The sequence below is a fragment of the Ylistrum balloti genome, unplaced genomic scaffold (assembly GCF_031769215.1).
Source record: "Ylistrum balloti isolate Yb309-2 unplaced genomic scaffold, AGI_CSIRO_Ybal_v1 Utg369836, whole genome shotgun sequence".
Classification (NCBI taxonomy): Eukaryota; Metazoa; Mollusca; class Bivalvia; order Pectinida; family Pectinidae; genus Ylistrum; species Ylistrum balloti.
The window spans coordinates 163,941-283,516 of record NW_026781996.1 but is presented as its reverse complement, the minus strand read 5'-3'; the positions used below and the strand labels follow the sequence as shown (position 1 = coordinate 283,516).

The 119,576-nt window shown below is 34.3% G+C and overlaps 2 protein-coding genes across 4 annotated transcripts in view; both read left to right on the top strand.

The window, feature by feature from the left end:
- Positions 1-3,146: 3,146 nt before the first annotated feature.
- On the top strand, positions 3,147-104,205 carry LOC132545270 (integrin alpha-V-like). 3 transcript variants are annotated; one of them, XR_009554030.1, is made up of 33 exons: positions 3,147-3,503; positions 10,475-10,599; positions 13,562-13,668; positions 45,465-45,579; positions 56,736-56,797; positions 61,280-61,328; positions 62,338-62,424; positions 63,423-63,467; positions 64,306-64,349; positions 64,939-64,992; positions 74,744-74,796; positions 75,268-75,367; positions 76,128-76,166; positions 81,337-81,454; positions 81,733-81,830; positions 83,769-83,859; positions 84,752-84,797; positions 85,350-85,463; positions 85,960-86,015; positions 86,484-86,638; positions 87,837-87,971; positions 88,550-88,617; positions 89,056-89,203; positions 89,494-89,583; positions 90,962-91,041; positions 91,881-92,073; positions 92,441-92,608; positions 93,520-93,666; positions 94,004-94,117; positions 94,287-94,400; positions 94,904-95,029; positions 95,936-97,008; positions 98,130-98,213. XR_009554030.1 is itself a non-coding variant. In XM_060208944.1 (32 exons), exons 1-32 carry the CDS (start codon positions 3,295-3,297, stop codon positions 98,244-98,246), a joined length of 3,267 nt encoding a protein of 1,088 aa, XP_060064927.1. In that variant the 5' UTR covers positions 3,147-3,294; the 3' UTR covers positions 98,247-104,205. The 3 variants fall into 3 exon arrangements, 2 of the variants coding, with proteins under 2 accessions (XP_060064927.1, XP_060064928.1); XM_060208944.1 differs by lacking the exon at positions 95,936-97,008 and having other exon boundaries at positions 98,130-104,205; XM_060208945.1 differs by lacking the exons at positions 76,128-76,166; positions 95,936-97,008 and having other exon boundaries at positions 98,130-104,205.
- Positions 104,206-110,626: 6,421 nt separating this feature from the next.
- Positions 110,627-119,576, top strand: part of LOC132545271 (adenylosuccinate lyase-like) — a 9,388-nt gene continuing 438 nt past the window's right edge. The window contains exons 1-12 of the mRNA XM_060208946.1: positions 110,627-110,854; positions 111,275-111,478; positions 112,919-112,963; positions 114,255-114,334; positions 114,854-115,025; positions 115,376-115,422; positions 115,751-115,841; positions 116,216-116,285; positions 116,797-116,944; positions 117,587-117,677; positions 118,642-118,731; positions 119,367-119,543. Coding sequence (XP_060064929.1) covers positions 110,627-110,854; positions 111,275-111,478; positions 112,919-112,963; positions 114,255-114,334; positions 114,854-115,025; positions 115,376-115,422; positions 115,751-115,841; positions 116,216-116,285; positions 116,797-116,944; positions 117,587-117,677; positions 118,642-118,731; positions 119,367-119,543 — 1,443 coding nt within the window. The remainder of the gene's footprint in view (positions 110,855-111,274; positions 111,479-112,918; positions 112,964-114,254; positions 114,335-114,853; positions 115,026-115,375; positions 115,423-115,750; positions 115,842-116,215; positions 116,286-116,796; positions 116,945-117,586; positions 117,678-118,641; positions 118,732-119,366; positions 119,544-119,576) is intronic.

Genomic DNA, 119,576 nt, shown 5'->3' with positions numbered 1-119,576 from the left:
CGATGACGTATGCATTACAGCGCCGCAATGATTTGTTCGGGATCTCAAGCATAACTAGTTTTGTGTGTGTTTTTAATTTTGATTTTATTTTTGTCCATATGGCCTCAAATTACGTCATCAAAGAACAATTCATATTTTTGATATCCAGCCAGGAATTATTTTTTTATCAAATACGCCTGATACACTAGTCCACATTTCAAATTTGAATAAATTTATATTAAAACAGTCATTGCGGGGAATTAGTGTGCGGTGGATATTAAACCCCCGTATTTAATCACCAAATAACACTGTTTAACAAACATGAGAGGAAGCTTTACAAACATTTTTTTTAAAACGAGATAAAGACTAGCATGATCAAGAATGCTACTTTGTAACGTAATCGTGTAACAAGCAATGACTCATCCGTCACAAAAAAAGAAAAATATTATGATATACTCGTCGATAATATGTAATAGATATAATTTTCTGTGTTTGATAAAAACTAAATGTGCTGTCTTTATTCATGCGACTTCCGTTTTCGAATACGTAAACCAAATACTTCAAATTTTCTATTGAAATCCAATATTCTTCCACGTATGTACTCAAAGGGATTACATTGCTGATGTAATTGAAACATATACATATATTTAAAATTCAACCCTAGAAAATATTATGTATCGTCAAAAACATGAAAACAGGAAACAGGCCCCAAAACGTAAGTGAAACAAATATGGGTCTGCTGGTATTCTCTATCACACATATTTACACACTGATTAATCATTTAAGAACGTAATTGTTTTCTTAATCTGACACCAGTAACGACTATAGCAGTCGTACGTTCCGAGTGTATTTTTAGAACAATTAGAGGACTTCAGAATGTCATATCAAATCAAAATCGTGGGCGAAAACAAGTTTCATCTTCACTTAGATATAACTATTTTTAACAGAAATGTGTCACCGTCAAGGTATGTGTAGAACGTACAAGCCTGTAACCAGAGACATTGCACGGCCATTTAAATATTTAGTTGTTTGATGTGAAATGGTATAATCCATTTACATTTGAGGAAATCCAATGAGAGGGGAACTATACAAAGTAACGAAATTACATACAATGGTAGTTGTTATTCAAACACATATGCCTAATATTTAGTGGTGAAGGAGAGCAAAGGGCCAAAACTCTGTAAAAGATGGGAAAATGTTTTCATTAATCTATGTTTCCCCAAAACAAGTAGTTATACAGTGATATATGATATATTGTAGCATTACTATGGTGTAACCTTAACAAAGTCAGATGTGCATTAGTAGCTCATGAATTGCCAATAGCGTAGGGTATTGCAGGTAATGTAAACCAATTCTGTTGTAAACGTTGGAATGATTGCTTTCAGTTGGGATTCTAAAGAAATTCAAGATAAAGGTAGTGCACTTCATTGATTGTTTTTCTTATCCTATTGGCGTTCATATTCTCCTGAGTGCCAAATGAAATCAGAACAATGTTTAACAGGAACTCTGTCTCTGATGGTGTGACACTGGGTGTGGATAGGGTCGATACTGGTTAATATACAAATAAGAGCCCTTATAACACGAGAGAGTGCGAACAATGTCCTAGTCGATCAGTCCTATAATCAAGACAACACAGACTTTGACAAAAACATCGAATACTGGTCATATAACATGACGCAATAATGCCAAATCTTAAACGGGAGTCTCGGTTAGAAATTCAAAACATGGCCGGTTACAATGACAACAAATCACAGGCTTATGTCAGAATATCATGCTACTTCAGGCCGGTAAAACCAATCGAAATGAGTAATAACACATTATTACGTCTCCAACTACACAATAAATATGAATTTCAGTTGTTGAAAAATACATGAAATAAATAAATCGTTGAAATGTTCATGGTAACCGCGTCACTTCGTCAAGTCTCATATGGAGTTGTTTGATTACCGATGGTTCGTGACAGTTACAAGTGTTTACGTAGGTGGCTGCACATTATTATGTTAACTACACAAGTAGTTATGTAACTTGTATCACGTGAGGGCATCCGCCCCATGTCTTATTATATTGACATCTCTACTTTTACCTTGTGTCTCCCTCTCCCTCCACCCACCCCCCTTCCCCCTCTCCTCCCATCCGCCTTCTCCCACTACTGCATACTGCGAGGAGACATCGCCTCAAATGATGCTGGCTGTTCACAGTGTGATAAAAACAAACAAATCTTTTTTATTTAAGCTTTGATACAAATATTTTTTATTTTCATACTGACATGAAAAAATACCTCTTTGCAAAATGAATGATTCGAGTAGCTAAATTAAAATCTCGTCAGATTATTAGGACCGACTATTTTCTTTCCAAGTGTTAGGTATCAAATTCTGAACACTTCGGATCATCAATACATCAAATGGTGTTGAAAAGAAACCAATGTCGATTTTATAAAACTACCAGACCTCGAGTCCATGTGAAATACCCACTCAGATGTAAGTTTCGTATATATTTCATAGTATTTTAATTTACGGCAAGATGTTATATAAAAATGCCTTTGTGTGCGGATAAAATTCGATGTCAATGATCCAATGCCGATCTGCCTGTGATATCACAGTGGTCCATTCAGGCATGAACGATCGAATACAATAAGTCTGGGCAAGGCTCTCTCTAATCCCGATACATACACCAATACACTTCAGTCGTGTCCTCTATCAATCAATTTTTAATGTAAACAAGGAGATGTCTTTGTGTACATCCCAACTGGCCCTATCCCTCATCTTACTCCCTACCGAGGATACCGGAGGCACGTGAGCGCGTTTTAACCTTTAGCGTGTTTTATTAATATCATTGGTCCAGTCGTGTATACGTCGCTTCCGGAAATGGTACAAAGCGGCATATACACAATTTAATCCACAATATCGCACACTAGTATCACAAAACAGCGGGAAAAGTTACGTGCGCCACTCTAGCATGCTGTGTTCTTTATGAATGAGTCAGAGATCTATCCGAACGGCTACACAAACGGATCCCCTTACCTATATTTGGCTTATCACACCTATCAGCTAGTAGACGCTGCAACCCCTTGGCTGGTGAAAGAATGGACCGATCCAAAGTTTTGGCGATGGAGTGCTAGTGAGATACATTCATGGTACAGAAGCTGTTTGGAAGCTACCAAGATGTGGATCTTACCGTCTTAAAACGTCAAAAAAGTATTTTTAGAACCAACAAAGGAAGTTTGGGAGATTTAATATATATTCATACCTGGTGTTAATTGTGATAATTTCGATTGTGAAAAGTTTTGGAAGTTCATCTTTCTTGAGTTTGGATATTATGTGTGTTTTGTGTGGAACCGATATGTTTATAAGGTTGAGATATACGTTTAAAATGGTAATTTGTGTGTTTTTATGTGCTTTACTCCTCTTCATTGACTCAACGCGAGGATTTAACTTGGAAGTGGAGTTTCCTGATGTACGGACTGGAACCCCTGGGAGTATGTTTGGATTTTCTGTAGCTCAACACGTCGATCAAGGAGAGGGATGGTAAGACATAAGACACCCCCCTTCACCCTCCCCCTATACCCACCAATTTCCCCTTCCAAATTTCCCCCATACTCCACTTCTCTCAAAATTTTTCTCACAAGCACAGACAGACTTCTGTGTATCTTTTATTTGGAGTAAAAGAAAGTTTACTTGTTATTTTCCCATATAAGTTACTCGCAGAAAATATTCCAATTCAATGCTTGGTGCTCGGGGAATGATCAACTTGTCCAGCGTTTTGTTACATCCGCTAATTTGTAAACCAAATCGTTTTAAAGTTGCCACGCACTCCGTAAATCTTGATCGGTGGTAATTTGACTTTATCGTGTAGTTTTGTAGGAGGGTTTTACCATCCGCGCAGATATTCTATTAAGGCTGAGAAATAGCCGACGCTATAACACACACTAGGCTACTGTAGACGTTTGTATGTGTGCCCGTTCGGGGCGCTCTCGATCGACATGTATAATTTTCCAATTACTTTAAATATTCTCTCTTAGCTTCAATACACTCTTTATTGTAGAAAAGTAATAAACCCTATCAGCAGTAAGATTAAAATCTCTCTGACATTTGAAGGCAGGGGAAAGTTACCAATTGCAATTCAATATACTGTATGAAATAAATATAAAGAAATAACTTACTCCTATATACATGTACATGTGTACTTTTAAATCTGTCCGATATGGCCATGCGATAGAGGTTTGAACGGATGCAAGACAGACGGATAGGTACGTTGACCACAGACTTCGATAATAATAATAATAATGTGTTAGTGGAAATATTTCGTATCTTTAATGCTGGTCATGGTTTGAACAAGGAATAAATGATATGATACACAACAACTCAGTTTATCCACCATTTTGATAAACTAGAGAAACAACACCGCCTAGTGCTTGTAATTCTCCGCAATACGATTCTCTGGTACTTGTAAATTAGCACGAAGGAACTTTACAAATAAGTCTAGACATGGTGAAGCTGTTGGACCTCTCCATCACAGTTATAAGCCGTCATCATGAAGGAGTGTCGACAAGTATTTTTATAAATACCAAAACAGTCCTAGGCGTCTCAAGTAAATCGGTAGTTCATTATTACGTCAGCTTCAGCAACCCTTTAACAACGGAAGTGTATTAAGTAACGGAGTGTCCTACAATCCACACGTTAGACAAGTTGAGCAAGATAAATAGAAGTACCCATAACATAAGCTGAAAATTGCAGAATAGTTATTAATCGTCAATTAATTTAGTTGAGTACTTAGTAAACGGATAATTACTTAAGTATATGTTGCAGTTTTTATAGAGCTGAAGGTGTTGTGTACTTTTTCTCAATGAAAAATAGAGTACCCCGGACACAAGAGGTTAACGAATGCTGTCACATCTGGACCTGCTTTATAAAGAATTGCCTGTATTTGTACAAAGAAAGTATATTGGTCCACGTCAGCTCAGAATCATTCATGAAACATGATCACAGGATGAATTACATAACGTGGAAGACGTTCTTCGTGTCAGAAGTCTATATTTAATGGGGGTGATTGACTGTCCTCCGCTGTGGTGACACTGCTTTCCTCACACCTCATACATCACAGAACTTCACGCCCAACCCCCGGGATAATACTCTTGTCACCGGTGCTTTAGCTTTCGTTTACTGTATAATACATCAATGTCGAATTTTATGTGTACATTTCTCTTGGGCTTGCCTTGCTAGCACCCGGTTTTCTGTATTTGGGGATCCGTACAAAACACATTAAAAAGAAATAGTCAGAACATGGAGGAATGCCGTGCCCAGAAATTCATGTCAGTCGAGCCAAGACACGTACATGGTGTATTGACTTGATTGAACTCATTTCATTTATATCTAGTAAAACAATTCTTTTGCACGATTTTCCTATTCCAATAAATGTTACGTTGATAAATTTTAACATTAATTCTTTCGTCAACAATTAAAATACGCGACGATTTATTGACGATTTTTTTTTTACTGACAAAATCATGACGTCTTTCATTACGTCAGAGATAGTGTAGTGGTATCGTTTCACCGATGGTCTCTTTTTAATTAAGAAATTATGACATATTTTTACCTTGTCCCCTCCCCCCTGATCGGTTTCTGCCCCGGCCTACCGTATACGCTGGAATATTTTTTGGGGAGAACTGTGACTGATGACATTGACCTGACAAATGAACCATTAAAAACAATATGCATTGTCCGAATCAGCGACGCATATAACGTGTGTTATCATTGTTCAAATAAAAAACGATGCAATACAAGGTTTTGGGAGATCAATGCGACTTACAAATAATTTAGAATTTTTGGCAAACATGTTAGACAACCTCCTCGTTAATGATAAAATTATGTGGCTCAGTTCTGTATATACCAAGTAATAAATCGTTGCTGAATAAAAGTGCATCTCCAAACGCATTGTTTCTTTGTAGAGATATGTGTACTTTATTTGTAGCTTCCGCGTCCGGAAATGCCCAAAGGTCTCCCGCGGTGATGCTACGTTGATACTGCCATATGCCTAGAACCATTCACGTACCCACGGGCTAGCTTTGTTGACAAAGCTATGTAAATTAGAAAATGATTAATGTAATGTATGTAAATAGAGCTGTGAGTTCCGTAATGTAAAACCACGGGAGGTATGTGACCTCGGGCTGTGAAACTGACCGTGTGGTGATAAGTGGGCCGACTGGGTCTTGGTGACCAGTGACTGTTAGGAGGGCGTGTGTCACTAGTTCCCGCAAAGGATCACATCAGTTTGGTGTGTGTTACGCCTCTTTTGAAGGGGATATTGAGACCTACTGGGGGGTTTCAAGCCCTCTTCGACCACATAAGACGCCCTCACTCGAGGTCTACTCTGGTCGAACTTTTTCATACACAATACATTTAGTAGACGCACGCGGGGGTGTATAGCTGATAAATATAATAGGCAAACTGAAATGGCTGTTTATGAATAATACCTTTTAGTAATACAACTTCTTACATCTATACGATGACTATGCACTTGTACGATAAACATTGCTACACACCTGTGACGTGAATAGTTTGGCTGTTTATATACAAAGGTGCGGGTGCGATCCCGTGTACATTATGATTCACTACGGAGATGGGGGAGGGGTTGTTGTTTAAAAAAAAAACTGTCTGGCCTCCTTCCAGCCCATGTCATGGACGATTTTGGCATGTGACACTCATCAAGACACAACAACAAATATGTATTCATGTAGATCTGTGTAAAAGTCATGACTCTTTCGAAATGAATTAGTACGCAATGCATTACACATATTTCCGGTTATATGTGTAGCATAGAGTTAAGGGTGTATGCTGCCTATTACAATATTTTATTGTAAGAATTGTATCCCTTGGTGTTTAAACATGCTTGACCACTGTATCTTATACAATAGGATAATGGCCATATTATCTGTCATAACATTAATAAAGCGGTTTTACGATAAAATGAAATCATCATCAGATATCTATCATCATAGATATGTACGTATGTAATGCCGATAATGTTACTCGCCATCTGGTGGAGGGTCATTGAACTAAAGACACAAGCCGGGATATATATGAGTCCGTAACGATTCACCCTCAATGAGAAAGACGTATTGTTAAGAGAAAAAAAAATACGAAAAAATTGGAAGGTTCAACCACGCTACAACGCGTTAAATCACCACCCGATATTTTGTGTGAACCGGACCGATATGTAATTTCTCTATGTAATGGCGCCGATTGCGCTCCTTGCTTTGGCAGATATCAAGAATGTGATGGGTTCGATAAAAGACCACCTTGTATGCTCAGCATCCGTACCATAAATCAATCCGGTTGCGTTCCCTCCTCATCCCAAAACATAGCCTGATTACTCTTGCCAAAAAATAAGTACATGTTCTCAATTTTTTATTTGATTTTCTGACGTGTTTGTTTGTTTAATTCTGGCTTTTCTTACGAATTTCAATCGAGTCATATTCACCCATGACAAGGTTACTGCCAAGTATGGCGTAAGGTCCAATGCCGACAGACAGACAGTGTTTGGATCAAGTGTATGGTATGATACAGGGGCAATGTATGACGGATTAGAGAAAATGGAAAAATATGGACGAGCGGAAACAAGATTTATGCGTTTTGAATATCAAGTGACAACTGTTTTAACCATCACGGACTCAACGGAGCGAAAATGTTTGTTTTGTCGAATAAGCAGAATTTCATTTGATTACAATACTGCTGATGATAAGGAAAAACAGCATAAGCCAACTTCTATCTATTGGCACTGAATGTACGTACAGGCATGAAAACACAAATGACCTTCAACGCATCATTTACATAGGTCACTGTTACATTACTAGTCACGAGTAGATAAAATTACAGCAATACATGTACGGCTGATTTAATGTCACCAAGATTTATTCAAATACCACCAAGATTTACATTTCAGAGAATATTTACGGAGTCATAGTCTAAAATGACAATATATTGTACAATTTTTGACAAATAATGCTCATTTTTTATATCTTTTTCGGATGCACATCCTCCTTGTCAATTAGAGATTTCGAATAATCGATATTTGTAGTGTAAATCAGTTATGGACATGGTTGTAAAATGACATTAATGGAGTTAAATCTACTCCTGGTGTCTCCGTTGCTGAAACCAACAGGTAAGGTTTTACATGTAAATTAACCTGTTGGCACTGACATTACTTTAAGGAAAAATACTATATTCTCTTTTAAAACAATTGGGCCTTTAGGGAGATTCAAGCTGTTAGCGTTCAGAGATACACCCGTCTTGCTGATCATGCCAGAATCCATAGTAACTAGAACAGCGTGTAACGTGTGCTCTGGAGCCCGAGGGGACAAAGATATAAGACCCCTATTGTTGACATTCAACACGTGCCGGATCTCGTAAGGATGACGTACCCCTGCCCAAGGCTGTTGCCCCTTCTGCTTATTATACATGCCGTCGTTGTCAGATCTGTGATGACGAGGTTCGGAGGTCCAGATCGAGGCGATGATGTGGAACTTTTCTATTGTTACCAATAACGAACAAATGACGCGATATTACTAATATCTCATTAATGTAATAGAAGCTGGTGTGTCAAAGAGTAATTCTGTCACGCTCGACAGCCCTGGTTTAAAGTCGCATAATGAATCAAACTGAAGTTGATTATACAACAGAATGGATTATATCTGTTGTCCGGTTAACGATAGCCACATGCTCGCTCGGACTCCGACACGTGAAATTATTCCAATCTGATATTCCGTATCCAAGTCCGTGCCAATATCAATCAATTTCCTTATTCATGAAAAACATGCCTTGACGCAGCTTGATATTAATTTTACAAAAGTTGATTATTAAGGTTAGTTAAAACCATTTCGTAGTGTCCAATCGAAATTTTTATTATCGGCTTTGTATTGGCTTGGCAATTTGTCATTGCAAAACCATGACCAATTTCCCCCACATTTTTATTTATAATAACTTTAACACGATCCTCCGTGTTTGTAGTATAACAGCCATCTTTGTTCACAATAGTAACCGTATGCCGTGTAATACTAATACAGCAGCTGCGTTATGTTATTATATAACGAAAGCTGGTCACGGAAGGTAAACATTTAAAATATCAAATTAAAAAGCCTCCACCTATTAGTCGCTACCGGTACGTTTGAAGAAATAAAGACCCCGACGCAGTAGTTACTGCATGATTCAATCACGAGCTCGAAAACATCACAAGCAACGTTTATGTCAACCGACACCTTCCAGGCAAGTATTTACTTTACAGGTAAAGTCGAACTGTACGTGCGTTTTGACCGTATTAAATATGTCTGTACCACTTGTTGCATACTCGTATATTATACATATATATTATACGAGATATTGATATCTGATATGCCTGTTCAAAAAGACACCTGCCACACACGTGTTGGATACCAGATGCGTGCTGGAGGTAAACAAAGTTGGACATGCACGTGCGCATGTTTGGTGGCGCGTGCAGACTACAATCTCGCACACGAAACACGCACACACATATATATTGTACTTTTAGCGAACAGAACATTATACCTGGTCAAGAGAACTGCCGACGTTGATTATCAATGTAATCAAGTTTCACGTTATTTGTAAACTTAAATCAACAACTCCGTAGCAATTTACACCATGACAGAAGATTTCTTGTTCACAATCAGCATTAAGTATCAAGAAAAGTATATTTATTTTTTCAAAATCATAACCAAGTGAAAGATATGTTATTTGTTTACAGTACTTGAAACTTAACTGTTATGAAGTTCGTGATTCTAGATAGCAGTGCTGCATTCCGTTAAATCGCTTATGGTCCGTTATTGTTGCTGAGCATGTATACGTCATAAAAGGATTACAATTTAAAGGAGGATAAACCCAACGGGTGACCGATTACATGTATTCAGTTGTTGTGCCTCAATACACGTAAAACCGTCTACAAAAGTATGCCTTTGAAGACAGATGTTCCTATTTTTGTGACGTAAAATTTGAGCGGTTGTTAAGCATTTTCTTCTTTAAAAAGAAACGATCTATACCTTTTGAAAGGTTTGTGGGAATACACAAGGAGAACGGCAAACACTAGCCAAGGCGGTTCTCTTGGTAATGACGTTAACAAAGTTTATGAAATGGCTAACGCGATGTTTGCGTGTATATATAGAAACAGGTCTAAAATAGAACTTGTTAAAACAATACTTTGTCTCCACCGGAAATGACCGCAGCGACTTCAACTTCCGATTTTGGTGTTGACTCTTGACTGATATTTTGGGTCTCGTTCGATTTATCACAGTTAGCATAGGCTAATAGCTTTGAAAATTGTTGAATGCAACCTAAAATATTTATTTGTCTGAAAAAAACATGTTTTCATCTTATCGAACGATAATTTTTCTGGCTTGATGTAAAAAACAAAATAAATAAATAAAGACAAATAAGTCCTTGCTTATCGTATTTGCTACGACAGGTGTAATTTTGTTATATTTCCGTTACAGGCTTCTGGTTGGTTCACCTACAGCAGCCACACAACAAGCTGGTATTATCAGAGGTGGCGCCGTCTATAGGTGTCGAGCTAACAACACGGCCGATAACTGTTCTATGATTCCATTTGATCAGCGAGGTGAGATGCTATGGTTGCGCAGACCGCTAGGTCTACCCAAATATGTCATGATTATTTAGGAAATGCATGAAAGTACAAGACATGATTGTGATAAAATAGCAGTTTTACGTTTTTATCTTTGTAAGTTCCTGTACTTCATGACCCTTATTTCACTGCACAAGCATGGGTTACAAGTTATCATATTATATATTAACTTGGAGGTCTGTTTACACTCTCTCCGAGATCTTCAGATATAACACATATTGACTGGAGGCAATATAAACTAGCAGAGAAAAGTTGAATGAATTCAGGATAAAATCAGACATTTATGTGTTCAAGATGTGTGAACTACATTGTAATTAATATGTATAATAGTTGTGATTAAAAGTTAGATAATACATATTTCATGAAAAGTTTTGAATGAGTCATGTGACTTAGCAAAACATATTACACAAGATATTTAATGAACTCTACTAAGGCTTATTTGCATGGGGGTGTACATGGGGATTTCCCTCACCATTTATGATCCAGACCAACAAAATTATAACTTCTGTGATATAAATGTGTATGTATTTGAAAATGCAATGATACATTGTAACTACACCTAGTCATGAATCAGTGATGAATACCACATATATATATATATATACAATTTATTACAATTTAGCTAGCTTGTGTCAAAAAATTTGTATTTAGAAACTTTTTGGGTATACCCCTAAAAGCCTGCTCTCGTTTTTATTGCCCTTTATATGTACATTCCTGTAATAAAAGTGTATATTCATGTCATGTATGTTATGTAATCGTGTATATATGTATCATGTACTTCATATATATGTTTCACATTCTTTTGCAATCCTTAACACTGGAGGCATTAAAGAGAATAATGATTGCACAGACCAGTAGGTTTACCCAAATATGTCATAATTATTTAGGATATGTATGAAAAAATACAAGACAGGACTGTGATAAAATGGCAATATTACGTATTAACCATTGCAAGTCCCTGTATTTTGTGACCCTTTTTGTGTTATGAAATATTTTATGATGTAATACCTGGGACTTCCATAAATTGTCATTGGTGTTTATGCTACATTGTGTGTCAAACATTTGTAGTACAGCCTGGCAACAAGTTAGGACTGGCTAGACAAATATAAGGGTCGTCACATGGCCCAATAGTCCCTATGCATTAAAGCCTTTAAGCACAGGTCAGGAAATACTGACTTGTTTTATGAGTGCTCAATATCTATACTGCAATACGTGGGCATGTTGTTTTTCCAATTCTGTTGAAATGTGCTTTTTAGTTTGCTGGTAGAGCCAGTGTGCAAATCGATGAAGTAAAGATGACTTCGCAAACAAAATTAGATTCCTATTTAAAATGAATCCTGCTTATCTTTCTAAGACGTGGATAAATGGGATCTTTAAATGAATTTTGAAATTCAGACCTGGCACAGTTTTCTTTTATAGATCTAATTTTGAATGCATGTTCCATAGTATTGAAATTCTGAACTCTTTACAATTTGACCCCTTGTTAATCTTTATATTATCAGTGTTTCCAGATCTGATAGGTGACACTGACTGGTCTCATGACATCATATAATTATAATGTTATCACAGATTTTACGATGAATCCTGCCTCTGTTCAGTTAGTTATAAATTGATGGTCAAAAACGATTGATAGTATTTTTGTCCGGTGGACGGCTATAAAATAATCACAATGTAAGGTCATAAAAGACGCCTCATTTCCACTGGCATATGGTGGTTCAGAACTCTGCCATGGTTCAGTGACTACTGTAACAAAAAGCAAGCTTTTTTGATGAGGCTGGACATGGGCCAGTGACCACAACAACTGCCTCCCTGCCTGCTGTGAAGTGCTCCACAGCTGTCCCGCTATCATGAAGTATTGTTAGCCAAAGTAAGAAAAGACAGCTGCAAATTATGAAAATATAATACATTTTTTTGCAGTTTCAACAATCCTAACAAAAATCTAGTATTCTATAGAAAACAAAAAATGAAATTTGAAAATTTTCTAATGTTCAAAAAGCAAAATTCACAACATTTTTTTCAGTTAAATGGAGGTAATTGTAACCAGACATTTGGAGGTCATTTTCAGGAAGGAAATTTGAGTTTGCGGTTAATGAAAATTGAGTGTTTTCATTGACCTTATATCATAGAGGGCAAAGAACCATTACTTTAACCTGGCTATCAATTTCAAGTGGATGTAGTGAGATTTTTAAGTGTTTCTTAAATGCATTGTACCAGTAATTTCTGTAGGGTATCGTTAGTAGCTGTGTTCTGGTATCATTTGTTCCGAATCATATAAAATAATCAACTTTATCGTACATGATAAATAGTGTGCATGCTGTTTATTTTGATAGATTGAAATTAGTTAGCTTTACATGTCTTTTTAAAAATTCTTTCAAGGAATTATTGAAATTAAATTGCTTTGACAACAACTAAACTGTCCTTGTATAAATAGTTAAATATAGAACAAGAAGTTCATTAAAATACACATTTGTCTCTACATTTCCTTATTAGGTCATATCCTTAAATGTTTCTTAACATTGTAGAGGTTAGTATAATTCAGAAAAGTTTACTGAGGAGTGCAATACTTTTTTTTTAACTATTGAAGGTTTGTTATACATATATATTATCATTAAAGCCTAAGATAAAAACTGAATCCAATTTCCAGTGAAATTGACATTAACTTAGTTGCATGCTAATTTGGTAAGTCTCAAACACAAGACAGTAGATGCTGACTTTGACAGAGAAAGATGTCTAGTTTAAATGTGTACTTACGTCTGTAACAATAATGGACATCTACCAGTATTAAACCAGAGGAAACACAAGTTATCCCAGTTCCCAATAATTAAGGAGCATTTTTCCCCACAGGAATAACAACATTTGATGCTTACTTACAAGATTTTTCTCCCCACAGGTAAATTGCAACATTATCGGGTAACTAACAAACTTTTTCTCCCCACAGGTAACTCTAACCAATTTAATGGTTCAGTATATTTAGCAATAGAAGATAAATCACACCAGTGGTTTGGTGCAACAGTGGCAAGTTCTGGAAATGATGGACACATCTTGGTAAGTACTGATAAATATACCTGTGTTAAGAACTGTTTGTCTAATCAACATGTAGTTCTTTTTAGATTGTACATAAATACGTAATGGAGTTTCTTGAGGGGGCTGTTGATGGCTCCATCAAAAGACAATTGGCCAACATAACCTCAGGTAGATATAAAATATCTGTGGTCCCATGATAGTCAAAGAAGTTATTTCTAAAGGAAACTGAAAAACAGACTTGTCTGTGCTGTCATGTTTATTTTCATTGGGGAAGACACTTTGCTCAGCTTGGATGGAATGCGACTGGCCGGGTATGTTCAGTGAGGTAGCCACTAGCTACTTTTAGGAGACCCTACCTGAAAATGACCCTGGCTGTTCACAGGGCAATAAACCCATCGAACATACATCATATCAGGAAGAGGAAACTGGTTGTCTTAAAGATGTGAGACTTGCAGTTTAATTGTGATTGTTGTCAGAGTCATATCTGATCTAATGAAGTAGAAACATTCTAGATTCCTGTAATAGTAAACTCTTAGAAAATCATTGTATGCTTTTGTCAAGACTGTCTGATTGAAACAAAGAGAAAGAAAATCATTGTATGCTTTTGTCAAGACTGTCTGATTGAAACAAAGGGAAAGAAATTTGGACAAATTTGGTTGACTGGAAAATGTAGTGCATATTCAAGTGGTGACATGGTTGCTATTGACTCGGACAGGATAACTCTGGGTAATTCTAGAGTTTTAAATGGGTTTTGAGAAATTTGAAGACACTATTATCAAATAGATCAGTTTTAACATTACGATAATGTCAGTATTTGACCTGTTCTTTGGACCTTTTTGTTGATGCTTGTTGTGCTTGCTAGTTTGATAAATCAAAATGGTTCTGCATATTGATTTGTCATTGACTTTGTGTTAAATTTTGGCATGAGTTGGTAAAATTGTAAGAAAAATTAAACCTGTGTATAAAGACCACCCCAAAAGTGCATATGAAACGTCTTTATGGACAATTCTATTTATTAGAGTGGTGATGTTTTAATCTCAAAAAAGGAGAAAGAAAGAAGTTGTTGCAGTTAGGAATAAAATTGGGAAGATTTACAGACTTAAATAGATATGTAAGTCTGTGGTATACAGTAGATGTGGTGAGATGTATATATATATGGAAGTCTGTGGTATACAGTAGATGTGGTGAGATGTATATATATGTAAGTCTGTGGTATACAGTAGATGTGGTGAGATGTATATATATATGGAAGTCTGTGGTATACAGTAGATAGGTGAGACTTATATAGATATGTAAGTCTGTGGTATACAGTAGATGTGGTGAGATGTATGTAGATATGTAAGTCTGTGGTATAAAGTAGATGTGGTGAGACTTATATAGATATGTAAGTCTGTGGTATACAGTAGATGTGGTGAGATGTATATATATATATGTAAGTCTGTGGTATACAGTAGATGTGGTGAGATGTATGTAGATATGTAAGTCTGTGGTATACAGTAGATGTGGTGAGATGTATATATATATATGTAAGTCTGTGGTATAAAGTAGATGTGGTGAGATGTATGTAGATATGTAAGTCTGTGGTATACAGTAGATGTGGTGAGATGTATATATATATATGTAAGTCTGTGGTATACAGTAGATGTGGTGAGATGTATATATATATGTAAGTCTGTGGTATACAGTAGATGTGGTGAGATGTATATAGATATGTAAGTCTGTGGTATACAGTAGATGTGGTGAGATGTATATAGATATCTAAGTCTGTGGTATATAGTAGATGTGATGAGACTTATATAGATATGTAAGTCTGTGGTATACAGTAGATAGGTGAGACTTATATAGATATGTAAGTCTGTGGTATACAGTAGATGTGGTGAGATGTATATAGATATGTAAGTCTGTGGTATACAGTAGATGTGGTGAGATATATATAGATATGTAAGTCTGTGGTATACAGTAGATGTGGTGAGATGTATGTATGTTGCTTAGATAGAAATTTTTGTGACTGGTCTGTGGCTAAAATAAGATATATCCTTGTATTTAAATCCTAGTGTTGGTCCAGTTGGCAGGCTGTCTAATGGTGCACATTCTTCCACATATAGGGGGTTCTATAAATAAGTGTAAACAGATCACTGTCAGACTAAGCATCATCTTCATGGTTATACTTTAATAACTTTTCCATCCTATATATAACTTCCTGTCTTGAAGTTTGAGTGATATAAATTGTTACATTACTTTCGCTGTAACAGTGTTTCCCCTGACAAATGTGATGTAGTATTTTATGGAACATTCACACACACACACACACAAACACATTATCGGTACCTTTTTGGTAGACATATGTATACGATATTTGTTTCAATTTTTACACACACTACCTCTTTATTTTATGAAGTCTTTCTCACTAAGAGCAGTTAAATGGGAATTGAACCATAAAACATGTTAACATTTCCCATCAGATGCTGTGGAACGGCGCCATAACATTTTCTAAAACAATAAAGCAGTTTTTCCTATGTGGAGATGGGAGTAGATTGAACGGTCTGTACCAGTTTAACATTAACATGGACAGGGGGAAACATAGGGGAGCACTTCGAATAGATGTTAAAGATGATAATTAAGGCTTCAGGAAATATTGTATAGAGCTGTGTTTGTTTACCAGCATTAACAGATATAGATGTACGATTCTGATAGTCTTTTTTGATGTCCCCCAAATACTGCATTTGGACACAAGCAGACATTTATAGGAAGAAGTCACTGTGCATGAGGTATGATATACAAAAAATATACCATGTAACTAGAAGTCAGCACACTAAACATCAAGTGAAACTACTTGTGTATTTCCTTTAGATTGTAAATTTCCACACCACTGTTATGTTCAGCTTGCCTTGACACAATTTGTGAACAAACCTTTTTATACAGCAAACATGGAGGACCAGACAACATCCGTATGAAGAATTAGTATACAAGTCCAGTATTTTGAAAAGTTACTCTGTTCTGGGGACGGTATACCTAATATGCCGAAACCTGTCAACTATTAAACAGTTTTAATTCTTCCTACCAATGTTGTCTGGACCTCTTTATTTGCTGTTTACACATCTTTGAACCGAACTCCTGTATTCCAATAGGAATCCATCCTATGAAGACTGCTGATATCTTCCAGACCGGACGTTGAATCTCGTTCTCTTTGTATTGTAAATCTATATATAGTCAAACAATTCAGGTTTTCCTTTGTTAAGCTGTGATTTTTAAACGATTCTTAACTGCAAAGTGAAAAACTTAAAATTATTCTAATTGTGATTTGTAAACAAATCTAAGGGATATCCTTATTTATAAACTTTTTAATTCGTAAACAAAACAGACAGAATATTGGGCTTTTACACTTACTGGAAGAACATGGCATTTGTTATCTTTTATCAAACTCTATTTTTGTGAATGATTTAGCATATGATGACAACATCCATCCTTCACTGAAATATCTCCGTAACAGGTTAGAGTAGGGATTTGAGGTAGGGATCTAAGGGCAATCTACGTGTTATAGAAAGTGATATTTTAAACACTTATATCCTTGTTATAGAAAATGATATTTTAAACACTTATAGCCTTGTTATAGAAAAGGATGTTTTAAACACTGATATCTTTGTTATAAAAAATGATGTTTTAACACTTATATCCTTGTTATGGAAAACGATGTTTTAAACACTTATATCCTTGTTATAGAAAATGATGTTTTAAACACTTATATCCTTGTTATAGAAAATGATTTTTAAAACACATTATTATGGTACTAATGTATGCCTTCAAGTTGATATTTTGAGCCAAGTTTAACAACTCAGAAGTTAGCTAAATACATGACTACGTTATGTGTGTCCAATTGTTCTATTGCAGTGACAGGTTCAATTTCTTTTTGAGAAATAATACCTGTAAGGCTAAACAAATTATTGTAATTGTGTAGACATGTTTTTTCCTAGAAAGTATTGATCTGCAATATTTGATATAGGGCCGAGGAATGTATAAGTCTGGTTATAAAACGTCTTCCTCAAGTCTTGCTTTATTGCATGCTAGTGCTCCGATTGTGGCTTCCTTGAGAACTGCCGGAATCAATCACATGACCTGTTAACCTTCGAAGTCTTTCATAGATCAGAAATTTCCACATCTGTTTTCATTGATTTTGTATCATAAGAACTTTACCTCTTGTTTGTGATATGATTTATTGTATAAAAAATTTCAGTAGCATTTTAAATGAATTTAAATATTTTGGAAGGAAATTGCAGATTACACATGACAATTTTTGTTGGCAAACCCTGTACAATACGATGATGTATGACTGTCGGATGTCAAGACACAGTTTGCTCCAAACAAGAGTTTCAGTCCTCAGGGGACAATAATCAAAACACTTCCGCAGAAATAAAATCTGGTTTGCTTTAAATTTAGTTGCTTCAAGTGATAAATTCTAGACAAAATCGAAATCTTGGAAATAAACTGCAAAGTGTAGACACATGAAATTCGATTTTCACAATCGTATGGAGTTCTTCATGTCACTCAGATCAACCAAAGTGACTGTGTTCACGGAGCTGAAGTGTATAAGTTACAAATACACTGAAGGAAAGGTGGAAAAATAAACATGAGGATTTGAAAAAAAAAGAAATAAAAAGATAAAAATCTCATTCAATTCAGTCTTAAAACACATTAATTGACTTTCTTAGTTTTTTCTCCTTTAGATGGTATTGGTTTAAATTGTGAATTTGCCATGTATATTGCAAGTAGATTTCTGATGGAAGTTAAATGTTCTGAAGTGGCCAATAGAATCACGGGTAATATTTTCCTGAGAGTTTGTCATAGCATTATTTGAGTTTTAATCTTGGTATTTTCAAATTTGTGATTCAGCTTATATTTGTTTTTGATTTGTGTGTACTGTCCTGTGATAAGACCACCCTCTTACTTTTGAGTCTAAGGTTACAATAGTTGCTTGAAGTGGGTGTAGTTGAAGATAAACACAATAGGTAATATGATATTTATAAAAGATGATATACTATAAGGCACACAAATCTATGACATAGAATAATACACTATTTACCCTTCAATACAACAAGGGGCCAACATATTGAAGTGAAGGGATACCCACACTACAAGACAATGAAATATCATTGGAATATAATTTCCCTGTAAACATTGTCTATAATGAAGGGTTTATTACCAGATTTGGGCTGATATTTATCAGAGAAATCTTTCTTTTGTACATCTTCAAATATATTTACATGTATCATTATGATTATTATTGCTGAATTTCTAGCGTTTACACGGAATGATATTTTGATATAGCACCAGTCTGGACTAATGGTCTGGCCCTATGATATTTAGGAGTGGCGACCATTCTTGGGGAAAATTATTTGTTTCCTAGAATAAAGACTAGTTGGTAGCCATTAGTGGTATATCTGTGTGTAAAGTAAAAGCTGCTACTGTACTTGCCATGTATTCCAACGGTAAAGTGATAGCACTATGTCTGACGCCACAGGAAGTAAGAAATTTAGAGAGCTTGGGTCCTAGTTATTTTACAGATGTGTGGCTGATTTGAAGGACCTGTATTCATTCATATCTTGAAATAACTTCAAATTCTTGTTTTTTCTCAGCTTTCAATGTTCAACAGTTTATTAAGTTTGTTCAGAATATGTAATTTTGATTTAAGTATCCTATGTCTCTCAAATCTGAACGGTCAGCACATACTTAAAAACGTCATAAGAAGTACACATGTTTTCTAGCAAAATTTGATATTTAGGTAATTGAATGATAAGGTACATTTTTAAAAAAAATTCACACAGAAATGAAAAATTATATCTAAGTGGTATAATATCCATGTCATCAGATAACTTTCTGTCTGGAAGTCACAAAGTTCTAAAAACTTACCCACCCAATTAAAATTTGAATCTGCCTTTGTGGGCTTATGAATCTGTTGATTTAGAGTATTTACAAAATCAAGAAAAATCAATCTTCTATGAAAATGATTGATCTTACAGTAAGGCATGTTTCATGATGAATTAAATGTGAACCTTAACAAATACAGGATGGTACATGTATCAGTAGGGGAACAGACAGGAGTGTCAGTTTTGTATCACTCATCTAGCTTTTTCTGGGCGGTCAAGAGATTTTGGTAGTGAAGATTAAGTACTAGTTGTCCTATGGGAGTGATGCATTTAAGACTGAAACAACATCTGACTGGCTGATTAACTTATCTGATGAAAAGGGAGATAACAATTAATTAATTTGATGAGTAACGTGATGATAGTATGATAAGAGGTGGTTGCTCTTGGACCCAGTGTGTGTTTTGTAGCTTATACATGGCTCCGTTATGTCAGGAGCTTCAAGTGGGCTGAGGGAAGATTCATTTTCTAGTATGTAGACTGGCCAAAGTCAAGTTTCTGAAATAATTATAATTGTCGGGGATTTTTTACCTAAGAAAGTCTGATTCCTGTAGCTGAAGCAAAATCCAAAATTTTGTTCTGATTTTTTCTCAGTTTCTGAAGGTACAGGCTGCTGTAAAATCAAAGTCAAATAACACTGAATTTTGGACTTAACTGATGAAAGTTTTGGGAAGATTTAAATTTCTGTAGCATTTCCAGATGATGCAGTTTTACTAACTGGTTGATGGCCCTAATGACCTTTTATGTGTTGACAGGCTGTTAAGACTGTAATGATAATAAATACCTGTCACACATATTTCATAACTTATCAAATATTTACCTCCCTTTTATTGAGGTGACACAATTTTGCTTTCAATTAAGTCCTTATGGGATGAGCTTGAATCAAATGTTGAAAGAAGTTGAATTGCCTCACAAATTGAGGTGTGGTCTAACTCTTGTCAGTTCAAATAGTTTGAACACATTACATTTTTTTTTTTTATCAAAAACCTTAAGTTTCTGTCTAAGGAAAGATCTTACCCTCTCTAGCCTTGTTTCATTTACAATTTTAAATGCCTGACTACATTGTGAGTACAAGAATTTGCCGGTTGATGTTGGACTTGCTGGAAAAAATATTTTTTTATGATTTTTTTTTGTATCATGACAGAAAAAGCACCAGCTTCTTTAAAAGAAATGTTGCCTATATTATAGGCATATTTTGAAGTTGAAGGAGGAAAGAAAATCTTTCAGTCTGACAATGTGTGCAGTAACTTTGATGTATGTCTGTGAGACTAATTGAACTAGCAGTCATGCATATGATGAAGAGTAGTTGTGCCAGCTCAGGTCTCTCAGTGTCTGGTGCATTTTAGTCTGTTAATTCAATACTCTAAAGAATCCACTGATGACATTTGTCACCCTAAATATTGTTTACGAGTGTTTGTTTCTTATAAAAAACCAACTTTGAAACCTAACACTAACAGGAGTCATATTTCACCTTGCTTGACAATGGTACTTTCTGTTTGTTAAGGGCACACAAAAATAATTTACACAAATATGTCTAAAATTTTTGACAGGAAATTTCATGCAGAGGGCAATCATTTAGATGGGAGAAATACAGAAATATCTCTTGATAAAAAGGAATTTGGCTTTTTTAGATAATTAAATACATTTATATGCTAAACAAAAGGAAGCAAGAGAATTAAGATTGACATCAGAGTCAAGTGTACTTTTAAAAGAAATCATATATAAAACCATTTAAAATTCTATCACAAAGAGTAAAGTGATTTAGGAATAAAATGTAAGGTTGGCACACCGACATTGTATACAGTTGTAATTTCAAATCTTGTAACAAGCTACCAAATAAAACTTTAGGAGATAATAGGTTTCAAGATGATATTTCTGTACCCACCCTGTATTGTTGAAGTATTTTGAACAACTCACCCTGTCTCTGCAAATTTTTCCCTGGTTCTCACTCCACATCATTGTACACACAGACTCTGTCCATGTGGTTAATCATATAACCTAGCTTGACTCTATCCATGTGGTTAATTTTTCCCTAACCTAGCTTCTCACTCCACATCATTGTACACACAGACTCTGTCCATGTGGTTAATCATATAACCTAGCTTGACTCTGTCCATGTTGTTAATCATATAACCTAGCTTGACTCTGTCCATGTGGTTAATAATATAACCTAGCTTGACTCTGTCCATGTGGTTAATCATATAACCTAGCTTGACTCTGTCCATGTGGTTAATCATATAACCTAGCTTGAACAATACAGAGAATAAAAGGCACTGCATAGAGTAGTTCAAGTTAGCATTTTGATCATATTTTGTTTAAAAGAATTTTAAACACAACCAGCCTTCATTTCCATATTGACCTTTACTTCTCACTAAATTTGTGGGGTAGATGAACAAGACTGGTTTGTATATGTATTATCTCGACCTGTCATTTTTGTTAATGCCAGAATCTGTAAAGGATGAGCCAAGAATTTCAGAAATAAAAATATAAAGTATGTTCTACGCATAAATTGACGAAGTTGCTGCCTCATGAAATCGTAATTACTGCTTTTCACTGCCGACGGTTATTGCCATCCTCTACAGAGTTGACGAGAGACAATGTCACTTGGGTTACCAGGGAGTGATGATATTAACCTTCACGTGCAAATGTTCGGCAACATTTACCTTTGCAGTTAACATTTAGCTACATTCAAACGGAGATTTAAATCAAGATTTGATGACCTCTGAGAGTTCATGAATGCTAATTTGCTGGGCTAATAAGAGAACATTTCCACTTTTACCTTTTGTTAATAGTTGATTTTTTATAAAATTGATTTTAACTGATGATGTAACATTTCGAGTTGAACATGTTGGAGATGGTCTACCTGCTTACAGTGGACCCTTGCTTGCAATGGAAACTTTTCCTGCCTTCCAGTGCATTTTGCTGCACAAACATACTGTTTTATATGGTGGACACAAACATCTCTAAAGTGGCGACTGGGCAGGGATTAGGAATCCCAAATATGTTTTGAATGAACAACTGATCCATGTAAGCGAAGGTGCTTTTTAGTATATGTTCATGATGCTATTCTGACAAGCTCTTGACTATTAAATCTGTGGACTGTGCAAGAATGTTGGTTACTACATGTATCATGTAATGGAAAATTCACAGCAGGGAAATTAAAATCAAGATTTTTGAACTGGTAGAGATTTGATATATAGAATTAGAGTGTGTGATTGTCTTCATGTTAATTTTTTAAGCTGTATACTGAACGAATCATCAAATCACATATTTTTGGGGGGTGGCTCTTGATTATGTCATCCTGTGAGTTCAATAGTTTTTATATCTTTTATGAAGTAGAAGTAGAACATAAAACACAGGGAGACATATTCCTCTGAGTGTGTCAGAATTCAGAGCATACAGTTGTTTCACAGTGATGGCTACCTCCAGCTGATGATCAGCCTGGATCCTTTGCCAAATCATTGTTCAGGATTGTTTGTGACTTGGATGGAAACTATTTGAGGTTGAGTAGGTAAGGCAGGTTCCTGACTTTGATGAAGTTGTGTAAACTACCAGTGTAGTGAGATGTAAGTATATCTAGAGTGGGCCTCCCAGTGTTCCTATAATTGTTCAGGTACTCACTACATTTAGTAACAATGGAAGCTATTCATGGGATATGTATCTTGCATGTATTTCCCAGTGTATAGAAATAGACACTTTTAACATAAATCAGAGAAAAAAATACAGTATGTCCGTAGCAAAGTTGTTTGATAATAAACTGAGGTTGCCAAAGTTATATGGATATTAACTTATTAAAAATGGATATGTAGTTTAATATCTTGTGCATGTTACATGAAAAATATAAGTTTTGTAGAATGGAAGTCCTAATAACACAACCAGTAAGTTCTTCTGATTGTGTTGTAAGAAATTCTATTTTATTGGCATTACCAACCTGGAGAAAATATTCTGAAAACATTGCTTTTGTTGATCAGATCAAGACTTGCATCATGCAAAATTTCATGCATGTTTCTGAAAGTTCGAAGGAATTAGACACTGAGAGTGTGTGTCTGTTAATTTATTTTATCTTGTTTTAGTTAGGCTAGCAGGTCTGACCTGTCAGTGGCCTGTCTGACAAAGTCTTTACCATAGCGGTCTCTGCAGGACAATATTATGACTGCTGGTTCCTGGTGTTCATCTTGGTCCAAAATGTGCACAATTTGCCATCTGGGTTTCCCATTTTACAATTAAAATGTTAAAACCCTGTGTCAGGATCACACATGGACACGTGGAAACAACCCCCCACCATATCCAACCTTCCATGTCTGTAAAGCCATGTGGCTTTTCAAAAGTTCATGTTACAAGGTCATCATTTTCTTTTTTGTAGGTTTTTTCTCTTTCTTTTATTCAATATAATGTTGATAAATTTTCATTAAAATTTCTTGAATAACACTGTAGGAAAGGACAGTAGGATGGAAAATAAAAGATGTAGGACGGTCAGTTCAGAGTGTAAATTCAAATTGAGGGAGTTGGCTGATCAATTGTCTATGAATGTTTACTTTTTTCAGAAACTGTAGGGGAGTATTTCTTAATTTCAATTTATCAAAATGTTCAAAAATTGAAAAAAAATTATGATTTTGTCACTACAAACAAAAGCTTGTAAAACATCTGAGAATGTGGGGGAGGTATACCTTAACAGACATTGAAAACATATTCATCCTTCCAATGGTTTTGTACAATTTAATAAAACTATGTTGGCAGCTGCACAGAATATTGCTGATTCAGTGGTATCCAAAATTACTCTTCAGAAAGATGTTCAACATTTCTTTAGGATTGTACACAAATATCAATTTCTCAGCTACTTAATCAAAACCAGTGGTATTATGACCTGTTATCTTTCTGTCAGGCTTAGAAATTGGAACAGATAGTGTACCATTTCTGTGTTGTATGTTGCTAGCGAATTAAAAAATTTAGGAACAGCCAAAATAAGCAAATCAAGAAAAGTACAGATACTGTTGATCTGTGAGGGGCTGGGACTTTGTTGACAAAAGCTATTCTTTACTTAATTTGATAGATGAGCTACAAGATTTCAGTTCACTTTGATCTCCAGTGTAGCACAGATGAGTCACCAAAGCAAGAATTTGGTTATATTATCAAATGGAATTATCTTAGTGTGGAAGTGAGGGGCTGAGAGTTGGAGTGGGGAGGTGGGTATAATCAGATGGAATTATCTGAGTGTGGAAGTGAGGGGTTTAGGGTTGGGGTGGGGAGGTTGGGTATAATCAGATGGAATTATCTGAGTGTGGAAGTGAGATGGAATTATCTGAGTGTGGAAGTGAGGGGTTTAGGGTTGGGGTGGGGAGGTTGGGTATAATCAGATGGAATTATCTGAGTGTGGAAGTGAGGGGTTTAGGGTTGGGGTGGGGAGGTTGGGTATAATCAGATGGAATTATCTAAGTGTGGAAGTGAGGGGCTGAGAGTTGGAGTGGGGAGGTGGGTATAATCAGATGGAATTATCTGAGTGTGGAAGTGAGGGGTTTAGGGTTGGGGTGGGGAGGTTGGGTATAATCAGATGGAATTATCTGAGTGTGGAAGTGAGATGGAATTATCTGAGTGTGGAAGTGAGGGGTTTAGGGTTGGGGTGGGGAGGTTGGGTATAATCAGATGGAATTATCTGAGTGTGGAAGTGAGGGGTTTAGGGTTGGGGTGGGGAGGTTGGGTATAATCAGATGGAATTATCTAAGTGTGGAAGTGTGGGGCTGAGAGTTGGAGTGGGGAGGTGGGTATAATCAGATGGAATTATCTAAGTGTGGAAGTGAGGGGTTTAGGGTTGGGGTGGGGAGGTTGGGTGTAATCAAATGAATTATCTGAGTGTGGAAGTGAGGGGTTTAGGGTTGGGGTGGGGAGGTTGGGTATAATCAGATGGAATTATCTGAGTGTGGAAGTGAGATGGAATTATCTGAGTGTGGAAGTGAGGGGTTTAGGGTTGGGGTGGGGAGGTTGGGTATAATCAGATGGAATTATCTGAGTGTGGAAGTGAGATGGAATTATCTAAGTGTGGAAGTGAGGGGTTTAGGGTTGGGGTGGGGAGGTTGGGTGTAATCAAATGAATTATCTGAGTGTGGAAGTGAGGGGTTTAGGGTTGGGGTGGGGAGGTTGGGTATAATCAGATGGAATTATCTGAGTGTGGAAGTGAGATGGATTTATCTGAGTGTGGAAGTGAGGGGTTTAGGGTTGGGGTGGGGAGGTTGGGTATAATCAGATGGAATTATCTTAGTGTGGAAGTGAGGGGCTGAGAGTTGGAGTGGGGAGGTGGGTATAATCAGATGGAATTATCTAAGTGTGGAAGTGAGATGGAATTATCTGAGTGTGGAAGTGAGGGGTTTAGGGTTGGGGTGGGGAGGTTGGGTGTAATCAAATGAATTATCTAAGTGTGGCAGTGAGGGGTTTAGGGTTGGGATGGGGAGGTTGGGTATAATCAGATGGAATTATCTGAGTGTGGAAGTGAGATGGAATTATCTGAGTGTGGAAGTGAGGGGTTTAGGGTTGGGGTGGGGAGGTTGGGTATAATCAGATGGAATTATCTGAGTGTGGAAGTGAGATGGAATTATCTGAGTGTGGAAGTGAGGGGTTTAGGGTTGGGGTGGGGAGGTTGGGTATAATCAGATGGAATTATCTGAGTGTGGAAGTGAGATGGAATTATCTGAGTGTGGAAGTGAGGGGTTTAGGGTTGGGTTGGGAAGGTTGGGTGTAATCAAATGAATTATCTGAGTGTGGAAGTGAGGGGTTTAGGGTTGGGGTGGGGAGGTTGGGTGTAATCAAATTAATTATCTGAGTGTGGAAGTGAGGGGTTTAGGGTTGGGGTGGGGAGGTTGGGTGTAATCAGATGGAATTATCTGAGTGTGGAAGTGAGGGGTTGAGAGTTGGGGTGGGGAGGTTGGGTGTAATCAAATGAATTATCTGAGTGTGGAAGTGAGGGGTTGAGAGTTATCTGAGTGTGGAAGTGAGGGGTTTAGGGTTGGGTTGGGAAGGTCGGGTATGATTAAATGGAATTATCTGAATGTGGAAGTGGGGTTTTGGGGGTTAGTGTTGGGTTAGGGGTGCGTGGTGATGGAAGTAAAGAGGTGGGGTATAATCAAATGTAATTATCTGAGTGTGGCAGTGAGGGGTTTAGGGTTGGGGTGGGGAGGTTGGGTATAATCAGATGGAATTATCTGAGTGTGGCAGTGAGGGGTTTAGGGTTGGGGTGGGGAGGTTGGGTATAATCAGATGGAATTATCTGAGTGTGGCAGTGAGGGGTTTAGGGTTGGGGTGGGGAGGTTGGGTATAATCAGATGGAATTATCTGAGTGTGGAAGTGAGGGATTGGAGGTTAGTATTGGGTTTGGGGTGTGTGGTGGTGGAAATGAAGAGGTGGGGTATGATCGGATGGAATTATTTGGGCGTGGCAATGAGAGATTGCGGGTTGAGGTGGGTTATAAAGAAATGGAATTATCTGGGTATGGCAGTAAAGGTATAGGGTTGACAGCATTTTAGGAGAGAGATATAGGAGGACAAGGCAGGTGTTAGGGATTCGAGTGGTACTAGTGGAGGATGTGGGTAGTAGGGAGGTTGGGGTAGGGAATGGATTGGTGTTGGTTTGATGAGGGGTAGGGTTGGGGGAGGCATGTGGTATAGATATATATGAATATCCAATTTCTAATTACCCTTAGAGGTAATCAGAGAATGGAACTCTGGGAACAACAAAACAGGAAACTATAATTTACAGTAAAATGTTTTAAGTTTGGCCTGTCCAACAAAGTCACATGATCCTGGTATGTACACTACTCACCCCTTAAAGACAGATTTCATTCCTGTGTTCAAATCATACCCAAGAGAACAACAAAATGTATTTAAGAATTTAAGGTCTGGAATGGTAAAGATATTATGTACATGTTAACAAGCAGAGTGTGTACAGGAGAGATAGACAACTCTAACGATGTAGTACACAGTCCACCGTTCTCATAGCAACAGCATTATAGCATTCATCCTCATTACCCAGCATAATTGTGTTTACATTCATATATACATGTAGATTAATTTTTTTTTTTGAAACATATAACTAATGTTTTTTTTTTTTGCAGACATAATGTTGAATATTTTGGCTGGCAAGTTTCTTTGTGTATTTAAGTGGTAAATATTCTGCAAACATTATATGTGTCGGTTAATTGAGCAATTTTCCTCGTGTTTTGCAAATGTAGTCATCTTTTCTAAGCTTTAATGTGTGAGAGCTGTCAAATAATGAAGCATGCATCATCACATGTACTTGGTTCATTTTGGATCTGCTGAAATATATAATTTATATGAATGTCTGTTTCTGACAAGAAATTTATTGCTCTAGGCCAGCTCTGTAGGTAAATTGAGTTAAATAAGTACATTTTGCTGACAGATAGACAGTTTCTTAGGAAATGTACTGGTCTAAACACCTGGAAATGTATAAGGGAAATTAATAAAATTACCACAGGAAAACACATCACTGAAATCAATAACCATGCATTTTGTACGTAATCTGTATCACTTTCGCACATGTCACCGATGTGTTTAATCGTCATTATGATTTCTTTCCTAAAAATAATGAAATAATGTTAATTAGGTAAGCCCTTTCCGAGAAAAGAAAAAATGCTGCTGCCAAAGTTTCAGAAATCAATAGATACCACCAGCAATCAGTCATGCTGTTGCTTTTGAATTTTATTATCTCCCCTTTCCATCACTCTCCACAGTGTAAGGTATCAAAGTGCACATTTAAACTTAAAAGTAAGATCAATACTAATTTTCAATAGAATGTTAGTAGTTGGCACTGTTAAATTAATTTTTCTTCAGACTTTGACAGTTAATATTTAGATGTTAAGTACTTTAAAACAGAAAAGTGAAAAGTTAATCTTATCAGGGCAGGGATATCATACATACAGCACCAGTTGTTTGGTCAGAATTATTCTGACATTCTAGAAACTTTTTAAGTGTTACTGGAGTTGAATTCTGACAGATATAAATTAAAAATATTGAGTAAACATCAGAATAATTTGGACTACAATAGTTGAAGATGAAAACTAGATCTACAAAATTGTCAGAATGAGCTGATTTTAAGTAGAAGCATGTTATTTTCTGTTGTAGATAATATTGAAGATGATGATGTAGATTTGTAGAATTTACATAGATATGTTAATCTTCCTGGTATCTAACAAAACAACCATATGGGCAGTAGGATTAGGAAGATTAATGAGGAACACACTCCCAGTGATATACCCATTCAAGGTCAGAGGTTAAACAAGTTGCCATATGATCCTGATTACTAAATGAGTGACCAGTACAAATCACTTGCTGATGGAGTCCACCATCTGACTGACCATTTGACCACTAATGACCTTGGCTGATAGAGTTCCTGCACCATATCTGACTATCTGACCACCAATGACCTTGCAAGGCGACTAGTGACTAGGACACTAATGCACTTTCAGGCAACTCATGTAGTGATAGTCAATCAGTAAATGTGTGAGATATGGCTATAAAGCTGGACACTAGTGGTCAGTCAGCCGAAGGGATATTGTTTTGTTACTCTGCATCTTACACTGATCTAGATGGTGTTTAAGCTCTGAGCCATATTTAGGGCACAGTAAGTGATATTTTGAACATTTACACTGATATTTGTTGATGTCAATGTCGTTTTGTAATATAATGCAATATTTCAAGGTCAGGGGTTACTTTGAATTTAGCTGTTGTGAAACTTCTCTCATGAAGAAGCCATGATTTGGGAGAATAGAAATGTTCTGTATTTACTGTATATGTCTCTACTTTAATCCGAATTAACAAGTTTTCTATACATGGAATTCTATTTAGTGTTACAAGTTTTTGCCCAAATTTTGAAGTTATGGCCTTTATTTTGTACATAATGGAGCTTTTAGTATGTTTGATCCATCCCTCAAACCGAGGGTGAGATCGTCAATGTTTAGGCTGTTAATCAGAAAACAATGTTCTTGTCTGGTACAGCTCTGACATTTGACCTTTGACCTTTGATCCCTGACCTTTGCTTTGCAACTGTCTGATCAAGATTGTGAATCAGTGGGATACCCTCCATTAAACGTGGGACTCCTCCTAATGTATCTACCCTATAAAACTGATCTGTGGAAAATTCTGTCGGATAAAATGCCAGGAATTTATCTTCTGTTGGTTTGTAGGTGTAATGTAATAATAGCCATCAAGTAACCGACAACCTTCACATAAAATAATGATTTATATTATTGCTTTTTCACTGATATTTGTGTCTGTGTTTGCTGATTTTGTCTCCGACAGCCAGACATTGTGGTTACATACCTGGTATACTGTATCACTATCAATTTTTGTAAGGTTTTTATTTTTGCGCTTCTTTAACGCTGAATCGTCTGAAACCTCAATTGATCCACCTTGAATGTCTTGCAATAAGTCGTGGGTCTAACAGGCTCTTTGATGTTAGAGGGGACATATTAATTAGGAGTGTGTGTAGGTAGAGATGGAAATTATATCATGACTTTACTCACAAGGAACTGCAATATTTCTTGGTAAATAGATAGCACCCAGACACTTCAAGTGATTTTAAATGCTATCTTTATCTGACAATAAGCCCATACTAGTAATAGGCCCATAAGTATGTACACTGTACAATCATATATTTTCATGAGGACTTTTATTTCCTGGTTTCATTGACACTTAATTTTGTATCATGAAAATCCTTGTCAGTTTTTATCCATTAATTATGTTAATGATCTAGAGTACTCACAAATTCAACAAAATTTAAATCTGCCAGAAAACGTAATGGTTTCCAGTAGAAGTTTTAGTAGAAATACCAACAAATGCTATGCTATTGCCCTGTAATCAGCTCACCTACTCACTCTGTGTCAAAAGCGATGTGTTGGCTGACATGTACGTATTACAAGATTACACAGTAGAACATTTTTATAACCATTATTTGTCTAATGGCAAGAAAATCTTCAATCGTGAGTGGTTATTGACCTGTGATGATCATTGATAGTGACTATGTGTGGTGAAAACCAGAGCAATCCTTGAACAACCAATGAAATTGAAGGACATTCTGTAGAGTAATTCAAACTTATAGGAGATTTATGCTCATTCAACACCAGAACAGAAATCCAATTAAAACTACCTAGCAGCCGGTTTTATCAAATCTGTATGTAACTCAGGCAATGGAAGTTTAAAGGTTTAAAGCTGTGTGCATTTGTCACTTGTCTTGACCCAGCTCCCCGAAGGAGATGAGACATTTTATGATGATGGGTTTGAAGCTAAAATCCAAGAAGACTGTAAATTTATTTACAGCTCGTATTTCTGGTTTAGTGTTAAATAGCACTTTTGGCTTGACTATGGCTTAATTAAAACAACCCCGACTGATTTGTACCACGAACATAATTGCAAATAATGACACCATCAAAATTTAAATGATGTTGTATCCTTGTACAGTGTGGAAATCTACTATCGGATATCTTTTAGATTCAATGACCTTTGGTTGTACATGTACAACTTAAGACATGATGACTCCAGAGAGGTTTAGAAAGTGTGATTTATGTCAAATGTATATGGGCAATATTTACTCCAGAGAAGTTCTGAATTTGCAATCTTATTGTAGAAAAGAAATAATGGTACCAAAGAGGTTGATGATTTCAGGATAAACACCAGGACCATTGACTCTAGCAATGTTCTTTGATATCAGTCAGGTAGAGTTCCAGGAAAAGATTGCAAACCATATCTGAAAGTTCAATTTTCAACTTGGTTTTGGGATTGCACTGACAATGAAGAGGAAGATAGAAAAGATTCAATTTCAGTAGTCAAATTAGACCATATTGAATGTAAGTACCATATATTCTGGGTTATAAGCCAGGAGTTTTACATGGAATATTTATATAGAGAATACCAATTGCTTATGCATCATTTTTGAGATAAGTATACCCATACTGATAAGATTTATTGCAAAAACAATTTTACAGTAACTTTGGTGATCACAATCAATATCTATAAATCTATCTATAATCCTTATATTTATCAAATAATTATAAATATACCATGTTTATCCTGAGCCTTAGGGGTGTCAACACACAAATTCTGACTTACATTCAGGAGGTGGGCTTATTACAGGACAAAAAAATGGAATGTTTGTCATTATAGTATAGTAACCTTTGCTCATGACTAATAGATAAGTTACTACATGTACATGTGTTGGTTCATTTTAAGAAATGTCATTTGGTGATTCCTGTCTTCTTTTTTAAAATGGGCTTTGGACGGACTACAACAGAGTTTTTGTTTTTGATTCTACTAAACAGAATAATAAGTACTGATGCACCACTGCTTACTGCTTGATAAATACGGTATATGTAATTGGAGGACATTGCGGCCCCACCAAACTTTACTGTCACTGATGGTGGACAATGAGCAGGAATCCTTGGTACTTTGTGATGAAGGGTTCTCCCACAACAGGATCCATATATGTACATGGTACTGTGAAAGAGTTCACTAACTGATGTCATTATACATATATGATATACAGTACAGACACAGTAAAGTTTAATGAGACATAAAATAGGGGCTATTCTACATCATGTGTACACAATTAATTCTATAGCTATCGATTGATTCTCATTACAACTGTTATGTCCCTTAATTGCTGGCTTCATTACAGAATATTTACTCTGATAATTACATACATAATTCTGTAATTTGACACCGGCCTATTTACATTAGTGCTCGGGAATTAGGAGTGGTCCACTACTTACTTTAACTTTAAAATAGTGGAGTATGTAGTAGCATCAGCTTTAGACTCGAGAGTATATCTGATTTTTCCCTGGACATAGATCCTATAACTGTAGTGACCTACTCACTATTCATCAAATATTGTTGGATATGTCAATGATGAGGTGTAATGGGGGACATTACAACATTGTTCGGGTACAAGCCCAGTAAAACTCTTCAGTGACTTTTCATTGTCCTGTAATCATTTAACCAGTGTTTCGCTACTTTGAATAAGCGTTATAAGACTGGGCTTATTACAGAATAAATACTCGGTTTTCACAAGATTCAGCCAGCGGCGTTGTACTGGGATTCAAATTATAAAGAAAAAGCAGAGAATTTTGAAACACTTAAGCAAATGATTCAATTCTGAGTTTAATGATACCCTTGGGCTGAAAACTTCGTTAAAAGAGTTCAAGGAAAGGAAGAGAATTGCAGTCTTTAGTAACTAAAGTGATTTCATACAAGTGTTTTTCGTTAGAACGGCACAGGAAATGATGTTATTGATAGCCCTCCATGGAACAGTTAATGTTCATTGTTATGCTTGCTCACTAGGAGCTGTGTACAGTATCCTCTTGGCCAATGGCTATCCGTTTCTGTCCCTTGTATCTAATGTTTACCAGAGGATGTCCAGTGTACTGGTCAATAACTATATAATGACTACAGCAGTGGTCAGTTGTGGACACAGATAATGAATATCATAAATGGGAAGTTTCTATTTGATGGATGAAGTAGATTAATCTATGCTTGGTTAGGTAGGGTTACATATACATGGAAATCTTCTCTGTAACAGTCAGCTTGATATATCCAATTGAAAACTATGTGTTTCCAGTACTGACAAACGTTGTTTATAGTTGATTTATAAATAAAATGAAATATTGAAAGGTTTTGACATTTTTTCGTTTTTTTTTTGGTAAATGAAATTTTGAAAAATTGTATACGCATGTGATTGTAATTCTATGCTAACCAAACTTATTTGTTGTATCAAAGGCTAGTATCGCTTTCAGATATTGATAGAAATGACCAGACTCTTGCAGAGTCAACAACAACACATGTATTTCCTTGACCAGTAATGGGCTGTCCTAAACAAACCTGGCATTTTCCAATGCTCTACTGATGTCTTGTGACCATATTCAGTATATGAATACTATAAATCACTTAGATTTCATGACTGCTTTATTCCACGAACTCACCCTCTGCGGACAAACTCACGAATGCATGATTTTGTGAAAGTTGATCTAGAAATGACTTTGAATTCATGAATGATGAGCTATTACAGATATGGACTCAGGAAAGCTCCTATATCAGCAATCAATAGCTTCATATTGCCTGCCATTTTGCTTATGAGAGTCATGTGACTATACCTAAAAAGTGATTAAGTCATGTGATTCATGTTGTGTCCATACTGAAATGTATTTACCTGAGTACAGCCTGGTATGTTGCCAAAACAAACAAACATGACAATTCTGCATGCTTTTATTCTTGAAGAATGAAGTGAGTTGTTTTTGAGGTAATATAACAGGACTCCAATTTGGCCAGTTGTATTGTGCAATGTTAAATGTCATGTTTGGCAATGTGTTTATACTAATTATACAGTAGTTGTATAACCGGTTATGTCCTTGACGATTTTCCTACATTTTATTTTGTGATTGAATAAAATAGACATTTTGCGTGTTATAAACTTTGTTATTAAAAATATTTTTCCACCTTTTACTACACAAAAATTACACAGAGATTTACATTATATCTATTGTGACACACCTGCTTGACCTCTGACCTCTGACCTGACGCTGACCTATAGCTGGACATTTGAATGGCACCATTTAGGGAAGTTCTGCTGTCAGCAATATTGGGATGTCATTTGAAAGTAGAATTTTAAAGGTGAGAAAGTGAAAACAGAGGTAAAAATAAAGACAAATCAGGATTTCATCATGAAATTTTTACAAACAGTTGCGAGATATTTGAATTTATTTTTAGCTCTCCTTGCATATTTATATGGAAATAATACAAAGTGAAATATAAGTGAATACTGAACATACTGCATGCATCAAGGAATAAGCCCATGTCTGATAATAAGCTCATGTAAATCCTATATTGTTATGTTACAATAAGCCTAAATTTGATTGGCATGTTGGACTTATTTCAGGTAAAGGAAGGAAGATGGTTTGATATCATAATGTAAATTCTTTCTAAATTCTGGATCACTCAAGAAGCAAATATTTAACTCACGATTGTTATCTCACATTTATAACAATATGCCAGTTTGATTATTTTAATTTTTCTTATGCTAAAGTAAATAAATATAATATTTTGTATAATTGATTTGTGGAGGTATAAAGTTATTATTAGTCTGTATCAAAATGACAAACTTTCTGTCAGCTGTCTCTTTTTTCAATTATATTTGTGATCTCATGATATAAGCTGGCAGACAAGTGAAGGGATGATCTCTTCATGTGACATTGACTTTTGGGTAATTCATTTTGGTTTCCATGGAAACAAACATAAGAAAAAAATATTATCTAAAATATAATGAAGATGGATGTATGTGTGATTGTAGAGTTAATATATATTTTGTAACTTAATGATTTTATCACCGTAATCTATTACATTCGTTGGAAAATTTAAAAGTATACCAAGCAGTATTAAAAGAACGACATTTTTAAGGGTGATCATTTATCAGCAGTAATTTGTAACAAGATGCTATTGGTGAAGAAACATTGGACCTTTGTATGATAAATGATATCACTCTAGTTTGTGCTGAAGCAGACTTCTGTATGATTTTACTCTTTTTTATCAAATTCTATGTCAAATGTTTCCAAGTTTTGGGCATTAGGCATCAGGTCTCTCTGCCCAAGGCTTATCAGGAAGATAAACCTGGAATATAAACACCTCAGAAGAACATTTCATATTATTTAGGTCAGGTTCAGAGGTCAAAGTCAAAGGTCAAGGTCAGAGAGTGATTTATAATTCTGGAGTAATGATGTAATACTGGGTGAGGTAAGATCTCTGGGTGCTGTTAGGGAAGGCTGTGTGATAACAGGAAATAAGACCTTGTTTTTCAAATATCAGATATTTCTGTGCATACAACACTTCACTCAACACCAAATTGACTCATAACCTCAAACAACTTTATTCACAAACATTGTAGATAATTGAATTATAAGAAGTTTTTCAAGCAAGTTTAAAAGTTGTATTTATTTATTTGTCAAATGTTTTCTGATAATGATATAATTTCTAACATCCTTGACAGAAATATAAGAAAAAACATCTGCTTCATCACACATCTAAAATAAGTTTGAATAAAGCAGAGCTTGGGAGTTATCAGGGTCTGTGCATACTTTGAATATTTCTCATGAAAATTGCTATCAGAATTATATATGTTTGTTTACAGATGTGTTGAAAGTTGAATGTTTATAGATTTGAGCGATACATTTTTTTACAAAGTTTCTTTGTTGAAATCCAGCTTGGAACTATGTTTATGAATTACAGATGGTTTTAGAATCTTGTACTAGGAAGTAAGTATGAAATGGTGTATTTGAAATGTGAATAATCATTAGGACATGGTTAAGGTAAATATATATGTATCTTCTTTTGATGAAGATTGGTGGTTTAAAATATTGGTAGAATATATATAAAATATAACCATATCAACTTTACTCATTATACAACAATAGCAAAACAAGTTATTTCAGCTTCTACCAATCACTCTTGTTGGCCAGGATGTAAGCGCGTGAGGGGTCCAATTGTGGGAGGAAAACCCACGTGGTGGGTCAGGTGACCTCTTACCTTGTCACATCTGACCCGGGAATCGAACACGACCACCCGAACAGATGTATATATGTAAAGTTGTTTGTTCAAGGTGAAGGTAGCAAAAGTATGATTTTACATGCTTAAGGAAAAGGTGATATGTGTTTGGTTTGGTCAAGGTTAGGGTAAAATGTACAAACAGGGTTATTGGCTGTCATGGTTTGTTAAAGGTCAGGTACTTAATGACTGCATGTATAGTCAAAGTTACATATGTAGGGTCCATTGGCCAAGGTCAGGGCAGGATTGTCAAGGTCACAAGTGTATGATTGTTTCGTCAAGGTCATTGATGGAATGTATTAGGTTCTCCTGTCTAGGTCAGGAAAGGCATATGTGTATATTCGATGTCACATTGATGTTTGATAAGGTCATAATTTTATTCTTAAAGAATGGAACAATATCATACATCCTAGCAGTTTAAGAAGGTATGAAAGAAAAAAATGTCTGTAACACTCCCAATATACCACTTGTATGTAGATGCCACTTCATCATTTAGCTTAATGTATTATCTGAAGAGAATTGCTGTTGCTGCCAGTTTGAGCTCACAGAGAAACTTTACATGGAGCACCAACAGGCATGCACCAGGAATCCCTACAACCTTAACATGCCTGCTGTCATCATCAGTTTACTACAAGTCACTGCCCATCCACAACATGGACACTACAGGAACTATTTAAGGAGAACCAACTGGCATTGACCAGGAATCCTTGCTCTGACAACATCAGTTTACCACATGTCACTGCCCATCCACAACATGGACACTGGTACAGGAATTCTCCTTAGAGTGCCAATGAACCTTTACCACCAATCATAATGGGACTTCTTAACATGTACAGATTAGAGCAGTATCTGTTCGAGAAACGTCCCACAGACTCAAGGCTGCCAACATCATTTGACAACAAATCACTACTCGGTAGAGTAAATGGCTCAGCAACACGTCAGTGGTCTCACAGAGCTGTCTTCATCAATGGTGAAAGCAGTTTCATTTCTTCTGATGTTATATAAGGAACATCACAGCACCCTAGAGGTACTATATATATATCACCCAAAGTATATATATCTCTTTCTAGCACATGACTGGTATTCCAGAATATTTCATTACTTCCCATATTTATCCTGTAAAAGCCCATGGAGTCAATTCAACTCACTGCCCTTGACTCAAAATGGGGTTGAGCCTAGTAAAGGACAATGATAACGCATAATTTGTAATTCTGATAAACTTCAATAGATGTATGCTGGCTTATCAATCTGACAGATAGCTTTAAATAATCACACATCATGTGTTTGAGAGCAGGAGGAATATTCATTTGTGGACCAAAGGGCTTATACAAAGGGTATAGTGGAATTATTTGTGGGCCCTAAGATCTTTAATCCTAGCTATTCTGAGATTGACTGAATCTGTTGTCTTGTATTATATGGTTAACTATGCTTTGTGAAAGAGGTAGGAGGATGGGGGTTACCAAATTAGATTGTATGGACAGGTAGAGCCATCTGTGCTGTATTATGATCTAGGGTTTAGAGAAATGGGCTGCTGAAATATACCCACAAAATTATAGCCAAGGTCAGGAAGGACAAATGGAGTTGTTACGTAAGATTGTGGATCACTCTATGACTACACCAATGTTAAATAACTAGGGATTGGGATTATTGAATAAGTTTGCAGACTGAACGTTTCTTCCCTATGTGACATATTCTAAGAGGCTGGGAAGCAGGTGGTTGAATAAATATGTAGACAGACATATGGCTACCCTATGTCATAAATGGTACATTTATCAAATAGATTCAGCATAGCTTCCTCTTAGCAGATAAGATGATGTACAGTTCCCTAGATAAAGGTAGAATCCCAACTCCGGTTTTACAAACACCCACAACATTCTGAAACCACTTGTCGTAATTGCTAACATGGCTTGGTTGTTTCCTGTCTCCTGATTAGAGGAATAGCTGAATTGCATTTGTTTCAACAAATTTGATTGGCTGCCTTTTAACATTTTGCTTAATTTGTAATCTCCACATAAAAGAGTTCCCTATTAAGATAGCATCTTTGGGAATCAGGGCTGTTTTGACTCTGTGTCAGAATGTCTAACTTGCTGTGAACTTTTTTCTGATAAAATCAGCACTAAAAAGGATTTTTTGGACATACTCAACATGTATGTTTATATATACATATGCTGTAAATTTTTGATGCTCTGTATATGAAGTTTCTTTGTTGAAATGTCACCACAATGCATTCATCCAAAATACATAAGCATACTGATGTTATTTGATTATTATTTCATATGTGCATCAAAAAGAGGAACATCAAATGAAACCAAACATATAAATGCAGTAGAATGTTTTTTATGTGTCTGTTTATGAAATATTAATTGATCAGTGTTTTGTGTGATTGCTGTGTTCATCCCAATGGGAACAGCCATGGTATACTGGAAGCTGTGTCTCCTTTTAGTAGCTTTTGTGCTTACAATCCTTTCTGAATAACATATGAGAGGCCCATTCAGCATACCATTCAGAACAATCAAGGTATGATTAGAATGTAAAGTGTCTTGTCCAAGGACACAACCACGGCAGTTAAGGCTGGTCTGTTTCTCAGCTGATCAATCTACACATACACTGTAAACTAAATTTCTTCTCTATGGGATTTACTTTTCTCGGAAGTTAATCACACACAAATTAGGTTACAGGGTGATTAGGAGTGATTCCAGTAGATCTTGTTATAGTGGGGTTTGCTAAAGAATGTTGATGTGAACTTGGTAATCTAGCTACAACAGTAAAGTACCAGTCATTGCAGGTATGTTTCTGGTACAATGGAGACATATGTGTAGATTGACCTTTGATTATATTTTGAACTTACCCTACTATGGGTTCCAGTGCAGTGTTCCCCCCCACTTGTCCCTCCCTTGGTTTTTACAGCATTATTTGGTATCATAAATTGGGAAAATATAGTGAGATTTTCTGACAAAATTGTGAAAACATTGTTGGATTTTGTTCATTTTTGGAAAATAATGCAAATTTTGACAAGGAACAGTTTGTTTGGCAGTAAAATAAAAAAAAATGAAAAAAAATATTGAGCTAAATCTGTAGAAATTCCAGTTCACAAAATGTGTTTTCAGGAATGGGGCCATTTGGGAAGAAGGAATATGAAGATTTTCAGAGTTTGGATTTAATTGTTCTTATTTTTTAAGTGAACAGTTGATGGAAATCTGTTGGTGGCTTTATTTTGTGTTAGCTAGTAATGGTTTGTGGAAAATGATCATGCCAACAGAACTATCTGTCTGACAGCCTAATGGAACAGCTGTGTTTGTGGAGATGGTGAAATATTGTAGGTAGCCATAATTATATATTTTATACATCTCACAAAAATCCCTTTATGTCAGCATACATGGTGTTGATTTTCATCATCATTAAATATTCCTCATTCATTTTGGTGTCATTTCTTAATTTTAGAATGATAACTTAGTCTGGTTGTCAAGCTGATGCTCCCACCTCCTAACCTAGGAGAGCTCTCTGCTTGTGCTATTAATAGACCCGATTACATTATCTGACAGAACAGCTTCTTACAGGAAGTGCATGCAAGGTAGATAGAGAGGGTAACCTGTGAACCCGGCTAATAGGGCATGCTGGGAAGCATAGACAGCTCCTTATTTGAATCTTCATAGTACTTAAATCTTGAATCTGGCTTCTATAAGAAATACTTAATTTGAAAACCCAAAATGAAGTTATGGTTTTGAGTATGTATGTATAAATGATTGTACAAAACACACACGTGTTCATCATCTTTTAATAATTTGGAGTAAGATACAGTAGCTTCTAAGACTTGTCAGTGATGCTAAAGGCCTAAATTTTGAAGGAGGCAACTGCAGAAAATCCAAAGTGATCGAAAGAAAAGTTGAAATCTAGATGGGAATGTGCAGCAATTGTATATAAAGAGAAGCAGAAATGGCGGATGTATGCATGGATTGCATGCATGAGTGGGATTTCAAAAATATTGCAAGGTGTATCTGAGTTTTAAGGGAATCAATTCTTTTACATCTTTGTTCAATATGGAACATGTTCTTATGTTTCCAAAGAAGAAGAAGCCAGAATATTGAGCACAAGAACAGAGCTAAAAAGCATTAATTGCAGTGTTCTGTATGCCATCTTTATAGTATACATGGATGAGCTTAAAAAAATGATAAATATACATACTCACACACAAAAATAGATTAAAAAATGAAATCTAAATTTGAATATTTATATGTTTCCAGTCAGGATAGGGTACCATCTTCTTTAGAACATCTTCCAAAGAAAACAAATTCAATGTGACTGGGCTATTGTAGAACTTCTAAATTACAGATTCTTAGTGTATTTATCTGTCATTATACCCTTGTCTGGTGACACGCCCACCTATATCTAAACAAAATTAATAATTATTCTGTTAGGAGCCCACTCCCCTACTCTGAGTTGGAAATTACCAGTATATGTAAGTCTCTGTGGATAAATAGAGCAGGATGTTTATAATTATATCACAACAGGACAGATTAAAATGTGTGCTATCTACTCCATCCTGATTTTATTAGCAATGTATCAGTTACAGGGAAACAAGATGCAAAACACAAAGATTGAAAAAACAAGTCAGGGCCTGCATTGGGTACTTTATACATTGGGTCCACTCAGAATAAATCCTTCTGCATATTTCAAATGGGGTTTTCCTGAAAATATGCAATCCGGTTTTAGTTTCTATGCCTCAAAATCTGAGGAAGTAGCTTCAACACAAACATTGCGACAAACTCACAACAATGAAGGTTACAAGTAGCAGATGCTACCTGTGCCACAGGATCACTTTCTATTATGATGTAAATTGACAGTCCAGATTTCCCACAGGCCCCTAAGGATGGTACCAGGAATATTAGAGGGGGCCATTTGTTTTGCATCAGCCAGAGAAGTATCTATGGTGCCAACAGCTGTGAAGCACAGGGTTGAGGTCACTGGGGCTATACCCTATCTACAGAGTATACACTATAGATATATGTAACAGTTTCTTTTACTAGATTTATTTGTATGGTAATTATGCTTCAGTAACTGAAACTGTTAACTATACACAATTAATACTTTAAATGTAAATAACTTAATTGTATTTTGCTGTATGTTATTACAATTGTATTCTTTAGGATTGATCATTTATCTTGGGATACAATGTAAGTTAGATGTGCAGTTTTGTATGTTTTTTGGATGATAATTACAATTAAGGAGGATTTTGATATCATCAGTTGTTTGGTTTTGATTTCACCAGATTATGGGAGATAATGGGATAATCATAATTGAGTGATATAATGGTGTAAAGTTATAGACTTATTACCACATCATTACACCACAGTAAGTGTCCTTAGTCATACTTCTATGGTTTGGTGTGAAGTGTGCATTTCCTAAAGGGAAATAACTTTTGTATGTTAAGAGTGTCACTCTAGGTACTGAAGGTAGTGAAAGTTACAAAAACAATTTGAAGTAAAAGGAAACTAATTGTATATGAAAAATGAAGTTCCTTATTGAAAAAGCAATTAAACAGAATTATGAAATAGTATGATAATAGAAATGGTATATTTAAATTAATGTTGAAAGAGTTTGTCAAGGACAAATGTAAAAAGTGGAAAACTTGTTAACAAGGGACATTTGTGATGGGCAAGTCTATAGTGATCTTGTCCACTCCATCGTAAGAAGAGAGTAGGCAGATGATAGTCCATACCTACTGAAAATTCAGGGACAATCGTAAGAAGAGAGTAGGCAGATGATAGTCCATACCTACTGAAAATTCAGGGACAATATCTTCAGTATAATAATGATGTTTCCACTACCTTAAAAATAATTCAGGATTGTGAGAAAATAAGGATCAGGAAAAGATTTGTGGTAAACTTCAGAAAATTATTTTTTGTGTATGAATTTAAGTGAATCACAGAAACTTCCTTTCTCAGTTTAGAATTTATAAGCTTTTAAACAAAATATTGAAGGCCATTTACATTTGTTAAGTGTTGGTAAAGTCATTGCCCAGTTGAAAGTGTTTCATGGGTAGAAAAAAGGTATTTAGTAAAATTTAGATTAACAGTTGCTCCCTCTTGCCCAAAGCTCCCCTAATTCTTCGCTCATCTCACTTAGATGTCATGTCTATGGAGAGACAAAGAAACTAAAAAATACCATCATACTTGAATAGATAAAACACTCTGATTGGAAGCCTACTCATGTATTGGCTAATCATAACAAGTGGACCTGTTCCCTGTGTTTTTGCTAGACATGTCCTTTATCACATAATACAGCTTATGCTAGGCATACAAAATGCTACGTGATCTGTTTGGTTTACAGTCTGTAATGAAAATACTCTGTCATATATATTTTAATAATTTGGTGTCATAGTTACAGGTTATGATGATTTTATAGGGTATCTTAGTTATAGGCAGTGATTGTTGGGTGTAATTCTTTAATGAGCCAAGTCACAAATTGTGATTACTTGGGTGTCATGGTCACAAATTGTGATTACTTGGGTGTCATGGTCACAAATTGTGATTACTTGGGTGTCATGGTCACAAATTGTGATTACTTGGGTGTCATGGTCACAAATTGTGATTACTTGGGTGTCATGGTCACAAATTGTGATTACATGGGTGTCATGGTCACAAATTGTGATTACATGGGTGTCATGGTCACAAATTGTGATTACATGGGTGTCATGGTCACAAATTGTGATTACATGGGTGTCATGGTCACAAGTTGTGATTACTTGGGTGTCATGGTCACAAGTTGTGATTACTTGGGTGTCATGGTTACAAGTTGTGATTACTTGGGTGTCATGGTTACAGGTTGTGATTGTTTTGTTGTCATCATTGCAGGTTGCAAGTTATTCATGGATGTTATAGTAATGGGATGTTATTGTGATTGTTTTTTGCAATATGGTTACAATTGTGAATTTTAGGGTGCCATGGTTACTTGTAGGTGATAGTTTGGGTGTTATGGTTACAGACTGTGATTATTTAGGTATCATGATTACAAACTGTGACCAAATGTCATAATATATAGGTGACACATAGTGCTTTAGGAAAGCTTATAAGAACTTGTTCCTGTGATGACGGAAGTAGTTGTAAATGGTATATTCATATTACAACTGAGGGGAAGTGGATTTCTTTGTCAGATATGTGTTACATATATCCTTCTTATGAAGACAATACGACAACCTTTGTCTCTAGCTTCAGACATTTTTATTGGTGTGATCTACTTCCTTACTGGGTCATGATTAAGTTCTGGTAGAGTTGTGAATAATCTTCGTAGTGTAGTGTTGGAGGCACAGGATTTGACATTTATGTGAAGATCGTGTCCTTAGGAGGGGTAGATTTTCTCCTTTCTAGAGTAACACTGGGGCATATCACTCAGAAAGATACAGTAATTTGTCTGACAACAAACTTATCAATCTGACTGGAGTACTACCATCTCCATGACGACTGGTCATGTCAGGTGGTTTTATATACAGGAAGTAATATACATGGACTAGACTCATAACAACTAGAGGGAACTTTTTAATGTTTCGAAGTTGTACGATTTCCCTGTTAATGCCTTTGAGTTGCTGTTATATGTTGCTAGATTGCATTAATTTAGGACAGGAAATTGCTTTGTAAAACAAAGATAAAGGGTTGCAGATGAAGGTTATAATCTTTGAACTCTGTTGCAATTTAGATTATAAATAAAAAAACAAGCTAATTATTATATACAGTCGAACTTCGTAACTCGAACTCGGAAAACTCGAAGACCCCGTTTAACTCGAAGCACTTTGTCGGTCCCGGCAAAATCTTCTCTTTATTCTAGTAATCAAAACTCGGAAAACTCGAATTCGGAAAACTCGAAAAACTCTGTTAATTCGAAGTAAAAATTTGGTCCCAACAACAAAACATATACTGAATATGATCGGAAAACTCGAAGTATAAATTTTGTGCCGGTCAATTACATTGCTGATGCGCTACGCCGTTTTGCAATTTTACCGACAATAGGTTTTACAAGTGAATATTAATGAACAATACTGTAATTAACAATATTCATGTTTTAGAAAAGTGTTTATTGTTATTTAATTGAATGATAAAAGGTAACCGTTAGATCTTATAATTGATAGATATCGGCGATAAAAAGTGAAGTTCTACTCACATTGCATAATTTCCGTGTCTGTCAGCCATAACAAACACCGACCTGTGTATACACTCAGTGAAGCGGAACTAAGCTATAGAAAACAATCACAACACTGGCCCGGTACTAGGCTTAATGTTTTTACAGGAGTACGCATGAAACGGTCACCTGTGCTCAATTAAACGGACAAATGAGTGAAACAATTATTTAATTAGCGTCGAAGTACTTAGGGCAGAATTAGTGAGGAGATGTCATGAGTGTCACATAGCCTAGACTCGTGTTGACATGTAGGCTAATCTAGTTCTCGTTAATTAAAAAGGACTGACAGAACGAAATTGATGGTTTCTAAATAATAAGCAAACTGCACCTAATTTAATTATCAATTCTGGTTTTTCAACGATCAAGAACAAAATATGTTTGCTTATTACGGGAATCTACATCAAGCTCGTATATAGCCAAAAAGTGACAAAAAGTACAAGGAACGTCAGGAACATTAAAAATCTTTGCACCAAAACTCATGAACTCGGCTATCTCGAAGACTCGGATAACTCGAAGTATTTTCGTGGTCCCATCGACTTCGAGTTAACGAGGTTTGACTGTATATATATTAAAGTTGTTGTTTTGGGTAAATTGCCTAATGAACAACATATGGGAGGCCCATTGTCTGTCGTCCAGATTTATATAGTGGTGAAACTTTCTTGACCAATAACACCAATATTTAAGCACAGACCAGTTTATTTCTCAGCATTATGAGAATCACAAACCTGGTAAACTGACTTGCCTTCAGTAAGTACCGGTCTTGTTTCTTCAACACAGATATGGAGTATTGAACAAATATTACACCCTATATCTTATCCTGAGATAATATTGGCCAGCCCTTTAATTTAAACTGTACTAAATAAAAGATTTTTGCAAATCACAGCTGAAGGTTTAAAGGAAAACTACAATGAGCCAACTGAATTATTACAGAATAACAGTTTTAAAAAACAGAGTTTAAAGAAGAAAAGTTGGCTGATGCAGTACTTTTGAATTGTTTGATACCTATAATGTTGTAAATTTTTTTTACTGTATTCGTATGTTCTTGAGTTCCATGCTTATATTGAGATATTTTGTTTTCAGTTTTCCTACAACTTATTAACTTATGCTTATCAGTGGAAGATTGAAGATAAAAAATTTTGTATTGTAGGCATGTGCACCACTATATGTTTACAAGTCTCCCAAAGCTGACAAGAGAGCACCTGTGGGCACCTGCTACCTCTCCAGGTACAACTCCTTCACGGAGTTCACTCCCTGTAAATCCTGTAAGTATTGCACCTGTTTTACCTATAAAAAACCTGGTTGTAATTGGCATGTATGAATTATATTTCATTTTTGATCATAAGTTTGTATTCAACTTCCAACTTTTGTTTAAAGGGAAGCAGACAAGAAGGAAAAATAAATTCTCTCATGCAGAGACACTTTAATAACAGACTTGTTTTTCAGCAGTCCATATATTGTAGAAATTTAATTGTTTCAACTGAGAATCTGATCGTCCTGAGTTATGGTTTTGTCCTTGGGCAAGACACTCAATCCCAACTGGTGTGGCTTGCATGCGACAGGCCTTATGTATGTTGCTTGTTAAAGATAGTTACCAGCCCTACCACTACGATACTAAATGATGTCTAAATGACACTGGCTTAATTATGGACAGGTATAAACACAACAGACAAAAGTTCATCCCAATAAGACATTATATTAAAAGATGTCAAACACAATGTTTCTTGGAAAGTTGATTTACTCTTTTGAAACAGACTATGCTTGTATATTTATAAATAATTCTTAGGAATGTGAATTATCCTGTGGAAGGTTGAATTGTATATATTTTATTAAAGATTCCTATAAAAATGTATTATCTGAAATGCCTCCGACTGAAATACTTTGAGATGATTTCTACAAAGGATAATTACTTTTCTTGACGTAGTTGACATAAACCTCATTCTACAGGGAATTACAAAGGTCTTTAAAAACCATTTCAGAAAACAAATCAGATCTTAGGAGCAACAACTATCAATCATTGTTTCTTCATCATGTTGAGGCAGACTGGTTTTCAATTTTCTGATTTCAGAACGAGAAAACAATATGTAAATTAATTTACAAATCAACCATTGATTGTTTGTGCTCTGAAGCTTGTAGAACAGCGCGCCTATCACTAATATAATGTTAGCATGCGGTTCTGGTGAGTGACATTTGGAGTCTTTACCAGTAACTTATTTTTTCGCAGAATGACAGATTTTCAGCTTAAGCTTTTCACTGATGTGGATCAGCAGTTTTGCATTTTGTATTGTTTTTCAGGAATGTCTGTTTTTCTGCTCTTGCCGGAGATTTCACTCTTCAAGACATTTGCTTTATATTTTACAAATGGTATTTATAACATTACCTAATTAAATATCAAGGGAGTTAACTCATAAATCAGACACAATCAGGTTATTTATGACATTTACCTTTGATATTAGGCTAAGTTTTTATGTGTGTGTTTATGTAAATGTGCTGTGATATTTGCTGTATTTTGTGGTATATGTTGGTGTGTTTGTAGTGCTGTTAAAGTGCTGTTTTTCCCCTGTCCTATAACCCAATACCTCAACTTTAAATAAAACTTGTTAAAATGCTGAAAAGAAAACTACATTTTTCCCCATTACATGTTTGCTTTAATCTAGCCTATACTTCATTTGAAGGTTTTAAGGTATTATTTGTGTAATTAATTAACAGAATGTCGGGTCGACAGGGCTTAAACCCTCCGAGCTTTAAATTTGTCTGTATATATATACAATTTACCTTGATGTTGAAACCTCCCCAACAAATAACATAATTCAAGGTCCTTAGTTTCAGGGACTTTAAACTGAGAGTTATCATCAGAATAATAGAAATCCCTTGATAAATCAATAACTAATTACTTTCCTGTAGTGAAACATAAGGAGGTGTGTCATCTGAATGGTTATTTGGACAATTAAATCCTCAAATTAGCAAAGCTTTCAAATGGCCTTGACAAGGAAATCTGTGTTAGAGACATGCTTAGCATATCTTAGTGACAGAAGTATGATCGTGGTTTTGGTGAAATAGTTGTGGTGTGTATTAAAAACACCGAGGTTTAATCATCTGAGAACAGGATGAGTCTTTCAGTTAGCCTCTTAGACTTCTGATTGCTGTCCAAGTGTTATGTGGTGGAGTTTCTTGTCCTCTGTATTTATAGCAAATTTAGAACCTTTATACTTTAACAAAATCCCATACATTTTGTTATGGGGCATTGGAACCTACACAAGTTTTCCCCCTTGTGATTAATAGTTGTGTTATTAATAGATAAACTTAGTGAAAGAAACACTGTTTGATGTTAAAAGTGGATACATTATTGATTGTATTGAGACATAATATCAGCTTTCTTTCATCGTCCATTTCCTACGGAAATAAACAATTTGTTGACTACAAATCTGATGACTGTCTCTGGCCTCAGTGTTAGATCATCAACTTGTAAAATTCATGGTTCAGAATAGTCCTTTCTTAATTGATCACGAATTGAAACAGAAATAAATGAAATTAAGATATCAATTTAGAAATATTTCTGTACACAAACCTTGAAACTTCATAACAAAATTATTCAAGTGTACCTCTTCAACCTTCATAAAATATTTTCATGTTCTTTTATTTTATATTAAATAGTCGGAATTGTGGAGGGTATGATAAAAATGTATTCTTATTGATATATGTAAATAAAGGAGTTGTATTGAATCTACCTTAGGAGACTACCAAAGACATCAACATGTAGAGTGTTAGACCAACTACTCATTATTATTAATATATTGTAAATAAAGGAGTTGTATTGAATCTACCTTAGGAGACTACCAAAGACATCAACATTTGGAGTGTTAGACCAACTACTCATTATTATTGATATATTGTAAATAAAGGAGTTGTATTGAATCTACCTTAGGAGACTACCACAGAGATCAACATGATTTTCTGTGGCTTTTAATTTTGATACGGCCTAGAAGAAAATGTTAAATGTGTTCAAATTATACAAAATTGTGTTATTTGGCAGTTAGGTGATATACGATAGCTACCTATTTTCCATACATGAATTCAGGAATTTTATATCACAAAATGGTGATATCAGCTTTGATATAAATTTCAATGAAGATACTAAACTCTTTGAGACATATTAATTATAAACACCACAGTTCACAATAAAAACTGGTAAACAGGCAGTATTTAACAATATTGATGAAAAATCCATTTTGAATATTCAACGATCTTTTTTAAAGTGATTTTATAACTTCTTTGTGACAGACAGAAAAGCAATAACCAGTTATTAGGAGCGGAATACACAATGTAGTTCATAAGTACGGGAAATGCTGGAGTTCTGCGGGTCAAGTACAACAATTGGGTGTGTCCTATAATATGTGGTCACCACTGTGTTTCATACGGGGTTTGTTTGACTTCCTCAAATTTCACTCTAGGTCAATTTGGAATGTGTAAGTAAACAAACCTTCAATAGAAAAATAAATAAATAAATAAATAAAATATCATTGTGTGAAGGTCAGACATTAAAACGTTAGTTATTTTGGTTCACTGTTTTTCATCTGACGGCAAATGAAACATTCTATTGTATGGATAATTACAGTTACTATATCCATGGACTCTTACTAATTATGATAGTTTGTGGACACCTCATTCCATTAATCAAGAGTACCTGTGAAATCAACAAAAATATTCCCCATGGAAATTGATTATTTTACTGTAGTTCACATTAATGTTATGCAAGTTCCAACTGATATATCTATCACTGTGTTGTTGACCTCTCAACTGACCATAGTAAAGAAGCATTGTAAAATTAACATTATTAACCATATACCGAAAAACTATGAGGCTCTAGCTTTTAAGATGTCATATTGTAACACTAAATGCAGAACTATTAAATTTAGCACAGTGGTATACCCAAAATACAACTATTTTATATATTAGCTCGAGAAAAATTTATTTGTTTCTTTTTTTAGTCCATCTTCATTAGATGATGGGCTGTTCAAAATGTCCTACATCTTTTCTTGGTTGAGCCCCTCATCAAGATACAGGTGCCCTGTAGTAATCACCTTTTCCATCAGTCAATCCATCTGTCCATTTTTGCTTTCTGCACAACAACTTGTGTATTTGTCTTTTGATTCTGATTGAATTTGACACATGGCTTAATATTTATCAGACCCTGCATAGGTTCGATAACCAGTGAAGTCTGATAATATTTGCAAGAGTTATGGGACTTTGAATGCTGAAAATTTACCATTTGATTTTTTTTTCTGCATATCAGTTTGCAAATTGGTTGTCAGATGTTCTCTAAAAAGAGGATTCCATTTGATTAAACCTTACATGATTTTGACAACCAATGTCATTGATCAATATTTGCTAGAGTTATGGGACTTTGAATGCTGAAAATATACAGTTTTATTAATTTACACACACTGCATAATTACAGCAGTATTTTCACCAAAATTGGTATGATGGTATAAAACTGGAAACATTGCATGGTATCAATAACCATTGGAATCTGTTCATATCTTCAAGAGTTATGGGACTTTGAAAGCCAGACTTGTAACTGTTTTATTACAGTGTATTTATAGCAAATTTGGTATGTGGGTTTGTACATGAGTCTTCGCATGGATTTCTGTTGAAATATGTTCTTTCCGACTAGAGTTGTGGGACTTTAAACACTGGTGCAAGTGCTGGTGATTTTGGCGTAGATCGAAAAATCTAATATAGCCGCATGTCTACTGATTGAGACATTTTCAGCTTCTTCTCAAAAACAGCTAGTACCATTGATTTCTAACTAGGTGCAAACTATAATCATGAGGTCTCTCACATGTGATATTGCACAGATTTAATGTCCAAAATGGCTGATGTGACTTCATATTGGCAGAGATATATTCGACTTCTTCTCAGGAATGACTGGAGCAAATGACTTCTAACTTGGTATAAATGGTCCTTATAGGGTCCCAAACAAGTATTGTTATTTCCCTTGCAGATCAGAAAGATCAAAATGGCCACTGTGCTGTCTGATTAGCTGAGACATTTTTGAAGTTTACTCAAGGTTGGATGGTGTAATGGATTCTTAATTTGGTACAAAATTACCATTGTTTAATAAGGACCATGCAGTGCTACTATTCATGCTGCACTGGCTCTTGAAACTTTCTGTGTGTTATCTTCTAAAGCAGAGCCATTACTGAACATTGGTCTAGTTATTGCTTTTTCTTGAAAAGTCATGGATGAATCATTCTTAAACTTCATAAGTAGGTTCTCTTTGGGCTCTAGTTGTGCTCTTTTGCCTCTTAATCAGAAAAACAAAATGGCTGACAAAAGATGGTAATTGCTGTTTCTGAAAGAATGTTCATATGTAACATCCTTCTAGTTTCTTATTGTGCCCATTACATTTTGGGACTGCTCAGAAAATCAAATCGACTGACTCCTTGGCATCCATCTTAGATTTTGATAATAAAAGTTTGTTATCACTATTTCAGGGTTTTGATGTACTTTTTAATGGTCCCTAGTTGTTTACTTGCTATTTTGTGAATGGTCAGAAAAGCAAAAAGACAAATATGCAACTGTCTTCGTCAGTAGTCATGCCTGGTCAACTTCCTTACATTTTGACTTTTTCTTAAAGACCTGCAATTGATTTAACTGAAAATTTTGAAGAAAGTTTTCATAGCCAAAATTTATCCAAAATTGTGAATTATCTGGTCCAATTTCGCAGGGGTATGAAGGGCAGGGGCAATGGGTCAAATTGGCTCAGATTTAAAAAAAAATCCAGTTATGGGTAAAATCAAATGTTCTTTGTGGGTAGACGGAATTTAGGGAATTTTACCATGATTAAAATTGTGAATTACATGACCTGGGGGTGTGAGAGTCTTACATTAACCCCTTCCCTCTCCCCCTTCTCCCCACCCTTCCACCACCCATTTCAGGATATCTGTAAATGTACAAGTTTTGGAATGGTGTAAAACATAAATTTAAATTTGATATGGTAATATTAAATTTAACGCACTAATAACATTGCAGTTTTAATATTACACAAGGAATCTTATTTTCACTGTGTTATTAATTTTTTTTCACAAATTAATGACTTTAAAATAATTGGAATGATCTTAACAAACGATGACTGGAAAATTTCCATGTTTTACGTTAATTATTAATATCTAAAGCATGTCGATTGCGACAGTGTTTGTAGAGATCTAACTGCTCCGGGCAATATTACAACAGTACAAAGGCACTCTTCTGAAATATGACTCAGATCAGTCTGTGCTTGAAGTACTTAAAGTATATCGTATATATTATTCATCAGCGAAGGACTTGAATTTGTATGAGAATGATTGTAAATAGTCTGTAAAGCCAAATATTAATGGTCAAGATATGATTTATCAATGATCAATTTAGGTGTGGTATGAAAATTTACTGCCACTGTAAGGATTCAGAAATCTTAAAAATCAATTTTTCAGGTTTGTTCAATTTATCTTCCCTCAAACAAATTACTGACAATTGCTGAACACTGCAAGACAACGAAGGAGAAAAAAATTTTTAAAAATTGACCTGATTTTTTAGGTTTTTCTTGGTATTTCCATTTCGACAATTTTAATATTATAAGTCAACATCTAAAGCATCCTTGCTGAAAAGCCCCTTGTTTTATTTTGACGGACAGAGATAAAACTATGTAGTGTCAGTATTTTTTGTGGTTTCTACTGCTTCAGCTTGTCACACTAATAACATTTTATTTATAACACAAATTAATATATTTCCTGTTTTATACCTAATGGAGTAGACATCTAAGTTATTATCTACATTTTTATGCCTTGATGCTTTTATTTTGCTGGCTTCTTTATCTTTTAATTGCTTTTCAGATGCTGATTGACGTAGCATTTATTAAGAGCTTTTTCTTTTTCATTTATAATGCTTTTTGTATTTATTTGGAATGAATCACAATACACTTTTTAGCTCACCTGGTCTGAAGGACCGCTGAGCTTATGCCATATGGCACAGCGTCCTTTGTATGTCGTCCGATAACATTTTACTGAAAATCACTGCTACATGTTATGAATTCTTGAACAGATTTTAACCAACTTTGGTCAGAAGTATCCTTGGGGAACCAAGTTTATATAAATAATGATTCTCAGCTCAAAGGGGCCTGAGAGGCAGGGCCGAAAAAGGGAAATTTGACAAGTTCTTTAAAATCTTACTGCTCCTTTAGGAATGCATGCTTATTGCCCAAATTTTGTCTGAAGCATTGTTAGTTGAAGAGGAATCATTCTACTATAAATAGTAGATCTCAATTCCCTGGGACAGAAGGGGCTGGGCCCAATAGGGAAAATGTAAGTTCTTAAAAAAATTTCCAAGTTTGGTTTGATGAAATGTTTATGAATAGTGAATCTGACTTCTGTTTGATCACAAGGATGGGACCCATCAATGAAATTATTTCAGAAATTATTTGTCATATATGAATTTTTTCGCTAAGTGACTGAATAGCTGATTATCCAGGTGAGTGATGCAGGCCCCTTGGGCCTCTTTTTATTATGGTATCACAAACTCATTTTGATTAATTTCCAGTATACAGCCATTTTGAAGGAAATATTTTCATGATATTGTATGATGGATATTTTAATGTAAGAAAATATTCAGACATCAGTGATATTATATCATTGTAATACCTAATTTTTGTATTTAGATTAATGTCAATTAATTTTATAGACAACAGAAAATGCATTTATGACCTCAGAATGAAAAATTCTAAACAATTCAATAGATTCATAACCAAATGAAAATAAATGTATAGCAGAGGCTGAAAAAAATGATTTATTACCTGCTTAAAAATTTTTTTGGAACTATTTAAAAAATTTCTACTTGAAACATTTTTGAAAATGTGAACCACCAAAAAAGACAACCTTGCACTGATGTAAGTTACGTTTGAATTATTGAAAAGTTGAATTATAGCATACAATATCATGAAAATCTTTATACATACTTGTTCTTTTTTATGCCATACATTTGTTTTCCTTTCCACACTAGCGGTTGATCTGAATCCAAATAGTGTAGACCAACATAACAACCAGGGTTCATGTCAAGCTGGCTTCTCTATATCCATGTCAAACGTAAGTCCGACTCAGATGTATCGTCACCATGGCAACAAATATTTAGGGCAAAACACTGTTATGGTAGCCATTGACAAATGTCTCAGCGACATGAATTTAGATGTGTTGTCATAGCAACATGTTTGTATCATAGCAACACATATATATGTAGTCAGTACCTTGTTGTCATGATCATGGCTATGTGTAAACATGGTCACATAGCAACACTAACAAGTTGTCATAGTAACAAGAATTAACACTGTAAAGATTCCTTTTTACTGAAAGTTAATGAAGTATTATAAAACCAGAATTGTTTAACAGGCAGTTATTGGAACATATAAAAGAGAAAGTTTTACAAGGAAAATTTCTTCCAGGTAACATTTTAATTGTTCGTTTTATCAGAACAAAACTAAATTGAATATCCACAGCATAAGGACTTCATTCAAAACAATTCTGCAGCATCTCTTGAGCTACTCTATGTATTAAGGTACCCTCTGCTGATTTATTAGCAACCATATGTTATACGCCCTATCAAGTCAGTGAGACTTGAAACATACAGCAAGTTCAAGATATGTGTCTTTCTGTGGCGATGCATGCAGCATGTGCATGAGCATGTTGTAACGGACTGCACTGACGTAAACATCCCCAGACTCTGTTGATGATTGCCATATGTATCAACACAAAGACTGCTAAATTTCTGAATACTCCCTCATTTCATCTATGTTCTTTTTCATCATTGTGACCATTTCTCATTATACAATGTAGATGCTAATTATATCTGTAAGCTAATGTCTGAATCCCACGGGTTCGCTATAAGTTTTTCTTATTTTAGGTAAAACCTCTGCCAATGAACTTTTTTGAAAAATCAGGTTTTTTATCGTTGGATCTTTAGGCTCTCTTATAACAAAGTACAAACAGTCTTATTTCTGATAAGAGTTGAATGACCTCTGACTTCGTGGTATAGAAGGATATGTGTTGGTGTTTGTGGTGATATGTGATTTGATGTACAGTAAGAAAATCTCCAGGGATCAATTTGGGATTAGATTGGTTAGATAACCAGTAGGAGTAGCTTGCTTGAATCAAAGCTCCCGAGTGTATAAGAGTGATAAGTCATCTTTTTAATAGCTTTACAGTTGGAGAAATTGTAGTCATGTTTGTTCAATATTTCATGCATAAATTTGAATAGAAATTTGAGAAATAAACAATGCTTCATAGATTTTGTAGAATAATTTATGTTTTTTAAAGTACATTAATTTTTGTAGGTTAGAATCAAAAATTAGATTTGCTCTCATATCAGTTTTGGGCAAAATTTTCGTCTTTGCCGCAAGTAGGTAAATATTATCTACCCATACCATATATGTTTATGTATTTATCAACTCATTGCATTTCCTCAGAGAAACCTTTTTCTAAACCAAAATTTCTAAATTGCATGTGTTGAGTGTATTAGGAAAACAAAGAGGAGATAAGTTGAGGGGAGTTAGTTAACATGAAAGGGTTGATGTTTCTGATTAATTGTTTTCAATATATAGGGTGAGATTGTTACAGAAGCCAGGACAAGAATTTGGTATAGTGTTTACACAGTTTAATCGTACTGGGTGTCAGATATCACAACATTCCTTTCACCAAAGTGATAAAGGCCAGCCACTGAAACCCAAGTAATACAGCTTAGATCTGTCATAATGCAGGATCTGTCGTTCTGTAGTTAACAACAATAGGAAGCCCTGGTTTGTTTCAGCTGTATTTACATACACACTGAAACTATCTCTGTCAAACTATTAATAATTTTTCTTGTGATCTTCATGATTTTTCTACTTTCACTTTTAGGGTTTTTTCCGATTTCCACAGGAGCGGAATTTATCATTGTCCGGTTCTTTTTTACTCGTTTTGTTTGTCTGTTTTTCGTATTGTTTTTCATTTAGTCTTCTAAATTTTTTCATACATGTTGTTGTCATTTACTTGTGTGTTCAAGTGTTTGTCCATTTGTCTGTCTTTATAGAATATTTATGTTGGCACAAGTCACACTGAAAGATTGTGTTTATATCAACATATATATATATATATCTGTATTTGTATATATCAACACCATGTGAAGATTAGATTGTCACCATGTGGAACACACCTCAAAAAAGTAAGAGTTTAGGACAGTCAACACAATGAAACCTTCATTTGGTCCTACTAAATAACAGATATTCAGACTGCTGCTTGAGCTCTGCTTATTCTCTGAAAATCAGGGAACAAGAGGGATAGTACTAATACCCTGATTGACAATACAGCAACAATAAGGAACAGACAAGAAATAAAATTCTTTGGATTAAACAGCATTAAAAAGCCCAAGGTAGTACTAAATCCCTGACTGTCACAAGCAGCTATAAATTTACCAGAAAAGCATTTGAGGTGTGTTAATGTTTGTTAGATTGTTTCTAATGATAGTTTCATATATTTGTGATAATTGAATTTATACTATATAGAGTTAAACAGGGACCACGATGAAATGCAAATGCCGTCAAAAAGAAAACAAGTTTAAAATCATGTTTGGTTTAGAATTTCTGTTATTGTTTATCATCCCATTGGATTATCTCCCTTCAGTTATTTACTGGATGTCTTCCTTTCTCTTTCGTATGTTTCCCATGATAAGACGTTGAATTATTTGCTATGTCATTGTTTTCATCCCATATTGAAAGGAAGCATTTTCTCTCCCATGATTCATGGTCCCTGATCTGTAGGTTTCGTGTTGATAGCTGTTATGTGTAGTCTTTTGTACCTGTAGTGTCTAATTGAATGTCTATCACTGGTTTATGAAATTACCACCTCACAGATATCAATAAATTGTATGGTAAATATTTCAAAATGCCATTTTGAAGTTGTCCTTTATACAATATTCAGAATTTCATGTAGGTGTCTGTGGCCTTTTTAGAAAAAGAAGTGAAAAAAACCCCATTTTGTGTCAATTGTAAAGATATTCTTGTAAATGGGAAAAAAAAACTGTAAGTAAATGTCTGCATTTGTAAACATTAGAAGTATATTTTTATTTGAAATCAAACTACTCTTTCTGATTGTCAAAAGTGAGAGTGGAAAATGTTTTCTGAAAGTTGAAATTGAAGTTTGAGCAATTTAAATGCAGTGCTAGCTAGGTAGGCAATGACAGGCACTGTACCCAGAATCCTGTAACAGTGAATATGGTGATTGAAATGAAAATTTCTTCAATGTAAAATTGAAGACACATTCTTACAATTTTTGAAACATTTCAAACTGATTCTTTGAGGTGGTGGCAAACACTGTGTTGTGTTACTGTAGTTTGACGTAGAGTCTGCCCATGTACATTTCAGCTAATTTAGGCTATGACAAAGGCGGTTACTGCGAGGCCGGATTTTCTGCAGCGTTTTCTAACGTGAGTTGTCTGAAAAATATTCTTTATTGCTGTACCACCCCAACAATAAGTTGTATTGAAGTATACACAGTATCAAATGAAAGTTGAATTTGTCTGGAATAAAGAATTGGAGATTTACGTCTGACCTTATAAAGATGATTGTTTGATATATACCATATATATTTGTGATAAGGAGAAGAGTCTCTATTGGAAATTTTTCACAAATAAGAAAGTCCTACAAAAGGCATATCTGATTTTTCTATTTGAAGAAGGTCTACTGACTATAAAGTACAACATTTTGAAGAGTTAGATGGGAAGGTTGTAAGGGCAGTTCTTGGAAGTCATTGGGTAAATCCAGCTTCTGTTGAATGCTAATTTTGTTTTTGACAGAATTCTTATGTTGTACTCAATGCCTTGAATAATCTGGACCCATGTAGTTTGTAAAATTGATATTAAATTGATGGTACAGCAATATTTCCCCTTCTGCTAAAAATATTTACAAATGACTTTTATTTTTTTTTTATTTATTTTTTTTTTCTTTTTAATTCAAAAGCTTTTTTTATCATTAAGTTTATCATTTTATTATTTTTCATTTGCATTTGGATGAATCACCTCCTTGGAGCATTTTGTGAAATGTGGAGTCAAAATATATAGCTACTTCTGAGAAAATTAGGAGTATCATTCTAGTTCCACACACACCTGATTGTTACTGTAGTATAAGGCACTCTGAGGATGTTTGGCTTCATACACTCATGTATCGCAATGATATGAAAATCAGTGCAGATTGACTTAGTATAATTGAGTCATGTCTTATAACTACAGGTCAGTGTAAATAATTTAGATTTGTGTTATAAAGAAATAACAAAAATGATGTACCTTTGTACATGGTTTAGATAATGTTCTAACTGAAAAAGACACTTCCCACTTCTCACAGATGGTGTCATTTGGTAGGTTATGCTTGACTGTTTTTGCACATCAGCTATGTTAGATGTGTTTTGGTGAAGTAAAGATTTCGGGGCTAACTAAAAGTGCTAAAAGTGACACCAGTGGTAACACTTCACAGTTATGACCTCTCTTGCCAACTAGTGGTATGAAGGTCATATGACAGTGTTAGTATTTCAATGTTTTAGCTGGGATAGACAGCTTCTAACTTTAACACCACATGATGGTACATTACAGAGATGTGTGACATGCTGTACCACCTTTTGTTCTTTAATGCAAGTTGGTTACATATACCATAGGACTTTGTGCCACCTGAAGGCTCCTATAGACTGTGGCCATAGTGAATCTGTCACCAGGTGGCACTGTGTATGAAGTTAATCTGTAGTGCCTGTAGTACCTGGTGGTACAATTCCCATAATGACCTCTGCTGCCACCTGGTAGACAGAGTTACAATTAGTGGCGCCATAATGTAGGTTAATACTTGGCTATGGGCTGTGGTGACACCTTGTGGAACACTTTACAAACTTTCAACTTACGGTGCCACCTGGTGGTACATTTCGTAAACTTTCAACCTATGATGCTACCTGATGGTATAGTACACAACTATGGCCTGTGTTTCTATGTTGGTACAGTATCAATGGTGTGTGTACCATCATTTTTTGCTTTTGCCTGTGCTGCCACCTGGTGGTACACTTTATTGAGTTGTGCACCTGTGCTACCACCTGTGAGAAGTGAAAAGTTTTTTTTCTGTCACTGTTATTAGTATTTTCTGAGTGAGATTTTGCATTGTGTTGTAATTGGAATAGATGTCACACTATATATATATATATTACATTACACACCCCTGTGCCTAGTGAATGCTACCTATCAGTATCTACCTAGTCTTTCTTATTTAGCATCATCGAAGTTTTACATGCACAGTTTTCCACAGGGCAATTCTTAATTTATGTCATTAAAATGCATTAATTGTTGTTTAAATGTGGTTTTTCTCTTAATTTTTTTATCGTTTTGTTCCCTGGTCATTTTCTATATCTATTGTTGTATTTTTCTTTTTGTTTTCAACAAGAATGTTCAAAGTTTGATTTAAAATAATTTTCTTTCATGTACTCAAATCTTCTTACCTGACTAACATGTTTAGGTATTCAGCGTTTACATGATTTTCATCAGTGGCAATGAGAACACAGTTAAAAAGTTTTTGTTGGATGGCATTGCAAATGACAAGAGTGAAACTTACAGTGTATTTATATATATACATATATATATATACATGTAAATAAACTCATGTTACTTTCACTGTCATAAGCATTCATACAACAAATTTTAAAAACTCACACAAGCAGTGTAGTACGTGAATAGGATGTGACATTTCTTAGCTTAGACGTTGTTCTTCATATGCCAAATATTTTGCTTTCGGTAATAAAATGCCACAGTTATCAGCGATCTGTGTCCAATAAAAACCATTAGAGTAACAGGCTACAGTTGGAAACACAAAATCAATCGTTAATGCGAGGATAAACGCTGGTAGTGTTTCTGCAGCGCTGATCAATGATAAATGTAATACCCTATCTGTCGTTGTAGTGGCGACTATCATACAACCATTTGTTGAACATTCAAAGCCGTTTGTATCTGTGAAATAAGGAATTGATATCTTACAATGAAAATAAATCACATTTTACCCCTCTGTAAAACAGTGGAATGTAAGAATGAGGAAAAAGGAAGAACAATAACCTGGGTGAAAAGTTGGTTCTGGTTTTATGTCTCGGTCACATCAAGACATATTAAGTAATTGATACATCATTTATGTAAATCTCAGCTCATTGTTTGAATACATAAATAATCTATTTTCAAACATTTTATGATAAAATGTAATTTTTGTAAGTGAAAAACATTTTTATCTGTCAAAACCTTAATAATGTGATGTAATACCGTCCCTGCTACGATTCTCAGAATCACAAAAACTATGTAACAATAATGAGTTAAGTCTGATATCATTAGGCTGTATAACCTGAATATAATTCATTTTTTGATAATTCAGCCCTACTGAAGTAATTTGACAGATTTTATGTAAGGTATCAGACTTTCATGCAATCAATCGATTCTGTGTGTAGCATTTAGTAATATGTTGTATCCAATATTTAATTTTCTTTAATATCATGATTTTGCTCTGAACTGTTCATTTACATACTGAAAGAAGCTGGGTTTGTCAGCTTTAATACTGTGTATGTCCTTATATTCTCCCACTTAAATGCCTGTTTTGAAACACTGTCTTACCCACTCTATCATTTGTACAAGCTGGAGACGAAGTTCTTCACCATTTTGACTTGTGTAAAACCTGTGATTACATACGCAAATTGGATGACATTCCATTGTCAGTTTGATAAGTCTGTTCTTCCAGAAATCTCATCTCACAGGGCCACAGCATTTTATAAATTTATAAACACATATGATATGATCCAATTTGAAGTTAGATAGAGGTTGTCAGAATTTGTATAAATGTTATGAGATAGGGTTAAAGATGTTATAAACTTGCATCCAAATTCTTGTCAGATTTATCTGCAAGGTTGTCAGTTTTTACTTGTGTGGCCAAGATTATACATATCGTTCTTAATAAACTCCGTGAATTCCTGGCAAAATCATGTAAATATATCAAGGAGCTTTAGGCCAACAAAAGAATTATATGTTTCTTGTGTTTAACTGATATTAATTAGACACAGAGCTCATACATATGTAAATTTAGAAATCATTTTAAACAAGGAGGCCAACATTACAAATATATCTGTTTCCTGTGTGTAGCTGTAAGAAATAAACTCAGGACACACACAATGGTAGATTTTGAAATTATTTTAAACAATGCGCCAACTTAACCAATATGTGTTTCTTGTGTATAGCTTCATTAAACAGACATAAAACACAGTTACACTTAATTTAACTTTGCTGTGGTTAACCATCCACATGTTCTTTAAGGTAGAATAATCTAAAATCTCTAACTCTTTTCATGTCAGTTTGTTCAGTTATTTTTTTTTTTTTTTTAAATTAAGTTTTAAAATGGTCTTTTCATCTCTCTAGGTACGCATCACCAGTCATGATATTATTTTGTTGGTATTCCAAGATGGCTACAAACGCCTCAAAATAACCAGATTCTTTTCAAATTCATAACAACCAAGGTCAGGTTGATTTTAAAAACATTGAAATATTTTTAGAAGTGCCAGTTTTCTCAGACAGATTGGGATAATGCTTTGCCTTGGGTACTTAAGGGACAAACTCCTTAATAATGAATTAATATGATATCATTCTTCAGAAAAGAAAACAAGAAAAATAGATGACAATAAATAATGGTCATTTAATCAAGATCTAACCCCTAACATGGTTCATGCCATAAAAATGTTAAAGCCAGTTGATGACTTTAAAGATTGTTTACAAATTATCAACATATTTTACTATTTTTTTTTCATTTGCAATAAGAAATATCTGTTACTATTTCATTGACAATATGAAACCTACGGTAATGTCACATTGCTGGTCTTACTTGCTCCTATCTGATACGTTGTCCCAACATTGTAGAATGGAGAACGACTTCTTCTTGGTGCACCAGGAGCTTTTTATTGGCAAGGTAAGTTTTCTTTCTGCATGAGTTGTGTGAAATTTTTCATTGTTGGGGCTGGATGGGAGGATAGATAAGACCCATATCAAAGAACAAGTTTCTCACATTACTTGTCATTGGAACTTCATACTTGGAGTATGGGTTTATCTTGATGAGGCAGTGTGTCCTGTATCAAAAGCAGATTTGCATTTTGAATGCTGACCTAGATAAAGAAAAAATGTTTGTCTTGGCTGTATCTCAAACACTACTTCTCAATTAAAATTTATCTGGCCTTAACTCCTACAATGTTTGTTACTGAAAGTTCATACTTTAGATAAGGGTTCACCTTGGTATAGCAGTTTGTCATGTGTCAAAAGTAGGTCATTCTGACCTATATTTTGACCTGCATCAAAGAAAATGTTTGTCTGGCCAATATTCCAAACATTTCTACTCAATGAGAGTTCATCCAGGCTCTTTTTAATCTCCTACAATGTTTATCATTGGAACTTCATAATTTGGATAGGGTTCATCCTGGTGAAGCCGTTTGTTTGTATCAAAAGTAGGTCAGTCTGACCTACATTTTGACATTTGACCTAAATCAAAGAAAAAGTTAGGGTGACCTTTATTTATTGCACTACTTGTTACTGGAACACCATACTTGGAATGATTTGATTGACTTTGGTAGGATGGTGTATCTTGTAACAAATGTGCCTGGGAGGTAACATTGACCTACATTTTGATCTTTGACCTATGAAAGATTATTAAAGATTATTAAGCAGTGACATGATCAGTTGACATTTGGATGATTGAAATTCATGAATTGTCACCCCTGACTGGATTAAAATTTTATTTCATATCCAAATTTCACTAAAATGAGGCATTATCATTAATTGCTCAAGATCTTCTTTAAAATTTTGCTTCTATTTAATTATTGATCACAATTTCTATAAAAGAATATGTTTACAGTTAGTTATTTAGTGTTTTTTGTATTGGAGGATGAGTAATATTTACTTAAGGTTCAAAATGCATTTATTTGCAGGACAAGTTCACAATATTTATTTGGATAGAGGAAATGCCAAGAAGGAGACAGTTGAAGAAACTCAGGCATCTGATGACAGCTACAGAGGTAAGGTATCTGGGGAACCTAGTGTCAGAAAGTGACATTCAGTTTCATCTAAAGTTGTTGAAAATATCATCATTGAAAAAATGACAGAGGTCGTAAAAGGGTTTCAATACTCACTCATCAAAGGGACAGACAAAAAATGGTTTATTTCACTTTCAAACTGTAGATAAGATAAATAGGGAGGTCTACGATGGACAAACATCAAAGAATTCACAATAATTCATGTACAAAGGTTACAAAATAAAAACCATAAAGAAGTACAAACCATTAAATTCTTAAAGATGGTTTTTATCTGTACAAGACTTGAGCTTGAAAATTTTTTTAGATATGTAAGTTCAGTGTGATACATGATAATATTACTTCTAGATCTGAGCAAGTCAGCACACAACATCTCAAAAATAAACATTGTTCTTTTACGCCTGCTAAAAATGATAAAAGTTCCAGTTTTTATGTGGAAAGTCAATGTCTGGTAATAAGCCCACCTTCAGTTATTTACAGTTTGGTAGAATTGATCGTAAAACGTAATTTTTTTACCTAACAATAATTAACTCTAGTATTTGATTTCAAGTCGAAATTCTTTATCAGTTACCTAGCATGCCTGGATAGATACGAAAAACTCTTTAATGACAGTCACTACAATTTGACGAGGATGTCCAACGACTAGACTTCCTATACATACCTAAAGATCACATACACAATATTTGATTGGTTGTAATTTTTTCTCTGTCTGGTGTGGTATGTAGTGATGTGTTTTCATTTAAAGAAAGGATAAGGGCGAAAAGATTGCCAAATTCAATCTTCTGCTTTTTATTGTTTCTGTCCTGACCTACTGTTAGAATGATATTTTGTTGACAACGTGAGGTGAAGATAGTTTGAGAGAGAGCCGTACAAATAGGGGCTATCTAGCACTTTACCATAAGCCAAAATGATCACAAATTGCACTCTCGCATGTGGCTCTCACTGTGTATTGCTACATGACTGGTATGTTCTTTGTGTTTCAGGTTACTCCAGTGCAGTGGGCAGATTTGACGCAGACGATGAGGATGGTAACGTTCAGTCACTATCAACAAACATATCAAAAGAAAAGATAAATTATATGAAAACATGTTTAATTTTCTTTTCGTTTTGTACCTAATGGTATAAAATTTCTTGAAGATGTCTGTTAGGAAATATAGGTACTTGATCATCTAACAAGAGAGCTTCCTAGTTTTTTACAATAAAACTATTTTGTCTTTAATTTTAAGCCAGTCTTTCAAATTTCATTTTGTAGATTTTGAGATAAAGAGAATTATAATTTCATAAGTTCGAAATATATTGAAATGATACTTGTGGCATTTAATGTGAAACAAAGAAAATTATTTTTGATGATTCAATTAAACCACAATTTTAATTCTGCATCATTTTGAAATCCACTTTACCAGATATTGTAGAGTTACACTATGTAATTCTTGCACTTGGCATTACATTCCTTGAAACTTTGATGCATAAAACAAATTCTTGAAGCCTGAAATGAAATTACTCTGTTTTTGTGAGACAGCAAAACTCATGATTGGATAAGTTGCCTTGAATCTTTTACAGATTGCACAGTAATTTCCTTGGTTTTCATGGTCTGTTAAAGTTCAGGAATTCTATAAATGTTTGTAATCGCAAACACTTTTTCATAAAGGAATATTGTAACATTTTTGACATATAAATTTCATGAAATGTGAAATATGTTTTTTTTTTTTAGAAAAGATGTTATATAAGTAGTTATAATAAAACTTATTCACTTAAGTGTTACAAAGGCAACTCTCAAATCAATACTGGAAATTATATCAAAAACTAATTATTTTTTTTCGCTTGATTTCTTTCAGTCTGATGACCTTTGACCTTTCTATCTTTCAGATTATGTTGTGGGTGTTCCCAGAGCTGAATTTCTGCTTGGCAAGGTAAAATAGAGGTTGTGTAGAAAAACAGTTTTAAAACTTGTATACAAGTTTGAAATTAATTAGTCTTTAGTCCTAATCTCTGTGTGAAGATTTTAATTCTTTGTATAAGGACTGAGAAACCTTCTATATATATAGATATACCACACTTTTAAGGAATTAAAACCCTTATTATATTCAATATGTGAAATGCAACTGCAGACCTGTGGACTACTATTGTATATTGAACCATGCGTATAAGCAAAAATTTCAATCTCAAATTTGTATTTTCTCTTTTGTGATAAGATTGCAGTATTGAGAACATTAGTTTGTAAATGTCAGTATTCTAAGCACCGAATCCTTCCATTGTTATCTACATCAATAGTATCGCAGACAAAAATATTCAAGTGTTAAATTTACAATGTATTGAGACAAACATTCATGGATGATTTGAGCAGTTTGAACGATGACAGGAAGAATGTATGCTTTCAAGAAAAGATGTACGTAAAATTCACAAAAATTCTTGATAAGTGAAAAAGCAAAAGTTGTATGAAATTACGGTTATTTTTTCTCCCAAATTCTCCATTTCAACACATTTTCTTTTGTATACCAGGTGGAGCTGTGGACTCAAAATATGTCATCCATCCGAAACATATCGGGAGAACAGGTGAGCTTCTCACATTTCTTTTGATTGTTGTTAGTTTTGAATTTTTTACGAAAATTTCATGAAAAAGCAAATTCGATATAAAATGTTTCTGGGCATGCAACTTAATTGACAGAAAATACACATAGTTTTAGTCAAAAATGCAAACTAATAATGGAAAATGTATTTAAGGCTGTCACTGTTCTGTGAATGGTACTGAGTTAGAAATTTCACTTTTAGAAATATAATTGCTGTGACTGGAGGTAAAAATTTGCTTTACACATTTCAGGTTGAGGTTTAACATTGCTTCATTATTTTGTTACAAGGGTTTGGCTAGACTGTTTGTCCCTTTGCACATTTGTTAGGAAGTGACAGGGTATTAGTCAGTACTTAGCATTCAAAAGGTGAAACTGAATCTCTTACCCCAAATTATCACAATACCTACTATAGTCCAATCGACATCCAGCTCCATAAGGACAACTTGATTACCGATTACTGATGAGAATAAATGAAAAATTGAATAAATAATTTTGGCTATGGGTTCTTTATATGTAAAATATGTAGGCTGTTATTACTAGTACATAGTGATAAGTAAGTGATCCTGTTATATCCTATGTGTTTCAGTATTAAGTCACTGCAAATTGAGTACACATCTGCTTAAAGACCGATAGGCAGTAGTAATAGTCGACTTAAAACCTGTTAATTAAATTGAAAATAATGTAAAATGAGTCCTGCATATAAATATTTTGTTTAAATTATCTGATCCAAGCTTAACTGATATCTGGCTATATAATTTGATTAAGTAGTCATTTTACAGCAGACCCTGTCAAAGGACCAGTCAATATGAATATCACATATCGCTACTGCTTCTAGTTGATGACTTTGATTTCAACTAAGGACTGTTCAATATTGTGAAATGTTCAATTTTTGGTGTTTTTAACTTATCTGGCCCAAAGGGCCAAGTGAGCTATAGGAATCCAGTGTTATCATTTGTCCTTTGTCTGTGGTAGTCCAGAACACTGTACTGATGGAGATTTTTACCAAATTTGGTCATAAGCATCCTTAGGGGAAAGGGATTGTATTTTGTATGAATAGTGTGTCTGGCCCCCTAGGGCAGGAAGGGAGGAGCTCAATTGGGTAAATGTGTTGTATGTTTGCAACAGTTTCGATCCCTATCCCATTACCATGTATAGCATTGCTGGGCATAAACAGACAAACAAAACTGTGATGTTTGAATTGGCCCTTGGCCTAACCCAACCCCCTGAGAATTAATTTTCTTGTTATTTCTTTGGGATCCCCCTCCTCATAACTACATATAGTATTGCTAGGCATCAAAATATAAGTCATGTTGTAAAAATTGGTCCTTGTGCCCCAACCCAAGGGACAAATTAGTTCCTGGGTTATATCTTTGTTGAGATCGGCACCTCTTTACCATATATAGCAATGATGAGCATCAAGATGATCATGATGTAAGAATTGGCCCTTGGATTTGGCCCCACCCCTCTCGATTTAATGTTGGTGCCCAATCAAGAAAGTCTATTAATTTCTTTAAAAGTCAATCTGGTTCTTCTGCAATCGCAGGATATTATCCAAATTTGATCTGACTTTTTGTAAATTTGAAAAATTGTAAATGATGGGTCTGACAGCCCCTAGGGTCAAAGAGGTGTGGCCCAATAGGAGAAATGATATCAATTTCTTTAAAAACTATCTTGTTCATCAGGAATACCAAGATGAATGTTCAAATTTGGGCTGAAGTATGCTTGGCTGAAGGGAAATCTGTTTAGTATATATAGTGAATCTGAACCCCATCCATTCTCTAGAGCCAGGGACAGGACTCTAATAAGGGAAGTAGAAAAAATTCTTAAAATCCTACTCCTCCATTAGGAGGAATGGTTTGATTTTGCCCAAATTTGGTCTGAAGCATGCTTGGGTGCAGGGAATTCAATTTTAATAGTTGTGGCAGTAAAGGGGATCCTTCAATTTTGTATGAACAAATTGTTGTGAGTAAAGGGGATCAATTTTGTATGAACAGTGGGTTCCGGCCCTGAATAGGGCCAAATAGAGGATATAAAGCAAAGCCTTTTAAATCCTTCTTCTGTTGCAACTGAAGATGTCTTTGGTGAAGAGAACTTAATTTTTTGTACAAACAGTGGATCTAACCCTCTTTGGGAGAAGGGGTGAGCCTATTATGGGGAAATTGATGCAAGTGTTTAAAATAGTTTTCCTTCTGTTTAAAGTTATCAATTTCAGGAAACTAAACCATGTGGGTGTTACAGGCCTTTTGGGCCTCTTGTTTTTGAAGCCATGAAATCTGAGCCCCACAAAAATATATGATTTTTCAGTAACCAATATATGCAAGTGATAGTTTACCTAAATATCCAACTGCGAACCATGATAACAAACAGGACCATTTGATGGATTTATATGACTGTAAAATAAATGAACTTAAATGAAAAAAATTATGCTGGGATTTAACGGAAATCTGTCTTGTGCAGTGTTCATATATCTGATTTCTGCTTTTTGGTATTACACAACTGGTGGCGTTGATGTATACAAATTGGTGATAAGCGGAGACACCGTTGTGCAATCATCTGGTGTAGATAAGCCATCTGCAGTTCCTGAAAGTGAAATGGCATTCCCATAAAAACCTGCACCATATTGCATTCCTCAGAAGATCTGTGTGCATTTTATATATATACCTGAGTTTGATATTTGGACTGTGTTAAATATAGCCCATTACATGCTGCTAGTTTCTATATATCCTATGTGTTATGTAATCAGGTACTGAGTTTGAATTTGGTAGAGTGTTTGTGACATAAAAACAAGCTTTTTATAGAAGCAGAGGCTCTGGTATGTGTCTTATCAGGTCTGAAATGATTGAGTACAGTGTTTGGAGGAAACACTTAATTACGTCATGTGTTAATTGGGTACAAAATACTGCAACAAATTCTCTGTTCATTAATTAATTTTCTCTCATGCATTGTTAAAAAATCCTTTCCTCAAAAACGTTTAAATGAATTTCCTTAGCAGTTTAAAACTTTGTTGAACCTCTGCATCATTGTTAGATAAAGAATATACCAGCTCTTTGATAACAAATTTTTGGCAACATTTTTTTTTAACATTCATTTTGAATTTTTTGAAAAATATTGAAAAAAACTTAGGTAACTTAAGAGGAAACTATAAAACTTAATTCATGAAATAATTGTTAGCCCTTGGGAATATCTTAGACTAGATATCTACTGTGTGTTCCTAACTTATGATGTAGGCTGATCCTGGGTTAAATGGAATCTCACTGCCTGTAAAGTCATTGCAGAATAACATAAAGGATTGTCTATGAGTTATGTTTTGCTGAAAATTGCATTGATAATAATCAGCAATAAAATTTTTAAAGGTAGAAAATTTCGACTTACCTCATTTTAATGCTTTCCAGCTTTCAAGCAATGGAATTTCGTTGTACACATGGATGTGTAAATCACACTGAAATTATACTGAATAACGGAACATCAAACTAGGTTTAATCTTGTCTTTGTATGGAAATTTTTAACAAACCCTTTGTGTTTTTGTAATGAATATATGAAGTAGGGTTCCTGATACTTATGGTACCTAATTTTGTGTTTTTCTGCCAAAAAAAGAAATAAAGAAATATGGTATCCCTGAATGATTTCTTTTCACATCAAACAGTTTTTATTTTTCATAATAAGTATTATTATTTCTTAGATTTGATTTCATATAAAGTATGCAGAGAGGAAGTGAAACTAGAATTCTATAATAAAGGGAAGATGCCCATATGTTTGGAGATTTCAAACATATCAATTATTTGTGAAAATGTTTACTCAGATAAACAAATTGATAGATAAAATCTGCAGTTTGTTTTTAAATGTTGAATATCTGTTAAAATTTGAATAGAGATCCTCTCCAGGTTTTAAAAATCCATGTTTTTTATTTACATGTGATTTTTGGAAAATTCTCAAAATAAAAACATCAAATGATTAAAAGAGTTCAATGTAATAGATATATCTATTTTAAAGAGCTCTTACACTGTAAGGGGAAGTAACTCCTGAAATTTAATTTCAAAATCAATATCATGGTAGTTAGGCTAAAAGGATCAGACTCCATATGAAAAAACTTATTTTACATCTTATTGCTAAAAAAAAAGATTTCCCTTTTCAAATCACTAATCAAATATCTTTTGTGATATTTTGGAACTGTTAATACAAAAATTTGACTGTTTTAGATATTAGTCAAATTCAATATAAATTAAATTAGATTAATTACACCAAATTTATCATCCAGATAGTTATGGCATTTCCAAGTGTGATATTACAGAACTCCCTTTTGCAGGTGATTACAATTATCTTATTGAAAATGCATTTGACATGAAGGTCAGATGCATTTATAACCAAATTTAGTCTGTCACAGAAACCATTCTTGAACTTGCATGAATTGCTCTCATCTGAAGTGTTATGTTGGTAATAAAGAAAGAATATACTGGTTAGAACAAGCTGATGGGTTACAAAGGGAATTATGTATCTGTATAAATGTATAGCTTTATTTTAACCCATCTTAACACTTCTGGTGAAAACTAATGGATGCTATGAGAATTTTTATCACCTTTCCCCAACTATTTGGCACCGTAGCAAATACAAAATTTCAAGGACGAAAATATGAAGGCATTACATGTTACCTATACATAGATAGCTTTGTAAGTAAAAACACTTCTGTTTTTCTTTATGTATACTAAATGTGGCAGCCGTTTAGAAATGCTGGCAGTTACTTTAAAGACCGTTTATATTGGTAACTGATAACAAGTGTAAAAAATTTCATGAAATTCTATTTAAATGTCTAAATGTTTTCAATTTATTTATCAGGGTGCTGACAATTTGATAGTATACTTCATCTCTCAGTCTGATTTGTTAAAAGACATTATATGACATGACGAAAAATACTATGATGAGAAAGAGTGTCTGCTTGAGTTTACAAAACATCATGTCTCCCAGGAGGGTGTTTGTGGTTTTACCATTCGTGTGTACAGAACAATGTTGATCTGGGAGAGTGATTCATCTCATTTTTTCAACAATTATAGAAAAAAAAGGTGTTGAAACATTATTTCTCTTCATAATGTTTCTGTTTTGGTAAGGAAAACAATTTATTGTCCTGATATAAGTAGTGTCGTTTTGAAATTTATTTTCTTTATTGATAGTAGGGAGATATGAAGGCTTTCTTATTACAGTTATATTAGGGAGATATGAAGGTTTTCTTATCACAGCTATATTTGGGAGATATGACATTTTGTATGTCAGTGATATTAGGGAGATATGACATTTTGTATGTCAGTGATATTTGGGAGATATGACAGTTTGTATGTCACATTGATATAAGGGAGATATGACAGTTTGTATGTCACATTGATATTAGGGAGATATGACATTTTGTATGTCAGTGATATAAGGGAGATATGACAGTTTGTATGTCACATTGATATAAGGGAGATATGACAGTTTGTATGTCACATTGATATTAGGGAGATATGACAGTTTGTATGTCACAGTGACATTAGGAAGATATGACATTTTGTTTGTCACAGTGACATTAGGGAGATATGACATTTTATATGTCAGTGATATTAGGGAGATATGACATTTTGTATGTCAGTGATATTTGGGAGATATGACATTTTGTATGTCAGTGATATGAGGGAGATATGACAGTTTGTATGTCACATGATATTAGATATGACATTTTGTATGTCACATTGATATAAGGGAGATATGACAGTTTGTATGTCACAGTGACATTAGGAAGATATGACATTTTGTTTGTCACAGTGACATTAGGAAGATATGACATTTTGTATGTCACAGTGATATTAGGGAGATATGACATTTTGTATGTCACAGTGACATTAGGAAGATATGACATTTTGTATGTCACAGTGATATTAGGGAGATATGACATTTTGTATGTCACAGTGACATTAGGAAGATATGACATTTTGTATGTCACAGTGATATTAGGGAGATATGACATTTTGTATGTCACAGTGATATTAGGGAAATATGACATTTTGTATGTCACAGTGATATTAGGGAGATATGACATTTTGTATGTCACAGTGATATTAGGGAGATATGACATTTTGTATGTCACAGTGATATTAGGGAGATATGACATTTTGTATGTCACAGTGACATTAGGAAGATATGACATTTTGTATGTCAGTGATATTAGGGAGATATGACATTTTGTATGTCAGTGATATAAGGGAGATATGACATTGATGTAAGGGAGATATGACAGTTTGTATGTCACATTGATATTAGGGAGATATGACAGTTTGTATGTCACAGTGACATTAGGAAGATATGACAGTTTGTATGTCACAGTGATATTAGGGAGATATGACATTTTGTATGTCACAGTGATATTAGGGAGATATGAAGTTTGTATGTCACAGTGATATTAGGGAGATATGACAGTTTGTATGTCACAGTGATATTTGACATATCTTCATGAAGGACTTCAATCAACCTCATTATAACAGATTACTATAAAACTCGCTGAAAAAGTTCTCTCTTTATAAGAAATTCCTTTTCATGAATGTCACAATTTCAGTTTCCTATATATAGTAACTGAATATTTTGCCTGCCTTTAAAGGTCAGTATTTTGTGCTACTTTCAGTTGATATTCAAGAGAAATTTGGAAGTATTTTATATATATATTAAGTGACATAAAAAAAGTTTATGTGTGCTAAACCTTAGCCATGATAATGTCTAGAATCTTGTTTATTTTGTATCTGAAAATCATCAAAATTATCTTAAAGCTCTATGCTACCTTTTGCTGTGAATGACATTTTCTTTCTAAAAGACTTCTGATGTAAAGAAACCATTTAATGAATTGTTGGAATTTGTTAAAAACAATTAAAGAATCATAGATTAAATCAAATGTATATTAAACTAATCAAAAGGGAGATAATTCCAAATATCATATTTTCCATTTAGTGACATAGAAATATGTTTTATGCTAAATCTAAGCTATTATAATATCCAGTTTAAGCAAGAATTCCCTGTAAAGATGAGAAAAAACCTTCATTGTTTGAAGTGTGGCATAGGGTATCAGAGTTTATGATATAAGTATTTATAGCCTGTATCAACAGCTGATCACCATGGTAATATTGATGTTTCAAGTAATTTCTGCTTTTCTGAGTGGATTTTACAGACAAGTGAAGACTGTATCTGATAGTTAAGAAGTTGTATGAAGCAGTAAAACAGCTTTTGTAGACTATTGATACGGCTCTGTCACCTGGGATATATAAAACCTCGGAAAATGACTCTACTTTTTTACACAAATGATATGTTAGAAGATAATAATATGAATGAAGGTAAGGCAGATATCTTTGTTAAGGGGTGATTACACACAGACTAGAATTATTTCCTATACAGAAAAGAGAAGTTGAAATAACACTACAAATGGTAGTTCTATGGTTTCCAGGCTATCAACTTGATGAAATACTAAATAAGCTGAGGAATCTAGCTGTCACTGATACCTGAGACAATCAAATATCTCAAGTCTTGACAATAGCATACCTTAGGAAAGAGGCAACAGATATAAGAAACATACAATACAGAAGGCTAAATAGCTGAAATTATAAGACTATGTCAAATTAATCTTGTTTCATTTTTTATTTGCTTTCTGTTTACATATATATCAAGGAGCTTTTCTACAATTTCTTAACTTTATCCTCGGAATCATATCAAGAACAAGCTACAAAACTGATTTGTCTAAATAGCTGAAATTATAAGACCATGTCAAATTAATCTTGTTTCATTTTTTATTTGCTTTCTGTTTACATATATATCAAGGAGCTTTTCTACAATTTCTTAACTTTATCCTCGGAATCATATCAAGAACAAGCTACAAAACTGATTTGTCAGTAATAACCATCCAGCGTTTTATTGTAGAAGACCCAAAGAGAATTTTGTCTGAATATAATCTTGTTATATCACAAATGTATAACTTGCCCAGCAGCTGCATCTGAAAGAGAAAAGCAATCATTATTCTGAATATGTCACATGTAAACTTTTTTGTTTTCTGTGTGATCACTGTTTTTAAATCCAAACATTAACAAAGATAAAAGGCCTGCTTCCATATCTAGTATCGTTACATCATTGACAATTCTATTTAGTAGCTTTTCGAGGTATGTAATTGTGTCTTCTTCTTAAAAAATTCAATTTACATGTCATGGAGTAATCAGTTTGTTCTCCCATGAAAAATGCTCTATTTGTAACTTGTGATGTTATTTGATTATTTATAGGTTTAAGTGTATTTTGTAGGCACCTTGTCCATAGGCAGGGGCTTATTTTGTTGGCACACTATCAGTAAGCTGGGGTATCTTTTGTCAGCACTTTATCTGTTTGCAGGGTTGTACTTTATTGGCACTTTACCTGTAGGCTGAGGTGTAGTTTATTGGCACTTTACCTGTAGGCTGAGGTGTAGTTTATTGGCATTTACCTGTAGGCTGAGGTGTAGTTTATTGGCATTTACCTGAAGGCTGAGGTGTAGTTTATTGGCATTTACCTGTAGGCTGAGGTGTTGTTAATTGGCATTTACCTGTAGGCTGAGGTGTTGTTAATTGGCACTTTATCCAAAGGCTGGGATGTACTTTGTTTTTACATTTTGAATGTACTTTGGCAATAGTCAATAATATTGGCATTGCCGGCTCTTTGTCTATAAGCTGAGGTTTAGTTTGGCATTGCGGACTCTTTGTCTGTAGGCTGAGGTTTAGTTTGGCATTGTCGGCTCTTTGTCTGTAAGCTGAGGTTTAGTTTGGCATTGCGGACTCTTTGTCTGTAGGCTGAGGTTTAGTTTGGCATTGTCGGCTCTTTGGCTCATTGCCGGCTCTTTGTCTGTAGGCTGAGGTTTAGTTTGGCATTGCCGGCTCTTTGTCTGTAGGCTGAGGTTTAGTTTGGCATTGCCGGCTCTTTGTCTGTAGGCTGAGGTTTAGTTTGGCATTGCCGGCTCTTTGTCTGTAAGCTGAGGTTTAGTTTGGCATTGCCGGCTCTTTGTCCGTAGGCTGAGGTTTAGTTTGGCATTGCCGGCTCTTTGTCTGTAAGCTGAGGTTTAGTTTGGCATTGTCGGCTCTTTGTCTGTAAGCTGAGGTTTAGTTTGGCATTGCCGGCTCTTTGTCCGTAGGCTGAGGTTTAGTTTGGCATTGCCGGCTCTTTGTCCGTAGGCTGAGGTTTAGTTTGGCATTGCCGGCTCTTTGTCCGTAGGCTGAGGTTTAGTTTGGCATTGCCGGCTCTTTGTCTGTAAGCTGAGGTTTAGTTTGGCATTGCCGGCTCTTTGTCCGTAGGCTGAGGTTTAGTTTGGCATTGCTGGCTCTTTGTCTGTAAGCTGAGGTTTAGTTTGGCATTGTCGGCTCTTTGTCTGTAAGCTGAGGTTTAGTTTGGCATTGCCGGCTCTTTGTCCGTAGGCTGAGGTTTAGTTTGGCATTGCCGGCTCTTTGTCCGTAGGCTGAGGTTTAGTTTGGCATTGCCGGCTCTTTGTCCGTAGGCTGAGGTTTAGTTTGGCATTGCTGGCTCTTTGTCTGTAAGCTGAGGTTTAGTTTGGCATTGCTGGCTCTTTGTCTGTAGGCTGAGGTTTAGTTTGGCATTGCCGGCTCTTTGTCTGTAGGCTGAGGTTTAGTTTGGCATTGCCGGCTCTTTGTCTGTAAGCTGGTGTTCACACATGTGCTATTGTTTGTAACTTGTGATGTTATTCATTTTTTCTCTGTCTTTAGATTGGAGCATATTTTGGATATGCAGTAGCAGTAGAGGATTTAGATGGTAACAAGTAAGTAATTCTCTTCATTTAATCATATCTGCCAAAGTTATTACAAACAAAAGCAAAAACAATACTGAGAGATCAACAATTATAAGATATGTAAGGGCTTTATATGCTTAACTATAAAAACGAATGACTGGAAATTCAAAGAATTGATCACTGAGAATGTAATTTTATATTCATGGTAGAGATCACTAATTACCAATAGCAAGCCACAGCTTTATATGTGGAAATGTTAGAGATTTCTAAAGGACAGAAAGGTCATTTGAACGGCTATGTTTTATATGTATGGTATATCAATCATTGGTTAATTTGCAGAGTTACTGCCCTTGTTGGTTTATCATCTCTGTCTGGATTAGAATTAAAGTTGTTGTCCTTGTAATTGACAGATTTACTGTCCTGGCTGTTCTATCTACAGTTTTCTTCCATACAATTACATTAATGAGTTAGATTACAATTATAGCGTTTAATATGTTGCAGACTTGATGACATCATTGTTGGGGCACCGTTTTACTCTGACTACAGTTCCACGAAATCCTACGACACTGGAAGGGTCTATATCTACTACCAGAATAAACAGGTATGTTTGTCCCATCCGACTCTGTACACCTTCCTTCTCTCAACCTCACTGACGTTTGTTTTCAGTATCATTAGTATTCTCCAATCCAAATTAATTTTGTTGTCCATGAAAACTTTTGAACATGTTTTAAATTCATTTGAGTTGCAGATAATAATCAGCCTTATCAATGCTAATATGTGAATGGAGTGCATTCTGACTTTTCTGACTTTGCAATTTCAATTTTTCTTTTTTATTCACAAAAACTTAATTCATTGCAATAACTAAGGTCTGTGAAGTCCTGGAATGAATTATTGCCCTTGAAGCAGTATTCTAATTATAAAAATGTTTATTTTAACGTCTAACTACATTAATGTAGCTTATCTCTGAATTTCTTTCGTTCAGACTGATAACTTGTGACGATGATGATAGCAATAGCTAACTCTGCTAGATATCTTCTAATGCTTGAATTCTTCTTTAGCAATAATTTAACATTGATGAAACAATGAAGTGGAATGTTTAGAATTATGATCAGGATTAAATTTTACAATAATCTTTTGATATTGTGTTAGAGTAGTAATATAGTGACATCCCTATGAAATAGTTCTGGTATTTTTAAGCTCTTTAAGTATTTTTCTATAACCTTGAATGTTGTACTAACAGGAATCAAAGTAGTTCCAACCTGACAACGCTCCACTATTTTTCTGCCGAGTTTCAATTTATGTTTCAAATCCTCTTGCTGTTGTGATGTGTTTATTTTTAACCATGACCTTGACATTGTCAGGGCGAGTTCTCAACTTCAGATACCTTAGAGACGGAAGTTGTAAGTGTATAATACTGTAGTCAGTAACTGGATATGGGCTGAGGTCAAGGTCACTCTTACCAACCACTTAGTTTGTTTGATGGCACTGGTCAACACCAAAGTTTTCCTTCATATCACAAATATCTAGAATCTTGTTTATTTTGTATCTGAAAATTATCAAAATTGTCTTAAAGCTGTATGCTACCTTTTACTGTGAATGAAATTTTCTTTCAAAAAGACTTCTGATGGAAAGAAACCATTTAATGAATTGTTGGAATTTGTTAAAAACAATAAAAGAATCATAGATTAAATTTTTAGGAGTATTCCATATGTATATTAAACAAATCAAAAGGGAGATAATTCCAAATATCATATTTTCCCTTTAGTCACATAAAAATATGTTTTATGCTAAATCTAAACTATGATAATGTCCAGTTTAAGCATGAATTCATTGTAAAGATGAGAAAAAATCTTCCTTGTTTGAAGTAAACGCTGTGCGGTATAGAGTATCAGAGTTTATGATATAGCCAGTGTCAACAGCTTATCACCATGGTAATATTGATGTTTCAAGTATTTTATTAACAAAATGGTGATGGAAATATCAAATATTGAATGTTATTTTAAATTTTGATTCAAATAAAATTCCATCTGTGAAATTATTTTCATTTTGATTGTTACCATGGTGACATAAGTTTCTAAGTTTTGGAAGACGACCTCCTTATCCTCTTTAGTTTATCATTTTTTTGGTTATAAATAACTCCAGTCTAGGTTAATAAATCCAGATTTACTAATGGGCTTTTAATGCTTAATTTTCTTTTGCTTTTTCTTTAGTTTTTCTTATTGCTGGTATTTTATTGCCTGGTAATAAAACTTGTCCATCTGAAATGTCAATGATTTTGTTTTGGGTGAAGTTCTTGATCGGCATGACTTAATTTGAATATCTGACACTTAAACCTGTGATAAAGGATGCCTAGTATCTATCATTGACATTTCAAGTTTGACAGTTTTTATTTGCAATTACGTTTTGGCTTCCATATAAAAGGAATACATTGTAATTAAATTAAATGTTTCCTGGAATTAGAATTTATCTATTACTGTGGTTTTACCTATAATTACAAATTATATTCCATTTTTTATGATAAAATGTATTGAATGTTGAATTAATCTGAATTATGAGCAATTCATGATTTTCTAATGGAAACAAAAGCAGGAAATGTATAGTTTGAATCTAAAAAACAAATTTGTTTTGGAGATAAAGAAATGTATGGAAGCACATAAATGTTAAAATGATTGGTGGAGGGCTTTATAAGTGATCATGGTACTGACTTCCTCTAAGCATGACACTTTTATTTTAACGTTTTCCCTAGATAGGCATGCACTGAAAGGTAATTATGTATAGTACATTAAAGGCAGTGTCATTACTATAGAAGAAAATCAGCACTCAATATACGATACACTCGGGGAACAAAAATTCTATGCTCCTCATGAAATTTATGTAACACACCTTTTATAGTATCAAACTTAAGAGAGAATGTTTATCACACTCAGGAAGGGATAATCATTCACTCAGGAGAGAATGTTTATCACACTCAGGGAGGGATAATCATTCACTCAGGAGAGAATGTTTATCACACTCAGGGAGGGATAATCATTCACTCAGGAGAGAATGTTTATCACACTGGGGGAGGGATAATCATTCACTCAGGAGAGAATGTTTATCACACTGGGGGAGGGATAATCATTCACTCAGGAGAATGTTTATCACACTCGGGGAGGGATAATCATTCACTCAGGAGAGAATGTTTATCACACACTCTGGAAGGGATAATCATTCACTCAGGAGAGAATGTTTATCACACTCGGGGAGGGATAATCATTCACTCAGGAGAGAATGTTTATCACACTGGGGGAGGGATAATCATTCACTCAAGAGAGAATGTTTATCAAACTCAGGAAGGGATAATCATTCACTCAGGAGAGAATGTTTATCAAACTCAGGAAGGGATAATCATTCACTCAGGAGAGAATGTTTATCACACTCGGGGAGGGATAATCATTCACTCAGGAGAGAATGTTTATCACACTGGGGGAGGGATAATCATTCACTCAGGAGAGAATGTTTATCAAACTCAGGAAGGGATGGTTATATACCTCCAGTGTGTGATATTTGATACAGGACAAGCTTGTCCAATACTGTGTGATATTTGATACAGGACAACCCTGTCCAATACTGTGTGATATTTGATACAGGACAACCCTGTCCAATACTGTGTGATATTTGATACAGGACAAGCTTGTCCAATACGGTGTGATATTTGATACAGGACAACCCTGTCCAGTACTGTGTCATATTTGATACAGGAAAATCCTGTCCAATATTCTATGATATCTGATACAAGACAACCAAGTCCAATAATGTGTGATATTTGACACACGACAACACTGTTGTCCAGAAAGGCTGGACAATAAACTTGATTTTATCAATTATTCAATTAGTAATTTGATAATTTCAGATGAATAACTTCAATTTTTGAAGGTAATAGTTTGTTCGACATAGAAGATTTTTCATTTTCATATTCTGTGTAAGAAAACTTTATCAATTGTAAGTAACATTGTCTATGTTTGATATCTATGACCCAATATTATATTACAATGTAACTACCACTGGTAATAAAGGACGGAATCTAATGACACAATACTTAAAGAGAAAATTGAACAGAGCCCATATCTTCATTGTTGGGAAAATCTACGGGTTATTTGATGTTATGTCAGTGACTTGTATCTGAGACAATGGGAAGTGATTCTGTAGACACTATAGCTGTAAGGGCAATTTTGTTTTCTCCACTAAAACAATTCACCACAGTGTTACAAATTGACATTGATTTGGTAGCTTGAGAGACAAACTCAATAATGATATCGTATGTAAGAATGGAATTAAATGCCTTATTTTAATCAAAGACTGTAAACAATGACTACTTATCTATAGAAAAAACATTATTTTTGTAAGATTTTGTATATTACCGGTTTGATACAGGTTTATTAAATACGAAACTGATTTAAGATCAGAGTAGGATACTCAGCTGTACAAATGGGCACCACCATACTTGGGGAATGTTTTTATAAAAGATGGTTATCATTCCAAATAGGAATAATTGATTAAAAGTTTTATTTAACTGCCACTGCAAGAAAATTGCAAGAAGTCACTTCTTCTTTAAGTGAGAAATTGCTTCACAATAAATCTGTAGCTCCTTGGCACTCCTTGTTTGCTCACCTGACTGGAAAGACCAAGTGCCATGTCACAATGTCCAGCGTCGGCTTTTCCATTCAAACAATTTCTTTTCAATAATCAGAAGACCAAATGTCATGGTAATTGGCTGGTTGGTTGCTAGGATGAAGCCTGACAAAGTTTGTGAAAAGAAATGACCTTGACCCTTATTCATTAACTTCTTCTGTCTAACCAAAAGTTGCAGACGCAGGGTATTCAGCAGACAGGTTCCTAGGATGAAGCCTGACAAAGCTTATGATCGAAAATGACCTTGACCCTTATTCAAGGTCACAGGGGTCGGATCTACTAAAACGTTGGAAAAACTTCTTTTGACTAACCAAATAGCACAGAATCATAGTATTTGATTGAAATATTTTTAGAAAGAAGCCCAACAAAGTTTGCTAAAAGAAATTACCCTGACCCTTATTCAAGGTCATGGGGATCAAATTTGTTAAAACCTTAAAATGACTTCTTTTGACAAATCAAAAGGTGCAGAAGCATGGTATTTGGGTTCCTAGGATGATGCCTGACGATTTTGACAAAACGAAATTACCTTAACTTATGTTGAAGGTCACAGGAAACCTTTATGCAAGGAAGCAGGATATTTGGTTGAAAAGTGTTTTTAGGTCAAAGCCCAACAAATTTTGAGGAAAATTAGAAATTTACCTTTAATCCAGGTGATAACCATCACTGTTGAATGTTAGAAGCTGTTTGTTGTGGAAATTGATTAAAATGGATTGGATGTACCCACTTTGAATGCCAGTGGTGTTTATGTCTACATATTTGTGATATTAATGCTGATTCTGTTTCTGATGAACATTGAATACCAGGTGAGAGATGCAGGCCCATTGGGCATCTTGTCTGTAAATACTCACCATCCAATCAGGTGGAGCAAAGACCCCTGAAATGTACATTTTGCCTATGTTAAAGACTCTCACGCACAAGATACAAGTACATGGGTACCAAACAGTAATTATCACTACACTCCACCAATTGCATGTCTTGATTCAAAACCAGAAAAAATATATCATGCCTTTATCATAAAGTAAATCAATTCACTCACTGATATATATGGTTTTTATTGATGCATTAAGATCTCATGATAACTAAATCAATTTTTAATGTTGCTGTTTCTTAATCTTATCCATAACAGAGACAATTTCAAGAAAAAAACAACAACAATAATGAACTTTGCAGTATATCACTTTTGGATACATTTGCAGTAGTGTATGTTTGATCAATTCAAAGGACAAAAAGTGAATGTGGGGAAAGCCTGCCATTTCAACATAATTCTATGAAAAAAATCAGTCATTTTCAGTTTTGAAATTGAGGTCGGTTTATTCTAGGATAGAGCTTTTATATAATTATTGCTGGAGGCAGAAAGAATATTGAAAATTTTTTTCTCATACATGAAACAGGGAAACCTCATCAGCTTTGTGGTGCTACATTATTTTATCTTGATGGATCTGTCTAGTACCTTAACACAATATTTGATATCAAAATTAAATAATGTCAGATATTGTCTTTCTAAGTACAAAGGGAGACAATCTAATTGGATAAAATTTTAAGATATGAAACTACTTAAATAACGATTTATCCAAATTTTGAAAAAATATTGATGAGAAATCTCAGGATTGGGCTGACATTCTGTAACATCACATTCTACACTTTAGATTGACAAAGATTTTATAGTAGATTGTCAGGCCATGATTCTGGGCTCTTCTGTTTATAATCCATCTACACCTGAAGAGGAGCTCAAGATCACAGTATATATAGCAAAGAAAAAATGTTTACAGTGAAATACACATTATTTTGATGCTTATGTTTCATGTGTACGTTCAATATGATATATCTACAACAATTGAAGGCAACATTGAAAAATTTGTATACAGATTTATAAGGTAATTGTGCTATACTTTTTGACAGAGACAGTTCCGGCCAAAAAGACGAACAAGATATGATATTTTGGATGGTCACTCTCCCAAGTCTAGGTTCGGATCAGCCTTAATTGGATTGAAGGACTTAAACATTGATGGATTTAAAGGTGAGTGGTATTGTATATCAATTAAATGTTTATCAGGAAATAAGCAAACCTGTGTGAATGGATGTCCCTTGATTGTCATATAATAAGCCCGACTTTCAAGTTGAAGCTGAGATTTTGTAATTCCCATGGGCTTTGGAAGTCGTCATGGAAACGGGAACATTTAATCTTGAAATAAGTTTACATTGAATAAGAACCTAATTTACTATATATAGATAATTTACATTTTATTGCTGCATTCCTGTAAACAAAGATGGAACTGAATATATTTTATGTTTCAGATCTCGCTGTTGGGGCTCCATATGGGGGCCGTGAAAATCGTGGAGCAGTTTATATCTATCTTGGATCAGAGAGGGGGATAGTGACCAAGGTTTCACAGGTAAGAATGATTAAAAAGCTGTGTAAGATTGATATCCAGAATCCAGTTCTGGCTGATACTGAATTAAATAGTATATTTTAGATAAATAGAAGTTTTTATTACACAACCAGTAGAAGATTAGAGTGTGATGTTTGATGACAACATAGTCACCTTCATCAGACAAATGACCAGTGTGGAGCGTACTAGTACTGACATAGGTAGTTTACGAGATGGTACAGAATTGAGCAACTTTTTCGGCTGCACAATAATCCTATATACACTAAGGTTGTAAATAGTGGGACAAAATTGTAAACAGATTATAGACCAAAACATACACAAGACGGTAAGAATGTTCTGTAGTCTATTTGGCTACACTTTGTTTAACACTTGGTCATAGACGTGCAAGAGTCTGTGGCCTCCATGTGAAAAGGTTGTTTACCATGTCAACTATTTTGGAATTTTCTCAGTCAATGATATACAGCTCATGCATCCCAGTTGGTATACACTTTCTTTGACAGTCTCTTTAGATGTTAAATCTTTAGATCGGACTAGGATATTTGTCTTGTGTAAGGTAACATGACCACGGTAAATCCTTTAAATGTTTTTAGTTGACAGGACATGTTGTTCTTTTCCTTGGCGGTTTGTCTCTTAGTTTTTTTTGTTTTATCAAATTCATTGCTAACTTTCTGGATTGCCCTGTCGGGGTTCCACATGATTTGACGTCGTTATGATTGACGTTACCAACCTGAAGAAAATGCTCCGATATGAATAGGGTAATAATTATCATTGGCTACTTGTTTCAGTATGGAAACATAGCAGAGAAGAAAATTTGATTCTTGTTCTCTCAATGAATGTGTACACAAATATGCTAATTTACTACGTATTGCAGAGATTTGGGTGTGTTAAGAATGGTGCTATATAATTTACTGAGACAGGATTGTACGTACCACTGAACATCATCTGCAACTCCAGATGGATGTAATATCTGAGAAAAATCTGGTTATTGAGATATTTCGGACCAAACATGCAAAAATTGACATTTTTTCTCAAATTTCTCTACCACTTATTATATCCTTTTAAAGGGAATTCCTCCATCAGACGTCATCAATAGAAAACTTACTCTGTACACACATTATGTTATTTTCCTTCTAAGAAAAAAACCCCAGACTTTTTATATCTGTGTAAATTCACTTACCAATATTGAAATATGCTAAAGTCTGGACATTTTGATGAAGACAAATACCATTGAATTTACCTGGAATTTCTTTCATAAGAAAATTTGTAATGGATTTATAGATTAAACCCCCTGGGTGCACAGTAATCAACAAAATTTAAGTGACCTGATATCATATGAAACAAAGTCAGCCAACCAATGCACTGCAAACAATGAAGTGATACTTGTTAATCCCAGTTTTCAATCTTTCCCAATCTTTTTTCATTGCAATCAGAAAAATGAAGAAACTTTTCTCATTCTTTGATTCAAGATTCTTCTCTTCTCGTAAGCCATCTATGATAACCCCTTAAAGTGTCGCCCTAGTTAAACATCATCACCAGTCCTTTGTGTATGTAAGATGAAATAGTCATTCACAGGAAATCACTTTATATTGAGCTGATGTGATTAACAATATATGACTTTAATAGTCATTAGTCTGAAGATAGTTGGTTGTGTCTAAACTAGATTCTATAAAGCTAGATTAAGTGTACAACTGAGATTTGTCTTCTTTCATTTAACTCATATCACAAATAGTTACATTATTTCAAAGATTTCAATAGATAAAACTATTTCTAAGTAACCAACTTGACAATGGTTAAAATAACCCAAAGTGATAGTTTGGTTTGCAGATCAATAAGTTCTTATACATTCAGAGATCAATGTGATGTGTAAGGTTAAAGGTCAGTGTAATTTGTTAAGTTAAATGTCAGTTATATACATTTGTGCCATGTTCTCTGTTGATACAGGTTATAGAAGGTGCTGACCTTAAACCAAACATTGCAACATTTGGGTGGTCACTCTCTGGTGGACTGGATCTGGATAAAAATCGATACACTGGTATGTAATGGTCAAGCAGATAGCAAGGTTACCATAGTTCATTATTCCAATTTGCCAGTAGTTAGGGAAACACTCTCGTCTGAAGTTGATTTATGTATGATATCAGTAACCTAAGGCTTAATAGATATGCTCAATAACAACTACAACGAAGTACAACATGTGAACATAACTAAACAATCCAAACACAAATTTAATCAAACTAGGGCAAGATATAAACAAAAGAAAGATTTACATGGACACTCTAGATAAAAAGTATAAGCTATAGGACCAGGTGTTCTGGAAGAGTAAGCATCTTCTGCTTCATCGACAACACCTGCAATTTAAACCTTGGTCAATTTCAGTTAGTAATGTCATGTCCTCAAATGAGAATAAGGTATACAACATCAGAGACAGCAGGCAAACTAATGAGCATCAAACACATCCCAGCTTCATATCACACAAAGAAATAACAGCCATAAAACTTTCCCAGAATTTTCATCAACTTGCATCTCATTAAACCCTGTAAAATGAGTTTTTCTGTCAGTTGATGACAACTTGCATGAAAATATTGATATTGAGAACAGGCCTTTGGATATCAAATCAACTGTGACCTGTAAACGCCACAGGTTGTGGATGCAGGGATGGTGCTTTCCAGAAATGGAAATTTCACAATAGAGAAATTGAAAAAGTCATGCTTATAGTATAGCTTGGTGGAAAGCTATGTTGGTTTTCTTGTACTGAGGTAGCCAGGATGTAATTTATCAGGCATTAACTCTTCAACTGTAGAGTTTTATCTTTCCAATGGTGTATTCAATTTTTGTGCCACCTTAAAATTACAATTATGTGTAATATCACTTGATTCTGAATGCTAAAAGACTTCAGTGATAACTAAATTCCACCTTTGTTTCGGCAGATTTACTGGTGGGGGCATATTCCTCAAACAATGCTGTATATCTAAAGTAAGTACTATGTCTATGTACAGGTATGCTGCTTTATAATTTTTAGATGCTTTTATCCCTGTTTAAGTCACATGATCACTAATAAGATCAAATAAAAGTTCATGGAGTATATGGATTAATCAGGACTTAATTACTTTATTTACTCTCATTTTGACCAAAAAATGTAAACAAGTATTTTAAGATGTTTCCTGTTTCATTTCTTTTTTACCACCTAAAATAATTTTTGGATGCAAACATGCAGGAAACTATCATAATCACTTATTGTCTGCTAAATGAAGAACAATTAAGTTTATTAAACTAGTATCTAGCTCTACAGGTGGATCAGGCAAAAGTGTCATTTAGATGCTCTACCTGGTATTGAAGGCATGGGCAGAGAACTTTTCACAGTAATTAGAAAAGAAAAAAAAAAGTCTAAATTTATGTCATGGTTGTTATCTTTTAACTAATTCAAAATGTATACAGGTTGATAACTTTTCATTACTAGTAGAAATGTAAATTTAATACATTTCTTATTTATATATCAATCATTAAAACCTGTGTTATCATTTCCAGAGCTCGTCCCATTGTGTATGTGGCTGCAAGTTTAAAAATTGACCCGAAGAAAATTTCTCTTGATCGTAAAGTTTGTAACTATAAAGGACCAACGTCTAACCAGAAAGTCACATGGTAGGTATCCATGAGTCTGATTGGATTGTCCAACGTCTTAATTATCAGAGATGGGAATAATTCATTTTCATTTCTCATAATAACCAAGTTTCTAATAACTGATATAAAAATTTCAAAATATTTGATAATTAAGTCTGTAAGAAATGAAGGTCTTAGACCCACAAAAGAAAGTGTATCCCTCGCTGTTTTAAACAGTTGGTTATGTTTGTCCTATTTTCTCTTTTTATTGATCTGTAAAAATCCATTATAACATATATATGATTATTAGATAATTGATAATTATCCTGTTATAGGCCTGATGGCCAAAACATCAAATTTGACTTCAGGAAAGACGCACTTATATTGCAGGACAATCAAATAGTGTTTGTTCTATGCATTGATCAGTTGTTGGCATGAATATAGGCTTTAAGAAGAGAAATATGGCATATTCTTGAGTTGATTTGATCCAGGTAAATGTCCAAAATGGGACATTAATGACTGACCTCCTCTGTTTCAGTGTGACATTATTTACTTGTATAAAGTACGATGGAATAGGAGTACCTCGTCAGCTAAGTAAGTATCTCTCAATTTGTTCCGAGTTAATCTTCTGTAACTTTTTACTGAAATGAAAAACTTTGTCACTCAATCTCATTAAGATTAAGATATTTGGTCATCAGAATACAAATTCATTCAATCGATTGTTTTCAACATTTCCTGTTTAAAAAAGTTGTCCTGAGTTCTAAGACCATTGGTTGGCTGTATTAAGGCTGTTTTACTGGCATCAAGTACTAGGTGCTTTTGTTGTAGTTTAGTTAATTTATTTATCTAATGTGACAATGGCTTCATTTGCTAGTTAATCAATATAGAAAGATAGCAGCGGTATTTAAAAATAACCTTAAAAATATTTAAGGTAATTTATGAGGGAACAGAATGAGTTTGTCAGGCTTTTAAATGTAGTTATCTTGTGATAAATGATTGGCATTTTAGGCATTTTTCAATCATTTTTTTCAGTTTTCATTAAATAATTTTTATATTTTACAGCTTTTGATCTATCATGGAAGTTTGATGTGGATAAGAAAACTTTGGATGCCAAACGTTTATACCAACTTAATACTAACCAAGTGGTGGAATATGTCAACAATAAACGACTGTCCAAAAACAAGGCGTGGTGTCAGAATTCTTTTGTTTACATCAGGGTAAGTGTGAAAATACTATACAGCTCATAAAAAACAAGGCGTTGTGTCAGAATTCTTTTGTTTACATCAGGTTAAGTGTGAAAATATTATAAAGCTCATAAAAAACAAGGCGTGGTGTCAGAATTCTTTTGTTTACATCAGGGTAAGTGTGAAAATATTATAAAGCTCATAAAAAACAAGGCGTTGTGTCAGAATTCTTTTGTTTACATCAGGGTAAGTGTGAAAATACTATACAGCTCATAAAAAACAAGGCGTTGTGTCAGAATTCTTTTGTTTACATCAGGGTAAGTGTGAAAATATTATATAGCTCATAAAAAACAAGGCGTTGTGTCAGAATTCTTTTGTTTACATCAGGGTAAGTGTGAAAATATTATAAAGCTCATAAAAAACAAGGCGTGGTGTCAGAATTCTTTTGTTTACATCAGGGTAAGTGTGAAAATATTATAAAGCTCATAAAAAACAAGGCGTTGTGTCAGAATTCTTTTGTTTACATCAGGGTAAGTGTGAAAATACTATACAGCTCATAAAAAACAAGGTGTTGTGTCAGAATTCTTTTGTTTACATCAGGGTAAGTGTGAAAATATTATATAGCTCATAAAAAACAAGGCGTTGTGTCAGAATTCTTTTGTTTACATCAGGGTAAGTGTGAAAATATTATAAAGCTCATAAAAAACAAGGCGTTGTGTCAGAATTCTTTTGTTTACATCAGGGTAAGTGTGAAAATACTATACAGCTCATAAAAAACAAGGCGTTGTGTCAGAATTCTTTTGTTTACATCAGGGTAAGTGTGAAAATACTATACAGCTCATAAAAAACAAGGCGTTGTGTCAGAGTAAGTGTGAAAGTATTATATAACTCATAAAAAACAAGGCGTTGTGTCAGAATTCTTTTGTTTACATCAGGGTAAGAATGAAAATATTATATAGCTCATAAAAAACAAGGCGTTGTGTCAGAATTCTTTTGTTTACATCAGGGTAAGAATGAAAATATTATATAGCTCATAAAAAACAAGGCGTTGTGTCAGAATTCTTTTGTTTACATCAGGGTAAGTGTGAAAATATTATATAGCTCATAAAAAACAAGGCGTTGTGTCAGAATTCTTTTGTTTATATCAGGGTAAGTGTGAAAATACTATATAGCTCATAAAAAACAAAGAACATCTTGGCATGATTCTGACAACAAAACATTTTTTCTCCAGAATGACATCAGAGACAAGCTCACACCAATTAATGTCCAGTTTGAGTTTAAACTTAAGAAGAGAAGCCTAGCCCGTCGTCGAAGGTCATTGCAGCCCATACTTGACCAATACACACCTACCTTAGTGAATACCACGGTAAGCTGTCATCCGCATATCAATCAGAAGCCATATTGGAAACTTAAATGTATTTATTTACCAGAATATTGTCCTTTCCTCAAACATAGGATCTGATGTTTCATTAAATTATGAATTAATGTTGGTATTCATACTGTATATAAAGGTAATTTTTATACCCATACGTTTCACGGTTCGAGGCTTTTATCACTACCATTGGCTGTCATTGTATCACTTAGTGATAATTTTATTTCCTCACATTTACCCTTCAACAGATACAGGGGCTGTAGTTTTGTATATAGTTGTATAAAAATGATATACAATTCAGGATATGATTTGGTAATTGCCATTTAATTTTCAGAAGTCGATGAAAAAAAGACCAAACTAGTAATGAGAATTTTAAAACACTCCTTCACAGAGTCAATAACACTAAAATCTACAAACATCTCCTTGGCTGGTATCTGGGGTATTGTTGTTTCACCTAATTTGTGATTCCATTATGATAATTTTGTAAAAAAACACAAGATTTATATATATCTTATAGACAGTAACCAGTTTATGATAACGTTGTAAAATTGATGTGCATCTCACCATTACAGGGTCACATACAGAAAGAATGTGGAGAGGATGAGGAGTGTATACCAGATGTATGGGGTACAGCCTACACGTGGGTATTTTCTCTGTTATAGTGTAACACTAGCCTTAAAATTATAATTTGATTAAATTGATGTCCTGCATTCTATTCCTCTATCATTTTAGTAGATTGTTGCTGAAAGTTTCTGTAACATATTTAGATCATTCATCCCTACAGATTAAGATAGGAAAATTTGTGTGTAATATAAGAATTTCAACTGCACAGAGGCATATGGAGACCAGTCCACAAGGAGTTCAGAATTCTGTAAGATATTTGGAAGTAAGAAACTTGACAGGGACTCTCAGTGTTTTATTGAAATGTTAGAAACCCCTTGGATCTGCTGACATAGTTGGGCAGGCTAATTTCCAGATTTCTCACAGCAGGTTACTATAAAGGTAGAATTAGTATGGTCAAATGTGAAATTTTGGTAATGTTTTTGTTGTTATTTATCTTTAACTGAATATGTTGTAGATTCACAGACAATGTCAAACTTGGCAGCACCAGTAACATAGACATTGTCGTCCATCTTGAAAACCGTGGCGAGGGTGCATTTGAGACTATGTTGTATATTGAGTTACCCAGAGGTGTACAGTACAATGGTATTCAAGACAGAAAATTCGTAAGCATTAAATTAAGTCAAGTTTAGAAGTATATGATCTAGGATATGGCCAACACGATATTTTAATTGTAAAATTGTCATTGCTTCAATAATTTCAGTTTTGTTTTTTGAAGGTGTGAAATTATTATTTTACAAAAACTGTCAATGTCAGCTTTGAAAGTAGAGTATGCTCAAAAATCTTATGTTTGTGTTTGTGAAATCGTAACATGTTAATTGTTCTTTCTTTCTGTGAAGCGTAAAAAAAAATTCATGACTGCAGATTTAATTATTTGTACTGAAAATTGTTTCAGACCATTCCATTTTCCTGTGATAGATACACTACCAACGAAACTAACTTGGTCACCTGTGATATGGGAAATCCTCTCCCAACCAGGGCAAAGGTAGATAACTCTTACTTTGTGGGTACTGAGGCTGAATGTAGAAAATATCCTTGGTAGTACATTTCTAATACTGTAGATTTTAGATTTCACAAATACATGATTTCATGAACGTTAATGTAGAAATGACTTTGGATTTTGTGAATGATGAAATGATAAATACATTGACTCTGAAAAGGTCCCATATCGGCGATAGATAGCTACGTATTGGCTGCCATTTTGTTTATGAGAGTCATGTGTCTATACATAGAAAGTGATTTAGTCATGTGATACATGTTGTGTCCACATAAAATTGTATTTAGCTGAGTACAGGCTCGTACTCAAACAAAAGAAAGGAATGTGAACACTCCATATGCTTTCATGTTTCAAAAGTGAAGTGAGTTATGTTCAAGATAAAATGACAGGACTTTTGGGACCAGATGGTAAACAGATTATAGACCAAAAAATACACAAGATGGGGACAATGTATTGTAGTCGATTTTTCTACGCTTTGTTGAACACTTGGTCATAGATTTGCGAGAGTCTGTGGTCCCCCTCATCCCTGTTTAGTACTGGTCCACTACCTCGTATCCAGATGACTTCCTTAACCAGCCGCCTGAAAAAGTCGCTTTCCTTGTTGACTTTATTGGAATTTTCTCTGTCAATGAGGGCCACAGACTCTGTGACCAGGTGTTCAACAAAACATAGCTTAATTTACTACAGTTCATTGTTATCATCTTGTGTAATGTTTTGGCTGATGAAGGTGACTGTGTAGTCATCGAAAAACCACACTCAAATCTTCTACTGTGTTATAAGAACTTCTATTCTATTGACATTAACTGCCTGAAGAAAATGTTAAAAAATATCTGATATTTTAAAATATTTTAGCACCTTCCCAATACAGAAGAAGTATTGGAGATTTACGTTTATATCTGTTGTGGCAGACTCATCTTCCGACATTTAGCTAAACATTTAAATGCTGCCATCTCACGAAGATCTACAGTCAGCAATATGGGGATGTTTATACAAAGTTCTTAGATATTTGAAACTAAAAGATGTCTAGCAGATTTGTTTGTGATAATGTGACAAGGTTTATATACAATGAGCGGAAGTGTAAATAATAGTGCAAGTAAATCAATGATGGCACAACAAAGATGTTTCCAAGACTTTATAGAAATGATTGCAAAATTAAATACCACACAAAATAAAGATAACTTTTAGTAACAAAGATTTGCTATTATGAATTCCTGGATTTCATAGTAATCAAGCATATCCTGAATTTCTTGAAACTAATTTTGATTAAATTAAGAATTTGTTTGAAATGGTGATAGTTTAAGCATTATGAATTAATGTGTAAACTGAAATTTATATTATTACTAAAATCTTCATTATTGTGTTCTAGGCAAACTTTACCTTACGTGTAACTCCAGGAGATATTGACGGTAATATGGATCGTCTTAGCTTTAAGTTTGTTATCAACAGGTAAGCTTTGAAAAGTAGTCTTCATAGGCATGTGTATAACATAGTTTACAATCAATTATCCTTTGTTTTTAATTTCCTTTGTATTTTTAACTTATGGCGTATCACAATATTTTAAATTTTTGTTTTAACTGTAAAACAAAACAGTATTTTAATAATGTGTGACAATAAAAAACTGCAGCCAATATTGGTCTATAGCAAATTGAAACCATTTAAACCTGCTATTCAGATCAGAACAGGTTGTTGGTACAGGCCTAATTGTCTAGTTGCTTCATATAATCAAAAGGAAAATAACTTCATTACTGATTTCTTCCAGATAAATAAAACAATGGTTGTAGATAGTAACGGCAAGAATTTACTCCTATGTATTACCATATTTGTTCCTAGTGTGGTTATAAGCCCATTGTTAGAACAGACAATGCTATTTTTCATTGTCCGATAATAAGCCCACCCCTTGACTCTAGCAATGTGGCAGCTTTACTATGGAAGTTGGTAGTATTCTAGGAATATTTAAGGTTACTATATTTGCGATCAATAAAGATGTTGTGAAATTAAATACCAGCAGACATTTCTACAGTGAATGGAAATCTCAGAATGGAGATGGTATGTCTGTGTACATGGACACTAGTCACATAAATAGGAGTGAAATTTTATACCTGTGAACTAGCTCAAACTGGGACAAATATCTGTTACTTCTGTGTACATGGACACTAGTCACATAAATAGGAGTGAAATTTCATGCCTGTGAACTAGCTCAAACTATGAAAACAACCAAATATTAGCCCCAGAAATTTAACAACTGTACAGTAAATATATATATATTAAGTGGAATATCTTTACAGTTCCAATGCAGAGCTCAACTCAACATACAGTGACAACACCTTCTGGGTCACCATTCCAGTGATACAGGCAGCAGATATTATTATCATAGGTCGTCTCGGTGCTAATCAGACAGAGCAAATCGTATACAATGATACTGGGGTTGCTGCATTCAAACACAGCATCTACGGGCCACCGGTCGTACACGAGTATGATGTAAGTCAAAATCCATTGCTCATGAGTTTGGCTAAGCTTGTTATCAGTTAAGAATTTTAAAAACGCATTGTAATTTGTTTTACCTACCCAAGCCAATTTATAGGGCTGGCATATGGTGTTATCAAAATGTCCATCCTGTCTCATTCCTTCCTATTCCAAATCATTGATACATCTAAAGAATCTCTCAACACAGATTTGGTTCAAATTTACCCCATATTATCATAACATCAAGGTCTGCACCTGGGAAGATTCCTGTTTACATAGCGGGACTGCCATTAATATTTTTCAGATATTTTGTTTTTCATTGAAACTGAGTTTTAAAATCTCAATTGGTAATGATTCGTTTTTTATTGTATATCTGTTACAGGTGAGAAATCTTGGACCCAGTGACATCAAGGAAAGTATGATTGACATTTATTGGCCGAGCTTCGATGATGTTGGACGGAATCTTCTATACCTTACTCATACTCCAGAGGTCATAGGTCAACAAAATAGTCTCTGTGAAACCATTGTCATAACTCCATTTAACTCTTCTGTAAGTATAATTAATTTGTGAAACATTGCCATATATTTTTCTTCTGTCTCTGTCTTAGTTATCTAAATCCTGAGATCGTGATTAATGTATGAACTTTCCTTTTCTGAATCATGTTTTTTCATGTGGACAAACCAGTTTATCAACATTTTGAATTAATGTTTTATGGATAGATTGTTACAAACCTGCAAATATTAATGTAGGCCTTGAAAGGCTTCTCAGAAAACATTAATATTTGCAGGCCCGTCATTATTTCATTAACAAACTACCTTGATAACAGCTTTGTTCCCCTCAATTTTTAATGTTGTAAGTTAACTCCCTTTTCCTATCCTCCCCAGATAGTTTTTGTTTTTAGTTATTTCCCTTTTCTTGTTCTCTGATTTTGATGTTGTGAGCTCTCTCCCTTTTTCAATTCTCCTCTGATTTTCATAATATGAGTTACTCCCTTTGGTTTGTGGCCCCTGGGCACATAGCAGGTACAGGGTCCAAAAGGGGAAATTTTTACAAGTTTTCTGAAATGAACGAATGGATATTATCTAAATTTGGTCTGAAGCATTCTTGGATGTCTTGACTCCTGGTGCAGGAGGGGCAGGGCCCAATTAGGGAAATGTTCTTAAAAATCCTTCTTTAGTACCAGGATATTGTCAATGTTTGATCAATTTTAATGACTAGTTAATCTTACTTTTGTTTGACCACAAGGCCAGGACCTTAGAGGGAAATTGTTTCAGAAATTATTTGTCAAATGTGAATTTCTTTGTTCAACGACTAAAAAGCTGAATTAGCCAGCTGAGTGATGAATGTTTCTTATTCCACCTGTTTGTTGTGACCTATCTCCGCTTTCCTGTTCCCTGATTCTTTTGTTGCGAGTTATCTCCCTTTGAGAAATGATTAATAGTTTCTAACTACCTTGACAGTTGGTGGTGTGGTACGGTGAATTCAACAAGGAAGGACAGAAAATGGATGTTGTGATGGCAAAACATCAGGCAGAAGCTCACAGAAAACGCCGCTCACTGGATGCACAGACAGGGTCAAGAGTCAGTCGAGACAGCACCAATAAAATAGTAAATATATTCTGTTTATCTTGGACATCATCATGATGACAGAAATCTACTAATGAATAAAATGATTAGTAAATTGTTTAGAATAGAGAAAGATTTCTCGTTTGGTGGTTTTGATTAAAAAATGTTTGTTTTTTTTCTATGTATATTCAAAGGACTGTAAGACAGGTATTTTATGGAATGATAATTGAATAGGCAGTATGTAGGAAGTTTTATTGTTAAGTAACAAACAAGGGACATTATAACAGATGTTATATCATATTGTTGTACAAATAAGGAAACCATGACATTACTCTTATACTGACTGTAGTAATCTAAAATTCTGGTTTGATCTTTCCAGGTATGTAACAAGAATTGGTGTACTATCATTAGATGTAAGCTTGGATACATGAGACCTCAGGACTCGGCTGTAGTGAGGATACAATCTCGAATCTGGACCGATACTCTTGTCAAGGTAAAGATTCAACATTTATTACGGTTTTAATGTTGTTCCCTACTGTAGTCATCCAAGCTGAGAAGGTTATCTTTAGGGCTGTACAAAGTTTTCTATGATAATTTTACACAGTGAAATGTTGACAGAGGTGATTAATTAACTCACCAATCTTTTTTGTTTTTGATTACAGAGTGGACTGACTAGTGAGCCTTACTTAATAACATCCCAGGCCGTAGCCGAAGTTAGGAAAATGCCATACAGCATACGAGTAGCCAACCAGACGTATAACGTAGCCACGTATGAAGTATGTATTCACACAGTGACATAGTTGATTTTATTGTATCTGAAAAATCAAGAAATCCCACAAATGATGAAATTACATGAAGGTTGCTTGCTGATGGCCATATTTGTACAGTTTTACCAAAATTTTGAAGTAAAAACCATCTAGTTTTCATGGAATTCAAATTCATAAGGCAGTATTTGCTTTTCGCGATATATATCTTATTTTCATTTGTATTATAATTTTTGTTTTTTTTTAGCGAACACAGTTATTGATTTTTCATTGGTATTTATTTTTCGCAATAATGGTAAGGAAGTTTGGCTACAACAGTAACTTTTTAAAATTGAAAAACAAGAAAAAATTTTGCAGAGATTTTGAATGAATTTTTGCAAAACAACTTAAGCTGTGTTTTAAAAGCTCTGAAATTTGAATCTAGTTGATGCAGATTGGAATGGAATTTAGGCTCGTTTTTTATTGCGTGATCATTATGTAAATAAAGCAATGAATCAAAATTTGACTACTTTCAGATTGGCTCCTATGTAAATGCCAAAAAATTAGCTCCACAACCAAAAGCAGTAGAACCATGGATTATTGCTGTGGCAGTGTCTGCCGGTCTCCTCCTACTGTTACTGTTGATAGTTCTACTGTGGTGGGTAAGTAGACTTAACGACAAAGTTAGAGACTACACTTTATTTCCACAATGTATTTTTGACATGACTGGTTAACTGATTATCTGGAGATGGAATGTGCTGAGACGACATATTGTACCCACAACAATCAGCAGCAAGTAATCAGCTCATTTATTCAACAATAAGCCCATGTTAAATGATGTTGTAATAAGCCCACCCATTTATATTGCTCTTCAGTAAAATCATATTCCAATGCTATGTCATTGTCCAGTAATAAGTCCATCCAATGACTTTTGAAGTAAGAAGTAATCTGTTTGCCCCTGGGCTTATTTCAAAATAAATATATACCATATTTATAACCACAAGGGGTGGGGACGACTTTCTATTACCGCTGTTTCATATTTAGGAATTATTGGATGTCTTAGATATTTTTTCTTCCCTAATGGTCAGATTTTAATAATGTGTACTGCTAGTATGACATTTAAGTAGTTAAAGTTACCTCCCTTCTCTCTTCACTCTAGAGATACATAGATTAGAGTGATGACGTGTTAGATCTTGTGATGATTTCCAACTAATTTTGATTACGTAAAATTTACATTCCTACATGTTCAAAGTTCTAACAAGAATCAGAATCTTAAGCTGTTTCTTAACGACATGCATAGAATGATTTTTTTCTATTTTATGTTTTTTTAAGCATTAGAGGAGATTTCAGTTGCATGACTGACCTGATTTCTGAAGAAATAACCTGTTTTTCTCTTCTAAGCTTCTAATATATCTGAATGTATGGAAATCTACATACATTTCTTTTCACACTTCGTCTATCTGCTTGCCTTTCACTATGGTATATTAGTATGTATTAGCAGTATCTATAGTCTGTTGTATTTAGATGTAACTCTGTAGGCTGACATCAATATTTCTTTTCCTTTCTAGTGTGGATTTTTCCAACGGAAAAGGCCGGAAGATTAACCACTATTCTAACGCCTTAGTTCTTCTGCCTAATATCTGTTATAAATCTCTACTAACTTGTCTTAACACTGATTAAACCATTTCATTTTTCAGCTGCCTAACTCATCTTTCTAATACACCTGGTTTGAACCTCCGACTGCAGGTGCAGCTTTGATGAAACACATGTTGTACCATTATCTATTACTTTTCTTGTAGCTGAAATTGATTATAAATGGACCTGCAATAAATATAAAAGATCTGATAGTCACAGAATTTGATAAATTTCAATACAAAAATTGTTTCAAAAAATTGTTATTCAACTTTGAGTAAGAAAATCAGGTTATTGACAAGATTTTAAGAAATCTAATGGTTCTCCAAAAACATTATTGTACACACACAAAATATCAGGAATGTTAGGGACCAATTTAAGTGGATTCCAAAATCTCTCACTGTAAGTAGTCATTGTACTACAGATTTGACAGGCTATGAAGAACATATATTCCATGTATTTCTTAATTTGCAATAAAGCATTCTCTTTTCCTCAGTTTTCAAAGTGTTTTCTAGTGTACGATTAGCCATTATGTCATGTAAACTTCAAAATAAAACAAACCTACATTAAAATTTATGAAAACAGAGAGAAAAGGGAAACTTTTTGACAGAAATTTGTTATGAATGAAACTTTACATAAATTTGTTTATATCAATGGTTATCTGTGATCACAGGAAAACAATTTTAAATATGATAGATATCTGAATGACATATCATGTCCATCATCAGAAGTTTGTAAGAGTGGACTTAACTTTTATCAGAATCCTAGACTTCATGTTATTTATTGGAATAGGTATCAAAATTTGGTTTTAAATTGTATAACCTCATGTGATTTTGGCTGCATGTGTTTGCATCTGTTACCTTGACCCTCACCAAGCTTATTTGTCTGTAGAAGCTGAATGATTGACCACTGGTCAGTTTCAGCTAAGTTCCTTAAACCTTTAGTCCATATCTTCAACTGTAAAGCCAGCAAATTTCATCTTAAGTGATCAGCTCTAAGGCAGAACAAGGTATACAGTTCTGTGTGCAGTGGATGCATGGTTTAAGCATGGAGAGAATCCAAGAATCGAAAAGCCAAACACTTTTAAAGTTATGGTCAGATTTTTGTTCGCGATGAACTTTCAAAATTTTTTTTTTTGTAGAAGTTACGCAAGTGTTATCACAAGTACCAACTGTGTATATCAACATCACACAAAAATTCAAGAATTACATTAATTTATTTACAGTAAGGGTTGTAATAAATTTTATACGGAGGTCTTCAATATCTTGGTGGGGTTTTTAATTTTGATCAAGAGGGTATCAGGTATTTTCATGTTTATGGAATAAATATCATTTAAAATTGATCATTTTCAGTACATTTGTGATTTCATAGAATACATGGAATCCACTGCCAATTAAATATAAAGCTATGAAGTAAATGCCCCTCAAATATTAATTATTAAACAAATACAAATACAGAGCCCCATGAAAAAATGTGATAAAACAGATGGACACAGAACATTGAAGGTTGAAAATAGGAAGTATGATTCATCAACGATTTAAGGTTCTTGTACTAAAAATTTAAGAGGAGCAAATAACATAGGCAACATGATAGTATCATCATGATCTGTGAAATGTTATGTAGATAACACCTGATTTTAGTATCTATATTTTATATATACTAAATATTTGACCTCGCTGGAATATTATGTCACATGAAGCTGAAATGCCTTGTCAAATAGCATCCAAATTTCAAAAATATAAACTGAAAAAAAATCTCAATGTACATTTAGATGTAACTTTGAAATGAAAAAAAATATGCTCCAGTTAATTTTGTGAGTCAGAATAAGATATTTTACAATTATTTCCCCAAGTCATACAGGTCATAAGGACTGATCTACACAGTTTTGACCTAGGTGAAAGTCTCGCATTAAGATAACGCAGGTTATTGTATTAGATAGATTAATCCGTATGAATTTAAAACACCAATATGATATTTGCACTCTTTTTCTGTTGCCGTTAAAATCTGCAGGTAATATTATTTTGGACACTTCTTTGGTGACTCTGTTAATGATAATGTAAACTAGTTATCAAAAGTTGAGAACAAATTTAAATGAAAATTTATTGAAATTGAATTTCATTTTTCTTGCAGTGTGGATTTTTCCGAAGGAAGAGAAGAGAACATGCAGAAACCTACGCCGCAAAGCCTTTAATAAAGAATGGAGCAAACAACCCTAAATATGATATCAATTCTAAACAGTATGAATAACTCAAAGTTTCTTTTTAGGAAAATTGGTTTATTTGAATAGAAATGGATATTTTTCAAATTATAGATAAATTTTGGAAATCAAAATTCCAAGTGGAGAACTATGAAAACATTGGTACAATATACATGTTAACAATATTGATATTTCTTAGTATTTCAGGTTTTTTTTTTATGTTTTGGCAAATAACAATCATCTTATCTGTATGTAGTCAGTGGGAGATCCAGAAACCAGGAGGAGGAAGAGGGAGGTGGGCAATTTTTACCAGAGTTATTGTTCCTAATGTTCAATATGTAGGCTACTGCGATCACATTAATTATAAGAGAGATTCAGGAGGGGGACATGGGTTATTGATTTCCTGGAGATAACGTTTTATTTCGAATTTGCAAGATATGTGTAATTTCTGTACCTTGGATTTATGTGATGTCCAGAATTGGCATTTCAGAAGTCTTTCACATATTGAAATATGTCTTGAAATATTTATAGATGATTCAACATGTATACACGCACAATTACATGAAATTTTGATATTTTCTAGTTTTTTTCTGTAAAATATATTGCCCAAAATGTCTCACAGAATCCAGGATGTGTACCCTAAAGTATTGGAATAACACATAACATTATTTATTCAAAACTTATGCCTGATAAGATCTGGATATTTGTGCCAAGGTTAGAACCCACTAAAGGGATTCTCCTTGTGGAACAATGATATATAGTTCTTATTACATATTCATGGGTTTCAGTAGATAGAGATTTACAGGATGATAAACGGATCAAGGAGCATGTTTATATTTTAATTTCTTTGCCAATAATAGATGTGATTGAAGTCATTTTTTTATATAGTTTACCTTCATAATATAAGATTCCATACGTTTGAATTACAAAACCAATATTGCCAAGGTTTCTGATGTTTCTTAGGAATATTTGAAATTATTATGATACAATGATTGTCTATCTATCTGAGAAAGTTGTAATTAAATAACAGGACTGCAGAAAATGTTTACACATTTAAGGAATGACTTTACAGCAGGATGGCCAACCTCAAGTTATCTAATATCTGGTCTTGGTCATTCGTGATCAAGAGAAACAGGGTATTAAAGAGTCATCAATAAAAAGGACCTTATAATTAATTCTAATGTTATATCAGCTGTATGTATTGATATGTTCTATGTTATGTTTGAACATTATTTTTCAAATACTGCACAAAAGTCTTGAAATATCTGGTGATTGTAGCACTTTCCACAATTTGAGAAGACGAATCCTAAGGTCAGTATCAGGTTGACCTGATGAAATCAGGTGAATTAGTGATACTGTTGCAGTTAGGATATTTTTTAGTGTTAAAGGCAAATCATCCCTTTCTGAACTGAAATCACAAATTTTTTTTATTACAGGTGAATTTTCTGAATTAACTTGTAACATTAGCAAAATTATTGGTGTAAAATTATCCCAACATTCATCACATTAAATCATAAGTATAAAAAAGGTTCAAATAAAGGTATAGTCCAGGTAAGTTAGAATTATGGTAAAAAAACATACTCATTGATGTCACACAGTAATTCAAACCAGATATACATTTTATGAATTTTATAGATACATCGTATTGAAACAGAGAAATTAATAGCAATTGGTTGTCTATTTTTTTACAAGATAGGAATTATTTTGTAGCTAAAGTTAAAGGGATATGTTTAGTTATTGGAACACTGGCAAAACTTAGATTTCCGTGAATTAAATGAATGAAATTGTAACTTATACTACCATTTGGTAATTAAGAAATATCTTTCTTATCTCAAGATGGAATTCAAAGGGAGATAATCAAAGCGGAAGTCAGAATATGTATACTTTAAAGATATATATTTAACTTAAGCAAAACACAAATTAAACACAGAGCTCACCCTATTTACACTAATAACTGAAGTATATGATTTTGAGGTATGTAGCATCAACTGTCATGATATATGTTTCATTTGTGTCCGTCATTTTAACGCTGTCCCAAGTCAAGATTGATATAATCTATTGTTGTACATAATAGTAGAAGTGTTATGTTGATGATAATTTAAATATGGGAAAGATTTTAATGTTGGTTTTTTTTTCAGTTAATTTATATCGGTGCTAATGGAAATGTTCTGTTGCTGTTAATGATTTAACCCTGTATTTTTTTAAAACCATCTCTTTCACTTTCTTATTTGGTTTTCCGCCATTTTATATACCTTTGTGTTCAGTGTGTTTTGTGTAACAGAATTATATAAGTTCGATTTAGAATATAAAGAAATCAAATTTAACCTCATTTCAATGTAAGATATAAAAAAGTTTTTAATTCAAATTGCATTAAGTCTAAAGAGTTTAATGAAGTTTGTAAGTTTAATCATTTATATCATTTTTGAAATGATATTAAATCACCAAACATGTTGAAATTGATATTTTCATTCACTGAATTTCACTGATTTAGTGCTGTACATTAAATTTTGATTTCTTTTTAACCAAATGAAGACATAAGAAAATATTTTGCTTATTACAGATTACTTCAATATAATACCTGCAGCCATGTTTATGTAAATATAACCTAACATTTTCTTTTTTTTTTCTTTTTTAGTTCTTTGAATGAAGACCATAATCAAACTTTTTTGATATACATTTTTCGTTGTGTGATAAAAAAGATATTTTTCCATCAGATGAATACACTTTTAAATCCAGATCATTTGTTAGAAAGGTTTAGGCTTTTTCACTTATTTTTTGTAAACACAAAATCCCAATTGTTATATCACACCATGCACAATAAGAGTTGGAATATATTGTTTTCAGAACCCTTGAGATGAAAATCTGTGTGCCATTAATCATGCTGTGTGTTTTGACCAGGTACATATGTACTTAAGTTTCGTGTATGAATGAATGTATGATAGGAATATTGTGTTTATTTATAATCTGCATCATCTTCATACTCAGCTTTACATAAATGCTACACTTCATCTGGTGAAAATACAATGAAATGGTCTCAAAATGACAGAAATGTGGAGTATGTCATTGTATTTGGAAGAAAGAGCAATTTTTTTGCTAATTGGAGCACTTGTTCTTATAGTAGAAATAGACTGTTTGAAAGTATACTTACTGGTTAAAAGGTAGCTTTTATCTCTTTTTGTCCGTCCAGTTCATATCTCGCCTCTCATGATCATATGTTGATTTAAAACCTGGAACATTTACAACAAATAGGAATTATTTACTTAACCATGGAATACATGTATTGTTGTATGCATACTCAATATACTTATACATAGTCCGTTTAAATGATAGTGAAAGGTTTACCCATCTTCCATCATCAGCATCATTATCATTATCTGTTTTTATCTATTCTTTAAATAAACAACGATCTTAGCTTACTTGGGTTGTCCTGAAGATCAAGATATATTCTAAAATGGAATAATTTAAAACTCCCAGTTCTGTTTTTATTAGATCTTTTAGATTAATTATGGCAATATGATAATATTCTTAAATTTCTTTAAATTTCTATAAGTAAAATACAGATCGAGAATATTTGTCACCCAAAAAAGCATTTATACATGTTTGTAACAAGATCTCCAAATGGTGTAATGAATAACAAGCACAGAAGTTCAGGATAATGTTTGTCAAGGAGGGTGGAAGTGCTGAAACATTTTATAACAAGTGTATTCCAATAGACTGTTGAAATTCATATTAAATAAAAGCTATGACATTGTCAGGCTCAATATCCTTGAAGTTGTCCTCTTTGTTCACGAGATTTATTTTCACAGGATAAATCAATAGAATTCAATTTTCATTTTGTAATGTTACTAATTTGACATCCAGTACAATATATATTTTTTGTATTAGGCTTTATATAGTTATGCTGGATAGAAAAACATAGATCAATTTAAGTACATTTGAATTTTTTTCTTCCTGGCAACAGCAAATATATTGTAAAGGTTGATATTTTGAATGATTAAAATGTTTCAGGGTTTTGCCTAAAACTGAAAGCTGAAAATAGATGTGTATATTACATAAGTCCTGAGATAGGCACAGAAGTAGTTTTTCAGTGTTCTAATTTTTGCCAGTTTATTTCATCCTCAAAAGAGCAAAGAAAAGAACACCCTTTATACTACCCCACTACATTTAACTATTCAGTGACCACTGTATGTAGCGATTGACAGGTGCTTACAAGTATTCCAGTTTGTATAGAGTTTAACATTTGTAGTCATTTAATGTACAGTACTTATCATGAAAGACATCTTTTTTGTACGTTTGATATAATATTGTGCATTGTGTTGTTGTAAAGTATCGTAAGTGATGTATATCGTTATGAAAATTGTGTGTTTAAGAAAACTTATTATATGATCATTTGTTTGTATATGTACGGGGTTCCAGACACAACAGCTCTAAAACCACCACAAAAAAATTCTTTCAGTTGTTTGCACTCCAAATATTTGCTGTATACCTGTAATTTATTCTGAAACATTGTACTATAGTTAATCTGGAAGGATGCTATATCGAATTGAGTCGTAAGACAAAATAGGTTTTATCCATTGTTTTTTGTTTTCTATGCAATTAGCTGTTTTATCATTCCTAGAGCAGTACAAATGGGAATGGGTGGTAGCAGACAGCTTGCTGTCACGTGACGTTGAACAAAAATACCCCTAAAATCCAATTAATACTTTAGCATAATTTTTTCGGATCAACTATTATAACCATCCTGAAACATAAATAAACACCTGCTCATATTCAGATATGAGTCAGAAAAAGATAATTATAATACAAATGATGGCATATGGATGAGGTTAAAAATTGGAATAACTGAAAGAAATACCTGCTACAACGGTGTACTAATTGTTTATCTGATGCACTTGTCTAGATGCATTTATTTTTGTGATATATAAATATTTTCTATATATATGTTGTATATTATAACATGTACACTATGTCCACCTTGACCTTGACTGAATCAGTGTAAAATGATTGTATATGTTTGTATATTCAACATTGTAGTTACCAGACTAATGGTTTTGCCGTGCATTGTTGTCTGCTCGTGTGTTCGTGTTTGAGTGTGCGCGTATGAAGGAGATAAGTAATTTATACACGAGATGAACGGAAATATCTGATGTATTTCAAAGAAAGAATGGTAAATGTTCAAGTGTTATGTAGTCTGTTGGATTGTAATATAGTACTATATTAAAATATACTTCCTCTAGAAAAGCTAAATTTATTATAATATGACGTTTTGTATACTGATTTATTATCTGAATATTCACTTTACTGACTATTAAAAAATGTTTACGTTTTAAGGACAAGTGGTAACATTTTCAAATGATGAAATTTTATTGAAACATGATAAAACGCAAGGGCCATGAATGTAAACATTTTACATGTAAGTTTGTAGAGAGGATGTGAACGTAATTGGGATTTTAGACAATGGATGTGATCGTAATTAAGTGTATTGACAAACGATGTAATCCTGAATGAGTTTATAGGAAACAGAAGTTTGTAAATGGACAACGGAGAGAAATTTGAACACTTTTATTGACAAGGGACGTAAAAGTAATTAAGTTATTGCTGATTGATTTAAACGTAATTAAGATTATCAAGAATGGATGTAGCTGTAATTCGGTTATATACAGTTAATGTAATTAAGTTTATGTACAGGGAATGGAAATAATTAAGACTTTGGTTACTGATGGCAAAAATGTAAAAGTTATATCCTTTTGTCGCCTAAGGATTTATTTCTAAAAGACCATACATATTTACACTTATTTCATGATGGATCGACTGCATGTGTGTATTTAATTGAATGTAAGACAATGTATCTTGTTAGGGTGAGTATGTTAGTTTCGAATTTGTGTGAACGATTCGTAAAGGTTGGTAAAGGTCATGTTGCGGAGTGATTATATGTTTATGTCTGTAGAGTATTAAATTGGCGTAACATTCACATGCTAAGATGTTTAAAATAAACTGATTTTTACAAAATCGTCTTCATATCTTAAGTTTGTTTACCTTAATGTTTAAAAATATTCAACGTTTCTTCTTAGCCAATGTCTTCATGTCTTCATCGAAAAAATGTTGACCCATGGTATGTTATAGGAGTGTATAAAAGTAGAAAATACATTGAAACTTGGTCAAAATATGGCCAAATGAAAGATGCGACCATGTGTTCCGAAAGGGTAAGTCCCTTATTCTGCTTCGTCGACGACTCCAACCGTGTCAATTTTGGTCATACCAAGTAAAAGAGTCACGTTCCAAGATGAGAACAAGGCATAATTATTACATAAGTAACTATTTGAAAGTACGATAACGTTCGACTTTACTTCATTTCCTTTTAGTCACAAGGAAACGCCGCTAAATCAAAATTAACCAAGACCAATACCTTCAAGATAGTCTGCATATGAGAAAAGGATGGCCCAGCTGACAATCTACGCATTATAGAAACCCTTACATTAAGATATTGTTATGAAGGTTCCTACCAGTCGGTGGACTCCGTCCATTGATAAAGAATAAACGATTATGTCTGCAGAACTTTAATAGATATCTCTATACGTATTCTAAACACAAAAAGTTAGGAATCTTTTTTTAAAGGTACATTTATTTGTATCAAACGACAAAAACATTTGGAATATGAAATGCAAGAGTGACGTCAAACAATGAGAAAACAGTTTGACGCAATTTGAATCTGTTTCATTCTAGCGTGGCGTGCATGATCACATAAAAAGTTCTAATCCCTCTAAAACAATGTCCCAAAGACGCCGCTGGAAATTCAAAATGTTCAGGTGGTTTCATCAACACTGATAGAAGCGAGTTTGTCCTCCAGTGGCAGTAGCAACGGCGCGACATCGGCTTGGAATGCTGCCGTCGGGCACACATAGCTTTTTGTGGCATTCGTGGCTATTTTTGACGAAATGACACTCTATGACACATTGTAGTGTGCAATTTTAATTGTGATTGCCCTGCTTACAGCATCCCGACTAATCGGCCAGTCTCTGTAGGTATCATGTGATGTCTCATGCTATCAAAGGTTGTAAACAGGATGTAAAATGACAAGGCATTTAGAAGAAACAAATTTTGTTGATTGATTTGACATTAAGTCTACACAGACTTTCAATGACACCACAATTAACTGTTTGATTTTAATCCCGTGTTACACGATGTCTTGCCGCACGCTTACTGTAGGTTACACGAGGAACTAATTACTGAAACATTATTGTTCATTCATTGTGTAAAGCTTAACATACTTGACAGGAAAAAATCACATTTATTTATGTTCCTTAACTTTTTGTGTCCAATATAACACTATTTCTCTTATAATTAGGAAGTGATAAGAGTACATACAGTGTTCCTCCTCATTCGTTGCCTAAATTTTATTATTGTTTATACATTTTAACATTGGCTACTTGTCCAAATTTTACCCAAACCTTCTGTAATATTAATGGAGTTAATCCTATCAGCTTTTGATCAGTGTAGAATAACATCTCTCAAAAGAACACCACACACACTTATTAACTAAAGCAACACCAAACTTCTTAACTAAAACAACACTATACACACTTTTTAACTAAAAAAACACTATACACACTTCTTAACTAAACAACAACATACACACTTCCTAACTAAAACAACACTATACACACTTCCTAACTAAAACAACGCCATACACACTCCCTAACTAAACAACACCATACCCACTTCCTAACTAAACAACACCATACACACTTCTTAAATAAAACAACAATATACACACTTCTTAACTAAAACAACACCATACCCACTTTATAACTAAAGCAACAATATATACACTTCCTAACTAAAACAACACCATACCAACTTTCTAACTAAAACAACACCATACACACTTCTTAACTAAAACAATACCATACACACTTAATAACTAAACAACACCATACACACTTCCTAACTAAAACAACACCATACACACTTCCTAACTAAAACAACACCATACACACTTCCTAACTAAAACAACACCATACACACTTCCTAACTAAACAACACTATACACACTTCCTAACTAAACAACACCATACACACTTCCTAACTAAAACAACACCATACACACTTCCTAACGAAAACAGCACCATACACACTTCCTAACTAAACAACACCATACACACTTCCTAACTAAAACAACACCATACACACTTCCTAACTAAACAACACCATACACACTTCCTAACTAAACAACACCATACCCGCTTCCTAACTAAAACAACACTATACAAACTTCCTAACTAAACAACACCATACACACTTCCTAACTAAAACAACACCATACCCACTTCCTAACTAAACAACACTATACACACTTCCTAACTAAACAACACTATACACACTTCCTAACTAAACAACACCATACACACTCCGTAACTAAACAACACCATCCACACTTCCTAACTAAAACAACACCATACCCACATCCTAACTAAACAACACCATACACAATCCCTAACTAAAACAACACCATACACACTTCCCAACTAAACAACACTATACACACTTCCCAACTAAACAGCACCAAACACACTTCCCAACTAAACAACACCACACACACTTCCCAACAAAACAACACCATACCCACTTCCTAACTAAACAACACTATACACACTTCCTAACTAAACAACACTATACACACTTCCTAACTAAACAACACCATACACACTTCCTAACTAAACAACACCATCCACACTGCCTAACTAAACAACACCAAACAAACTTCCTAACTAAAACAACACCATACACACTCCATAACTAAACAACACCATACACAATCCCTAACTAAAACAACACCATACACACTTCCTAACTAAAACAACACCATACCCAGTTCCTAACTAAAACAACACCATACACACTTCCTAACTAAACAACACCATACACACTTCCTAACTAAACAACACCATACACACTTCCTAACTAAAACAACACCATACACACTTCCGAACTAAACAACACCATACACACTTCCTAACTAAACAACACCATACACACTTCCTAACTAAACAACACTATACACACTTCCTAACTAAAACAACACCATACACACTCCATAACTTAACAACACCATACACAATCCCTAACTAAAACATCACCATACACACTTCCCAACTAAACAACACTATACACACTTCCCAACTAAACAACACCACACACACTTCCCAACAAAACAACACCATACACACTTCCTAACTAAACAACACCATACACACTTCCTAACTAAACAACACCATACACACTTCAATAAAACAACACCATACACACTTCCGAACTAAACAACACCATCCACACTGCCTAACTAAACAACACCATACACACTTCCTAACTAAACAACACCAAACATACTTCCTAACTAAAACAACACCATGCACACTTCCGAACTAAACAACACCATACACAATCCCTAACTAAACAACACCATACACACTTCCTAACTAAACAACACTATACACACTTCCCAACTAAACAACACCATACACACTTCCTAACTAAACAACACCACACACACATCCTAACTAAACAACACCATACACACATCCTAACTAAACAACACCATACACACTCCCTAACTAAACAACACCATACACACTTCCTAACTAAACAACACTATACACACTTCCTAACTAAACAACACCATACACACTTCCGAACTAAACAACACCATACACACTTCCTAACTAAACAACACCACACACACTTCCTAACTAAACAACACCATCCTAACTAAACAACACCATACACACATCCTAACTAAACAACACCATACACACTCCCTAACTAAACAACACCATACACACTTCCTAACTAAACAACACTATACACACTTCCTAACTAAACAACACCATACACACTTCCTAACTAAACAACACCATACACACTTCCTAACTAAACAACACTATACACACTCCCTAACTAAACAACACCATACACACTTCCTAACTAAACAACACCACACACACTTCCCAACAAAACAACACCATACCCACTTCCTAACTAAACAACACTATACACACTTCCTAACTAAACAACACTATACACACTTCCTAACTAAACAACACCATACACACTCCCTAACTAAACAACACCATCCACACTTCCTAACTAAAACAACAATATACACACTTCCTAACTAAAACAACACTATACACACTCCCTTACTAAAACAACACCATACACACTTCCTTACTAAAACAACACCATACACACTCCATAACTAAACAACACCATGCACAATCCCTAACTAAACAACACCATACACACTTCCTAACTAAACAACACCATCCACACTGCCTAACTAAACAACACCAAACAAACTTCCTAACTAAAACAACACCATACACACTCCATAACTTAACAACACCATACACAATCCCTAACTAAAACATCACCATACACACTTCCCAACTAAACAACACTATACACACTTCCCAACTAAACAACACCACACACACTTCCCAACAAAACAACACCATACACACTTCCTAACTAAAACATCACCATACACACTTCCCAACAAAACAACACCATACACACTTCCCAACTAAACAACACCACACACACTTCCCAACAAAACAACACCATACACACTTCCTAACTAAACAACACCATACACACTTCCTAACTAAACAACACCATACACACTTCCCAACTAAACAACACCATACACACTTCCTAACTAAACAACACCATACACACTTCCTAACTAAACAACACCATACACACTTCCCAACTAAACAACACCATACACACTTCCTAACTAAACAACACCATACACACTTCCTAACTAAACAACACCATACACACTTCCTAACTAAACAACACCATACACACTTCCTAACTAAACAACACCATACACACTTCCTAACTAAAACAACATCATACTGATTTCTACACTAAAACAACACCATACACACGTCCTTACTTTTAAATTCTAGAATTATCAAGTGAAAAATCAGCGTACATTTCAATAAAGACTTTTTAATATGATTCAAATGTCTGCTATTAAGTTTGAAGTGTTGTTAAAGTACGTTTCTTTTGTATCGTGAAAGAGTAGTAACCTTAATATAGCATTATTTTCGATTTCATTCCAATATTAGATATAGCGAAAATAAAATGCCCCGTAAATCATTTTCTTTCCTGTCATGTTTACGGTAACGTAAACATTGTGCCACGTAGAAACTTTAAATACTAGCTACCGCATAATTAAAATCAGTCATGCGTATAGCCTTGCTGAATATTTCAAAATTTATTCTAATCTGTGAACATCCAGCAACTCATGTTAATATTGATCAGCTTTTCTGTCATGCACGTTCGTATACTTTCATTTCGCTGTGTCAGCTTTATGGGAATGAAACACTAGAAATATTAGACAACATATGACTTGTTTGTATCATTACACTGTTTTACTTAATGTTTTCACTGAATGCTATAATTACACTTAGGATCTTTAAGAGATAATTCATTACTTAGAATGTCTTATTTCACATCGTTTGAAAAAGTAACTAAGCTAGACAACCGATACACTGACGTATTGGAAATGTTTGTTATCCGGAGTCAATAGCATTGCATCTGAAGCGTGACCTCGCAATACAACACACTATCATTATCTAAACCCTGTGAATCTTTAATTCCATAAATGAGTCCTTCCGTTGTAGATCAAACGACTTCATACCTATATTACATAGCTAACAACAATTTCGATATGATATTTTAGATACATATTAAAAAAAGAAAAACACGTTACAGTACAATTATGTTTGTCTCTTGTATTTGTATTTGAAACTCGGTACTGAATTTCTCTTACCCTTGAAATGAATATATCCTTGGCTAAGATTCCGTTGTTATACATTAAAGAGGCGAAGAAACACCTGCTGTTCTGTTCATTGCTCTAATTAATTATTTACTTTGAGTAAAATAACACATTCCTCTCTCAGCACTAAAGTAAACATGATTATTCTAACTAGTTGTTAATGGGATTGTGGACACGGTGAATACCCCTACAGGATTAAAAACGTGACGAACAGTAGTCAGGTGAGATATTAATCAACAAGGTTTACATTTACCTATTCAGGTAAATTTCGACGAAGCATGTCATTAAACGAATTCCATTATTGTTTCGAAAGGAGGAAATTAAATAAATGTTTGCTCTTAAAAATGAGGAATTACATCATCAAGTCCTCTTATATACCCTGGAATGATTTATACTCAAACTGACTGTCAGCTTTTTAAATTCATATGCGAATAGCAATATACAACGATATGGTGATTAGCTACGACGAGAGGATCAATAATGCATTAGCGAAGCGGGACAATATTCGCTGTGTGAATTACGGAGCTACACATCACGGTGAATATCATCAGTGCCTTCGGAACTGCTGTGACAGAAACAATGGATTCGCCAAGAACTCGACAGAATTACAGTAACCGTCTGTCAAGTAACAGCCGAGTGGACGTAGCTTCACCACCAGATATGAGCCATATCCCTCCCGAACATCTGAAATACCGATCCCCACTGGTGTCTAGGTATGCAAGTCCAGAGATGGCTTTCAACTTCAGTGAAATGAAGAAATTTTCTACATGGCGAAAACTTTGGACTTGGTTAGCAAAAGCTGAAAGGGTAAGTTGTAATGATCTATATGTAAAGTTCACATGGTGGGAATTTGACGTGTATGTTAAATACATCGTTTAACACCACTCAAAAACATATTTTGGAACACCTTGGTAATGTCAGTAGAATAGAAGATTTTATAACATAACCAGTAGAAGGTTGGAGTGTAACGTTCCTATAACTACAGGGTCATTTCTTGGAATGGCCAGTGTGAAGCGGACAAATTACGGACAAATACACTAAATATTAAATAAACGTGATTTTATGCTTTTCAAAAGGAAGTACGATGTATAAAATTTTTCGCTATTTCTTTTACGCAGGAAATCTGGAATATGTTTAAACGTCTATACAAATCCTTTACAGAAACTGCGTTGTTGTTATGGTGGAAAGAAACTTACGATAACCACATTTATATGTATTTGTTGGCAGCACCTGGGACTAGAAATTACAGAGGAACAGATTTCTCAAATGGAACAAAATATCAATAATATCGACTTCGAACGAGCTGCACAAGAAGAGAAACGTGTACGACATGATGTCATGGCGCACGTGCTGACCTTCGGTGCGTGCTGTCCTTCTGCTGCTCCCATAATTCATCTTGGAGCCACTTCCGCCTACGTTGGGGACAACACTGTGCGTATTTGAAAAATATATGTTTAGATTAGGTCACTGTGATAGTAATTAAAATGGTAATTATTTTTCTTGGTGCTCGTAGTACACGAATCTATTCACAATTGCGCAGACATATTAAGGTAAATAAGAAGGCGGGGTCCAGATTTCTCGAACACATTACAGGCGCATTACTGTATTTGCTTTGGGAAGATGAATGTCTTCTTCCGAGCATGAAAAGAGAGTTAACACTTGCTTTTCTGTCATAACTTACAAGAGTGTCGCGTGTCGCTTTATTTATCATGTCACAATTAGATAAAGTCATCCTTTTTGTCACACATTTATGGTCCATTGATGTTATTGACTTGATAGTATACAAAATGAACGTGTGTTCTGGGGATAAACAATCACCTCTGAGGATTTTGGACAGAGTTGTCTACGTCCATATCACAATGAGGTGATAAATTCTATCGATCCTGGGTATGAGATTATTACGTCTCTTATGTGAACTAATAACAAACTTGGACACGATAGCAATGTGCTGTGTACTGACAACTTATAATTATGAACATTATGTTTTATGAGTTTTACCACGACGTACATAAAATGAATGTATGCGATTATGTAGTTTAGTTCACGAGTTATGTACTCAATAAAACTGAGGTCATTCAAAGACCAAATACACAGACGATTGGAAGCTAACACATCATTCTATAGTACCATATAACTAAAGTGTCATGACATGGTCACTGAGGCATGTCACTCACCAGATCATGTAACACTAAAACATCGTATACTATTAAACACAATGAAACATTCCCCAGTCCAACCACAGGAGGTAGATGTAAACAGACGTTGACGATTATTGCAAAAAGACACAACACTAATTCCAAAATATCCCTGGCGACATCATTTAACTTCTCGATCAAATCTCACCATTTTAATTGGCGAATAATGTGTGATACCTTGGGTAAATGTCTTACGTTTAATCCATTCTCTAACACAATATGTCACTGACTAAATTTCAGTATAGTGTGAGTTGTTTGCTATCTTTAACATTTTAAGCTGATCGATCTATAACTATTGCCTCTTAAGCTTTTTTCCTTTTTCTTTCAACTTTTTATTTCAGGGGCAAGAACGAAAGTATTTGATTGCAGTTAGTAGGCAATTTGATTAATAGAACTTTCACTGTTTACTTGTCTATTCATATCACGAAAATTGAAATCCAAAAATAATTCGAAGTAGACCAGCAACAATCTTATCGTATTACATTGAGAAATCGTCTTTGCCAAAGTCACATCTAAAGGAATAAAGTATTTTAAAACGAAACTTTAACTTTTACGACAGTGAATGATGATTTTCTTTCTTCACCAAACCCTGAGGCACCGTGAAGACAAGTATATAAATGAATAAACAGACAAACACATGACACGAGCATTAATTACATTGTGTTTTATTTTCCAGGACCTAATAGTGATGAAGGATGGCTTGGATATCTTATTACCGAAAGTAAGTACGTTTTACTAATATGATAGTTCTTTACATGTGTTGAGCATTCGTCAAATTTGTTGAATGTTTATATGAGAACACTTTACATAGCTTATGTATTAAATACGTGTACGATTAACTTCTGTCATTATATAACTACTCATAGTTTTGATATATATGATATACAGATCTGCATTTGATCTTTCCTGTATCTATTGCACCTATTTTATGTGTTTAATATTTTTTAATATCTTAGCTGTCTTATATATATATATCAAGAGGTTAAGTTTACAAAACAATATACTTGGCAGGCTGGGTGATAGAGTTACGATCCAGTAGTACATCTCAAATACATTGAATCAAATAAATAATTATCAATAATGGTATCTCATTGGAAATATGAATAAGTTATGATTGCATTGTAGTTATACATTGGAACAGAAAGTACAATATGGAATAAAAGACTGCATCAGTGTTTAGTACATAGATTTTTTTTACCTCTTTAGGAAGTAACTCACTATGACTAATAAAAGTCGGCTGCATATCTCAAACAGATCTTCTATTCTTGCTAAACTTGGAGTTGTACAATAGCAATGTGCGTTGTAGTTATGTCTGTAATTAGTTACCAAGGCATTGAAACATTACGTTGAGATAAATAGTGGTATTCAATGCCATTTTAACATAGTAAACAAACACGTTTATAACGTGGTATATACAATCATCTCCTAGTTTCATTGGCTGATTTTAAGTTCAATATTTGCCAATGTTTATGTGCTCTTTAGAATTAAAGACAGGACAGATTCTTATACATCTGCTGTTTTTCGCGATCTTTTCCTACAACACAACCAACATGGACAGCTTGCCACCAAGCTGTATGATAAACGTAATGGTTGCAATTTCCCTATTGTGATTTTTCTATTAAGCACGATCCATTATTTAGTTGACGATAATCTTCTGAATTATTTAGAAATATAGAAAACAAAACTGGTGACAAATTTTCTCCATTTTAAACCATCATTAACAGTAAAAGTGGTAAGATATCTCATTTCCATTACGCCATTTGCCATCTTCATTGCCTGCATACTGCTAGGATCTATCTTGATAGAAAATAAATAAAAAATAAAGCTGTCTTCTGATATAATTAAATTAAATTACGCAGGAACGAATATCTTTTTTGGAATCCTTAATTTGTATTGCTTAGTGTCGAAAGACTTTGTAAAATCACCTATTACACGCGATGTATCATTACTGATATACTAAACTTTCTACAGATGACCATATTTGTGATGTACATTTGTATGAATTTATGCAGCTTGCCCGATGTATACAGAGACTGTCTGTGTTTGCTGAAGAGTTCAAAAGTCAACCATGTCTATCCTATACACATTTACAGTGAGTATATTTTAGTGAAAACGATTTGATCTGCTATCTGTATTTTTTATCATTCTATTACACTAAAACTTTTGAAAACAGGATATATTTAACCGTTAAGTAGAGTGGATCACTTCTTATCTTTATCTGGTCCAATTGTTTGTTTTGTCAATGCACTCATGCTCCTTTATATCATGATCGGATAAAGAAATAGGTGATTTTATTTAACAATGTTGCAATGTGGCCTACCTTCACTTTCCATGACCTCGGTGAAGTGGTATTTGAAGTTACAAAATATGCCCAAAACACACAATTGATACCAATTTCAGCTTACATTTATGATCAGGAATTTAGAGCCATAAAGTTATTTCGTCATCATATGGTACGTTAGTGACCTAGAGTGTTGATATCAAGAAGGCGATTGAGGGAAATACAAATGGCCGAATCAAAGGCGATTCCTTGTGCCGTACGTAGCTTAGAAGTTCTAACATCCACAAGATGTGTAACCAAAGGACAATGTTAATTATTGGCTGTTTGCAGACCGGCACAACTGACCACTGTGGGGAAAAGAGCGTGTGTTTGGGTTCAGGACCTCCTCATGGACGTACGCAACTTTGAGACGACAAGAAACAATATCAAGTTCAGAGGCGTCAAAGGAACTACGGGAACACAGGCCAGCTTTTTAGCTCTCTTTGACGAGAACGACGAAAAGGTAAACTCCTTCTCTAGCGCACAGCAAGAGTGAAAAATATTATACAATATTTTCACTTCAAATACTATGATCTGATGTAAACACTTAAATTTTCACGGTTAAAGCTTGTGTAAAAAATGTATCAGGTTAAAAAAAGGGGTTTTCCCATTCGAACCCATAACTCTGCATTTCTAAGCATATTTTCCTGCTGATATGATGTCAGTTTCATAGTGACTTAGAATAAAAGCAATAGATATGGTTTCATTCTTTACTTGTTAACTTGTGGTTTTTATGAGCTTTATCCAACGCTGTTTTACTGCTCAAATGTAATGTACTGCATGTTTAATATTGACATTATAATAACATTTTAGGTCGAAATACTTGATAAATTGGTTACAGAAGCCGCTGGATTTAAAAAGTAAGTACACTGTTTTACATGGATTGAAATGTGATCTTTATTTCTTTAATTTAATTGCTCTCATCAAGGCTTTCAAAATTAACCTATAGTACAATTGGCGTTGTAAATTGAATGTCATGGGTAACATTATACCCCCTAGAATGGCTGAGGTATTAAAATGCTGGCTTTGTAGGGGAATACTTAATACCTCATTTAATTGTTCCAACAAAAGATATTGTACTATTGCACAATAAAAAATCAGTATCGTACTTAAAACCTTCATTACTTACCCGTGTTATACTTTGAGAACCATTCATACAAAACGTTTATCTTGTTGATTGATTTTCAGAAATTTCCTGGTATGTGGTCAGACGTACAGCCGAAAAGTGGACGTGGATTGTCTGAGCACTTTAGCCAGTATGGGAGCTTCCGTACATAAGGTAGGACAGGAGACTTCAAACTACATCATATCTGAAGAAGGAGTGAATAATACTGAACGAGATATTTATATATCGTATCAGTAAAAACATATCAGAATTATGTGATAGCTTGTGACTTAAGAAAACCGTAGAGCTAGTAATTTTACGGGTAAAATTTTTCGTGATTTTCTTTTAAAAGAAACAAATAATATCCCATGGAATTTAGCTTTCGCAATCTGGATGTAAAATAACATTAATACACGTGTCTTATTATTGCACGAATTAATTTTTCTTTAACTCTTTGATGTACCTGGTTATTTTTCGCCATGATACGTTGGTGATTAGATATATATTCAGATCTGGATTGGTGAGTAAATTCATTTGATCTCTTGTAGATATGTACTGATATTAGATTATTAGCGAGTTTCAAAGAAGTTGAAGAACCCTTCGAAAAGGAACAAACAGGTAATCTGAATTAGTGTATTCTCGAATATTTATCCAAACAACACTTCGCGAATTGAACAAGTTGCATACATCTATTCATTATGTCAAGATCAGACACTGGTACGATATAATTTGATTTGCAATTGGTTCTTTTCGAATATAACAATTAAGTGGAAATATCGTGAGAAGAATTGATACGAAAGTGAAAATGATGATATTGTTCTATTTCGATATTGAGATCAATTATATTTGTAGCATAGCTCTTTCAGTTCAACTGAATAATTCTGTCAATGATAGCATATTAGTTTATAATTTTTTGAATGCTTGAACCAAATACAGTCGCAGAGACAAATCGATACTAGTTCAATTGAACCCATAAATATTCGTCGACAATTAGCTTTGTGATTGCAGTATATTGCATGACGTCCATGTTCAATATTAATGACCATGGACATATTGATGCCTTGTATGATTCAATTGATATGTTTACACAGCATGTTGTAAATATCATATATCACTTTATCTATGGTAGCATCTGGTACTGTGTCATACAAACGTAACCCTATGAAGAGCGAGCGTTGTTGTGCGTTGGCACGTCACCTGATGTGTCTGGTCCAGGATCCACTGATGACTGCTTCTGTTCAGTGGATGGAACGCACACTTGACGACAGTGCTAACAGGTCAGCTATGTTTACAGTATTAAAAAACGTTCTCCACTGTTAATTTTCTCTTCGCGAAACAGATAATCAATGCAATGACTATGATGGAACATGAATCTAGGATGCTCTTCAGATGAAAGGTATTTCTTCACATGAAATCTTCACCATCGTCATCGACCTCATACTGGCATTAAATAAGCTATTTGTTAGTGGGGATTTGAATTCAGTAGTGATCGCCATCTATATCTGAAACCGAGATTTGATTCAAAGTCTCAGGATTATCACTTTAATACAAAGTATCCAGCAACAGTTTATTATTTTCATGCTCGTAAATGCCTCACAACTACAATGCACACATTTGTGTTATTCTGTGAAAAAACTAACTATATTGCTATCATCCCGTTAGCGTTATTGGTAACAACTTGAGTGCAAAACCAACAAACGTTAATAGATTCATTCCTTCCTTCCGTCCGTCTGTACGTCCGTCCTTTGATTTTGAAAGCAAGACCCTGTGTCGGTAAATTTTGTTTGTATCTGGTATTTGTTCGTATCATCGAAACTTTTATGGTAACCAGTTGTTGGTCTTAAAGATATCTAGATCGTTTTCTCCGTGCAGTGACTTTAATATTTAGTTTATGTTTGGCTATTCCCCCTTCCTTCCAGGAGAGTCTGTTTGGCGGAGGCCTTCCTGACGGCAGATATCGTTCTAAGTACTTTACATAACATATCGGACGGGTTGGTAGTCTACCCAAAGGTGAGTTTGTAGTGCCGACAGTCAAGATACGTTGGCACCATTGTCAACTCATTTGTGTTAAATATCATGTGAAGCGAATATTGCATAATTTTTTTTGTGCTTCGTATAGGATTGAAGATACCAAAGACTTCAAAAGTCTTTCTGTTGCACTTAATAGTTTTTCATAATGTCGATGGTAGAAATTATTTTGGCAACAAATACAAAAAACGAGTCGACGTCAATCCAATGCCTTGATTTTTCACCAAACACATATATTAGGGATTTTATACCACTGACTCGTACGATAATTGAGCACTCACCACATTTTGATAATTCTTCCTCATCATTCACGATTTTGATATGAAGCTGTTGTTTCGATATTAAAAGGCCTATTAAAATATTATTACTCCCTTATCAGATGCACAAGCTCACAACTCTTTTAAAAAGATGAAGGTTAAAAGATATCATTTCAATAGTAATATATATGATAATGAATCAATTAGTTGTTTTTTAATTACTTATCTGTGCATGTGTTAGATGACTGACTTTTCACGGATTGATTTTTTTAGTCGGCGAAACAAAGATGTTTACTTCGCTGGAACAGCTGGTATAATTTTCGTTTCAAGTTTTTAGGTTCTCGTTTGTATGCATGCTAGTTTATGCACATATATATCCGATCCACGTCAGTGAGATGATATTTCCTGGAGGGGTCTAGATTAACATGAGCTGAGTTTTCAAATCACCAGCTTTATTTTCCTTGTATTTTATCATGCGTATCAGTGTATAACTTATTTTCGTCTTATCGACTTTGAGATGGAAATACGATCTTATGTCAGTTATTCTTTCCCGTGAATGTGGTAAGTGATCCTTTGTTGTTCCGTATCGCATTGCGTGATGTATCCTATGCAGAAACTGATACATTGATATTGAGCATAATGTAGATGGAATCTGCTTCTTCAGAAATAGTGTCGTTATTTCACATCAGGTCATAGAAAGACGAATCAGTCAAGAACTGCCTTTCATGGCGACTGATGCCATTGTGAAAGCGATGGTTAAGGCTGGCGGAAACAAACAGGTTAGTATCATGGGTCAAGTGTGATATGATGAAGTTTGTATACTTTCTATAGTATTTGAATAAAATTTCGTATATTACAACCCGTTAAAAAGTATTTTTGATTGTAATAAAAGAAAAAAAACACTCCATGAATATAATGAAAAGCCTGAATAAAACATTTTAGCATTTTCATATAAGAAGGTGTAAATTAGCCACAAAGGCTTGACGCAACCTGACTATCAAGTGCGAATCGATTTGCATATGAAACATATGATACATGTTTTTTATGACCTGATGAAATAATCTGATATTGAAATTTATAACTGAATGGTCGGGGTTTATTGCTGGGCCTTACATAGTTGTATTATTTAGTTTGATTCATCATGTGACTATAGATATCTAATACAGTTGTTTTGAAAGGTGTCATTCGCTTTTGAGGCTTTAGTGGAGTCTTGGCTAAGATGGTTGCAGTCTCTTAAATTTGTTAGATATCATCAACTGATATTTTGATATCAAGTTGATGAAAAATAGTTATTGAAATAAATGATGAAATTATAGTTACTGAATGTGTAATGCAAACTTTTTCTTTATAAAACCTTTGGATAACCAAATATTACGTTAAACATTAGAATTAGTATATTTTGTTTTATTGACAGGAATGTCATGAAAAAATTCGGAGTATATCTCACGAGTCTGGCATTGAAGTAAAACAACATGGCGGCGAAAACGACTTCCTGGAACGGGTTCGGAAGTCGCCCTATTTCCATCCTATTCACAACGACCTCGAGGACATTTTTGATCCCAAACATTTCATTGGTCGGGCACCAAATCAGGTAAATTAAAAACCTATGGATTAATCAGAGTAA

Coding starts and splice junctions, on each gene's coding strand:
- LOC132545270 (XM_060208944.1), top strand. CDS start 3,295: ATGTGTGTTTTGTGTGGAACCGATATGTTTATAAGGTTGAGATATACG. Junction 89,584..90,961: donor CTCTCCCAACCAGGGCAAAG/GTAGATAACTCT, acceptor ATTGTGTTCTAG/GCAAACTTTACCTTACGTGT. Junction 92,074..92,440: donor CGGTCGTACACGAGTATGAT/GTAAGTCAAAAT, acceptor TATCTGTTACAG/GTGAGAAATCTTGGACCCAG.